The sequence below is a fragment of the Cicer arietinum genome, chromosome 5 (genome assembly GCF_000331145.2).
Source record: "Cicer arietinum cultivar CDC Frontier isolate Library 1 chromosome 5, Cicar.CDCFrontier_v2.0, whole genome shotgun sequence".
In the NCBI taxonomy this organism is placed as follows: domain Eukaryota; kingdom Viridiplantae; phylum Streptophyta; class Magnoliopsida; order Fabales; family Fabaceae; genus Cicer; species Cicer arietinum.
Window position 1 is genome coordinate 77,505,902 of NC_021164.2, and position 142,844 is coordinate 77,648,745.

A 142,844-nucleotide genomic window follows, 5' to 3' on the forward strand; every position below is an offset into this window, starting at 1 on the left:
CATGGGGACCCGACCCGAAACATTTACCCGTTGTTTTTATGCCGAGGGTATTATCGGGAAACTTCGACGTTCTTTCTGAGACGGTTTTCAATCTCTCTCCACCGCCGAGTAGTTTACCGTTGCCAAAGTTTTCTCTGCGATCAAAACTCAGTTGCAACGCAGAGGCTGCGGGTAGTGTTGTTGACGCCGGAGCAACTAATAATCTCCGGCGACTTTTACGTCTCCGGTGAAGTATTAGTTACTGGGGAACGTATTAATTACTTACTCAGTTAGTCTTTTATTTTATTGTTATTATTATTTAAATAAAATAATCGGCGACGGTAATCTTGCTGATTAGAGGTGACTGATGAAAATCTTGTGTTATTTTTTGTTGGTGAATTTTTGTGACCACCTATGTTGTTTTTGAATTAGGGGTGCACAGAAATGATGTGTGCAGTTCTTTTATATGTTGAATGCACCATCGATTAAATCCATAATAAGTAGTGGGGTGTGTTTTCTTTTCTCCTTGTTTGGTTTATTTGCCTTTTTATTTATGTCGTAAACTTTTTCGATATGTGTTTCGTAAATTCATACTAATGGAATTATTCTACGAAAAAAATAAGTGAAATAAATGAGATAAACATGTAGTTCATGTCAAGCCTTTAAATCTCGAATTTAAACTAAGTTACAATTATATGATTTGATTTTGTAAAAATTCAAAATGATATAGAAAATTAATTGGTTGAAAATGATAACGAGAGATAGTTGAAAATAATGATAATCATCAGAGTTATTTTGTGTTAATTGAAAAAATAAAAAAGTATGATCACATAGAAAAAACTATTTTTAATAGGTCAATTTCTTCTGTGAATTGGAGCATCAATTTGCCCATGTTAAAACCTAATTTTTTTTTTTTTTTGCGTTTTAGGTATCTATGGATTCGCGCATCAGATTTTTGTAATTTTATGTGGATCCAATTTGATGGATCACGGAATTTTCTCTCATTGAGTTGTTGAGTTCATCTATAAATAGAGGACTCTGTTCGGTTAGAAAAACACACCAAAAGTTCTTCGAAAATTCGATATTTTTTTCTACTTCCTCCTTTTTGTTTCATCTTCTTTTCTTTCTTTCAAGTGGTTAGTATGATATTAAGAGAAACAATTATTAACTGTCATATTGAGAGTGTAATTCTAGAACAATTTTATGCGGTGCAACAAAACTCCGATATAGTTTGTCTGAGTTGTCTTATATAGGGGACTTCGTGATTGACGAAATGTCTTAAAAAGAGCAACCTAGTCCGCAACTCAACTTAGTAATATCTTCGATGACATAAATGTATTTTAAAACGGTTTTTCGAACCCAAAAAGCAACACAATCTATCTAATATCTTTTTCTTCCAAAAACTAATGTCCAACACAACAAAATCTATATTATATTCTAATATCGTCTGAGACTCAATTGTCTCGCTGTGCTTATTTTTATACACCACATCAATCATGCGCGTTCACATTAAATACTTATTATAATATACTCCATTGAATAAAATATTTAAATGGACTCAACGTGGAAGTGATTCTTCTGCAACAGTTCCCTCTACGCAATCATCAAAAATAAGAAGATGAGAAAGAACAAATTCATGATGTACCAAGACTTCATCAAAATAAGATTTATGACAAAATTTCAGCAATTTGTATTGATGTCATATTCAACATTAAATTTATTAGTTTAATGGTTCATAAAAAATAAAAATAAAAAACAACAACAACAAAAGATAGAATAATATTATTTTGTAAAAAAAACAACTTCTATAATTTAAAAAAATAAATAAATTAAAACAACATGAAATCGCCATTAGAGATGTCATTTAGAAAATCTCTATTACAAACGATAACTTCCACTTTCTCCAAAAATGTTCAAAAATAATATATTAATATTTTTTTTGTAATTTTAGAAAAAAAAACAACAAAACCAACTTAATGCACTATATTTTTTTTGGCTAGTTTTGTCTACCTTAATCAAAGTTCGTGTTGACAAATTTTATAACTACATAGCATCACTCTTGTTTTGATGTTTTACTCTAGCGATTAAAAATGAAGAATGTTAAGGTATTTGGATTCAAATCCCGTTGAACGTGCTAGTAATAAAAAAAAATGTTTTTCTAAAGAAGTAAAAAACCTAAAGTGAAGCACTAAGATATTTTTAATAAAATAAAGTTTATTGATTATGCATTATCAATTTAAAATCTTTTACTATAATATTTAATCATACATATAGTTAGTTGATTGGTTATTTATTGATAACAACTATAAATTTTTAGTGAGATAATAAAATAAAAAATTTATCTATTTTCTTAGTGAGATAATAATACACTAGTAGTGCATCGTCTATTTTATCATAAGATAATAATACTTGCATTCAATTAACTCCTTAATTTTTTCTCCATCTCACTTATATCACCCTACTCTCTTAATTCTGTTCTCTCTCAAAATGTCTATAAGATGTATAGATTTCATTCTTTATAATTCAACTGTTATTGTAAAAGCAATATGAGTTTAATAAACATACAAGTGTAAATATTTTTACACTGAGAACCAACACAAATCGTTGGTTGATGAATTATTTTATAATATCAATTACAATCATATAGTAAAATAATAAAATCAATTGTTTTTAAATTGTGATCGGAAAATTGGTTTATACTAAACACTTCAAAATAAATTAATAAATAGTATATTAAAGAGGAAAAGGCATGATCAATTAGTTTTATATCTTTATATTTAAAAAATAATCATTTATTTTAATATAATTTATTAAATAAAATCAATAAATAAATAAATAAAAAAAGAAAGAGAGCAGTGTTTACACAAACACTCTCGTGACTACACAACATACTTTTTTGCTTTACAATGAGATACCTATTTAACTTAATTTAGTACTAAATACCGGAAGAATAATTCATTTTATAAACTACATATTTAGATGTTATTTAGAGAGTTGAGTTTTTATCAATAATGCAGATACATTAATCTAGAGTATGTAATGGTTTAACTAGTCTTTTGTAGTTTTTGGTCTTCTCAAAATCATAAATTATTTTCTTTGGTTATGCTAAAATAACAATTATGTCGTTGTTCATCGTAACCCCACAGATTTTTGATTCAGAACTCTAGTGAAAATAGCATTTTGTCAATGCTTATGCAGGAGTGGGATGGAGTTTATAAACTTCCTATCTAGGTTGTACCTTGATGGATGGGGCATGGCAAAGTTGTCACTTTTTCTTAACAAGATGACAATTTACATTAATTAAATTCAATTTTGTGTTTAATGCTGATAAGTTTTCAGCTAATGCATCACCAAAAGAGAAGTACTCAAGATCTATAAGGGTTTAACGAATTAATTTGAACTCGAGGTGTCTTTGTAGGTATGGACCCCTCTACATTGGAGTCGCAGACATAAAGTGGATAAATTTATAAATTAAGGAAGGATTCATTATCAACAAAATGACCCATCTTGCAATTCTCAAACAGTAAACAATATATAAAATTTTCGAAAAGATTATTCATTAACAAACTCAAGGTCATATGAATGTAAGTATATATCAGATCTTTTGAAAATTTTATTTATTTATTTATTTGATAAAATTGGGTGAAGAATTCTCTAAATGCAAATGTCCTGTGAAAAGTGAATATGGATGTAATGTTACGGGATTGTATGGTTGCACGGCTAAGGAACGAACCAAGAACCATTGGGTTCATCAAGGTAATTAATCGTATTGTGGATAACTTGGTTTCAAGGAGAAGATATTCAAACAAGACCGCATAGCGCAGTGGATTAGCGCGTCTGACTTCGGATCAGAAGGTCGTGGGTTCGACTCCCACTGTGGTCGAATTATTTTTTTCACTCAATTTTTCAAGTACGCCTTTAGCTCATCTAAACGGTTCACATACTCAATCCCCCACTGGCCATTTGAATCAGAAAATTGCTTTTCCGTATTGTCTACCATGTAATAGGCGGTGACATAAAGCTAGCTATCCGTCAAAAATCATGTAGCTCGAAGTTACCATGATATATATGGTCTTGGAGTATTGATTTTTCTGATATTTTAAAATCTCACATGTTGAAGGCCTGAAACTAGACTCTAATCTAATGTTATGCTGAATCTCAATTTGCTTAATTGTTAAAAGTATAGGTTCAGGACAAATATGCTTATTTTGGTCTTGCGGTGATATTGGGGTGGAACTGAATATATGCTGTGTATTTTGTACCTTTGTTATTTGCTTGTAATATTCTAAGCTTGCACACTTTGTGCTGCTTGTGGATTTTATTGAATGAAAACTTTTGCAAAATAAACGAGAGAACAAAAAAGCAACAAATGGTGGAGTTATTAATGCCAAGTAAAGGATTGAAATTTAAGTAGCAAAGCGAAGTACTAGTAGTGAAGTGAATAACAGGAGATTGTGCATTTAGTTGTGACCCAACCAAAATAATATTTAAGTGTGATGTGGTGGCATCTATGTTGTTGTAGATTGACACCTGTAGAAACTTTACTCAAAACTGTTCTCAAATGTATATTAACAGAAAAGATGCTCCTAAATGTGCCGAAAAATACTTAATCAGACTTTTTACTTAAATGTTCCCTAATTCAATTGAAAGGATATGTATTGCTCTTAAGCCAAAGAATAAATTACTTGGCCAACCTGCACATTACCTAAATCATTGCAAAAAAAATATTACGCAATTATTTAACATTAAAAGATGAATAAATGCGAATATTTAACATTAAAAGATGAATAAATATGAAGAAGCATGTATAGGAGACAGCTGACAACACAAATATTATGAAGATGCCAAGCTCTCTTTCAAACCAAAAATGGTACATATATCCCGTAATATGATAGAATGTTGGTTTTAAATAATGGTCAAAATACTAAGGTATGAAGTAGAAAATACTTGAGAAAATTGCATAGTCATCAGATTGATGCAACTGCTAAGGATATGAAGGAATTCGAAACCAATCTATATTACTGGCTGTTGCTCTAAAAAAATAAAGACAACTTAAGTTGTAAAATCTAAAAAGCAGTAGGAAAAAATTCACGGATGTGGGCTATGAATGAGAAATATCAAACTGCAGTTTTCTTGTTCCTGAAATTTTCCTTCATCATGGCAAATTTCTTCTTGCATTGATTCACAGTCTTTCCGGGTACAGCTGCAGATACTCGCTCCCATCTCTGATTAGCTTCCTTTGGAAAGGTTTTCAAAGCTTGAACTAGTGCTCTCTCCTGCACTGCAGACCATGCATCTTGTTCGGAAACTCCTTGAGACTCTTCTGAGCTGGTGCTGTTAATTGTTGTTGTTGTTACCGCTGGTGTTGGTATGGGCGTTGCTGTTGGTGGTGGAGGTGTTGTTGTTGTTGTTGAGGCGGCAGCAGTACTATTTTCTGGTGTTGTTGTTGAGGTGGCAGCAGTACTATTTTCAGGTGTTGTTGCTGATATTGAAACCCCTTCCAATTCTTCCCTGGTTGACAGTGGAGATGCAATTGATACAGCAGGTTTCCTTTTCTCAAGAAAAGTGTCAAAAGCTTTGGATGTATCGGGCTTCTGAAGGAGAACGGTTTTTGTTGCTTTCATAATTTCCTCAACAGATCTTTCAGTGCCTATGTATTCTGAAACAACCTCCCATCTCCTTGAAGTTCCCTTGGGAAACTTAACCATCCCTTTCCTCAATAGCTCAATCTCTTCTTTGGTCCAAGGCTTCTCCTTCTTCTCTTTGTAGGCTTCAAGAGAACTACTGTTTCCATTAGCCTTCACAGACCCATTTTGTTGAATACTTTGATTGCTTTTCTCATCAGCATCGTCTTTCTCGCAACTCAGTGCATCTCTTATAGCTTTTGCTTGCTCCAGCACCTCTTTGCCTTCCATTTTCTCACATAAACCCCTCAGCTGTAAAAGATCAAATGACATGCAAAGCTTTTCTACATCGTCTACGGAAATGTCAAGTACACGTTGTGATGAGATAGTTCCCGAGAGATTTCGAAGGCGAGTTCGCTCCTTCCGCAACAGCTTTTTCTCTTTTTCCTTCACCTTCTTCTGTTGCAAAGCAGCTTCAGCAGCTAGTTTATCTTCCTCTGCTTTTCGTCGCTTCTCCTCTTCTGCAATTCTGGCTTCTTCTTCCTCCTGCAACCTCTTTGCCATGTACTTGGCCTCCTTTTTCCTTTTCTTTTCAGCCTTTTCCTCTTCCTTTCTTCTCAATATTCTAGGATCCCTCTTGTAAGCATTATCAACAAGAGTGCGAACACGCGCATACTCTTCTTTCCTAGCTTTTTCCGACAGTTTTGCATTCTGCCTTTCCATCCACCTTCTATGATCCCGAGAATCAGCTTGCTCGAGATCAAACTCGTCGGCATGGGGAAACTCCCTCCAACTCTTAAAGGAGTACCAAAAATTGTAGAAACTGTCAACTTCTTTTATTGGAGTCTTATCATCACCAAGAAACGGAATTGGTTGAGTAACAGACCACCGCCCGTTCCTCAAAAAAGCAGGGCCAAACACCTTGAAGAAGTCTTGTGGAGCACAATCAGTGGGAATTTCATCATCAAACTCGTCAGTAGAATCATAAATCCTCCTCTTTAAAGGATCAACCAACACTTCATACGCCTCCTGGATTGCCTTAAAATGAGTTTCTATCTCCTCCTTTTTGGCCTGTTTTGCAGCTTCAGTTACTTCCAAAAGAACAAGAGAAGCCTGTTTGTCCGGATGAAACCTCAAAGCAGTTTCACGATAGCTTTTTCTTATTTGGTCCTCTGTAGCAAGATACCTAAGATGGCTCAAACCCAATAATGCATAGTGATCCTGCTGCTGCTTATCTCCATCACCGGATTTCTTTTTGCCCTTGCTACTATAAGAATCAGAAGGCAGATAAGTCTGTTCTTTCTCCTCGACCACTTTCTTAATATCAGCTTCTTTGTCCTTTTCCTCCTTAACACCAAGAAGTTTAAGGGCAGCTGAATGAAAAGAATGACCTGCAGGTTCATATTTCAACGCCTTGGTTGGAAGACAATTTGATGATACAAATATAGGTTGTCCATCGACAATCTCTTCAGAGTAAGTAATAAGACGATATTTCATATGTACAGCCATAATAGTGGCTGGACAATATTTTTTAACTTTAATCGAACAACTTTCTCAGATTTAACTTTGTATAGACTCCAACCTGCATCCATTGAAAAATTCAAATAAGAAACTTTCGTGCCAACAATTCATTCAATTAAACCCTTAATTTCTGTATACTCAAAGAAGAGTGTACAACAGAACAAGTACAGATTCTCCAACAAACAAAATTAAATTAAATCGATATATACAGTGAAGTGAAAAAACAGCTAAGAATGCAACAAGAATTGTTCCCAATACAAATGTATATGATAGATAATAATTTCATTATCAGATTAACAGACAACCTAAAACAAATAACTACGGCTACACCCAAATCATACACAAACCTTAGATGATAAAAAGAACTGCAAATTATCCTAATATTTTATATACTATTTGATTTAACAAAATAATTTAATTAACACGAGACATCAGAAAATATTCAAAGGTGGATCGACATACCTGAAATATGACTTCTAAAAGTGATTGTTTAATGCGAAGGCGGATAACTTGGGTTTGTAAAGTGGAGCTAGGTTAAGGTGATGAAGGAAGTGTTTAATTTTAGGGTTCGGAGCGAGTGTTGAGAATAGGTCGTATCTAAGCTGCTGAAGCATGTGATTTTATAGGGTTGGATAAAAGTTGGGAGAATTGGGCCATGGCCCAAATATTGGATTTGTTTTTTTTTTTTTTTATCTTTCTGGATTCTCAATTATATTATTTTTATTTATTTAGATAATACTTATTTATTAGTTTCTACAAAAATTGTAATTAGATTCTCTACGAATTTTGTATTCATTATTTATTTTATAAACACCTTTTTATAGTTTTGCGTTTATTAAGAAAATAGATAGTGTATTAAATATAATGTAGTTGAAATTAGACCTACTATTTAATCAATATTTTATCAGTTTAAAATTTAAAAATCTTACTATAGTTCGATTATTTTTAATTAAACTAAATACATATTTTTATTTTTAAATAATATAGACTTATATATTGAGAGAAAATCCATGGAACAAATCAAATATAAGATGGGATAGATAGATTGAATGAATGTAATGAAGATATAGAAAGTCATATTTTTAAAACGAATAATGTTTTGAAACTTTGATAAAATAATATTAAATAAAACTTTTATTTCAACCCTGTAATTCTAAAGAGAAAAAATAAATATCTTAAGAAATTGAGGATTTGGTTGAGAGGTGACTAAAATTTAATGATTAATTATTTTGATCGTTCGTTAAACTAAATTCTTTCAAATAAGTGGGATTGTACTGTGCAATAATTTTTTAGGTGGTATCTCATTTAAGTAAAGTGTTTCCTTGGTAAACACTTGAATAATATTAAAAACTTTTGTTAATATGAGAAAATCAAATAGAAAGATATATGACAAATTATGCACAAAATTCTATCATAACGGTGCACGGAAGTGTACTCGCACCAAATTAGTATTAACATAAAATACTTATTGAAAAATTGGTTATTAATATAATTAGTTATTAACTGATTTTGTAAAATCAAATCTAATTATATAAAAAAATAATAATAAAAACTGATACAATAAATGATTTTTATATACATGTAGATTAGTTATGGAGATATGTTCTTTATAACCAATTATAGAGAAGACATGATTACAAAAAATATTAGAGAAGGTATTGATAGTATATTTTTTTAGTTCAAATATATTTTCTCCACGATTTTAATAATATCTTATCTCATGAGTATATATGACAAGTGATACGATTTGATAATTTGATTTTAAATTTGTGGGATGATATAATTAATTACAAAATGCCATTGTATAAAATATATTATCCATTAAACGTGTATTGATTATAGAATTATTTAGAATGGATATTTTTTATCGAAAATATGTCTTAATATTTAAATCATATAGATGTTTAACATTAATACATTAATATAGTTAGTTTTATTAAATTATTACCGGTGTTAATATCACTCTTGTGTCTTGTAAAATAAATCATAATGATTTAATATATGATACAAGTGACAGCACTATTACATAATTACTTATTTGGTCTCAGCTGAATATTGGGTATTAAGGAGCTTTTACCAGCTTATTTAGATCCAAATCTCAAACCAACCAACCTTGTTACTGAATACGATCCTTTAACACCTAAAGTTGTGGTATGCATGAAAAAAAAAATAAATAATAATAATAATAATAAATAAACAAATAAATAAATAATCAAACTATAATTGTTATTCTTTGTTTTATAAATAACTTGTGATATGTAATTGTAAAACTATTTATAAATAAGTCAGTGATTTCAATGTCAGATCAAGTAGAGATGTTCAAAGAATACACAGAGAAGCTTAAAGGTATGGTTGGAGAACAGCAGACAAATTACATCTTAGCCAACAACACTCTTTACCTTGTGGTAACTGGAAGTGATGACCTGGCCAACACTTGTTTTACTATTCGCACCAGACAATTATACTATGATGTTCCTGCTTATACTGACCTTATGCTCAACAAAGTCTCTGATTTCATTAAGGTGTTTCATTTTTTCAATAAAAAAATTTAAATATTAATAAAAACTATTATTCTGAAATTAAATATAAACAAAAAATATAAATAAATAAATAAATTTAATATATCTGATATTATTTTTGTTTATATTTTATTTTAGAGAAAATACACGACTACACACGAATTATAGATTGATGTTTTTCTTTGGATGTTAAAAATTTTAATCGAAGTAAACTTTAATTGAAGGAATTATATATCAATTTGGAGCACGCAGAATTGGAGTATTCAGTGTAGCAACCTATTGGGTATTTACCATCATTGAGGACTCTAAGTGGGGGTGTATTTAGAAAGTCCAATAAGAAATACAATGAAGCAGCAAAGTTATTCAATTCCAAACTGTCCAAGGAATTGGACTTCCTCCAAACTTCCCCAACAATAGGATTGTTTATATTGACATTTACACCCCTGCTTGACATCATTGTCAACCCCAAAAAACATGGTACTGTTTTTTTATACAAAAAAAGAAAACATGGTAAACCAGTTATTAGTAAATGTCCATTTGTTACGTATTAAAAAATAATACTTTTCATATTTAATAATTTTAAAATTATTTTGTAAAGATTTTAAAATAAAATATAAGTAGTTTGTTTTGTGTTTATCTATCATATTTAAATTGTTTTGTGTTTATCTATCATAAAGATTTTAAAGTAAAATTTAAGTAGTTTGTTTTAAAATAATATAAATGAATAGTTAGGAGGAAATAAAAAATTGAATGATATCTAAAAAGTCCTGGGTTTAAAATGAATAATTTTTTAAAACTTTAATGAAATAATATTAAATAAATCTTTTATTTCAATCCTTCAATTCTAAATATAAATATATTACAAATTATATTTTGGTCGAGAGATAACTAAACTTTAATAAAAGGGTTATTTATTGATTGGTTTTACTACTAACTTTTTAGATGATATGTCCCGTAAACTTTTAAATAATATTCAAAATGTTTGTTATGTTAATATGAAAAATCAAATAGAAACATACATGACAAATTATCAATTTACATAACTTCATAATTTATATATCATTAAAATACATAAATATAATTATTTCACATTAGTTTTTAGTGAAATTATAACAAATTATATTATAACGGTGTAGTTAAGTGTAATCGCACCAAATCAATATTAAAATGAAATACTTACCAAAAAATCTCAAATTTTACCTCATCCATATTTTTATAAAATTAATGGTTAATTTTTTTGTAGTAGTTTGTGTAACTAAAATTTTATATTATTATTACACATTAGTTATAAATGTGATCATATTAAAAATAATGGATTAAGCTCGTTACAACACAGTAATTTAGGATCACAAAGTTATCACATTACACTTTTTTAAATAATATTAATATTACACCTTTTTAAATAATATTAATTTGAATATAAAATACAAAAAAGAGGATGAAAATACGAAGTTCTTGAATTTTGTCTACATTTTTTCAAATCTAAAAACTAAGTGTAAGATTTTCAATAAAAATTTTCTTTAAATAATAATAATATTTTATACATAAAAAAACCTTTTAAAAAAAATTGAAGTTCACCAATGTTTATTTTCTACCACTGTAAATAATTCATATTGTGAATATCGCATTCGGATCCAAATTATAACATTCAATTTAAGTAACAGCTGAATTATGATTTAAACAACCTTACTTATGTTTTAAAAGATAAAAAAACTTGAACCTAAAAGTTTAGGCAAAGCAAAAAATTTGTTGTTTGAGTAAAAAAAAGTTGTTGATAAAAAACTAATTAAGATTAAAAGATTTTATTTAACAAAATTATTAAGATTAAAAAAGATAAAAACCCTACCAAAACCCTGCTGGAAGCTTCTATCGTCTTGTTTCTCGTTGGTGTTGGTGAGTTTGGTCAGCTAGCAATAATGAGAGGTTTCATTGGAGCGTTATCCCTCGCCAGAGCCTTAAGAGGCAACTCCACCGCCGTTGCCACCTTCCTCCGACCTCCGCTAACAGCTCCCTATGGCGCCATTTGTTGGACTTCTTCTAATCTTGTTGATCGCTCTGGCCTATCAACCGTCCCTGTTTTTCGCAGCGACGATTTAGGGTTTAGGTATTATGGTTCTGCTTCCACTGCTGCGTCTCTATCGCAGAAAGACCTCAAAACGAGAGGATCAGAAGAAAATAGCTTCAAGCCTAAAGAAGTTGTTCTCTTTCAGTACGAGGCTTGTCCATTCTGCAACAAGGTTAAAGGTAGAAGTAATTTATTTAATTTTTTGGGAATTATTTTTCATTAACATGATTAAACGTTTGGATTTTCATTAAAAAGTGAATTAACGTGTTATTCATTTTGAAATTTGAACATTTGTGTTGCATATTTGTTAACTTGATTAGATGAATATTGATTTGAATTTCCTAATTTTTTAGATTGATTTTTTTTCTCTCTCCAGCTTTTCTAGATTATTATGATATTTCGTATAGAGTGGTGGAAGTAAATCCGATGAACAAAAAGGAGATTAAATGGTCTGATTACAAGAAGGTGCCTATTGTTACGGTTGATGGTGAACAATTGGTTGATTCTTCAGGTTTGTATTTTTCTTATTATTACTTCCATTTGTGGTGTATTTTTGTATTGAATGTTGTTTTGAAATGTGGACTCTGCGGTATTTGTTTGCAGACATAATTGATAAATTGGTCAAAAGGATACATCCAGATTATGACCTAAATGCAGATGAAGAGAAGAAGTGGCGTGAGTAGGTTTTACTAATCATTTCTTCTTGTTTATTTGAATTAAATTTGTTTCTTACAACTAGCCACCAGCTATCTTTTTTGGTTAAAATTTACAAATTTAGTTGCACTTGCATCACTGCCAAGGTTTTAAAATACGGACGTTTGCTTGTTTTCCCACAACCATTAGTTCTACTTTCTTTTTTGTAATAGTGGATGCAAGATTAAGTTTATATGGTTTTGGCCTTGATTTTAACATATGAATGCTTTGCTGTGACTTGATATATAGGTGGGTGGATAATCACTTGGTGCATGTTTTGTCGCCAAACATATATCGAACTGTTTCGGAAGCTCTTGAATCGTTTGATTATATAACCACTAAAGGTAAAGTTTTGACTACAAATCTATCTGTTGTGAACTGTAAAGTTTATGTGATATGAAAGCACAGATAATGCCGTATTGTAAATTGTATATTTGTATATCGGAGCTAATAAATGAACTATGGCAGATCTATTGTAGGACCAATCTCATACAATTTTGTATCTTTTTGGAGTATATTTCATATTTCTCAAAAACAGTATAGAATTACTGAAAATATATTTCACTATCTCTACTGATCATTTCCTCTGCCATTTTCCAAATGTGGAGAGTTTATTTTGAAGATCTAATAACTCGTTATGTTGAGTTACTTAATGCAAATTTGTTGATATTATGTATTAAGTGACCCTAAAATATGAAGAATGGGATTGATATTAACCTGCATGTGTCAATGTATGATGTTACTGACCCCCTGATTCATTGATCTGGGTCTGCCTCTCAGTTTAGGTTCTTGCTTTTCATGCCCAGTTTGAAAAGTAAAACTAGTTTGAAGTAATTACTTTTTATCATTCCCCATCACTGTCCGCTGCATTATTTTTCTTTTTCTCCTTTTCTTCTTTTTATCCTGAAGTCTAGCATGTTCTGGAGTGTAAGGAATTTTCAAATTCTTCCTCTCAATATGCAGGAAATTTCAGTTTATATGAGAGGTTAGTGGCAAAGTATGGTGGGGCTGCTGCCATGTATTTCGTGTCGAAGAAATTGAAGCAGAAACACAATATCACTGATGAGCGTGCAGCATTATACGGAGCTGCTGAACAATGGGTTGATGCTTTGAAGGGCCGAAAATTTCTTGGTATGTTCAAATTCAATGAACATAATAGAGATTGAGATATGATACAAAAAATATTAGGGATATATGTGATATATGTTACCCTGAAGAAGACTCATAACTCTGTAAGTGCTTATATTTGTGAATTTTGCCAGGTGATATGGAACCGAATTTAGCAGATCTTGCTGTCTTTGGCGTTCTAAGGCCCATCCGTCACCTAAAGTCAGGTCGAGATATGGTAGAGCACACAAGGATTGGGAAATGGTTTTCTGAGATGGAACACATTGTAGGACAGGCCTCCCGAATATGAGTGAGCGTAAGGAAAATATTTCTAAGTTAGTTCCAACTATGGATAACGAAATTCTATGAGGAAACCATCTATTAAATAAGTTTTGCTTCCACTATGTTTGGTAAGTCTTAATAAGCAAAACATGTTTTGTTCTATTATTTATCTTGTTGTAGTGGTGATCTGTGATCACACACTGTTCTGTAAAATACAGGTATATATAACACAAGTTTAGGTGTATATTCAATAAAAATTTCCCATTTGCAGGACCGAAATTTTTGGCACTTGTTGTCCTGTTGTGAATTGTGAATAGTGTATGTATTTGTAGCCTGGGAGCAGGGAATATGGTTCGCCTAACGAGAGACAACTGCAAAATGATTAACCTGCGACGATCAACTGAAATAACAAACCAACGTGGAGATATTTTTCAACTAGAGTAAGTTAGTGAGCAGCAATCAAGCACAGTGACGCAACGCTACAAAGTGAGTTAGCGTAAAGATACGATTTTAGGATTTTAAGAATTGTTGCGATTTTTTAATTTTAAAAAAGATATTTTGATCATTTTATTTTATTCTTTTTTTGGTCGCGACTCCGTGTCACAAGGAAGATACGCCTCTGCCAACCAATTTCCCACTATCTGATGTCTTAATCCAAGTAATACAAAGGAATACTCGAACACAAATTTAGTTCAGTTTGAATTTAAAATTATGAAAGAAAAAAAAAAATGCATTAAAAGGAGGAACGATGATTGTTTCAAAAATAACTTTCATGAATGGTACAAAGGTTGTTAAATAATAGCATAATAAGTTAAACTCGGATGGTAATGTGTCCTAAGGATCAAAAGAATAAATTTTATCTTTAAAATTAGGTATTTAACTTTTAAATTGTTTTTTTCTCAATAAACAATTTATTTTTGAGGTTAATTTATTAGAATATTTCACTTTCTTTTAGTAACCATAGTGTCCTAAATATATATATAAAAATGTTCTGCTTTTTAACTCCTTCAGGGCGTCGCATCCTCGTCGTACGATCAACTAAGAAAATTTTTTTTGGTTAGTAGGAGATCGAATTCTTATAATGCAGTCATCTACACGTTTTTTTTTTTTTAGTTTTCTATTTATGCAAGGTAGTAAGGTGTTGAATAAAAAAATATAACACGTTATTTTATTTGATATATCTACTTAACTTCGCATTTTTTCTTCTTCAATTTACTGTATTTAATTTAATTTTATTAGTATAATTTTTTTAAAAAATATTTTTATTATTTTTAATTTATTAAATTAACAGTTATCAGGTTAATTTATTTAAATATCATATTTTTTAAGTCACCAAAACACCACATATTGAAATATATATACCAAAATGATATGTTTTTGTCTTTTGAGGAAGTTGCATCCCCACTTTGTGATCACAAAAAATAATTTTGACTCAGTATAAGGTATCCCGATGATGTGACTATGTATAACATTTCAAAAAAAAATTTCTCTTGATTTTAACACTTGAATAATTGTTAATTTAATAAATTAAAAATAATAAAATATTAAAAAAAATCTATAATAAAATTAAATAAAATACATTACATTGAATAAAAAAATGTGGTTTAGTAAATGTGCCAAAATAATTAACATGTGCTGTTATTTTAACAATAACTCATATATAAATTTATATTATTTTAACAACTTTTTCTTACACATAAATTAACAACTTAATTATATTTCGTTGACAACTTAATTATATTTCGTTAACAACTTTCAAACTATTTTTTCTCTGAAACTAATAAATAAAAAATAATTATAATTAAAAAATAGTAAATTATATTAATAATATCAAATAAAATATATCAAATTGAAGAAAAAAATACATCGAATACATCGAAAATATATCAAATTGAATAATTATTTTATTTGATGTTATTAATATAATTTACTATTTTTTAATTATAATTATTTACTATTATTATTTTTATTACTTTTTATTAGATTCGGATAAAAATGAGAGAAAGTTGTTAATAAAATAGAATTAATGTGTTAATTTACATGGAAAACATGAGGGAATTATGAAAATAATATAAATTTATCTGCACAAAATAAGAAGTAGTTGTTAAAATAATAGAAAGAGAAAATAAAATAACATTTTGATATATATTTTTTAGCAGGAAGTATTTTGGTTACTTAAAAAAAATTATCTAATTATTTAATTGTTAATTTTTTTATTTAAATTTTATCATATATTTAAGATGCGACCTTTTAATAAATAAATAAATTTTTTTTAAATTGTCACATGTGATGTAAAAAAAAATTATATTTTAATTTATATTTTTAAAAGTTGGGTATTTTAGTGATTTAAAAAAAAAGTAAAGATATACATATAAAAAGACCGATGAATAAAGCAATCGATGAAACATTAAAGTTATCAAACTTTTTCATTGCATTGCATTTATGTTTTTTTAATGGTAATATAGCTTATAAACGAGTGGTTACGATAGTTTTCAACATGGAACCAATGTATCTTCGTTCAAAAACTTTTTTTTTTTCTTCCTGAAACATCTTAAAACTTATTTGATATATCGCTCGACTCACCAACTAAAATTAATATATGTTGTTTGAAATTTTTATAATACATAGAATATGAATAAATAGCTAAGCAACATTTATGTCCTGTTTTAAATTATTATAAAAAAAGTTATTCACTTAATTATAATTTTAATCTATCTATTTTTATCAATTTGATCATTTTACTATAAAATCTGGCAGTTTTATTATATTATTAATTTTTTTAATTCAATAATTTTGGTTTCTTAATTTTATCAATGTTTGTAATTAGACTCGTCATTTTTAATTGATGTTTATGTAACACAGTTTAATATGATGTAATATTTATTAATTTAATAAATTGTTATCATGTCAGATTATATTAAAATATATAAATTATGATTATATTAAAATATATAAATTATTTTTATAAAATATATTATATTTAAATATTAAAAATTTATATAAAAAAATTTAAAATAACAAAAAAATTACTTCAAAAAACTATATTTTTTTTTTTGCAAAATACTAGTAAAAAAAGCCCGTAAAAATAAATAAATAAATTGGTAAAAAAACTAGAAAAATAATAGACACGTGTAAAAAAATTGTAAAAGGTAGTCAAATTTACTTGCAATATATTAATAAAAAAAATACCAGAAAAATATATTAAAAAAATTCCAGGAAAATACCAAAAAGAATTGTAAAAATAAGAAAATTACTTGCAAAATACCATTAAAAAAACATGAAAAAATAAATAAAAAACTAGAAAATTCCAAAAAATTGTAAAAACTGGTAATTTGTTTTTTGTGAAAAAATACCTATTAGAAAAACAAGGAGAACTAGAAAGAAAGAGAAAAAAAAAGAAAAAAATCAATAAAATACCATATACATGTCAAAATATTATAGAAAAATACAATTAAAATACCATAAAATCTCAAACAATTATATGGATCATAATGTTTCCCAAGTCATAAGGTATACGCTAGTAATTCAAAATAATGTCATAATGTTACCTAAGATATAAAACAAATGTCACAATGTGAAAAACTTAAAAAAAAAAAAATATTACTGTCATTTATAAAACAAGACATATCCTCTAAGCTTAATTATCTAAGACCAAATATCTAACTATCTTGACTCGGTGGTTCTGATATTTGAGGTTGAAGTACTTGTGATCCTTGAGATAATACGATTGGTGTTTGTGATTGTTGAAGTTGAAGTTCTTTTGAACTCTCGTCAACTTGTGATGGCCTATACGAATCAATACTATAAAAAATAAACAAAAATATAGGAAAATTAGCAACATAAAAATACCGTAGCAAAATAAGCAAAACATAAATTACAATATAAAACTGTTACTAGCAAACCTTAAACTACAATTACAAAATAATTGACATACTCACTAAGAACAATATATAGTTACAAACACAAATTATGAAAATCCTAAACAACACTAGATATTCAAACTCATGATCTGCAAAACACGAACATGGTGAATCACTTGCACAACAAACGCAATAAAATCACGAGTTGCAACAGAGCAACAAAAAAATGTAGAAGAATCATGAGTTGAATCGCGAAATATTCAGACCAGAAACATATAAGAATCACAAGTTGACTCATGAAATGAACAAAAAACACAAAAGAATCATAGTCGAATCACGAGTGGAAGAATAGCTCACAAATGATTGCATGAACTCAAGTGAATGGTAGACACAATTAAAAATCGTTCAAAGGTGAATGATGAATGTGAAAGAAGAAATTTATTACAAATAAAAATGTTGATGATGACGAATTCACTAATGACTGAGGAATTAGGTTATTGCGATTTTCCTTTCGATTTTTATATTTTGACTTTGAGTAAATTTTTCTATTTGAAAGAAAACACAAATTTTTGAAAAATAATTATGTATTTAAATTAATTAATAATAAATTTTGTACAACAAATAAATTATATCTGATAGGATATTAATTTATAAATTAATAAACGTGTTAAATCAAAATGTGTCATATTATCACAATAAAAAAAAAGATGAGTTTAATATCAAAAATTGAAAAAGATTAAGAGACAATAATGACTGATTTAGCAATAAAAATACCAAAAATTTAAAAATTACAAAAACAAATATAAAAAGTGCAATTTAATCCTTTTTAGGAAGAATTGTTCCTGATATACAACAAACAAATTTTGTTTTTGTTTTTTGGTTTTATTAAAAAATTAATAATTTTCCCTTTTTTAAAAATTAGAATAAAGAAATCAGGGAGAGTGGAAGAAGTGGATTTGTTTTGGCTGAGTTTGTAAGCAACAAGTCGCAACCCATTGTGAACGACCTCTACGCGTCGCTGTTTCTAGATCATCGTCCCTGTGAAATACACACAGATCAATAATCATCCTCTTGCAGATAAACTCTTCAATTCATCGCGATCAGAGCCATGCATCAAGGAGATTACACCTCCGCTCCATATTATCAATTCCCCCACATGCAAAACCCAATCCCCAATCCTACCCCTCCTCCATCCGATCCACTTCCGAACCACTACGCTTCCGCACCTCCCTTCACTCCCAACAATAATTACGATTATCCTTCTAACTATTCTCCATACCCTCCTCATAATAATAATAATAATAATAATAATAATAATCCTGATCCTGTCCCCTCTTCCTACCCTCCATCCAACCCTAATTTCAATCCTCCCTTCGAATCTAATCCTCCTTATCAACCACCGTCACAACCCTATTATCCACCCTATGATCAACATCAAACGCCTCCAAATTTCGCCCCTCCTCACTCCTCAATTCCACCAAACCCTAACCCCAATCCCAATTCATCGTTATATAATTCGGCTCCGTATATTCATGCCGCCTCTTCTGTTCCTCCGATTCCAACCTACGAAAACCCATACGAGAATCCGGTGAAATCCGATTACGGTGGCGGTGCTTATTTCGATGATAGGTATGGAAGTTTTAATCGTAGCCGTTCTGATTTGGGATCTGAATTATACGGTAAGCGGCACGATGGTGGTTTGTCTAGGTATGAAGGAGGGGGTGGTGGTGGTGGTGGTGATGAAGGTTACGGAGATGGGGTGTATGCTTATGAAGGTGGAAAAGTGGAACCGTATGGGGCACGTGGTACGGCTCCGAAATCTTCTACTTGGTCTTCGTCGCTATCGTTCGATGATTTTGGGAGACCGATTACTTTTTCGTCTCAGAAAGAGTCGTCAGTGCCAAGTAAGATTGTGAAAGCTGTGCCAAAGGCTGATGCGCAAGATGATGTGAAAAGTGGGGTGCAAAAGTTTCGAGTCAAGCTGTTGGCAGAGAGTGGTGGTCAGAGCACAATGGATGTTCTTTCCCAGGTACGAGGAGGAGGATAACAATTAGAGTAATTTGTTATGATTGTGTATTTTATTCTGCTAGGTTAGTTTTCAATTGATCAATTCCAGTTATTTGTTAGATTAGATTAGATACAATAATGCAGTTATCAAACGTTTTTTCATTTAGGTCTATTTGGATAAATAACTTAATCAAGCGCTTACACTATAAACACTTATCAAATAAGTGTTTATTTATAATCTATTTCTATAATAAAAGACAAAATACGTGTTCATATAAACTATACGTTATTTTCATGTGCTTATCTTGGAGAGATTATGAAAATTAGCTGAAATAGCTTATGGACATGTCATAAGCTGTTTTTATAAGCTCTCTTGAAACGTCCCACAAGTACTTATGCAAATAGATAAGTTCAAATAAATCAATCAAACAGACCCTTAGTTTGTTATTGTAATATTGCAATTATTAAACTCATAGTCAGGCAGGCTGTTGCTGTGCTGCTTTTATATAAACAGTTTAAAGCCTTTGTTCGATTATATCACTAGACTGGTTCACTAACTGGTTTTTTCACACACATGATTGCAGACAATATCTGATTATTTTTTTGTTGAAAGTACGTTTACAAATTGTTTGGCATTGTTGCTGATTTGAATAAATATCTTTGTTACTGCCTGTTCTTTCAGGTTGGTTTGGATGGAATTCGCATGCTAGATCTAAATACCAGTCGAACATTGAGAATATATCCTCTTGAGAACATAACTAGATGTGATGTGAGCTTCTTAATTTCTGTCATGTTACTTCATTGTATTGTATCTGCGAGTTTCATTTTCCTATTCAATCTCAAGGTCTTTATATAATGTTTTGTTAATGTAATAACAGAGATTCGATTCATCTACCTTCGCATTTTGGTCGAAGAGCCCTGTTGACATTGAACCAAGACGTATCAGATTGCAGTCTAATAGTTACACTACAAACACACTTTTGGATACCGTGACTGCTGCAATCATACAGGTTTTCAAAGAATTTCATCCTTCTGTTATGACAATAGATAGATAGTTCATATTTTTGATAAATTGGTTAAAGCATGTTTCATTTTAGGAAATTTATTGGAAGACATTGTATTTTTGTATTTTTTGTACGCTGGCCTTGGAAAGGATGTAGGTTTATTTGCTTGTCATGTTTGAGTTGCAACGTGATTGATGAATGTACTAGAACTACATGAAAATACAAGAACAAGCTGAATAATATGAGAAAATGTTAGTCACAACAGGGCCATAATGAGTAAGATAGATTAACAGAAAAAATGGAAATGCAGATAGCTTTGAAAATGTTTGATTATCTCCCTTCATAAACCTTATTCATACCTTCCATACTCTTCACATTATTTTTTCTCTTCTGTAGCCTGATTTTCTCCCTTTCTAAACCTTTCTCGTGCTTTCCATGCCCCTCACATTTCCTCTCTCTTCTCTAACTTAATTCCTTTTCGCACTTGAACCTCTTCATAAAATATTTAAGGGAACCTTTTTGGCCGCGGTGCTCTATATGAAGACTGATTATCAATGGATAATTTGTTATACTTGATGTTACATATCTACCTCATAGTTACTATCTAATTGATCTCATGAAAATGTAATTCATGTTGGGCCTGTGAATCAAGGATGAACTGAGGAATTTTGAGTAGTTGGTGCAACTTATACAAAAATTTGTTGGCATTATATATGCAACATATTGTTTTTAAATCATAATTGTTCTGTAGTTTTTTTTTTCTTCGTATTTTGGAAACATCGAATGATTTTCGACAAACATTTTCTGAATCCATGTTGATGCCTAGGAGTTGGATGCAAGGGTCACTATACAAAATAGTTCATATTCCTTACCGCTTAAAAGTTGCCAAATAGTGTCGCCCACGTCTATGATAATGAATTCATGGTTTTGGCTGTTGATTAAAAAACTAATCATCACTTCAGTGATATAAAATCTATCACTTCTTTCGTCATTATTCTTTGCTAGATCCTAATCCAGTTAAATAGCTTGAAGTATTTTTTATTCTTGGGGCCTTTGCCTACTTATCAAGTTTTCTCGTATTGTTTTCAATGCTGCCAATTGTTTATTATATATGTCTTACTCATTTTTTACTGCAGTTCAAGGAAATGGGTGGAAGCAGGAGGCCTGTTGAATCATTAAAAACAAATGAACAGCCTACCGAAAGAAAGAAAGGCCTTGGTGATTGGATGAATATGATTAAACCTGCCAATGAAGAGAAAGATCATTGGGTAACAATAGATGCAACTTGAGTTTTCTCCCTCCTTTCCGCAACTAAAGGATCCTATGAATTTAGCATTAATGTTTTCTTTCAAACCATTTTCATGTTTACTAGAACACAATTTCTAATTTTCTCATCTTCACGAGGTTGACTGTGATTGTTTTAACATGTATAATGTTAATGTATAATTGGACGGTCCCTAATATGAAACCAGTCCAATGGTGGACTTCCCTATTTTACTCATTTTTAAACAGTAATTTGCCAACTATTGAACACCTCAAAACTATGTTTTTATTGGTTTTCCCTATTGAACCCCTTAAAATAACGTCCATATTAGTTGCAACCATATTATTCAATTTATTTACCGAATGTTAGCCTTCCTCTATTAATTCCTGGAAAATTTCTTAATGCCACTCAGTTTTAATGAAAATTGATTGATCAACTGTATTAACCTACTTTACTTTAACCAGGGTCCTTGTACATTAGTTCTTATCACTATTGGAATCTTTACCAAATTTTTGTGTGTGTGTAGGTCCCAGATGAAGCGGTCTCAAAATGTACAGCATGTGGCACTGATTTTGGGGCTTTTATACGCAAGGTTGATCTCCCTGTTTCCATTCTCATGCTATGTTTTCTCTTTACCGTACCATGTTTCTAATGACAGGATCCGCTGCTTTTACCAGCATCATTGTAGGAACTGTGGTGACATTTTCTGTGACAAATGTACACATGGTAGAATTGCTCTCACCACTGATGAGAATGCTCAGCCAGTACGAGTTTGTGACCGATGCATGGTATGTGTGATATTTATTTTGGGTTTTCCTCTCGGTCACTCTTGAGATAATGGAAAAGTGGATAACTTTTTTGGAATGGGTTTGCTTTTGTGTAATTGCTGAGGTAGTAATGATATAAATTGTGATATCAATTGGGGATATTTTTTCTTCCTGCGACGGGCCTCTCCCACATACCCCATTTCTGTTATTTATTCTTCAATTGATTTAGTGTGTCAATTGTTAAAAGTATTATAGAAGCCATGTTCTTAAGTTTCTTACCTAACCTGCTGTACAGGCAGAAGTGACTCAAAGGTTGTCTAGTGCTAAAGAGTCATCAAATAAACCTCTGTTGCAAAGTCACGAGGATCTTGCCCGGAAACTTCAGGTGAATATTTGTGGCGTGTTGTACTTGTGTCTTGGTTTTTCCTTGCTCATGGAAGGTTTTAAATTTGTTTATATAGTTTCTTGGTTTATCTTACTTTTGTTGTGTAAGCGTGCTTCAAATGCTGATGTGTTTTGTTGGTAACTGTCTTGGCAGGAGGAGCTGGAGCGAAATCGGAAGTCATCAGGTAATGTAATCTGGGTTCAATATTTGGAGTCTGTGTTGTAATATTGCTGAAGATTTTTTATTCATATAATTTCTAAAGATGTGAGTTTCAAGTAATGTGTTGTGTGGGTAATTTAATTCAAATAACTGGATTTTTTTAACATGATTTGAAATTAATTGTTGTGGCTCATTTAAGTGGTTTGATTTGCAGGTTCCAAGTCTGAAGGATCTGGAAGACGGATGAAGGAAGTTGCATGTCCTATTTGCACTGTCCATCTGCAGGTTTCAATATGTTGCTTAATTTCCATGCAGCTACTCTGTATACATCATTATGTCATCTTCACCTTCCTTTTTGTCTTTGTTTTTGAATAATTGCAGGTCCAGGTACCTAGCTCGGGTTCAGAGACCATTGAGTGTGGAGTTTGCCAGCACCCATTTCTTGTGAGTTCTTATTAGAGTTCAGATAACATGGATACAGATGAAGGTGTCTCTACGTTTCAAGTTCTAAATTCAATTATTTTACCAATCTATTAGCTCTTACACATTAATTAATGTATTGGGATTGCCTTATGTTTATTTTTTTTATCTTTGGGCTTGTTTCGTGACTATTCTCTACCTGCATCGTTTTATTTTTCTCCTTTTGTCCTTTGAGCTTGTTGTTTATATGTTTTTTTAACTTTTCATCTTCGTTTATGCTCTTGTATAAAATATACCCAAATGTATAGCTATGTGAAATTCGTTCTGGTTTGAGCCGATATGATATACTGCTAGCGCTAAATATACTGTTTAGGTTGATAATCCTAAAATTGTTGGGTAAGGAAGGCCATGTGGTCTGCAATTATTTCACCATCACTTAAAGCCATGTTTTATATATTGTTAAAACCTAATTTGGCTTTTCAACAGAAAATGTAAATTTGTTTTTAGAAGTATTACATAAGTGTAGATTTTGAAAATTAACCATTGTAGTATACAATCGTATACTACTTTGGAGAAGGAAATTTGATTATAAAGTAGTATGTTTAGTGTACCAATTGCATGTCCTATTTAGTGCCACGACCTTCCAATTGGTTTTTAATAATTGGGCTGATCAAGTTACTTACTCATGCTTCGGTACAGCGCCCCATTTTAATTTCTTCCCCTCACACCTAAATGTTTAAAATGACCCTACTGTTAAAATAATTGTAACTAATCCTCTTCACCATCTCTCTCATGTCAACCATTCTGCCATGACCACCCTACCTACCACTCCCACGTTAATTTGCTGACCAAAACGTAACCCTGCATGTTTGCCCTCATCTTTCTCCTTGGTGCATTTGGGATAATTTTTTCTATCCATTTTTATCTGAAATATGACAACAAACACATGGTGGAGTGAGTCTAGATTGGAATAAGACTCCCTCTTAGATTCTCAACCCATACCTGGAATTTAAAGGAATGAAATATAATCAAAATGGGTATTTGGAAAGTTGACGTGTTAGTGATAATATTGAATTCATATATGAGATAATTTTTCTTTGATAAAAAATTTAAAATATTGATATATATGAAGACAAGTTGTCAATGATAACATTGAACTATGTATACATCAATTTTAATATAACTATCAATACATGAGATTACTTTAACTAATGAAATTCAAAATAATTATTAAATGTGGAATCAGTTATCATTAATAATATTTTTAAAATAATTATCATATATAACACAACTTTCATTGATAAAATTATTAAAATAACTATCATATGAAAAAAAAAATTCACTGATTAACTTTTCTAATAAATATAATATTAAATACATTGTCAGTGATAAGAATGAATTATCACATGTAAGATAAATTTTGTTGACAAAAATTTTAAAATAATTATTATATATAGGATAATGGCACATATAAGATTTAACTATCAATGAAATTGAATTATAATATACGAGACAAATTTTTACTGATAAAATTTTAAAATAATTATCGTACATAGGATAAAATAATTATATTTATATTTAAATTTTATCTGTTTGACTTTAATTTAGATATATAATAAATAAAGAGAAAATTATGCACTCATGTTATAAGTTTTGTCTTTCACTGCTTCTAATTTTTCAAACATATATATAATTTATATAAATTGGTATATTGTTTTAAAATAATTTTAAAAAATAACGTCGGTCTTATATAAATAAATCACACCACCGCATTATGTCGTGGGAACTCAAATAGTTTAGCGGTAGATTTTTAAAATTATAAATAAGGCAACAAAATATGCATACCTTGAAGGGTGGCGCTATAAATAAGCATTACCTAATTGATATGATGCTTAAAAGCCAAAACAATCTCCACTTGATCCAACATTAATTTTCTCTTTTGGATTCTGCAGAATTCTAAAGACATACACGTGTTTTGATATCTTGATCCTATGGCCCACATCGCTTTTGTGGCCCCCAAAAAAATTGATCATCCATCCCTAACAACTGGTTGAACCTACGAGGATATAGTTGGCCGAAAGGATAGCAAACCAAAAGAGATAAATAGAAGAAAGAAAATTATGCACTTTTTATTTTGTAAAGTTATTTTGTATTTATATTTTTAAAATAAATATTTATTTTATTTGGATGAATGATTTTTAAAGTAAATAAATATTAAAGACAAAATATTAAATAACGAAGATATATTAAATAATAAAAAACAATTTTTAATATTTTTTATTTATAAAATTATAGACAGTTATTCACTTTAAAAATATTTTATCTTTTCAATATTATAAATAAAATTGATACAATTTTAAAAAAAATTAATAAAATAAATCGATCTAATAATCAGGAAAACATAATAGAAACTAAGAGAAATATAAATGTATTAAACTATTTTATTGTTCAAACTGCTAAATTTTTTAAAGTAATAGTTAAATGACTAATATATTTAATATTTTTATAATGTATTTTTAAGTTTAATTAAACAAAAAGTTCCTACATATAAAAATAATTTTAATTTTAATATACGTAAAAAGATTTGTTTTCAATTTGATATTATAATTTTAAATTATTTTTAATTTGATATTTCATTAATTTGTTTTTTGAAGTGTATATAGTTTGATAATTAGATGATATGACGTGTATGACAAGACTAATTTACTGGTGAGGAATTTTATTTATTCTGAATTTTGTTGTTGTTGTTGTTTATATATTGTATTTTATTGTGAACAACTATATTATTTTAATTTATTTTTGAATGTTTATAATATTTATGTTAAATTTATCTAAATTTCACTGTTGATATTTATATTATGTTTTAAACTATGACTTTTTAAAAATTGTATTGCTAAGATAAATTTGTAAAAAAAAAAATGTCTAACTAAAATTGATAGATATTTTTTGAGTTATCTATAATTACCGAGTTGATTTAAGTTTTAATTTATATATTTTTTAAATATAATTATTAGAAGATTAATTTTTCAGAACAAATTAATGATCAAAATTATTTCATATGGAAAGTTTATTTTAGACTTTGTTCCAGAGTTTGTAGGGACAGAAAAAAAGAACTTGAGAAAAAAATTAAAGATATTTTTTTATATTTTTTAAAATAGTGATTTTATAGATAAATTATCATAATAATATAAAAATGATTTGAAGAATTCGTCTATCTTTGGCCAATATAAATTTTGTATTTCTCCAAATTAGGAAGATTTTATTTTATAAACAAAAAACAAATCCTTTCAAACTCTCTCCTCTTAAAGCTCCTCAGTTTTTTCAATTCCTCGGTCAAAACTCGCAAATAAAATATTTTATTGAAAAAAAACATCTGAAAGTACAACTGAAAAGGTATTTCAATTATTAAAATAGACTCCCTTGACAACTGATTTCTGTCTTTAATTATAAACACAGTTTAGGAGAAAAAATTGTCTCTAAATATAAATTGAAATTGTTTCATGCATTTATTTTCATTTTTATAAATATAATGTTTATTAATATTATCAATTTCTTAATAAATGAAAGTTAATTACATGCATATATAAATGATACTTTTGGAAAACACAGTATATGTAAAATTGATCCATTAAATTTCCATCTAAATTTTCTGGATATATGTTAAAAACACAATAAATACTTAATTTAGACAAAGACACATAGTAATATATTTTTGGAATAAATAAAGTGGCCGATTTAATGAATGGAGAGGTAAGGCTATCTGATGAGGAATTAAATATGAGGATATCTAAATTTCATCATACATAAACTTTATTACAAAATCAGATGAGCCTTATATCTTTTAAAAACATAGATTGAGGTGGTTGGGAAGGGGACTTGAATTCAAAATTATTCTACTCAGAAAAATGCCAGCCTTGCTGGAGGGGAATATACCGTTGAAGGAAGTTGTGGTTCAAAAAATTTCGATAATTAGAACAATTATTAGAATGGGTGGCGAAATTCTTTAACTCTTAAATAGATAAATATCAATGTTATTAAATTGAATGTTTTGTTTTGGATTTCATAGATGTGTGAGTTAATTAAGATAAAATTTAATATATTTTTTAAAATTAAAAAAAATGATAAACTTTAAAAAAATTGATATTTTAATCATATTTATACTTTTATCCTAACATTTTATATAAATTATCTATTTGATTTTAAATATTTTTTTCTATTTTACTAAATTCAATTTGTGTTTTAATTTTTTTTTTTGAAATACACATTTTTTCAGCAAATTTTAACTTTGTATATCAAAAAACTTAAAATAGATTTTCGGTACATAATGTTTTTAAAAAATTTGAATTTTATGTATTGGAATTTTTTTTTGAATTTTTCTAAAACACATTCATATACTTAAAATTTTTTATAAAAAATATTTTTCAAAACATGCATAAATATGTTTCAAAAAACTTAAAAAAGTTTTTTTGAATACAAATATTTTCCGAGTTTCAAGTATTTTAGAAAAAAATATTTTAAAAAATTCAAAGTATGTTATGAAAAATATAAATAGACAATTGTTTATGTCTCTTATTTTTTTATGAACAATTAAAACTAATACAAAATTTTAAAAATAAAAATACGACTATTTTCATAAATAGTCAACCTCTAATTTTTTTGTTTGTTTTATTTACATGTTTATTGCCGCCTCCACATGTTCATTTTTTATATCTTTTATCTATTTATAAAAACCATTGTTAAGGCATTATAAGTCATTATTTTCTGGATCAATTTTTTCAGTCTGATTAGAATAAAAAATTTAGAATATGATTTTCATTTCAACTTTACTAATTTCTAATTGGAACCTGTTGTTAGAGGAATTTTATAGAAATCTGCCTTTGTTTCTTTACAAGTTTATTTTGTAGAAGAGTGCTAAACTTCCAAAGAGTTTGACATCCTAGTAAGGATGACAATTAGACTCATATTCAGGGATATTCGTAAAAAATTCTACAATAAATAGGGTAAAAACCCACATAATGGATATGAACATGAAGACGAGTAATTACCAGTAAAATTAAGTGGATATGGGTGCGGGTACGGGTACTATAGTACCCACCCTGCCCTGCACTTATATAAATATATTATTTATTTAGTTAGTTATTTATTTATTTATTATATTAATGTTTAGTTTAATTAATTGTTTTCTTTTATATTTTAACATCTATTAATATCATTGGACCATTACAATATTTATAATTGAAACATAAACGTTTGCAATTTTTTTAAGAATATGATTATGATAAATAGGTAAATAATTGTGATTTTATAACTAATAATTATATCTTATTAATCGTGACTTTATAATTATACTTGCAACTTTGTATTAATTATCTCAGATAATATTATCGTATGACTTGTAACTTCACAAAATATTATTATAGATATTTAAATATGTATTGTAACGAGTGTTCATTTGAAATTTTTGAGTTAGAAAATATTTGGTTTATAATATTTTATGATTGAATTTAAAATATTTGAATAATTTTTAAATTTCATCACAATAATATTATTTTTTTATCGATTTTTTTTAGTTAAAATATATGTAATGGGTATGTGTACGGACACTTAAGTACCCAGAGAGTAAGGATACGGGTATTAAAGTTGATACCCAAGAGAGTACATACACAAATATGAGTATTTTTTTAAATCGCGAGTATGGGGACGGGTACTATAATACCCTACCCATTGCCATCCCTACATCCTAATACTTTTAGCATCAGATCCAAGTTACATATGGAATTCCACTAAAAGTTGTATCCAAAACTAGGGAAAGGGATCAAAACATATACTCTATGTCTCAAAATATAAAAAAAATAAAAATTAATGTGTTTGACTTAAATTTTTTTAAATACATCAATTTTTTAATTATTTTTTATTATATTTTACAAAAGAATAATAATTACTGACCAATTTTAGCAACAAAAGCAAAAACACATTGATTCAGAAGTGAAAACAACAAACATTGTCAATTACACTTGTTAGTTGTACTATTTAATAATATAAGCCTTATTAATTGTAGTCGATGATGTAATAATCATTTTCTCGTTATCATTATAATTTTCATATGATATTATTTTTATTTTTCCTCTAATCAATGACTTCTATCAAGAATTACAATATAACTCATATAACCAATTTTTAATTTAATTGTGATTTTAGTTTATGTCATTTGATAGTTAAATAATTTACGATTGTTAAATTATCGACATTTTATATTAATTTAGTTGATAAATTTTCTATGTTTAACGTTCTTTACAACAAATGTTTTTCCGACATTTAAAAAAGAAAATTTAAGTTGAAAAAGTGGTAAACATATTTCAACTTGTCGGAAAATATTAGATAAAAAATGTTAATTACACTTATTATAGGTTAATTAATTAGTCACACTTATTATAATTGTTATATAAGTTTTATTGTGACTCATAGTGTAATCACTATTATCTTATTATCAATGAAATTTGCATATTGTACTTTTTTTAATATTTTCCGGTCGTCAATTGCCTCTATAAAAAATTGTAATGTATCTCCACTTATGTAACTTTTCCTCCTAAATAATTATCTACTAAGAGGTTTAATTATATGTAAGAGATAATTTTTCAAAAATCTCACTCCATTATTTTATTAGTTTTTTTGGATCTAGACTCAAGAATGAGAACCAACACATAATATGCTAACTGACGCGGTATAAGTAGGGACATATCCATAATTGTGTTAGTTGGGGGGACAAAATTTCTAATCATACATAATACTTCACACATATATATAATAATTATACTTGTATGTGTTAGAGACGCTTTTAGTTTTATATGAGTGTTTAGAAAAAATTTAAAATTATTTTAAAATAATTGTTATTTTCAATATTTAATATAATATTAGTTATTTTTCTAATTATACTATTTCATTAAGTATATTATTTTCAAAATATTATGCTTAACTTTGCGTTTAAAATAGAGAAACGCATCAATTACAAATAAGGATAATTTTCTGAAAAGGTGTCTTGGTCTTCGTTCATTAGTAAATAAGGTAGAAGCAAATTATTGCATAATAGTGGAATTGTCCATTACTTGTCTACAAAGTGTTTGATTTTGAGTTGTTGCAATATCTCTTTCGGTCAGAGTACTTCTTGTATTATATATAAAATAAGTATTTGTTTATAAAAAATGTAAAGATGATTTAGTGAAGTTACTATTAATTTTTAACAAATTCAAACGATACTATTATAAAAATGTGCATTATTATTATCAATATTTTAAATAATAGTTTTTTTAAAAAAATTTATTCACATTTATAGATATTATTATACTAGTTATTAAAGTTGATTAAATTGAAAGTTTTAATACATTTAATATCCAATTTTGACTCAAATAATTAAATAATTATTTCCATAGTTGAAATTAAAATCTTAAAAAAAACATCATCTTAACTTAGACTTAAAAAATAAAACTTAAAAATTTGGTGTTGTTAAATCTAAAATATAATCAAACTCATTTATAGATGATATATCATTCAACTATTAATAATTTAATTTAATATTACCAAAATATGTTAATTTACTTTACTTATAAATATTTTTTAATATGTGTAAAACGAACAAAAATAACATTCGTTATCTTATAATTTAATAACAATATTAATACATAATTTATAGTTTTGTGGATGTGTTTACATAGTAAACTAATATATGTAGAGTACAGTGGAAATGACTATACTTTCATAAATTATTGAATTAGAATTTAAATTTTATTGAGAAATTCAAATATTAATATTTAGTGTCTAACACTTATTAAATATGATTATCTTCTGACGAAAAACTTAACAAAGATATTATAAGTTATATATATTATTGTCCTTGGTTCTATAGAGTGAATTAACGTGGGAAGAAGCTAGCACTAAATATGGCTCTGTTTACGATAAAGCTTCCCAGTACTTCATCAACTAGCTTAGTACTCAGTATAATTTTATTTATAATTTTATGGTATGGAACGAATGCATTAGTGAAACTACCACCAAATGTAACAATTCCAGCACTCATAACTTTTGGAGATTCGATTATGGATACAGGAAACAACAATTACATCAACACAATTGTCAAGTGCAATTTTCCTCCTTATGGTCAAGATTTTGTGGGAGGAATTCCAACCGGTCGATTTTGCAACGGAAAAATTCCGTCGGACTTGATAGGTATATAAACTCTCTTATTTTGGTCTCTTTGAAAACAAAATTGCAAAACGATTTGTTTAAGGTCTAGTAATTTTATAATTATGTAATAAAAACATGTTAAAAAAATTCATATATAGATGACAACAAGATAGCGAACGCAAAAGCTATACTTAATTTTACCTTTCTTATTTCTACACCCGAAAAATTTAAATGAAGTTTAATTTGAGTGTTAAACTTTGATAAAATTTGCAATTTCTTTAATCATATTATTACCAGGTCTTAATTTGCAGTGCCTTCTTCGTTGGTCATTGTCATAGTATGGATGTTATTTCTGTCTAACAAGTGTCTCATTTTATTATTTTTCTTTATCTTAAATAATATAAATATAACATTAATTATTTTTTCCAATAATATATTCTTATATATTGTATCAAATTAACTTTTTGATTAATTACAATTGATAAAAATATTTAAGTAAATAAAAATTATTTTACCATTAAAATTAACAAAATAATAATCTTTTTAAAATTAAGTAAAACTGAAATAAGATATTTAATATCAGAACTTGGATAATATCTACTAATAAATGCATGGGGTGTTCAGATTGGTGTTTGGTCAGTGTAAGTAAGGTTGACATGTTGAATAATAGCACAAAAGTTAGGCTTCCAACTCCAAGCAAGATTGATCCATTCCAATACTAACAAGCAAAATATTAATGGATCTCGTTAGAAAATGATGCTCAAATTTCACAAAAAAAATAAAAATAAAATTTGAGCTTACATATTGCAATTAAGCATTGGTTGTACTAAAGTTTAATTATTTTGGAGATTTTTTAATTAGCTATTTGATTTTTTTTAAATTGATTCTTGAATTTAATTTTTTTTCAATTAAATATATGAATTTGTCAATAATTTGTAATAATGTTTATGAACTAAATGCATGCCAAAAAAAAGGTTAATGAAATAAAAGAATTTTAAATCACAATCTCAAACTAATTTTATTGGAGTAATTTGTTATTAGATCTATAAACTTTTAAATAATTTATAATTTGTCAATATATATCAATGAGCCCAAATATAAATTGTTTAAATAAAAATGATGTAATTAAAATTTCAGTGGCATAATAAAAAAGAACAAAGTAAGTGTACCAAAAAAACATTTTAATTCAGAAGTTTAATTACAAATTATGAATTAGTTCAGAGATCAAATTACAAATTTATTTTAATTTAGGAATTATTCAAAATTTTCATATTATTTCAAAATAGATAAATAAAAAATTCAAAAAATAAATAAGAAGTTGACTAGAATAATTAAATCATATTATTTTAAAAAATAATTAAATACAATCAATCATACGAGTCACATCTATGGTTAAATTAAAAACTTTTTAAAGATTTGATGATAAAAAAAAATCTTTAGTATACGAATTAAATATATTTTTTTATTTATGAATTTCCACAAATTTCATCTTTAATATGTTACAACATTTATTTTAATTTTTTTTAAATGGTAATTTTCAGAAGTTTTCAATTTTCATTCATTTGTTACATATTCAAAATATAATTGAGGATATAAAAAAAATCTTATTATCATAATATTTATATGATAAAACAATCTTATTATTTTAGGAAAACGTTTTTTTTGCTATATGGAACGAAGACATGAAAGGAATTTGGTGGTGATTACACTAACAAAAATTCTATTTTAATATCTAGTATAGGTGATAATATTTATCTCCTTATAATTTCTAGTTTGTTTACTACTAGTAGGCATATAAAGATAAAATACTAATGCTGAAATATACATTTTATGAAGTAGTATATATCTTTGATAATTATTTACCCATTTTTACGGTATAATTGTTGTAGACTAATGATACCACTCTTAATTAAAATTAAAATTGTTAAAATAAATTCATAACATTCAAATTATTAATATAAAACGACATGTTAAAATAAATTTATAATATTTAGATTATTAAACATCATATCTACATAAGTGACAAGCCTTTTATATATATATATATATATATATGATAAAATTAAAATATCTAGAATACTTGTGTCTTTGAAATTCCATTGATGATGCATTAAAGTGATTGGGAGCATGATTTGGTTTTAAACAAATAAAAAACACAACATCAAGACGACCAGAGCCTCTTCAAACGCAAGTCCACTAAAACAAGTGCTTTAATTAAACTAGTTAATTAAGACACTAGAAATGAGAGAAATATTAATTATAAATTGAATAATCATCAGATAAAAAGTGAATACATTATTCATATGAGAAATACTAATTATAAATAGAAAAATTATGAAACAAGTAATGAACATGTTGCTAACATGAGTTACTAGAGTGGTACAACATATATACATTATTTTCTTCTTCAACTAAAATATGGAAAATTTTACTTGAGTTTCCGATGTTATGTAGAACCGTTGAAATGTCTTATTTCATTCTTTGAAAAATACAAAAAAAAAATAGATTTAAAAATTAATTTTGTTAAAGAAAATTTATATAGCTATTAAATAAAATATTAATACTTTATTTATTAAATTTTAAAAATACCTTATCTAATAATTTTACTTTAGGCCTCGTAACGTGTTGGACCGGACAAAATTATAAATAAAACAATTTTTTTATAAGAATCATTTATTTAAATAAAGATAAAAAATAAGAAAAAAAATTTGATTTCAAATCAAATAACTTTAAATCATTCGTGTAAAGAAGAGAAAAAAAACTAAAAGAAAATACATGGAACGCGCTAGGTTGTTGTGGTACGATTCTTTCTAACTAGTTTCTCTCCATTATCTTAACAAGAGCTCTCAAAGCATATCAAAACACGTGATAATTTTATAATATTGATTTTTTTTAAATGTTTTACTTTTTTTTTTCTCCTACATGTGTGACTTAGAGAATATTTTTTAGGTTGCATGTTCGAACTTTATTAATTTTGTTTGATAAATGTAATTTTTGTATAAATATTCAGTGAATTCTAAAGTCCTTTTAATTAGAGCATCACCTCCACCTTGAATTTAGTATTGAAAAAATAGAATATTATTAAATGTTCTTGTTATTTTTACAAGAAGTTTTATAAAATTGAAAGTATTAAAAGAATTATTTAGTCTTAATATTTATTGAATATTTTTTTCAAATGACCTTGATTATTAATAAATAAATATTAAAATTTGTAAGTAAAAAATGCTAGGACTAATATATATGATTTTATATTCTTTTAGTTTGCACATTATACTTAAATTCTTAAAGAAAACTAGAGTTGTACAAAATAACTAGTTCTTCAACCAAATCACATTTATATCCATAACCAATTTTAAGAAATTATATATTTTAACTATCATTTATAACTGATTCATATGTTTTGGATATGTTTTTTTTAACAGGTTGTTAATTTAGATGTCCATATATATATATATATATATCACGAGAAAAAAAAATGTAATTTTTTAGAAAGAAAGTTATTAGCAGTTTTTTTAGGTCAAAATTTCCAAAGAAAAAACTATAATTTTTTCTCAAACGAATTTAGATAGAAAAGAATTTCGAATTTATTTTAGAAAAATATTCCAAAAAAGGAAATCTGATTTTTTTTTTCAAACAGATTTAAAAAAAAATTGAGATTTTTTGTATTTCTTTTACGAGAAAAAAATTTCAAATAGAATTATTTTTTTAAAAAAATTATTGTAAAATTGATTATAGGTATAACTGAATTTTAATTAATTTTATAAAATCAAATCCAATTATATGAAAAAGATAAATATCAATTATGATAAATGATTTTTATATAAATATAGGTTGATTATATAGATACGATGTCTATGAGCAACCATATAGAATACACAACTAAATTTTTTAATAGAGAAGATATTGATAGTATACTTTTTTTAGATAAAAATATTTTCTCCACGTATTTAATAATGTATCTCATTTAAGGAGTATATAGTATTTAATAATGTATCTCATTTAAGGAGTATATATCACAAGTGATAGAATTTGATTTTAAACTGAAGGGATCACGTAACAAATTACAAAATACTATTGAATTGAATGTATGTGTAAAATATTTGTCCATTAAATGTGGATATATTATAGGATTATTTAGTAATATTTTTGATCGAAAGCGTATTTTACTATTCGCAACATTTCAGTGTTTGACATTAATGCATATTATATTTTATTTTGTTAAATTATTATTGGTTTCAATACCACTATTGTGTCCTGTATTTTTATCTGTACTTCATAGGTATAAAAATAAATCATAACGATTTAATATATGATACAAGTGACATCACTATTATATAATTACTTATTTGTTCTCAGCTGAAGAATTGGGTATTAAGGAGCTTTTACCGGCTTATTTGGATCCAAATCTCAAACCAAGCGACCTTGTTACTGGAGTATGCTTTGCTTCTGCTGCTTCCGGATACGATCCTTTAACACCTAAAATAGTGGTATGCATGAATAATAATAATAATAATAACAGTTAATAAATAATCAAACTATATAATTGTTATTCTTTGTTTTATAACTAACTTGTGATATATAATTGTAATACTATTTATAAATAAGTCAGTGATTTCAATGTCGGATCAAGTAGAGATGTTCAAAGAATACATAGGGAAGCTTAAAGGTATAGTTGGAGAAGAGAAGACAAATTACATCTTAGCCAACACTCTTTACCTTGTGGTAGCTGGAAGTAATGACCTTGCCAACACTTATTTTACTATTCGAACTAGACAATTGCACTATGATGTTCCTGCTTATACTGACCTTATGCTCAATAAAGCCTCTGATTTCATTAAGGTATTTCATTTTTTTCAATAAAAAATTTAAACAATAATAAAATACTACGTGAATTATTGATTGATGTTTTTATTTGGATGTTAAAAATTTTAATTGAAGGAAATATATCAACTTGGAGCACGTAGAATTGGAGTATTCAGTGTAGCACCTATTGGGTATTTACCATCAGTGAGGACTCTAAGTGGGGGTGTATTTAGAAAGTCCAATGAGAAATACAATGAAGCAGCAAGGTTATTCAATTCCAAACTGTCCAAGGAATTGGACTTCCTCAACTCTAACTTGCCCAACAGTAGGATTGTCTATATTGATATTTACACCCCTCTACTTGACATCATTGTCAACCCCAAAAAATATGGTAATGTTTTTTCTTTACGACAAAAAAAATGGTAAACTAGTTGTTAGTAAATGTCCGTTTGCTACATATTAAAAAATAATAATTTTGGTTAAAAATTATTTTGTAGAGATGTTAAAAAAAATGTAAATTATTTATTTTGTGTTTATCTATTGTAATAATTTATTGAAAAGTTACTAAAAATAACTTTTCATTTAAATAGTTTTTAGATGTTTTTTTTATAGACTCTAGTCTTTTTAATAAATGGTAACAATTATAGATTAAAAAAATTTAAATTCTTTTCTTTAAAAAAAAGTGATTTTTATGATATAATATGCAACATATGAATTCTAAATTTAATCATTCATGATTTAGTTAAATAATTTAAAAAAAATTAATCATTCATGGTTTAGTTAAATAATTTTCAAAAATTTAATTTAATTTAATATATGAATTCTAAATCTAATCATTCCTGATTTAGTTAAATGATTTAAAAAAATTTAATTTAGTTCCTTAATCAAATACACGCTATAAAGTCGTGGACAGAGGTTGCTGTGGCACAGGCAAAATAGAGGTTTCGGTGTTATGTAATCCTTTTGATGTCATTTGTCCCGACAAATTTGAATATATTTTTTGGGATAGTTATCATCCTACGGAAGGAATATATAAAAAGCTTGTGGTCGAAATTCTTCCAAAATATTTGGATCGATTGTCATGAGTTGTGAACTTTGTCTATGGCATGTTAATTATATTAGATATATTTTTAATGTAAATTAATTTTACATTTACGTGTAATATAGTAATTATTTTTGAAAATGGTTATTAAATAGATCTATATGACAAGATCATAGATTCTCACGGCCGATTACAGCGAAAAACTATTATGTGAGTGGATAATTAATGATTAAGCTTTTATTTTTTTTTAAAAGTTAAACACACAACTAAATCATACTTCAACTAACAAAATAGTGATAAGAATTTTTGTTTAGTTATTTTTTAATTTTAATTTTTGTTGGTATGAGTTGAAGTCTTTCTAATTCATGCGAGTGCCTTTCCAACCGGCTGGTACAGGATCCATTCTTTTTTAATTTTTTGTCTTAACAATGTCAATTCCAACATAGTACACACATGCAGGATTAAGGATTTGTATTTATATATCCAAAGGTTCACCACAAAAATGTAAAAAGTATTGCTTAATCAACAACAATTAACTTATCCATGGGAAGTTTGTAATCAAGCTAATTGAAAGCGTTAGTAATTATTCTGAGGCCATCTAACAGACAAAACAAGCATTTAACCCAATGTAAAATGCAGAGTTAGCTGATCAGAAAGCTATCACATTAAATAATAGGGTTTAGATTTACTTCTATTTAAAATAAATTAAATATACATAAAAAATGAGTCACAACTTACACTCTTCAACAACTTTCTGACCGTAAAAACTTGGAGTGTAGACTATGTGATTCTTTTAATGCATATATGTCTCTCACAATTACCTGTCTAATTTCCTTTACATCAATGACTTTCTTCTTGTGCTTCTATTTCTATCTATGATCCAACCCAATTGAGAAATGTTGAGAATGGCACATTGGGCAGTGATATGGTCTGAATAGTGGCTATAAGTGGTCAATGTCTCTCACCTTACACGTCCAAGTTTTACATGTCCAACATAATTCAATTTTTACACAAATGTCACGTTACTAATAATCTATCATCCATCAAGAAACTCCATGGTCACCTACTCATAAAAGGCACTCTCTTCATTCTCCATGATATTCACACCCAACTCATTGCTACTTACACCTCATGCCTTCCCAACGACGACAACCTTCAGACACTAGTCAACACTTTCTTCAAATGCATGAATTCCACCAACCCATTACACTTCAATCTCATCATTTCTCATTTTTGTCACAAAGGTTTCCCCTCTCTTGCTCTCGCATCCTGTTCCTTTATGCACACCAACGCTATTCCTTTAGATACATACGCTTTGTGTAGCACTTTGACCGCTTCGTCGTAACTCAAAGACTTTCATTTTGGGAAGCAGATACATGCCCATGTTGTGAAATCAGGTTGGTCTTCTAGTGTTTTTGCGAGTAGTGCTTTGATTGATTTTTTACTCTAAATTGTTGAATGTGAAAGATGCAGCTCAAGTGTTTGATGAAATTCCTCACAAGAACACTGTTTGTGTTAATGCACTTTTGAGTGGTTATGGTGAGGCTGGGTTATGGGTTAAGGAGCTTGAACTAGTTAGGATGATGCCTGTGTTGAAATTGAAGTATGATCAGTTTACACTATCAGCAGCCTTACGGGCGTGCATTGGATTATCTTCTGTTGAAATTGGTGGACAACTGCATAGCTATTTGCTCCGTACTATACATGATATAGAGAGGGACTGTTTCTGCAGAGCGCGTTGATTGAGATGTATGGAAAGTGTGGAATGGTAGAGAAGGCTTGGCTTGTTTTCAAGTTGGCTGGAATGGAGATCAGAAAAGAAAGGAATAGAGATGTTGTGTTATGGACTTCGATGCTTGGTGTGTATGGTAAAAATGGACATTATAAGGAAGTAATTGATTTGTTCAGTGAAATGTTGGAGGAAGGAATAAGACCTGATGGAGTAGCATTTCTGACAGTAATCTCAGCTTGCGGTCATGCTGGTGTCGAGTATTTTGAATCTATGATGGTTTCAAGTTGGATCCTGGTCCAGAGCATTATAGTTGCCTGGTTGATTTGCTTTGTAGGGTTGGAGAATTAAACAAGGCATGGGAATTACTTAATGAGATGCTCTATAATAAGGGAATAGGGAATTGTAGTGTCTCTATGTGGGGAGCTCTACTCAATGCTTGTGTGGACAGTGGGAATATAGAGCTGGGAAAATTGGCAGCTCAGAGGGCTCTGGAGTTAGATCCTCAAAATGCTGGAATTTGTGTTATGCTATCGAACCTGTATGCCCGTTTTGGTATGTGGGATGAGATTGGACGTTTGAGAGTATTGATCAAAGAAAGAGGGTTAAGAAAAGATGTTGTTGGATGCAGTTGGGTTCAAGTGACAAGTTGAACGGATTAGGAAATGGTTTGAAGTGATGCTGTTGTCTTTAAAATCTTGCTGGTAGGTCTCTACTCAAAATCCTAAACGCGCTTACTATAACAAGTCAGAAAAATTGGGAATGCTCAACTAGCTCGGGGTTAAAAAATGAGACACTTGTTTAGATTAAAGAATGGATTTTGGACTGAAGAACAGTGTAGCATATATTTCCTTGGAGAAATGCTAAATAGTACAAATTTATAAGCAATATTTTTAGTATGAAAAGTATGTAAATAACTTTTTATCCACTTCTCTCATATCTTGTTACTGGGATATGTATTGGCACTCGTCATTTAATTGATTAAAAAGGTCAATTATTTCGTTGAAAATTGCAGTTATATTTTCTTAATTTTAATAGTTAAGTAGACCAAGATAATCTGGTTTGTTTTGGTCATTTGATAGAAAAATTGTAAACTTTATTATACAGCTATTTCATTTTTGGCTTGTTAAAAAACAAAGTAGACCAAGATAAAATTCAACAGCTATTTCAAATGCAAATTCTATGCTCATGTTATTTGCTTGTGCCTACCAAAGTCCCTTGAGTTCAATCTCCTTGTTTGAGAATGATTTGTTTCATAAGTGGTTTCTTATCAATGTTTCATATTTCAGACAACTAATGAAACTTCAATATAGCTATGCATTACAGGTATCTTTTCTCTAAGCATAGAATTCAATCATATTTTAATAGTTTGGTACATATCAGTTGATAAAGCTAAGCCTGATTTGCAGTTTTGTTTGCTATAAAACAATCTTGTCGTTTGCTTTTGCACCACTTTCACTATTTAAGATAAATGTCTTTCGTATAGATCTTTGGATGTTCTCAGTGTGTATTGAAGTTACTTAATGAATAATGAAATTCTAGCATAGCATCTATGAATATACTATGTATTCCCTAATTGACTTGTCTACACCTACTTTAGTGCATTTAATCTAGTTATGCATTTCTCTAGATAAAATGCTTACCATCCCAATCTTCACAATTCCGTTTGCATGCTTTCACCTAATAGTAAATAATCCATTGTTTATTGTAATGCCCATGACTGGTCTTGTTCTTCGAATAAGAGAAGTTGCTTAGAATGATATTGACGTCGCCTTTGTTATTTATGGAAAATCTCTCTATAAGTGAAGTAATGTATATTGTATTCATATAAAAGAAAACTCTCCATTCCATTGTATGACAGATATTATAATATGCTAAATAAGTGTGGACAACTTTTGATCGTTCATTCACAAATTGCGTATTATGATATGTATGTAGAAAACTGTATTGTATTTGATCTGCTGAATGCTGAAAAAGTACAATTTTTTTTTTTGTTCAACAAGTCAAGGTTGTTTATAATCAGGAGTTGATGAGAACGTCTGTCTCCATAGGATACAACAAATCAAGTCATAAATATCTCAGGTAATGTTGATTTTAGTCATTTATGCTATTGTTAATTACTTGTGATGTGAAAATTCCATGGCATTTACAATCAAGTGAATGAATTAACTTAACTGAGCATATGCAATTATGAATTTATGATGTTAAAATTTGCTATGAACTAAATGTAATAAATCTTCAAGATTTTTGACTCTGCATTATCATTATTTATGAATGTTGATCAATCACTTAAAAGCAAAAAGGAAAAGTGATTATATTATATGGAATCTTATCCCACTTGTCTAAAATTAATTTTGGCTTACATTGAAGCATGTTGTGCATTAGTTATGAAGATATGGTGAAAACAGAGATAAAATACTAGGTTTAGACCAATTTCCATACCAAACGCAATTTTAAAAGTCAGTTTATAAAAAATGGCAAAACATTTTTATCTAAACTTATGCACTAATATTTCAAGTAGATCCTATCAACATATTTGAGTTCTATATAAATTTCAATAAATATAAAAAAGTAGGGTGAAAAGTAATATTGAGTTATAGATATATATTATCCCTAAGATCAATAAATATTAAGGATGATAGGAGTATCTTGAACTGGTCTCCATATCCATTGAAAGTAGAATTGTGCAACATTCTTCATTGACTTTCAGCTCGGCCTTTTTGTGGACTCAACTCAACTCCATATTATTATATGTGGTGTCCATTTTTCAGATGGACCCCTATGAATGTGAACTTGCATAAGATACCAACAAAGAAAACAACAAAAAACACACCACAAAAATCCTTGCACAAAAGGAACACAAGAAAACATCATCATCCACCAGTCATATTAAAAAATTGGGATTCTTGATCCAATTCCAAAAACTTATGTTTCATAATTTTAAATCAAACAAAATACAACTACTACACCACTAGAATCACCTATCTATCACCAATACTCAAGACAATTAGAAGAAGATGATCACACCACAATCATTTGTTGGATGCGATATGATGCTTGTATTTTTTTTCTTTGGGGGGTTTTAGTTTTGAGATTCTTGGGGCTTAGCCCCTTTTGATCATAAAAGATATATATCAACAACAAAATTATTTGTTATACACTTTTGAGTAAAAAATATAACATCCCATCACATGTTACCATATATTATGAATATATCTTACAATAATTACGAGAAGAGTATTTTTTTGAAGAAGGAAAAACATCACCGACGTGTATAGGAGTCTTTTAGAAACTAAAGCAACTCTGTATATATAATAATAATAACATAAACTAAATTAAATAGCACGCGTTTCTCTTAACTTAATTTTAGTTAATATTTTATTTATTTATTTATTTGATGTTTTATTTTAATTTTAAATGACAATTTAATTTTTTATGTTTTAAAATATCAACAATGTTATATTTTTTTACAAAAATTTAAAGTTTTTATCAAAATTTTCAAACAAAACCTATAAAACTAATTATATTTTTTTAGTATAATACAAAATTTATCAAATTCGTAACTCAAATATTCAAATAAACTCATATTTTCATTCTTTATTTGATATTGTTAGAGATGAAAAATGAATTTATTTAAAGATTTAAATTATGATTTTAATAAAATTTGCATTATATTGTGAATGATAATTAATTTAATAGGTTTTGTTTAAAATTTTTAATGAATTTTTGCATAAAAAAAATAACATTACTGATATTTAAAAAAATAAAAGATTAAATTATCACTTAAAATAAAAAAAATATTAACTAAAATTAAATTAAAGAATCACATACTATTTAGCGTAATAAGATCCATAAGATTGGGTGAGTGACAAACTTTCCCTATCTTTTCAATTAGCCGGAATAGTTCACTGTCTTTGAAAAAATTGGCAGAATGTTATTTCTAATCAAAGATTGTAAGAACCTCTGCCGCACATAATTTATTTACTATATCATGAGTTCATGACATGTAATGTAAGTGGGCTTGTACGAAAATTGTTATGTAATTATTGGCTTCTTATTGGTTTGTGGAAGAAGGGTGGCCAAAATAGAAACTAATCATTTTGTATTGTATATTGCGGAGAAACATGATTATCTTACTAGACAAGCATTTTGGTAAACCGTGTCCACTAGTTGATTAAATTTGGTCTCAACAGGGACTTGTTAAAATTATTTATCAAGAGCCTTCCATTGATTAAATGGATTATTTGTTAAACTAATTGTTACTAGCAAAATATTTCAATTATAATTATGTCTTTTTTATATTTTATATCTTCGACGAAAACATAAAATTTCAATATAAAAATATTACTTTCATTTTAGAAGTTAATATTTCTTCACAAAATTTTTTATTTCATGAAATGTCATGTTTTTATTTGAGTGGTGTGGGAAAGAGAAAAAGAATAAGAGATATGATTTAAATTCCTAGAAAAAAAGTTCAAGACTGGTGAAGTTTTATTTCGTAAAATCATGTTTTAAGAAACATGATTTCAATTGACATATTATAAAATATTTTATTTTAAAAACAACATTCACAAATACTTGTTATGGTAAAATATAGTTAGATGTCTAGTAAACTTGTTTACACAATTAATTAGTATGGTTGTTAAATTAAAAAATAATATAAGTATCAAATATTTTATTCATCATTTATTATTTTTCTTTTAAAGGATTCATTATTTATCACTTGACTGATAGAAAAATTGATATACATCTTATTAAATAAAAACTACATAATTCTACAATTTTATAATATACATTCATGTATACATATTGTACAATCTAATTTTTTATTTATTTTATCTTTTTGTTATAACTTATTATCTCATTATATATCTTATCAAAAAATTATATTTTATAACTGCTTTTTAAAATAATTACGTCATTTATTTTTATTGAACGCCAATGGAAAAACTAGTTTATTAGCTTTTTTGGTCATGTATATATAACAAATAACTACAACTTCAACATTATTTATAATTATAAAATGTAAAAATAGAGTAAAAGGGCATGTGAAAAGCTTATGACGATGAATTTTATATATCCACGAAATATTGTCCATTTAGAACCACCTTGCAAGTGACAGAGGCTTCAATCACTTCTCTCTTTTAATTTGCTCCCCCACAAAAGATTGTAGGTTGATCACTTACACAATCAGATGCAGAGGTTGAACGGTAAGAATTATTGTCATAAGAGAAAGTGGATGAAAACATTTGATTAATTGAAGAAAATACTAGCCATATGCATTACTTAGAGCATTGCACCACAAAAGATTTAATGAGGATATTTTAGACAAACTCATGGCAAACCAAGTTATGAAATTAATTGCTCTTTGAACCAAAAACTTTTCTTACTTAATACTGAAATACTACCTACTTATCTTAAAATTAATTCCGCATCGTAAATTTTAATTATAAATTAAGTATGTGAAAAACTATAAAATGAATAATAAAATAAATTGAAGGACTCACGTGCATTATTTTTCTTTTTTTGGTTATTTAAATTTCTTCTATGCATTTGTATTTTATCTGTTAATTTATCGGCGTAAATAAATACATCATTCAGAGAGGTTCTTTTAATTCCGCGAATGCTTTTTAAACTTGTTTAGCTAATAAATGTAATTGAGTCAACACCATTAATCATTGATCAATAATGTATATTTTATACTTTTAGATTATTCAATTTAAATAAATATTAGAGACTTTTGAAAATATTATGATAAAAGAAGAAAACAGTATCATTTTGTGTGTGTTGAAATTAGTTCAAGACTTTATTTGATAATTACATCGTTGAATTTGATTCATGAATTAAATGAATCGAATTTTAATTGAGAGTTATATAAAAAAAAATTACTTTATGTGTAAATATTAAAATGGTTGAAGATAATATTGAACAAACTGTAAATGTCATTTTGAAATGAAATAAAACTCATTTGAACAATTAATATTAAGACGTTTTTATAATATTTGAAAATTAATAAAAAGACATAAAACTGTATTATTTATAAAAAAACGAAATTCAATATCTAACATAGTAAACAAATCATCAACGTGTTTAAAGTGAGATATTACATTTGTTGCTCAAATCAACTACTTCCGGTAATAATATTGAGTTATAAATAGTGTTTTGACATAAAATTTGTGTCATTTAAAAGTTTGAAACAATGTGTTTAATTCTTATTTATACCATGAAAGTAAATAAAGTTGATTTTAAGTGTTATATGTAAGAAATTGTATTTTTAAGGGTTGCTTCCATTGATTTATAAAATCTTAGTTGAATGGTATTAGGATGAGTCGTGAAATGTCTATCTTGTGATCAATAGGTATTGAATATCACATGGTGAGTGTGTTTGAATAAAGACTTATAATTAGATACAAATAAAGTATTTGTCTGCTTTAAATTAAAACAATTAATTTATGAAAAACAATCATGAAATCTATTGAAAAAGAATAAGAGGGATGTCAATTACTATATGCCCTTACTCTTAGGGCACATGTTAAAGATATTAAAAATAGAAATATTTTATTAAAAAAAAAATTAAACCTTCAAAGAGTTGAAAATATGAATTTTAAAATAAAACTTCTCTATTTAAATAATTAACACGTGTCCTAAAACAACACTTTTCAAAGCATAAACAGTACTTCAATAAATGACCTGAACTAAATATGCCGTGCTTGTATATGACCAATAAATGACCTGAACTAACTAGCCACACAATGAATTATAAGCCTCTATATGATGTTGGATCCACATTACTATATAAAGAAGAAAAAATGATAGAGTACATACATACATGCATAAGCGTGCTCAATTTGGTAATGATGTCCAAAATAATTGCGGTGTTTGTTTGTTGTGTTTTGTGTATCCTTGTTTGTTGTACGACAGAGGATATTAATATTAAGATGGGAGGCAATGAAACAGTAACATTCCCGGCACTGATTGTATTTGGTGATTCAATCGTTGACACAGGAAGTAACAATGACCTAATAACAGAAGCTAAATGCAATTTCCTTCCTTATGGGAGGGATTTCCTCGGCGGAAAACCAACAGGAAGATTTTCCAACGGCAGAGTTCCTCCCGATTTCATAGGTACATTTTATTTTATTTATTTATTATCTTAACCCTATAATATTCTTAGGTAGTGGTAATTAGTCTTACTAATTCGAATTTCAGAAAGAAAAAAAATCCGACAAAAAATTATTTCAGTAGATATTAAAAAATGGTAAATGACATTTAGAGATGTCATTAAGTGAGAATCATAATAATATCACAAGTTTATATTTGTTTTATGGTTAATTTTTTTTTTACCACCAATTTGATTTTTTGAAACAATACTATCAATTTGATAAAAAAAAGAAAGAGAAATGTCATTATTTTTATGTCCACGGGTCTATATGCTCGTGCCCCGCTGTCTTTACATCCTTAATGATATTATGACATGAGAGTTCAGGAGTAGCAATAAAGCTAAATATTTTGGGACCGATTATAAGAAATTTTGACATCATATCTCAATTCAAAATTCTAAGGCAATAGGTATCTGAGTCACCATTCTTATATATCCAACAATTAGCTCATTCTTAGCCGATATATGACTTAACCACTCATACTTGAATCTAACAATCTCTCTCACAAATTCACAAATGTGAGTTTCACACATTCTATATACTTGCACCACCGTTATTATCAACGAGACACACCTCATGACTACAAGATCAAGAAGAATTTCGATACAAGGATCCAACACGAGAATCTCCCCTACCAAATTGAACCATCAATTTGATAGCACTTGTTAGGGAGTTCGAGGATGTGTTGAACAACAATAAATCAAATGCTACAGGATCCACGAGAGACTTTGACATCACATCTTCACCCAAAATCTGAAGACAATAGGTATATAGGTCACCACTCTTATATATCCAACAATTAAGACATTCTTAGTCAATGTGAAATTTAATCATTCACACTTGAATCCAACAATCTCATTACATTTACTATGATAAAAAATTATTGTTTTTACATTATTTGATGGGCTATGTTATGTTATTTTTTTTTATTTTTTTATTTTCTACATTCAAAATATTACATAGAAGAACATTTTAAAAAATGGAGAGCATAATAAGATGTTATGTTTTTGTAAAAAAAACTATTTTAAACAAATTACATACTTAATTCGAACTATTTTTATCTAATTTATTAATATACTATTTTAAATTTGATCAAATGAGCTATATTAATTATTTATGTGCCTAATAGACCAGTGTAGGACTTGCAAAATAAGTTTAATAATAGAAAATGTTACTTTAATAACAAAAAGTAATTGAGAAAATATAAATTTATCTTTGATTTTATTATTTAATTTAATGACAAACAAATTAAAGATTTTTTTTTATCTTTAACTTTGTTGTTACTTACATTTTTCTAATATGTGATAAGTCGAAAAGGTTGCAGGGTTTCATTGAGAAAAGAATGATAAATATTATTTTAAAGAAAGTGATGACATTGCTTATGATTCCCTTTATTTTTTATTTTTTTAAAGAAGACTAATTCGAAAATCAACACATTTATCCTCATTTTGGTCATGCAGCGGAAGAATTGGGAATAAAAGATTTGATACCATCATATAGGAGTTCCGATTTACAATCAAACGATCTCCTTACAGGTGTTAGTTTTGCATCGGGTGCCTCTGGATATGATCCTTTGACTCCACAATTACAGGTAGCTCGTATATTAATTAATATGCCAGCAAACTATATGATCACTTAATAGTTTAGACCAATTAAATTCATCACACAAAAAAATAAATTATAATATTTTTCTATTAAAATTATATTTCCATATTTCTCACTTAATAGTTTGGGATACGATATATTTAAAACTTCTAAGTTGCTTAGTGCTTGCAGTCAGTGATACCATTATCTGATCAACTGAAGCAATTCAAGGAATACATAGAAAAGCTAAAAGGAAATTTTGGAGAAGAAAGAACAAAATTCATCTTGTCCAAAAGTTTAGTACTTGTAGTAGCAAGTAACAACGACATTGGCATTTCTTATTTTGCAACTAGAATTAGGCAAGTCCAATATGATATTGGCTCTTACACTGATATGTTGGTGCACTTTGCCTCCACTTTCATTAAGGTAATCTCAATCTCACTTCCCTTTATATCATTAATTAATGTAACCAATTAGCTATTCTTTGAATGAATTTTGATTGTCCTTTGTTGAACATACCAAGGACATATATGGATTGGGGGCAAGGAGAATAGGGGTGTTTGATGCTGCTCCACTTGGATGCGTACCATTTGAGCGAACGCTATTTGGAGATGAGGAGAGAAAGTGTTCACAAGAAATAAACTCAGCATCACAGTTGTTTAACATTAAACTATCTACACAAATTGACCACCTAAATCAAAATTTGCCTCAAGCCAATGTGGTTTATGTTGATATTTACAACCCTTTGCTTCATATCATTGAAAATCCTATCAAATATGGTAAGAATATATACTTCATTTGTATTTAACACATTTACCGTAAATGATTCTTACATTTAAATAAATCATTTTCATTTATTTATAGGTTTTGAAGTTGTTGACAAGGGATGTTGTGGCACAGGAACTATAGAACTAGGTACACTATGTAATCAGTTGCAACCAACTTGCATAGATGATTCTAAACATGTGTTTTGGGATGCATTTCATCCCACAGAGAAAACGTATCAGATTCTTGTTCGTGATCTCCTCAACAAAACTTTACACAAATTCTTTTGAAAGAACTCCAAATTCAAGTTCATTAATCCGTCTCCACAATTTAAAATATATAACTTTCTAATAGTGCACAATAAATAAATGAAGTGGTTGGATCATTTACTTTATGTAAATTTGAAGATATATGAATTTTTATATAGCACATGCCTTATATTTTTAGCATTTCTTTATCTTCACTCCCTTGAGTTAATGCTTGAAAAACTTTTACAATTTCTTTTCTAAAGAAAAAGGTAAGGGTTTGGTCGATATCACCATATATCTGATATTGTTTTTAGTTTTGATTCTTAGTCCATGTGCAGGAAATTGAAGTTTTTTGGGTTAATTTACAAAAGAGCTTATTCTTTTACTCTTGAAGTCACTTGAACAATTTATATTTGATGAAAAAATACAATTTTTTTCTCTAAGAGTAAACTGTATTTTTACATGGGAGAATTTCTTTTTCCACCTCCCTTTTTATACAAGAGCCTTTTTTTTTTTTAAAAATATGAATTGACTATAAAAAGATTTGGTGAGATAATCTAATCTAAAGAAGAAAAAAGTGGTTTGTCATGACCAATATCTCAATAGTTCCAAACTTAAAGGACTTATAAAAAAGAAATTTCTTTTTCCATCCTATTATGTTTTAAAAAATATCTAGTTTCTAATTCTTTTATTTTATCATATTTTAATCCTCTTAGGATTGACTAATCAAGAAGAGATTTGTTCGGAGTTAATTATGAAACATAAATACTAATTTTTTAATTTTCAGGATTTTTTACACTTTTAAATTAGTCAATTTAAAATCGTAAAACATAAATTTAAAAGTTTTTTATACCTTTAAATTAATTCAGAAGTGTAAAAAATTATGAAAAATTTCAAATTAATATTTACATATTTAAATTGAGAAATTAAAATAAATTATGATTGAATTAGTTAATTTATAAAAAATTAAAATTGACAAAACAGATAAATTTTGAGAATTTTTGAGAATACACTAGGGAAATATCCCCATAAAATGGTGATACTAAAATGGGCTTATCTAACCAATGGGTCAAAGCCCAAAAACTTACAAGAAAACAAACCCTTTGGATTGTTAAACCGTTAAACAAAACCGTCAAAAAGAACCGACCACCGAAAACAGAACAGAACAGAACCGAACCGCAACATACACCGTACAGTTGAACTGCGCTTGTCCTTTTTATTTGGCGAATGAAATTCTCTCTTCGTCTTTAACGAAGACAAAACAAAGAGGTTTTGCACCGTGCGCATGATAGCTTATACAGTGAGCTTTTGTTAGTTCAGTGGAGTAATAATGGACTCTGTTGGCGACCAATTTAAAGCTTTTGCTAAATCCGGCCAGCACTTTCTTGACGCCATTTTCCGTCGCCGCAATCCGGTACTCTCTCTTTCTTTTATGTTTCTTTTAGGTTTTAATATAATTTATTTTGGAAAAAAAATTATCATATATGAATTGGGGTTGAGAAAATTGTTGGAATGTAGAAGGAGACGAGGAAATAGAATTATGTAGAATGATGATATTTTTTATCATCGGTAATTTGGTAGACGGCGTATCAGTATTAAATTAGTATTTAGAATTAGACCATAGATTATTTGATGGTGGGTTAGAGTTTAAAAAAATTGTGTCTGAAAATGATAATTTAATGGTGTGTTTTGAGGAATAGGGTGTTCTGAAAATGATAATGTAAGTATGATTTTGAAATTTTCATTGGTTCTCTATTATCAGTTTTACTCACCAAAAGTTGAAATTAGCAACATCTGTTCTGTATGTGAGGAGTGTTGCTAGGGCGAATACTTCTTAAAGAAATGAAAAGTTGCAATTGATTAATGTACACCTATTAAAAAGCAAAAACATCTAGATTTTTCAAAGAGATGTGCTATTTAAAATGGAAGTAATTTAATATTTATTTAATAGCATGAATGAATGAGTGAGAAGAGAGAAAAAAACAGAAATATTGGAGAGAGAAAAGAGTGAAATAGAGCGAAAAAGTAAACATTCCTTTTCAATTTAATGTTTGTGCAAAAGTTACAAATTGTTTTTCATTCCAATGATTACATTATCCATTACCAAGTATGTACATGTATGTGCGCGTGCGTCAAAGGATACACAAAGGATACACGGTTCTTTGGTGCTTCTCTGTGATGTGGTTTTGACATCTGTTTTTGCAATCATAATTTCAGATTGAAATCCTTAAACGTTTACAAAGAGAAGCTTTCTCAGATCTAATGAAGCTCAGAGACCGACAAGAAAAGGTCGAGAGGATGCTTTCCTTCTATAAATCATCCAAAGGAGGTCCTTTTCAGGAAACCATCACCCACGTAAGGGGACAGATGGATTTCATGGGGGCTTTATTGATCATGGGTGACTTTAATCAGCCAAACTTAGATATCATAAACAGGTCTGGAATAAAAACAGGCATTGATTCAAGGATTGCTTTCGAAACCAGTATCGGTAAGGAGAGTGCTCTTGCTGCAGAGTTTGTGGCCACTCCAAAAGGAAAGGAACATCCTAGTTTTGATGTCCTTGAAATGCCACTTTCTTTAGCAAAACTCAGTTATACAGTAAATGTCAATGATTGGTTATCTCTGATGGCTGTTCCAGTTGGAGCCCAATGTAGAGATGTTGCAGTTGGTTCAAATTCTTTTGATCAGGTACTATTTAGTTGTGTTTGCTTCTCTGATGAATTTAACTATGTCCACCGTTACAATATGTTGCTAGTTGCAACTAGCATTTAGTTTGGTATTCGGTATTCTGATATAAAAGATTCTGGTAGGAGAACTTAGGAGACTCAAGAGTACAAAAACATAGGGCACCAAATTGACATCAGAATGAAAACTTTAGAAGAGTTGTGAGTACAAAATCATGTGTTCTGTAATCCGTTGTTATCTGTCATAATGGGGTAAAAGGTATTGGAAAGCATTGGAACAGCATGCTAGTTGTTAAAATCACATGAACATAGCCTTCATAAATTTGCTAAATATGTGTTCTTGGATAGGGACATTACTGTTGTCGAGGCACATGCAGATCAAGTATCAAGTAGCAATTGTTGAGCTTACCTCCATTTTCGTGCATTGTATCTGTATTCATGACTTTCTTAACTATAAATGGAGCATTAGGTTAAAAAACTTTGCGTAAAAAAAAAGGTTGAAACCTTAAAATATTATCCTATTAAAACTAAAATCAGCTTAGATATATTATTTATTTCTGTATATGTTGTCATGTTGACACATCCGTCGCGCTTAGGGTAGGAAACTAGTAGACAAATATGTCATTTATAATGCTACTGTGTTGTTTTCCTTTTGCTAATTAGGCCTTTGAAATATTGATATGGTGTTGTGTCCATTTAGCCAGGAAAAGGCCTCACAGATTTTTCCTCTTTTGGACCGCCCCTTCTGAATCTACTTAACGGTAGTGCTATCGGCGTAGCTGTGAGAAAGTCATGTTTTATTGCTTCATTGGCTCAATTTGTAGCTGGACTGGGAATGCCTTCTGGTTCAAATACAATGGAGAATAGATACAGCACATTCGGACAACTTGTGTGTCAATTTCGAAGAGGAACAAAGCTATCTGTTCTTGGTGTTCACCAACTGCCTTTGTTATCAAAGCAGCTTAGAAAATTCGGAGCTTTTACAATTCCAATAGTCTTGTCTGATCAACATGAAATGTCTGAGACAGAACCTGAAACATCACCATTCATAGGAGCAAGGACACAGGTCGCAGCTGGTTCTACTGCTATAGTGTTGGAGTCTGAACTCGATGGCTTTACAAAACTTGGAGGTTGGGTTGAGATGAACACAGTAAATCCAAAATCTGTACAATGGGCTGTAACCATGTCTGATGTTTCTGAAGATTCATTTGGTTGGGGAATGAGTCTTGGCGGGATAGTTGGAGATTCAGCGACTGCAGATCATTTTCAGGCTGAATCCTATGTAAAATTTAACATGGGTGATAAATTTTGCTTGAAGCCAGGTCTTGCATACGCAACGGATGGAAATTCCAAAATAGCCGCGTTAATGCTTCGGTCTAATTGGTCCTTGTGATGATTTTCTTCTGCTGATTTATATTATTAGCCTGTTTGATTTTCTTTTGGAAAGCCTCAAACCAAGATTTTGGGGTTCTGAAGAGGAATCCAAACATGCACTGTGTACTTCTTAGTTTGTTCAGATTCTAATTACTTGCCTCAAGGTATATATACAACTAATCATTTTTTTGTCATTAGAACTGCTTGATCCAATACATATTTGGTTTTCATTTTTTGTTTTTTTGTTTGGTTGATTTCATTTTTTTTGGCTGTTTGACTCAATGCATGTTTGGTTCTCTCATTATTAAGTTCATTCTGCATGGCTATGATGTATGATTGATTTCGATATTAACTTTGGGGGCCAACGTGATGTTTATCCAAAAGTTGTTCATACTGTATCCTAGCCTAGAATTATTGCAACAAAAATATTTATGCAAACAAGGTTTTGACATATTCACACCAAAAGTAAGTTGGCTAAAATTATATCTGACTTACAAAATATGAACATCACATCAACTTAACTCATACTGTAATGTAAGTTAGAACAAATTTAACGTGTAAGTAGAAAATAACATAAAATTTTAAAAAGGGTAAATAACATTAACTACACAGGAGTAGGTATCTACAAGAACTCAGCTTGTATTTATTCATAATTCTTTTAATTTAGCTACATAGTTTTTTCTCTTATGAACATTTAGTTACATAGCTAATACAAAAGGACTTCGAACACTATGTTTACCATTACTCCAGGTAATGGATCCAAACAGATCTTCCTTCTTCAAAGTTGAAGTCGAGGAGAAAATAACTTGGTAGCTTAGTTTTTTGCTGTTTTTCGAAAATTGGAGTTTCTCGGGAATCAACTTGACATTCACCTCACTCGGAGCGTTCACAACGGAGGAGTAGACCGTTTCATCCTCTTCACCAACGTTTGTAACAGTTCTAGTCACATTCACGGTTCCTTTCCCATTGAAGTTGGAGATTGCTATGGAAGGGTAGTTGATATTGGAAATATGATCAGGAGTTGAATCCTTGGGGCAACTGAAACTATCTGGGACAGTTTTGGAGATAATCTTAATTGTGGTTATATTGAATCCAAGGTAACACAAGTAGTTCAAGTAGTCAACGGTGGTGGTTTCATAAACTAGCCCTGGTTGAAATGGTTCAGATGTTGTTATTTCCCCTGCTCCATAGTCATAAGGCGTGGCTACTGACTCTGAATCAGTTGTAATAGGAGCATTCATATTGTTAATTTGATTTGCTGCATTTAAAAAAATAGGAGTTTATGAGTTGCTAGATAGATATCATTATCTAATTCAATATTACATTACGTGAATAGTCAAATTTAATATGTGAAATTGTAATAGTTAGACAATTTGATTTCTAAATGATCTATAAAATTTTAAAAATCTTTGATCGCATTAGTCTTTGTAAGTGTGTCAATATTTAGAGACTAAATCAATTGACTTAAAACGACCAATAATTTTTTATTTTAGAAATCATTTTAGTATTCAAAATTACTGATATTTGGAGACTAAATTGATGATTCATTTGTATAAAAATGAAAAGCCTGACCAGAGGTCATGATTGCTGATCTGATTGCAGAGGGACTCCAAGTAGGGTTCTGAGCTTTGATGCTGCCTGCAAGGCCTGAAACATGTGGGCATGACATAGAAGTCCCTGAGGCAATGTAATATGGTGAGGGCTTTTTCCCTTTTGGAACCCTTGATGAGTCATTGCCAATCCATGCTGCAAGAATGTCAACTCCTGGTGCTGCAATATCAGGCTACACACAAAGAAACTGATCCTGTTAAGTTCTGAGCAAACATTGATATGATATAGTCACATGATTTATAATCCTCTCTCTCTCTCTATATATATATACACACATATATATATATCCTTACTTTGAGAATATTCTTTGAAAGCGCTGAAGGCCCTCTGGATGAAAAGGCTACCACCACGGGCGCAGGCTTATAATTAATGCCTGTAACTGTTGGTAGAATTGTTGCCACTGGATTCCTGCAGATTATTATATGTAAAAGCAAATTCTAAGAAAAGCATTAGTTACTTAAAAAATAGTGAGCTTGTTTACCGAGTTATTTTTGTCGTTAGACATACATGATTTATAATAGGTTAAAATATATGTTTAGTCTACGTAAATATAACAACTTTGCAATTTTATTTTTTACTTTTTGTCCATGGAAAAATACGATATTGTAATGAGTCTCCAACATCAATATTCCATTAAAAGCAGAAGAGGAAAGTTATTGAGTGGTTTGGGAGGAGGGAAAGACCAAAACTCTTTTCATAGATAAGAATTTCCTTGCAACAAGCCTCTATAATTCTTGGTAGGTAACTCATATTGACTAGTCTGAATGTGTTAATTCTGCATTCTCTATAGTGTGTATAATTCTGTTTCAATTGTAATTGTAATCTTATTATAAAAGTTAGTTTCTACAATTAAACCTTTATAATAAGATATCATAACATGTTATGTTTATGCATTATAATAAATAAAAAATACTGCATTACTTACTTTGTTGAATTGACATATTGGAGGAGTGTGGCAGCATCTTTGGGATTTACGTCAGTTGCTGGGAAGTCAACAGAATTTGTGGCCATTGTGAGATCTTGGTTAGTAACATGAACAAGACCTATTCCACCCGCATCTTTCACCAGTTGAACTTTAAAACCAGTCAAATAAACATCATCTATGCCATCGCATAAGACAATCTTTCCTTTCACTTTTTTCTCATCTAATGAATTTGGGTGACACTTCCTGCATTTCACAAATTATATATTTTTTTTCATAACTTCAAAATCTTGGGGTGCTAGGCTTCTCTTTATGCCTAACAAGTTTGGAAAAAAATTTCTAACCTGAGTTTGGATGTAAACATTCGGAAAATAAAATTTATTTTATATTGTTTAAAAGTACATTTTTAAATAATTTAGAGATTGACTGTCATATATTTTTAATGTAAAAAAAATTACACTGTCAAAGTTAAATATCTCTAATGATCTAACAGTTAAAAATTTACACTGTAAAAGTTAAATATTTCTAATGATCTAACAGTTATAGTTCGCTTCGCTGACAGTGTAAATATTTTTTATATTAACCATATAAACAAATTAAATTTAATAATTTATACAGTTTAAAAGTACAGTTTCAAAAACAATTTTGTTAAAGGTGAAAATGAAAATAGCCACAATAAGTTTATTCATTACCAGATAGATTTTGTGTACGTACCTTGCATCATCTAAACTGGCGCTAATTGCTTTGGCAGACTCACCATGTACTAAAGAATAATCGGGGGATTTTGAAAGAGGGGATAAATTTATGGCTTCACCCTAAAGTATAACAATTATTAAGCATGAGCACAGATAGCAAACACAATTCATGTACAATTTTAAACAATAGTTTGATAACCATACACACATAGTCTACATATAAAAACCCAATAAATATTTATGTGTTGATTAAATTTTTAAAATGAAATAGTTTTTCTAAAAAATCTAATGAATACATAAGAAACGAGAATACTTTTTGAAAAAAGTAAAAAAAAGTTGGATTAAAACAGCTTATTATTCCAAAATTATTTTAAAAAATTATTTGTAGATAATAAAAAGTATAGTAAATGTTTAATATAAACCCTAGTACCTATACTATATCCAACTCGTCTAGAAAAAGCAAGGGAATATTATTGCCTTTTCTTTTTCTATACTAATGTATGGTGAAGTAAATAAGTGTTATAGAAGTTGACGTGGGTCAGTTGAGTTTGATCAAAATTGAAATTCAAACTATGGAGATAACATTGAATTGAGTTTGGTAATAAATTGAATTGGATTAAACGATGTTGGATTGAATACTGAAATATCTATGTTTTTTTTTTAAATTTACTTGTTAATAATAGATATAAATATACAATTAATAAATATATCAAAATCATAAAATTCATCCTAAAATACTTTTACTGCAAACATTAGTTTTTATGAAATGATTAATATTAACAGCTAGTTGTAAATTTTATTATAGGGTCTTCAATCTTCATGTTCTTCTCCCAAACTACTTTACCCTACAACCAATTAAAATTTGAGTATGAAGACCATACACCGAATGCTACACCGTTGATAACTTATAATTTTGTGTATGTTTATTTAATAATTAATTTGTAGAAATAACTATAATTTTCTTTATGAGACGTATTTATTTATGTCGAAAAAGAAAAGTCTGAAAATTGTTAGGAATTTTCAAAATAATAAAAAGTAAATGAGTATATCGTTAAAAAAAAAAGAAAAAAGAATAAAAAGTAAATGGAATATAGCAAAGTATAAAAGAAATAGTACCTTAATAAGTTTGTTATTACCCAATACGACATTGGATTGAAAAAAGCGATCGAGGGTAGTGGCTCCAACGGTAAAAATCCAAGGAGCATCATTAACAACAGTTTCGGGATCTGGTCCAGAATTCCCAGCGGAGCAAACCACGAGAATGCCACGCTCCACAGCATGAAACGCTCCGATTGCAACCGGGTCGGTTGCCAAATCGGGTCGAAAATCCGGTGACGCGCCAAGCGACAGCGAAAGCACATTAACTCCATCGGCAATCGCATCGTCGAACCCCGCAAGGATGGACGAACCAGAACACCCAATGTCTTTTAAGCACACTTTGTATACCGCCAATCTCGATTCAGGGGACCCACCTTGTGCTGTACCTTCCCCGATACCGTAGTAAGATGCTCCACTGACAACGCTACCTGCCGCCGTCGACGCCGTGTGGGTCCCATGTCCATATGTATCCCTTGGCGTGTTGTCCGGGTCATCTTTCTGGTCAGGGTTTGGGTAATACCTTGCTCCTATTAACTTCCTATTCAAAATTAAAATTACATTTATGCCAGCTGTTAATCTAATGGACCCCACAACACAAATAATAATAAACAACCCTGGTGCTTGTATTTTTTATTTACCTGTTACAGTTGGATGAGTTAAAATCAATTGATTTCATGCAACTGCCTTTCCAACTGGATGGAATTGAATCCATTCCCTTGTCTGAAAAACTTACTGCTTCTGGCCATATACCTGAATATATTCATTCTTTCATTTCATTAATTAAATGATTAAACCAATCAATCCACTACCAATCAAATTAATTCATGATAAGGATCACTTACTGAATCTATGTTATTTAACACGTACATACATATGTATCATTTTTTTTTATATCAACAAATAATTATGCCTCCGTCCTCTATAAATTATAACGTAAATTTTTTTAATCAATAAACAATAACCTGTGTCTAGTAAGCCAATTACGACGTTGGATGAAGAAGAAGAAGCAGAAGAAGAAGAATCTGAGTGAGTGTCGATTTTGACATGAGTTTGCAAGTCGAGGAAATCCCATGAACGTGTAGTGTGAAGGTTGAGAATGGGATCAGGGAAGACAGAAACAACACCAGGTTGTTGAGCAATTGAGTTTGCTTCTTCTTTTGATAGATGAGCTGCGAAGCCTGAGAATCCGTGTTTGTAGTTTCTTACTAGAGCTTTCTCATTCCTATTCATTTCACATTTCAATTATTATTACTATTATCATTCATTCATTCATTCCACATGCAATTAATGCTTTAATTCATTCATTACCTTCTTAACACTCTGTTTAATAGATGAGCATGATCATTGCGAAGGGAAGCATTTGATGAATCAGCTGCTCCCATATACACAATATATACTTTCTTCTCATTCTCTGTTTCACTTATATCACCTGATGATTTTCTTGATTCTCCAACACAAATTACACCAAACAAATTTAATACTACTATCAATAAAATTGGATTTCCTTTCATCTTCATCGTTATGTTCTCTTAATGAACTGTTTTGTGTTCAATTAGTTTCTGATGACCATGCTTGGTAACTCTAGAACACATATATATATATAAGAAGCAATGGGTCTATTTTAAGTTAATAATAATTAAGTTGGTGCTTTCTTGTGTCAGCAACCAATTATATGATTTACGGTAATTAAGATATAAATCAGAAATTTGCACACAAAATATATATATATATATATATATATATATATATATATATATATATATATATATATATTTTAACAATATAAATAATTATATATGTTAACAATGAAAAGAGGAAGAAGAGAGGCAATCACTCTAGGGTTTCATAACATAGAACGAACCAAACTTAAGTTAATAGGATTACAATGAGTATATATATAAAAGAATAGAAATGTCTAAAATACCCTTACTACTAATATATAATAACATTATCTAACATCTCCCATCAAACTCACAATGCATTAACATGGAACATCGAGAGTTTGTCAACTAAAAAACGAAAAAGTTTAATGGAATGCATCTTTGTGAACAAATCAGCAATCTGTAAAGAAGAATAGTACGAATACTGGTCATCTTGGCTACAAGAGCAAAAGTTTCTTCATGATCCATACCATAGTGTTGAGAGAAATCCTTAGCAACAAGACGTGCTTTGTAGCACTCAACTGACCCATTAGATTTACTTTTGATCTTGTATACCCAACGAGACTCAATAACACGTTTTTCAGGAGGAAGGGGTACTAATTTCCAAGTATTGATTTTGTGCAATGCAGATAGTTCTTCTGCCGTAGTCTGCTGCCAAAGAGGATCAAGATCAACCTCTTTATAGGAAGAGGGCTCAGACAAAGTTTACGAGAGGGGTAACGAAGAGGATCAACAATTGCAGGAGGTGGTTGGACAGCCGGGGGCACAAGAGGGATGTCACCAAAGAAGAAGCAACAATCAAAGAGAAGAACCAACAAAGAGAGAAGCAACGAAAGAAGAAGCAGAAGCCAAAGAGATGATCATTAGCTATACCAAACAATCACAATAAAGAGAGAAACCAAACCAACAAATCATATCAAATAATCACAATCAAGAGAAGAACCAAGCCAACAAAAAATCAAACTGAAAAAGGAGCGATAAAAAAAAAGGAGCAACAACCATATCAAAACAAACCTTAATATATAATATAAAAGCCCAATAACATTCTACTTAACATCTCCGCTAAAATTTCCTAATATTGAAACAACCCCTCAAACTAAAGCTCAAATCAACCAATATCAAAATCAACAGATAGGAACAACCAAAGAAGTAGCACCACGAAACCAAATCAAAACAAACCAAACCAAATAGAACCAAACAAAACTAAATCATATCAAACCAAACTAAACTACACCAAATCAAACTAAACAAAGAGAAAAACAACCAAATAGATGAACCACGTGAGAGAAGCGCAAACAAATAGAACAATCAATATGGAGAGAAGCAACAAAGCAAATCACTAGAGAGAGGAACAATCAAACAAAAGAAGCAAAAGAGAGAGCAACAACACAGAAGAAAACAACCAAAGAGATAGGAGAAACGAACAATTAAATTACCAACCAAATCAAAAAAGAACCACAACAATTGAAAACATGTGAACCAAACCAAAATTAATTCCTTAATACTGATCATAACAAACAAACATCAGAAAGAGACATGTTATGTGTGGAGACAGAACCAACGCCTGCTAGTGGCATATGAGTGCCATCAGCAGTCATAACTGACACATACGAGACATGTTTCACAGACACAAAAGATTTATCATCGTATGTCATATGATGAAATGCTCATGAATCAAGAATCCATATAGAAGGAGATATATCTAACATACTAGAGAAGTTCAAACCTTTAGAAGAGGTGGAAAACATAGCATGTGATTGAGTGACAAGAAGTTTTTGAAGTTGTTCTGCAATATCAGATATTTGGAAAACAATCTCAGATGAGTATACAGAACCAGAACTAGAGCCAAACCAATGGTAGAAGGAGCAGAAGCAACAACATTGGACGATGGCCCCCTAAAATTCTTCTCTCCACAATTTTGGACAATGTATTTTCCAATGTGCTTGAAGAGAATCATCCTTAGCACCAGCCATAACAAATAATGACAGGAAAATACGACAAACACAATCACTGAGACAAAATAAATTCGAGATAATCTGGTGATGTACGAGCCCGATTTCTCCTCCTACAGACGGTGTTTCGCTGATCCGACCATTGAAGACGAAGACCTGAATGTTGCGAACCTTCTGTCCAAAAAAGCAGTCCGATCCAACGGTTAACGAATGCGCAATCAATGTTTTTGTGAGACTGATTTAACAAAATCGAGAATAGGGTTACTATTCTCTTTTCTCTTTTGGTGGTTGTCTTTCCTATCAAAATAATCTCTCTCTTCTTTATAATAGATCCCAAAATCAACCAAAGCTCTTTGATATCATGTTAACAATGAAAAAAGGAAGAAGAGAGGCAACCACTCTAGGGTTTCATAACATAGAATGAACCAAATTTAAGTTAATAGGATTACAATTAGTATATATATAAAAGAATAGAAATGTCTAAAATACTTTTACTACTAATATATAATAACATTATCTAACAATATAGAATACAAAATTTTTTTGTAAATACAAGAATTACAAGGAGAGTAAATAGTGAAACATAAAAGGACTTAACTACTAACTTAAAAATAGAAAAGGCCTAATTACATAAGCCCAATAAATTATTGTAACATTTTTAATATTAACATTTAATAATTACTCAATTCTTTCAATTCAATATTTCTGAAAAAATTATTAAATAGATTTTACAAATAACTTTAAATGATTATATTTTCAACAAATCATCCCACAATATTGACATAATATATGACCGGTCTAAATAGGCATCATATTTCTTATAGCCCAATGTGTGGTGGCTATTAATTTGGTTTCGTTTCTTTTTAGTGGAAGCAACTTCCATCGGAGATGAATTAATTAATTTAATGTGTCAGAGTAATTTTTTGAGCATAAATTATTGTAAAATCAGAGTGTATATTGGTTCTTATGATCGTATTCATGATCAATTATTGTAGGTGCTTTCGTCATATATTGTTGATTTATCACATTCAAAGCTAGAGGGTTTTGAGGATTTTTCTTCTTTTATTTCAATGTTTTATTGACATATGATGATTCTTGTATTGCTTGGACTTATCCCCTTTTCATCATAAAAAGAAAATATACATAAAAAAAGTGGTATAAATCAATTTTACATTTGTATTATTTAATAAAAATGATTGATTTTATTATTTTACCATATAATTGTAATTTTCATCGATCAATAATATTACACGATCAATGACTCACATGACAATACATATCCTATAAACCCTTAAAATATTTTACATAACATTTCATCAAATTTTACCATATAGATTTTATGAAGACTTTTTAAAAAACAAATATAACTTAATGACATAACGATGAGATATAATTCAATGTATGTGTGATATTTTTTACACGATAATACATATCCATTAAAAGTTCTATAATTTATGCTATTGTGGAGTTGATGCATGCGTATTGCTTATGCGCATTGCAAATTGGCATGAAGCATTTCATCCACGCAAAGTGCCCCATTTGAAGATATAAAGCTGCGTAAATATATACTATTTTTTGTGCTATAACCACAAATATATACGATAAGTCGATATATAACTACCACTCAATAAGTGGAGGTAGCAACTAGTTAGTTTTACATGTGATAAAATGCAACGAATTCTGAATACACAATGTAAATTATAGTAATCAATGCTTGGGAATATACTATATATGAACATATAGTTTTAAATTGTGATTTATAAACACAATTACGATAAGAGTATTTTAGAAGAAGAAAACACAAAACCGTATAACAATCAATGAAAATCATATTAAAAGAAGAAAAAATATAAACTCTTGCTGCATGTATTGCCTTGTCATAAATTAAATTCTCTAATTATAGGAATCTTTTAGAAACTAAAGCAACATCATATATGATAACAATAACACCATGTGATTCAGCTGATCAGCGATTAAGTTTCCATATCTTTGCAATTAGTCTGAATAATTCAATGTCTTGGTAAAAATTGTGGGTATGTTAATTCTAATTAAAAATTATAACAAGCTCAGTCACACATAATTGACCTTCACTATATTATGACATGTAAGTGGGCTTGTGCGTGAATTATTGTGTCTAATTATTGTCTTATGAGAATGGAAGAGTGATCAAACTAGAAATTAATCATGCTGTATTCTAATTTGTGGAGATTTATCGTTATCTTACTAGACAAGCATTTTGGTAAAACATATCCACTAGTTTATTGAATTCGGTCTAAACGAGCACTTGTTAAAATTATTTATGAAGAGTAACTAGTAAAATATACATGCATTCGCATAAGTCACGCGACTTTAATTATTATACGAAGATAGACGATATATAAATAGTTTAGAAAATAAATTTAATTGTAAAATATGGAAGAAAAAAATATAAAATATGGTTGATATAAATGATAAATGCAATCTTCAAAATCATCTAATTAAGTAATGAAAAAATACATAAAAGAAAAATTGATAAACTGCAATTTTAGTAAAATATATAAGACTCTGATTTCATTCTTGATTCAATAAAAAAAAAACCAAATTAATATATGAATAATCAAAATAATATCTGAAAGATACAATTTTATTATTATAAAAGTTCTTTAAAGATATAATTTAATGTTAAAATAGATCAATGACCATTGTAACATCATAGACTAAACTGATAGACATTTTAATGATTCAATGATTAACTTAGACCAAAATATAACATATTATATTTTCCAAGACTTAAATGGTGGTTTATCTAAATAATAACTATTTTATCCATATAATTTTTGTGGACTTAATATTGTAATTATTATTTTGTTCTCGTTGAAATTATAAACAAAAAAAATTTGTTTTATATGTGGCCGTTATAATTTGTATAATAAAGTTTTGGCATAATTGTTCTTGTGGTCTTTAACTTAACTTCAGATAACACTTCAGTCATTTATTTTTTTCTCTCCCTAATTTAGTCATTTATTTAATTTTAAGTAAACAATTTGATCTTTTGTGTTTTAAAATATTAATAATGTTATCATTTTTTAAAAAAAATTCATCAAAATTTTCAAATAAAATTCATAAAATTAATTATCATCTTCCATATAATATAAATTTCATAAAATTTATAACTCAAATATTCAAATAAACTCATATTTTTATTGTATATATTTTTTGAATTTTTGTAATAAAATTAAATAAATGACCAAATCGAAAAAGAAAAAAAACAGTTAATAATTGAAGTGTTATCTAAAATTAAGTGAAGGGAAGTATGAGCTATTGTGCCTAAATTTTGAATCGGGTAAGAGCATGGTAATAAAGTTTATTTGGATTTTGAATGGTCTAATAGAATTTTATTTGTGTTTTATTTTAGATAGTATTGAGTGGTTGTAATTAGTGATTGAATTGGATTTTAACAGTATGTATTTTCCTAGTATGCACACCTTGTGTTTGTAGAGGTTAATTTGAATGAAAGTTTCTCTGTCTTTGCAAAAAAAACAAAACGGTTTTGAGAATGATAATCTTTTTTAATTATTTTTTTGTTTTTTAATCATTGATCTATTTGATGAGTTATAAGTATTTGTATATTTGAATAGTTATTTATAATTAGTGTATTATACTTTTCACATGTATTTATGCATTAAAAACAAACAATTTTAAATGTGTGCCATTGTTTTGAAAACTACAACTAATGTATTTTACAAAATATTTTCATATGTTTTGAAACTAATGTGTTCATATTTTGTTTTGAAAATATTTTAACTAATGTGTTTTGAAACCCACAAAATATATTTTATTCATATATATTTATACAATAAATTATAAAATATTTTGTTCATATTTTGCTCCATTGACTGCTAGTGATATTTCGTGTCATTAATATTATTAAATTTATTTTTCTTTATTTATTAATATTAACAAGTAAAATTTATTAATATTATTAAATTTATTTTTCTTTATTTATTTTTTATCAATTACTTAAATCAAATATTATAAGACTTTGTTCATGCAAAACAGCCAAGAAAATATAATTGAAAAAAAAACTACTATTAGTTTATTCTTTTTAGTTTGAAAGTGAATTTTATATTGAAAGTGACAAATAAATAGTGCAACGGACTTTTTTCTTATCGCAATTAAAGTAAATTGTTAAGAGCATATTTCGAAAAATAAAAAGTAATTTTTTTGTCTGATAAAGAATAATTTAAAATTTTAGAAGTTAAATATGATTTATCCATATGGCTTTATGGAAATCCAATAGAAATGGAAGAAAATAGAATAACGAGTAAAAGAAGAATGAGAACTCGCTATTAAACCTAATGCGGAATTTCAATCTTTTAAGGAAATTCAACAAACATGGAAGAAAATAGAAGAACGAGAACTAGTTACTAAATCGCATGTTAATGTGGAGGCAGTTCAACTCTATCCAGTAAAATTGATCATACGAGAAGAAGAAGTAATAATATAACGATCATAAATATTGTAATTGGAAATGATGTTGGCAGCATAACAATGAGTCTATGACATATATTATGGCTTTTAAGATTAATTTTGAGGCTAACTTTACATTTATCATAGGTTGTTCAAAGTATATCCTAACCAAGAGTTACAATTTAAAACACTAGTAATATCTATGCAAACAAACAATTTTACTTTTGGTTTACATTTTCCCATAAAAAATAAGTTGCCTAAAATTACTTCGACTTACTTAAAATCTATGAAAATCACATAAATTTAACTCGTAGTGTAGTGTCAGTTAGAACAAAAGGGTAAATAACATTAACAACACATGAGTAGGAATTTACAAGAAATGAGCTTGCATTTATTCATATTTCTTTAAATTTAGCTAAATAGCTAATACAAAAGGACTTCGAACACTATGTTTACCATTACTCCAGGTAATGGATCCAAACAGATCTTCCTCCAAGGTTGAAGTCGACGAGAAAACAACTTTGAAGCTCAATTTCTTTATACTTTTTTTAAATTGAAGTTTATCTGGAATCAACTTAACATCCACCCCAATCGGAGCATCGATGATAGGAGTGTAGACAGTTTCATCCTCTTCACCAATGTTGGTAACAGTTCTAGTCACATTCACGGTTCCTTTCCCATTGAAGTTGGAGATTGCTATGGAAGGGTAGTTGATGTTGGAAATATGATCATTAGTTGAATCCTTGGGGCAACTGAAACTATTTGGGATAGTTTTGGAGATAACCTTAATTGTGTTTATATTGAATCCAAGGTAACACAAGTAATTCAAGTAGTCAACGGTGGTGGTTTCATAAACTAGCCCGGGTTGAAATGGTTCAGATGTTGTTATTTCCCCTGCTCCAAAGTCATAGGGTGTTGCAACTGATCCTGAATCCGTTGTAATTGGAGCATTCATATTGTTAATTTGATTTGCTGCATTTAGAAAAATTGGAGCTTATGAGTTGCTAGATAGATATTATAATCATATCTAACCTAGGATTACATTACCTGGAGTGAATGTGCAGGGATCCTCTCATTTCTCAAAAAAAGAAATTGAAAGCTCCGTTGCTAATGTTGAGTGTATAAAAGTTTAATTATACAAGATAAATGACACAATATTCAAAACATGTGCATTTATACATCAAAAACTGCAGTAATTGATGAAATGGAAATAGTGACAAATGGAGAAGATCTTACCCCTAAGTGAATAATCAATCTAATATGTGAAATTGTAGTAGTTAAATTGGCGAAATTTAAAATGATCTATAAAATTTAAAAATCTTTGATCGCATCAGTCTCTGCATGTGGGACAATTTTTAAAGACCTAATCAATTGACTTAAAATGACTGGTGTGGTCGATAATTTTTTGTTTCAGAAATCATTTTAGAATTTTTAGGATTGAACTATACAATACTTGGAGACTAAATTGATGATTCATTTGTGTAAAAATGAAAAGCCTGACCTGATGTCATGATGGCTGATCTGATTGCAGAGATACTCCATGAAGGATTTCGAGCTTTGATGCTGGCTGCAAGGCCTGAAACATGCGGGCATGACATGGAAGTCCCTGAGACAATTTTAAATGGTGAGGGCTTTTGACCTTTTGGAACCTCGCTCGTGTCATTGCCAAACCATGCTGCAAGAATACCAACACCTGGTGCTGCAATATCAGGCTACACACAAAGAAACTGGTCTTGTTTAGTGTTGAGCAAGCATTGATATTATAAAGTTTATGGTATTATTATTAGGCTAACCTTGAGAATATTCTTTGAAAGGTATGAAGGCCCTCTAGATGAAAACATTGCCACCATAGGTGCAGGTTTATAATCCAAGACTGTAACTGTTGGTAGAATTGTTGCCACTGGATTGCTTCAGATTATTATATGTAAAAATACAATAACATTAACGTGAATATTCAATTTTTATTAATCATATTTAACCAAATTCACTCATTTAATTGGCACAAATTTAAAATTAAAAAAAAAAAGTTACAAAAAATTATTGTTAATGATTGACATATGTTAGCGCAATACAAATGCAGACAAATTAGCATAGACGCTAGTGTTTATAATTTCAACACATTTAGTGACAAGTGACGAGTTTCGCATTTTTAGGGACTAATATCTAGTTTAGTCAAATTCTAAAATAAACATTGTTTGGTTATAAATTAGTAAGATTGTTTACTAAGTTTATTTGTCATGAGAAAAACTTAAAAAATGGTTACCTGGTTGAATTGATATACTGGAGGATTGTGGCAGCATCTTTTGGAATTACTTCAGTTGATGGAAAGTCACCATAATATATTGCATCTCCTCCATCTTGGTCAGTAATATGAATAATACCTATTCCACCCACCTTTTGCACCGTGTTAGTTTTGTTGAAGGCTAAATTATAGTCATCTATGCCATCGCAAACGACAATCTTTCCTTTCACTTTTGTTTCATCTAAAGAATTTTCGTAACACTGCCTGCATTTCACACAAAAAAAAAAGATGTTACTGTCCAACTTCAAAATCTTAATTTTATTATTTGTCAATTTTGCATACATACCTAGCTTCATCTAAGTCACTAGAACTCGTCTTGGCAGAGTAGCCGTATACCAATGGATAATCAGCAGATTTTGAAAGTGGGGAGAAATTAATGGCTCGACCCTGAAGTATGACAATTAATTACCATGCATCAACACATGTGCCATAACTCATGTACCAATTTGAAAATTGCATAATGAGCGTTATAAAATGTACCTTGATAACTTTATTACTACCCAAAAGAACATTAGACTGCAAATCACGGTCAATAGTGGTAGCTCCAACAGTAAAAATCCAAGGAGCATCGTTAAGAACCGTTCTGTTGTGGGGTCCTGAATTCCCCGCGGAGCAAACAACGAGAATGCCACGTTCAACTGCGTGGAAAGCTCCTATTGCAACCGGATCGGTTGTCAAATCGTATGAATGTTCTCCAAGCGAAACCGAAAGTACATCCACACCATCATAAATTGCATCATCAAACGCCGCAAGGATGGCGGATCCAGAACACCCAAACTCTTTAAAGCACACTTTGTATATTGCTAGCCTTGATTCAGGGGACCCACCTTTTGCTGTCCCTGATGCCACACCGTAGTAAGACGCATCACTCACGGGGATCCCTGCCGCCGTCGATGCTGTGTGGGTCCCATGTCCAACTATATCCCTTGCCGTGCTATCGTCTCCTTCACTTTCATGGTAATAACACCTTGCTCCTATTATTTTCCTAATGCATATTCGAATAACATTTAATTCATCTATGTTTTTTACTATATGCTTTTGGGTGTGAAAAGTTATTTACCTGTTACAGTTGGATGAGTTGAAGTCTTTTGAATTCATGCAACTGCCTTTCCAACTGGCTGGTATAGGATCCATTCCCTTGTCTGAAAAACTTGCTGCTTCTGGCCATATCCCTGAATATATTCTTTTTTTATATCAATACTTAAATACTCCTAACTTTTAACCAACATATTAAAAACAATATTAATCACATACTAATTACTCTAATTAACTAACATTGTATCTTATACAACCTGTGTCTAGTATGCCAATTACGACGTTGGATGAAGAAGAAGAAGAAGAATCTGAGTGAGTGTTGATTTTGACATGAGTTTGTAAGTCGAGGAAATCCCATGAACGTGTAGTGTGAAGGTTGAGAATGGGATCAGGGAAGACAGAAACAACACCAGGTTGTTGAGCAATTGAGTTTGCTTCTTCTTTTGATAGATGAGCTGCGAAGCCTGAGAATCCGTGTTTGTAGTTTCTTACTAGAGCTTTCTCATTCCTATTCATTTCACATTTCAATTATTATTACTATTATCATTCATTCATTCATTCCACATGCAATTAATGCTTTAATTCATTCATTACCTTCTTAACACTCTGTTTAATAGATGAGCATGATCATTGCGAAGGGAAGCATTTGATGAATCAGCTGCTCCCATATACACAATATATACTTTCTTCTCATTCTCTGTTTCACTTATATCACCTGATGATTTTCTTGATTCTCCAACACAAATTACACCAAACAAATATAATACTACTATCAATAAAATTGGATTTCCTTTCATCTTCATCATTATGTTCTCTTAATGAACTCTTGGTGTTCAATTAGTTTCTGATGAGCATGCTTGGTAACTCTAGAACACATATATATATAAGAAGCAATGGGTCTATTTTAAGTTAATAATAATTAAGTTGGTGCTTTATTAGAGTAATTCGTATTCAAATCAATTTAGAAACTAAAAATTTCACAAAACCGAATATAGTTTAATATTTTTTTATATTATTTTGTGAAAATAACACAGGTAGAACCAAACTACGTTAATAAGTTTTGATGCTTATTTATTTTATATTAGTATGATATATTACATTTATATATTATTTGTTGAGTTTTTATTTATTTTCTTAATAATACTTATTAGTTTAATTTAATATTTTGTTTTTTACTATTTTATATATATCAAACATAATAAATCATTGTTATTCTCTAATGTTAAATTTTAATATATTATATGTTATGTTGTATAGTATCAAATCTACCATTTTATTGTATTTTTATGATATTAACAGTAATATAATTTCTATAATTGTAATTTGAATATTCCTTCAAATCAAATCACATGTGATTTTTTTGTTTGAATCATTATTTATTTTTTTACTATTCAAACTGCACACAAACACCAATAAAATAACCAATACTCACACAATTAGAAGAAGTTGATCACACCACAATTATTTGTTGGATGCGATTCATAAAGTTCATAAAGATGTTGGTCATGCTTGTTGAATGAGTGTATTTCTTGAAATGAATCATATTGCTGATTTATTTGATTCAAATCTAAAGGTTTTTGAGGTTTCTCCTTTTTTATTAATTTTAATACCATAATGACATATGATGCTTGTATTGTTTTTTTTTTGGGGTTTTAGTTTTGAGATTCTTGGGGCTTAGCCCCTTTTGATCATAAAAAATATATATCAACAACAAAATTATTTGTTATACACGTTTGAATAAAATTGTTTTATATAACATCCCATGACATCTTACCATATATATATTATGAATATATCTTACAATAATTACGAGAAGAGTGTTTTTTTGAAGAAGGAAACACATCACCGACGACTATCAATAAAAACCATCTTAAAAAGAAGAAGAAAATAAAAACTCTAGCTATATCTTTGCCTGGCCATAAATCAAACTCACTAATTATAGGAGTCTTTTAAAAACTAAAGCAACTCCGTATATAATAACAATAATATACCATAAGATTCTCCCGAGCTAGAGAGAATAATTCATTCTTCGAAAATAATTGTGGGAATGTTAATTCTAATTAAAGAATATAACAAGCTCTGTCACACATAATTTCCTTACTATATCATGACATGTAAGTGGGCTTGTGCGGAAATTATTATTGTAATTATTGGCCAAAATAGAAACTAATCATATTGCTGAGAAATATGATTATCTTACTAGACAAGCATTTTGGTAAACCATGTTCACTAGTTAAAATTATATATTAAGAGCAAGGTTTCCATTGATTAAATGAGTTATTTATTAAACTAATTGTTACTAGCCAAATATTTCGATTATAATCATGTTTTTCTCTATTTTATATCTTCGACGAAAACATAAAATTTCAATAAAAAATATTACTTTCATTTTAGAAATTAACATTTCTTCACAAAGTCTTTTATTTCATGAAATGTCATGTTTTTATTTGAGTGATGTGGCAAAGAGAAAAAAGAATAGACATATATTTATTTAAATTCCAAAAAAAAAAAGTTCAAGACCATAGTGAAGTTTTATTTCGTAAATCATTTTTTAAGAAACATGATTTCAACATCTTGACATATTATAAAATATTTTATTTTAAAAATAACATTAACAAATACTTGTCATGGTAAAATATGGTCGGATGTCTAGTAAACTTTTTTACACAATTCATATGGTTGTTAAATTAAAAAATAATTTAAGTATCAAATATTTTACTGGTCATTTATTACTTTTTTTTTTTAAGGATTTATTATTTATCACTTGACCGGTAGAAAAGTTGTTAATCTTAGTAAAAAAAAACTACAAAATTCCACATTTGATGATATAAATCCATGTATTCATGTTGTAGGATCCATATTTAATCTTTTTATATTTCATCGTAACATATTATCTCACTTTATATGTTTCACACACATATATAGAAAGAGCAAGTTCAATGGATTGTTATATACTTACAGTGTAAAACAGTTTGATTCTGTCATCCAATCTCAACTCGTTATTAATTTTCATTAGACCAATCTCAACTTGTTGTTAATTCTAGTGAGTGTAAAAAATAATTTACTAGATTTCCTTTCTTTTTTTTTAATGTGTATATAACAAATAACTACAACGTCATTCATTCATTCTCATTACTGTCGTGTATGTATTTTAAAAGTGCTCCAGCCCATATAAGATGCAGAGGTTGAACGGTAAGAACTATTGTCATGAGAGAAAGTGGATGAAAATATTTGATTAATTGAAGAAAATACTAACCATATGCATCACTTAGAGCATTGCACCACAAAAGATATAATGAGGATATTTCAGACAAACTCATGGCAAACCTAGTGAAATTGCTCTTTGAACCAAAAAAATTTCTTACATAAGACTGAAATACTGCCTACTTATCTTAAAACAAGTCTAATAACATAAATGACTTTCTATTTATTAATGATAATAAGATGAATAATAATAATAATAATAATAATAATAATAATAATAATAACAAAACCAATAAAATAAGTTCAAAAAGTAAGTCTCACACATAATAAATATATATGGCCAAAATGTCTGGTCAGATACAGGTTTCCCATCATGAACAAAAACAACCAATGCAAATGAAATTCAATAACGTTATGCATAAAAAATAGGTCAAGAAACAAATTGTACAAATATACTTGAAACAAGTTCAACTCATCAAATCATTTCAATTGATGAAGTACTTCACTCACAGACCACCAGAAAATGAATAAATTAGTTGCAACAAATATAAAGCTGTACAAAACCAAAAATTTGTCAAAGTTGTCTCCTTCTAAGTTTCTTCTACCTCACGTCAACTTCTTTTTGTCCTTTAAGCCAATACTAATTCTTATTAGCTCATCTCATCGACTAAACTACTATCAAAATCAATATGGCCATGAATCAAGAGTACAAATCTATCCCTAACACCCCTTCCAAAAAATAGTTTTAAAAATAAAAAATGAAATACTACAATGGATTAATGAAGTAGATATGTTTTGATTTAATTGTCCTTCCGAGCATAAATTGGGATTTGAGACTAATTGAAAGTCTTCTCTCACAATTTGTGGAAGTCTCTTTCATGTAGACTCGCCATTTGTGGTAGTTGCTTCGTCAATGGTGATCTTATCAAAATCAGCAGCTATGTTATTATTGCAACTTGATCCAATGGGTGATATTGAACCAGAACCACGTCGATGAGCAGAGGGTAGCCACCTCATCCACTCATTGCGCCTCCTCAGTTTGTCGCCCTATGTCAAAGATGAGAATAAGAAATAACTAGTAAAAACTTTGAAACCATTGAAATGTATCTCAAACATATACTTTCATCATAAACATAAAATACTATATAACAACTCTTACCTGTACTTCCACGACTAACGAAGTTCTCAGTGACTCCAATATTAATTCAATGTTGTTAGTCAAATTCTTAACCTGCAAAAGGATATTTATTTTAGAGCAAAAACAACCCTACAACATTAAATAATTATTAAAATTTAATCAAGATAAAACCTGAATTTTGACAGTGCACGGAAACCGATTAACGGTACAATGGTTGATGATCGATTCACAAGATATAGATTAATTTTAATAGTCACAATCTCAATTAGTTAGTGTGTTGGTATTCCAAAAAAATTTCCATCAGAAAGCTAAGCAGTTTTACATAAGCAAGGCAATTAGAATAAGCACCAATAAAATCCATTCTTTTTCAAAAAAAATTCTTAGCTCCTTTGTTATGTAATATTTTAGTGCCACTATAACTGCATCTCAATTTAGAAGAGAGAAAAAGCAAAATATATCAAATAGTCTACCACAAATGGCTAGTAAAGACTTAAAAGTAATCAACCAAAAGGTATATCTAATATCACGAATATAAATAAATTATAGCAAAAAAACAATGTCAATTCCAACATAGTGCACATGTAGGATTTGCATTTACATATTCAAAGGTTCACCACAGAAAATGTCAAAAGTATAGCTTAATCAACAACAATTAACTTACCCGTGGGAAGTTTGCAATCAAGCTAATTGAAACCCAGCCGCATTCGTCCATGTTGGATCTCAGAAAGTCGTCTTTTACTAGATTAGCATCGCTGTAAAAAATAAATAAACAATCAATAAAAATTCAACAACCAAGAATTTGTGCAATAACATAGAATAAAATAAATAAATAAATAAATAAACAATGAATAAAAATTCAACTTTGTGGAATAACATAGAATAAAATAAATCACCTAAAATAATAATCAACTTGATTAAGTATTGAATTGATCAGTTGAGTTTCTGCAACCGGGAAGAACATCGCGGGAGGAGGTGGATGGGTCAAGAATGGCATTCCTCCAAAGGGTTCAAACGGCAATGTTGGATAATAACAGAATTCTGAAAACAAGAAGACAAATCATTAATTGTGTTTTGTGATGGAAAACAATTGAATAAAAGAATAAATAAACTGACCATGAAACCCAGCCTGATTTACAAATGGCCTCAAAGACTGATGTCCTAAATATGAGGCAGAATTCGGCAATGTCGGTGTCAGAAATCCGCTTGAATGCATTCTCTGGTGTAGATGAGGAGGATCTCTAGTGTTTACTAAATTTCCCGGACCCTGATTGCGTCTGACGCCGTAATTGTTATGGGGACGGTTCCCATGATTACCCCTGTGAGAGGGACTCCTGTGTTCATTGACCGGCGGCACATAAACCCCAACAGGTGACCTTGGACTCCAGCCATTATTGTTCCTGTACAGATGAATCCCGTCAGGAGAGGTGGTAGTAGGGATCTGAAGCACTGGAAAAGGTGGAGCAGCCGATTGTTGAAGATTAGAGTGAACGGGGTTGGAAGGACCCGTATTGCTATCGCCGTTTCCTCCTCCCCGCCTCGTCGATCTTTGTCTATTATTACCCACACCGCAGTTTATTGGAGGAGTAGGTTTCACATTAGCATCAACAGTAACATTTGCATTAGCATGTTTCTGAGGGGAATGTGAAGTAATAGACCCCTACAAAAATAACAGCAATAAAATAAAGTGCGGGAATAGATAAAGGTCAAAACTTAGATGCATTTCTTTAATGTATTTCTTACTTTTCCTATGGTTATTAACTTAACCAAATATGATTTTATCAAATCCATAATTTTCTCAAAGTTTGTTATAACCACAAAAAATATGTTTGATGTCAAGAACCTTAAGAAAAGCACTTAAGAAAATGCACCGTTTTTTCCATAAATAAAGAGACTATATATAATGTAACCGTGAAATTAAATCAATTACCAATGTTCTAATATTTCATAAATTTGTTCTAATGTCATATTTTACCAATGTTTCAAAACAACAAATCAAATACTATTCATTTATTGAACTTAATGAACAAAAACGTAAAAGATTCAAGATTGTTATGAAAACTAACCTGAGGAATGGAGATTGATCCGTCAATGGCGGAAGAGGAATCAGATGACAATTTAACAGTAGGCTTAGCAGATAAAGCGGGCCAAGAAACAGCACCCATTACAGGACTCACATCAGAAATACCATTAGATGGATTCTTCCAAGCGTTTTTAGGGTTACACGCATTGTTATTCTTGTCAGCATTTGAGTTATCTACGGCAGACGCAGCGGCGGCGGCATCGGAATTGCCAGAATCAATGGATGACGAAGAAGAAGACGATGGCGGCGATGGGTGGTTGAGTGGTTCGGAATCAGCACCGCGAACAACCTTGATCCACGGAGAAGGTAAGTTTTTTCGCGGGTAATTAGGGTTATTGATGGCGGCAGCATTAGTAGTGGTTGGCGAGTGGTGATTAGAGGAAGAGTCAGCTGTGTGAGTAACCATTGCCGATTAGGGTTTGTGATAATGTGAAAAAAACAGATTTGAAGAGGATCGATCAGTGTATAGAGAAAAGAATAGAAAAAATAATGGCCATAGGGGGGAATAAAATCGATAAAGATTGAAGAAAGAAAGAAAGAAATGAAAGAATAGGGGGAATTGATTAGGGTTTGAGATGGAAAGAAAACTGAAAAAGAAAAAAGAAAAAAGAAAAAAGAGAGGGATGTTGTTCTGAGTATGGATCAAGAAATCGATCGCTTATTCCCTCTCTTCTCTTCTTTATGTTTTACTGCCCTCAAAATCAGGAGTGACTTATTCTTGGTTTAGGTGTGATGTCTTATAAATCTAATATACGTTTTGTTTACGCGCTTTTCTCTTTTTTTTTTTTTTTATTAAATTTTCTCTATATTTTTTACATTGGTTAGTTCACTTTGAGATGCAATTACGTTTTTTTTATGGCAGAAAATAGTTTTTTTAGTAAACTTTGTTTCTGCTTAATATAAAAAGAAATTTAAGTTTGTAAGGGTTAAAATTATTAGTTAGTTTTAATCAAATAAAGTTTAGTATTTAGTCATTTATGTAGAGCAAAATTGATTTAAATTATTATATTTTAGTGAAAAAAATTAAAGTTACAAATATCTATAACATTAATATATTTTTAGTTTTGTCCTTATTAAATTTTATTGAAAATTTAATTCCTCTATGTTTTCTTTGTTTGCATCAGCAAATAGAACTATTCATTTTTTAATAAAAGAGGTCATGCATTAATTAGAAAATAAAGTAGGGATTGATTACCCTAAAATCATACATGAAATATGTTTGATAACATCAATATTAAATATGTGTTTGGTTCAACGAAAATGAGAAAAAAATGAGATATTTTAATGGACGGGATGAAAAAAGAGATTATGAAGAAGAAATAGATACATGTTTGGTTTAAATGAGAAGAATAATGGTAGATTTTAATGGTTTTATGTTTGGTTCAAGGGAGGAAAATAATTTTAAATAGTTTTTTAGTTACAATGAACATTTATCATTTTCTCCCCTTCAAATCTCCAGAAAATGAAGGGTGAACAAAAATCATTTAATTAGAGATTTTGTTCTCTTCCTCCCTTCCTGCCACTTGAACCAAATACAAAAACTTAAAAATCTTATCTCCCTTTTCCTCCAACCAAACACACTTAAGAATTTGACAAGTTATACTGGCTAAGCAAATGAGCACATTTATCAATCTTTCTAGGTGAAAAATAAATAGAGGCATTTCTTTGAGAGAGAGAAAGTCAAGTAGATATTGCTCCATAAAGTCCACATCACAACAAAAATAGAATTACTAGAATTTATTTTACAAAAGAAACCTTTATGAAACCACATTCAACCACAAATCGAAGCACCATCTTTAACCTTATGCACACCATCATTGTTCATTTTAAGCATACCCACCTTTAACCATATGGAGCTAGTATATAAGCACTCAATTGTGCATTTTGGAGAACACTTTATTTTTTTATCAATGAAATCAAAAAAAATTTAATACCATATATAATCTCCTATTCTCTTCGAACAACTAAGTGTTTGAGTTTTATAGTGTTAGCAACCACTCTACTTTAAAAAAAAAAGAACTTATTCACAAATTCAATCCAACTGTCATCTTTAAGTTTGATGTATATGATAAATTTGACTTACAAGTGACCGACTTTTTGAATCAAAAATCTTCTTGACAATGTGTTGGTTAGAGGACATGTCTAGTGGATGTAAAAAAAAATCTTACATTAAGTGAAAATATAATTCTTGAGCAACATATTAATTGATAGAACACTTACTTTACTGCTTTATAATTAATTTAGATTGAAGAATCAAGAGTAGAGAAACAAAGGAATGAAAATAATCAAAATTTTCTTATTACTTGTATTACAAGTAATTGCACTAGTTTGTATTATATATCAAAACACTTATGAAGGAAGTTGTTATAACTAACTACTAACAGCCTCTAATAACATTTTAACTAACTTCTAGCATTTCTAACTACTATTTTGAATTACAAGTTTAACATTAATGAATTGTCCTATATACTTAATACATTAAAAATTTAGATAAAAATATGATGCTAATAAACTAAAATTTTAAATGAAAATATGATATTGAAACCATAAGTAATTTCTCTGGACTTATTGTTATGATCTCTATATATTTAAACTCCCATAAAGTAGTAATCTAACACTGTTGAAATGAAAAATTGATCAAATCATCCATATTTCCTAATTAGGCAATTACTAACAAACTATATTTGTGTGATGTGACCACAACCTATAATGACATGATAATTCATTTTGTGGCGTGTCATGATATATTAAGTTATCATAAAGTTATCACAACGGTGTCAAAAAATATCATTTGCATGAGCTCTTTGTGTAAGTAAATAGACAAAATATTAATGGTCTGGTCATATCTTATTATTCAAAAATTACTTTTGACTTGATTTAAAAAATTAAATTGCATATAGGGGCAAATAAGAGCACCCACATTACATGTACTAAACTTTTTTTTAATGAAAATTTATGTTACGAAAATTGTAAACTTAATCAAATAAATACGAGGTTTTCAATTAAATTCTTAAAATTATGAATATTTTAAAAAAGTCTTTGAATTTATTAAATTTTATTTATATTAGTTCTTGTAAAAATATGTTAATGTTATGAATTAAATTGATAATAAGTAGTTAAAAAAAGACATAATAAATTATAAAAAAAATATATAAAACCTAATCGACACTTTAATAGATTTAATTATATTTTTGAATATTAATATTATAATCTAAATATTTGAGAGCACTCTACAAAGCAAGCTAGGGATTAATTCATGAATTACTCATCAATGTCCGATGTTTATAATGATACTAAATGTGTGTGGGAAACATTTCGGTTAATATTGATGGCGATGTTTATAATTATACGTTTTTTTTTTTTGTCATTTAATTATTTTTAAAATATTTTAGTGATAAAACTCATGTATAGAAAAGTGGAATATTGTGGAACTAGGGTCACAGCCTCTCAAATGAAATGTATCTGCAGTTTTTGAACATATGAAGTACATTGAAGAGACGTTATTTTAATTTTGGTAAAATAAAAATAAGTAGTTTCCGTGAATGGAAATATATAAATTGAGGTTGCGGAGGAAAATATATATATCCAAGCGTCCACGTTGGAGAACACAGCGTGTGAGGTAAGTTAACTTGTAAACAAAGCCATAATAACAGAACAATGCATATAAGTTTCTCTTCTCTTATTTTCGTATATTCAAATTCTCTTCTCTTGCAAATTGCAACATTTCTGATTCATTATTTCATATATTTAGGGGATGACAAAGTGTTTATCTCTCTTCCGAAGAAAAACAGGTAAGTTAATTCTATTTTTGCAACACTCTTTTTTTCTTTTGATCCGTTTATTTTTTTTATTTTTTATTTTTTGTTCTGTTTTTTTTTTAATGTTGAATTCAACTCCTATATCATAGGAGGTTTTGTTTGGTGTCTAGTTACTAATTACTTATCAATTAATTAATAATTAGCTTAATATTTAATGATGAAGTTAATTGATTTTATACAAATTATATAAACCTGCAGGTGGTGGATCGGAGGAACGCAACGAAGATAGCTTAAGCGACAAGCCAAACGTGAATGGAGAATACTTCAAAGCATTCAGAACAAAGTCATACATTGATATATGTAACAAAGTTCATAAACATGAAATTGATAACACAAGCTCCATATCATCGATCTCTTCCTCGTGTTCCACATCTTCTTCAACTTCTCTACCTAATTATTTCTTGAATCTGACTGAACATTTACTAGAACCTCGAAAAGAAATTGTTACAAAAATAATCAAGTGTTTGAAGGTGCACCGTCTTCTGGTGGACTACTTTGAATCGAGTTTAGAAGCATGTCTTTGTTGTGACACGATCCTTCAAAGTATTCGTCAAACTAGATTTGTTTATGGAAGAGTCACTAATGCAGTTAATAAGCTAAGCGAAAGAGTAGTACTTGAATATGACACTGACACCAACATGGACACAAACAACAACATCAATGCTATCTATAAAGAGCTTGCTTCCTTTGTATTGCAAAATAACAACAATCCTTTTTGTTTATCTAATAATGTTATTAAGTTTCACAACATTCAAGAGAAACACATGGTGCTTCTTAATAGACTAAACTCAAAGAGATTGAAACTTAGAAGAAGAATAAGAATAAAGAGGTTATGCAAGAAAGTTGGAGGAATTGGTCTAATCGTTTCGCAAACCACACTTTTGGTGGCTTTGTTGTTCTTTGCTTTCCATAGCATAATTGGATTGGCTGCTGCACCTTATGTAGTGGGTGGATTCTTAGGATTGATGAAGAAAAAGAAGAGATTCGTCAAGTATAGTACTTGTTCTGAAAAACTGTATGAGCAAATTGATGTAGCTGCAAAAGGGGTTTATATAGTGATAAATGATATGGATACTATGAGCCGTATGGTTAAGAGGTTAGAGGATGAAGTAGAACATTGGAGAGAGGTTGCTGATATTTGTGTGAAGAATTATGGCAATGGGAATGGAAAGGGTAGGTGTGAAATATTGAGGATGGTTGTGAGGGAATTTCATGATTGTCAAACTCAATTTCTGGACCAGTTAGAAGAGCTTGAGGAGCATATTTATTTGTGTTTTCTTACTATTAACAGATCTAGAAGACTGCTTATGCAAGAGATTACTCACAAGTAATGTTGAAATGATCAATGAAGATTGAAGACAATCTTTTAGCAGTGTATGGGCCAAGTTCAGTAAACTTCCCTTTGTTGCTGCTGCTGTAGAGTTAGGCTTTGACAAGTGCTCATTATTTCCATTTTCTTATACTCTCTATAATTCTTTGATTTTTTTAAGACATGTTGTTTATTTTTTATTTTTTTAATATTATAAATAAAAATCAAGTTTCATCTCATCATATGTGGTGTTAAATTTGGTGGATATTCATCCAAACCCATGTTTTGCTCATTTTTACCGGATTCTAACTTCTGGTAGTGTATTAGTGAACAGATGCACAAACACCTCCATGTTTTGCTCATTTTTACCGGATCCTAACTTCCGGTAGTGTATTAGTGAACAGATGGACAAACACGGTAGCAATCAGCATTCACCATTAACTTTTCTTGTAATGTTTATCTCTCTTGGCTGCTTTTTTGTGTTTGGCTATCATGTAGGTTTTTGGGTTTTGAAACCTGGCATTGGTTGTGTCTTCTCATTCAGACCAATAGATAAACTTTTTAACAATATTAGAAAGAAGAATAATTTACATGATATATGCTCCATTAGTTCCAAATGTAGTAGTAAGTTTTAACTCTTGACGAATTGGTATCAATTAAAAGAGGCTGAGAAAATTACCAAAAGGCCATCATCTATTACTAGAATTGTTCAAAAGATTCAAGTTTTGAACAATGATAATAAAATACAACAACAAATCAATTGAAAATAAAATCCTAAAAAATGGTTTCCCAGAAACATGAGTTTGAGATTTTCATTAATTTAACATGATTCGGCTACTTGACATGCACTGTTTCGACGGGGCTCACAACTGCTGCACCAAAAACACTCTCAATTTCATTCAGTTTGTAGCATTTGTATTTTGTAACCCCACTAGACACTAGTAAACGAAGCATCGTAAGGAAATCATGCAATCACTTCAATATGGCACTGCACCATGCTTCTTACGCTGTCTCGTTAAAGGTATCACAAGGCACCACATGCTTTCGATCAACTAACTTCCCTCATTTTCTTGTACTCTTGAAGGCTAACAAGGGAAGCCTTGACCTTGAGCCAGTCACCTGGTTTTGGCATGATAATAGCAATGTATCCTTCCCTGTCAGCCTAGATGTTGATAACAAAAAATTGTTCAGAAAACAAAAAATTGGATAAATTTCAAGAGAATATTCATAGGATAAACATATGGTATTAGGATGAAGACAAGTTGCAACAAAATAGCATGTTCGAACTATCTCAAGGAAACATTCAAGTAATTAGCAGCAGCAGCAGTAATCACTTTTACAAGTAAATTTACTTATAGACCAACCATGTACTATGGAAATCATTGCAAAGGTCACGAACACAACTTAAGCTGTGGTTTGCAGTAATCAAATATTTCTAATGCCTGCGATACTTCATACATTAATATTTCACTCCTACCACATTTGATACCACTGTTTCCCATTCACTTAATCATATGGTTTACCTAACGGTACAATGTCTGGTGTCTTGAAACATAAGCAATGCCAAGCATTTAATATTGTGTGGTCCCGAACAATAAAGAAAACCATAATACACATAATCATAAAATGATTTGATCACAACATAATATAGTGTAATGTATAGCCAACAATTTAGGATGTGTGGGAGAGAACGTTTTCCATGTTTTATGAAGAAGCATCCACTTAGACCTATGTTCGGGAGTGTGGGTGAGTAGTCCCCCCACTTTCCATGAATTTTTTTCTTTCTTTATTTGACTAAACCACTCCAATATGGGGTTAACTAATACTTTTATGATTCATGCCCAAATATGAAAAATGCATTGAAAGAGGGCTTTGGAGGATTTTGAACAAATTTTCAAATTCACTGTTTATCTATATAGCACTGTCAAAATAAAAATAATATTATTTGTAAGTATTTTCATCTCATTCCCTTCAAAAACACTCAAAAAGTGAAGGATTTCTCTATTTTTTCCATGGTTCTCTCCTTTACTCACATTTCTCTATTATTTCCTCCTTTTCCCTCCTAACTCCCAAACAAAGCCTTGGGTGCGGGATAAATTGAAGATATCGTCAACCTTCTTAGGTGCACATCCATGGAGGGCAGAAAGAATACTATCATTATAAATGAATCTTGTGCCTTTAGTGCATTTTTCCACCATCTTAATAACCATAAAAATGTTTCTTTAACCTAACACCCCTCTCTTCTATGAACTGTATGTCTGTATCTGCACTCCTGATTTTGCTAATACAAAATTGATCACAATGGGCAAACCTTTTTTTTTTTTTTTGACAGCCACAATGGACAAACCTCGACACATATATCAATTATAAACAAAAAAAGTTCCTTGTTTAGGTAATTGCTACACGTCCATTGGACAGTTAGAAAGGATAACAATAATACAGGGAGAGATTTCATTATCAATCAAGTTAGCATCTCAAACACATTGGTGTCAATGTAAAATTGAGGATAGAAAAGAAAGACATGTGTCTGATTCTTCATTTGTAATATGAAAAATTATCAGTTCTATTAGATGGAGCTATCATGCTATCCAAGCACACATAAAATAACAGACTGAATAAGAAAATCATTCTTACCGAAACATTAAGCAATTCTGGGTGCTCGATTAATTGTTGATTCACTTCCAAAAGGGAACCTTTGACACAACACCTATGAGTTGTCATCACAAGTTAAGCTATCAAATAGTTCATAGGTCACCCAGAAAGAAGCAAGTTGGTGAAGCATACAAATACACAGACACGCATATAAATAAACCGTACCTCACAATATAAGAATCATTTTTGGTAGAAACTTTACATAATGCCGTATTGGCCTCAAAGTGCTGTGCATTCTGCATAAATATACATCCTATTTTAATAAATACATGGAAAGAGAAAAAGTCATTTCAAATCATAAAATGTTTCGAAACACGCAACAATTCATCAAACGATACAATTTTGATGCATGCCTCAATCATTTATCAGCAGATCATAACCAAAAAGATATTGAGTCATAAATAAGGACAATCTGTGCATTTTCATGAAAACAACCTATAGTCCTACACAGTAAGGTAGAACTTTGCAACTCAATCTGCTTGCATAATACATAACATCATTCGCCAATAGTATTAGTAGGTTCATCGCCAACATAAAATTTAAAAACATATTTGCATTTTAAAATATCAAATTCCACAAATGGTATAAAGTGAAAATTGAAAAGAAAAAAAAAAGTACCTTCTTTCGCTTTCCAGAGACCTTGAAGCCGCTGCGATCAGACTTTCCAACATTGTAATCTACTTCTGTGATTCCACCTTCATCCTTAAAAGCAACATGGGAAGGAGCCAAGCCAATAACGCACAACCTTCAAGATCACACAAAAAAAGACTTTAGAAATAGTTACAATTCATGTCAACATTTTTAATGATATAATGATTATAGTGTAGTCTTTAGGGTGACGGTGTATATGAATATAAATTAAATTCAAAGATTAAATTAAACTGTACCCGTTGGCGTGCCGGTAAATGTACTGATCGTGAGCTGGTTTAGTAAAATCTGGATATATAAAAATAAACGAGATTAAAATGGAGGTTTAGGGTTTAAGGAGAAAAATGTGATAATAGTTTGAATTATATGTTAATGGAGTTACCTAGAGCGAAGTAAGTAACAAAATTGGATTCAACAGCAGAGGGAGGAGTGAGGGGAAGATTCTGAACATCAGGGAATAGAAGCTTCCCTAACTCTTCTTCTTCTTCTTCATTGTTTTTCTCTTCTCGTTGTTCTGTTTCTGAACATTTCGATTCGTTGATGATCTGGTCATTGTCTATGATCGACATTCTATTTTTTTTTTCTCAATTGAGAAAGAAACTGCAATGTTCACTAAGTATTTTCAAGTAAGTAGAAAGTAACAGCAACGTTGTGTTCGGTTTCTGTGTTTTTGTTCAGATATTCTAACTCGGTGCACTCACTCGAACTAGTTGTGTCTCCCTAACTAACCGTAACGGATTCGGCTAGGAATCAGGATGGGTCACTACGAGAATTAATGCGGGCTTCTCCATAAACAGCCCAATAAAACCGCTGCTACTTTTTCCACCGCCCTAACTACTAAGTCTACCAAATACTTTAAAATTTAATTTTTCAAAAAGAAACAACTTCATGTTGGTGGAAGTACATTTCTATTTCTTCACCAATCTCTGCATGCACCTAGACCACTCAGTCAGATGATTTTTAGCTTGTTATCTCATAGCTTCTGAGTAGATATCTTCTTTATTTATTTTATGAATATCTCTATTACAACTACATAGTTTTTGGGTAGATGTTGCATAGGGTCATGGAGAATAAGTGGTGCTCAGACAACTACGAAGTTGCACAAAAAGAATGTAAAAAGCACGAAAAATCTCATGGCATAATTAGAGATGTTTACGGTGTAATTAATAGTTTGGTTCAATTATTGAAAACTATTTTAAATCAAGTTTAGTGTAGTTTTGAATCGATTTAAAATTGGTTTATAAGTATAAATTAATTTAATATTTTAAATAAATTTTTAGTTAAACTCTATTTTAAAATAATTATTTGAAAAAATAATTTTAAAATTCTTTTGATGAAAAAATATTAATTTTGAATAAATGTAATAATTTTTTCAAAAAAATAATTTTGAAATTCTTTCGACTTTTTTCAATTTATTTTTTTTTATATTTCTATACCTTTTTTTGAGAAAAATAAATTTCAAAAGTTTTATAAAAAAAAAAAAATCTTAATCGAGGTTTAAAAAAATTTATAATTATTAAACTATTTTTTGAATTAAATTTGATTAACTGAATTATTTTAAATATGTGGTTCAATTTATAAATCATTTAAACGATTTGATTTTTTTTTAATGCAGGGTAATCTAATTTACCACTAGTCTAATTAACCATAATTTTACACTATATAGGCATAACCGCCATAAAAAGTATGTCATATTTAAAGGAATTTTGAGTTGCTAAAGGAGGTCCTAGTCACCTTGAACATGGAAAGAACTTGGCTCAATGAAATTGGTCATACAGTGCCTATAAGCGAACTTAACAAAAGTGCATCATTGTCTAGTGAAAGTACCATATTTGCTGGTCAATGCTGCAGCAACAAGTGCAGTTGAATTTCCATATTAACATCAATCAATATCGCACCGAGAGAACAACTCCTGTAAAGCCACCAAATTCCAAGCTTTCATGTTTGGCAGGATGAGATCTTCGATAATAAAGTAGGCAAACCTTTCAATGACGGGGTTTGGGGCTTGAGAACCAACGTTTGGCCAAATTTTTATTTTCCAACTGTATCCACTTTTTGAGTAAACCCTGTGAATACCAAATACTACGTCACCTAAAACATGGATTATGGTCCAAATTTTCATCAAGTATTATTGATCATAAAATTATAGCTATATATAATAGTAGTTAAGATTCGAATTTGTAATAACCACACGTGATTTTATAAATTAATATTTATTCATAGTAGTTATTGCTTTACCAGGTTTGAAAAAATATACATTTCGAACTCATCCCTTCTCATTCTCAACACATTTCAAAACCGCTTAAATCTCAATAAATCCACACGGTAATCAAACCGAATCAAGCTAAGGGACAATCATAAACCAAGTCTATGTTGCAAATGGATCGTCACAATAAAAATTATCACGTTTCAACAAGAGTTCACGTTTCAACAAGAGTTTACGTTTCAACAAGATTTTGGTATAAATGTTACACACCTCCCATGTTTCAATCCGAAGTCCAAACTCAATCACATGTATTCTGTCGAAGTATACAATTGGTACAAGGCTAGTAATTTTGTTCTAAAGTTTTTATTATTCAATACAATTGGCCATAACCATGTTGTAACTTTCCATATCCTAGTATCCTTCCTACAAACGAGCAATGCGGATTCAACAAGACATTCACAGTAAGACCTTTGAATAATAAGAACTTTGGAACAAAATTACTAGCATTGTCCCAAATAATTTACTTTTTCCCAATATCCTAAAACACAGTTTTCACAACAAAAACAAACATAGCAGTCATCATGAATATAGCAGTCATCGTGAATATGAAAACAAACTGCAGAGATTTCCATAAAGTAAATGACTGTTGGAGGTCTTCTATGTAGAAAATGAATATTTCATCTATTGAAAGAGAAATGCTAATGGAAGTTCTTCAAAATGGAAATATAAGCAAATGTTGGAAATTAACAGATCCTGAGTGCAACTATTAGGGTGAAAAACGACAATCTTATCAGAAATCATCATCATCCTCCTCTGCAATATGCTTGGCCAGTTCTTGCTCTTGCTGTTGTCTCTCTCTTCTCTTTTCAGCACTTTCTTTTTCTTTGTGCGTGTTTGGTGGAAAACGGAGTGCTCTAACAGCTTCATTGTGCATGTTAAGACAGAAGGCAATTCGAGAATTAAAAGCCAGCTGAGGCTCATTTGTGGAGTAAATATCTCCTGTTTCCTTGGACACCATCCACCCATTTGCATGATCCAATGTAGCATCAATTGCGCCATCACGAATAGCCTTTGATACAATGCTCTCAGCATCAGCAATAGGATTTGGTGAGTCCAACCTCAACTTTTTGGCAACATCAGCCAGTGAAATGCGAGAATAAGAGATGCTGATGTTGCGTAAACCAGTCCTAATGACATTATGCCTCAGTCGAACAATCAAATTATGAGTTCCATCTGCACTGAAGGTGGTTGCAAACTTATCTGCAATATTCCTAAACAGCTCCAAGTCTCCAATCCGGACAGCCTGAAATTCGCAACATAAGCTAAACTAACACAGTATTATAGCGAACAACACACTTATGCATATCAAAATTGAGTATTAACAAATAAATAAAATGACTGTGCTCATAGAAAGTAAATAGCTTTGTGAAAGCACCAAAGATTGAAAAAAGACCCAACAACTGCATAAAATAATCTTTTGACATAGATGATCATTAACTCAGTACCTAATAATAGAAACTGAACTAGATGAAGAGTTCATGTTGAAGATAACAGAAAATGAGATAATCTGAAAACTGTTCCTTATTGAATAATTGTGAAAATGAAAGTTAGTTACGAGAGCTTTCGGGAAGCTATTTAAACAGGGGATAACTGAAGCTAGTTCAGTAATATCTGTTGCTGACTCAGCAACAGTTTTAAGTCCTTGTTTGGCAACAGTACTAAACTACCCACTTTCTATTTTACTCTATGATTTCCCCTTCAAATCCAAGGGTGTTGTTATGATAGAGAGCACTTGTCTACGACTCTAAGCTTGACTCTTAAGGTGAGGAAGCGAAGAGGTGATAGAGGTTTTGTGAGATCCGCATACTGATTAGTGGCAGGAATGTGCTGCACTGCGAAAAAATTGTCGATTACTTGCTCCCACAGAAAGAAAATGTCCAACTCCGTGTGCTTTGTCTTGGCATGATGCACTGGGTTGTCTGAGAAAGCCACTGTGCTAAGGTTGACACTTGACACAGTAGGATAGGAGTACTGAAAGGGACTTTGTGTGCGGTGAGCCGTGATTGAAGACACGGGACTTCAACAGCTGTATTTGCTAGACTTCTATATTCAGCCTCAGTGCTAGACCTGGTCACCAAGGCCTGTTTCTTTGACCACCATGAAACCAGATTGGGACCAAGATAAATGCAGGAGTCAGAGATTGATTTTCCGTCATATGGGTTAGCTCCCCAGTCAGCATCAGAGAATGCTGTAAGTGACAGGGGTTTGGTCGATGAAGCAGGGCTAAGATGAAGTAGTAGGACAGGTAGATGTGGATAGTGGCTCAGTGAAAGAGCAGTTTGATAGTTGTGCGAGAGGTTGACCAATAGGCCATGGCATTGAGAAAACATTATAAAAAAAAGGATAATGATAGATTCAAGTTCAACTGGTACTAAATGAAGGAAAAGTAGACTATCCTTCTCAATTCCTTCTCACATAGACTATCCCTCTTAATGAGGGGCCTGCTATCAGAAAATTACAGAGTAATATTTAGAAAAATGATTTTTTTTAATAGCAGTGGCAATGACTAGTAAATATTGCGTAACAAGTCAAAAAAAAGCTAGTAAATATTGAGATATACAAAGAATTGAGTAAATTTACTGATGAAATCCCCAAAAAAGGAGGACATCGAACCAAAAAGATCAGAAGTTTACTTGTAGTGGTTAAGGGAGATAAAAAAGACAGAATCAATCATAATTATACTAGAACTAGTTCTGAAAGATATTATTGTGACAAATAAGTTTGGAACATAATGTGGACTTACATTTGTAAGCTCAAAGTAAGGCCTCAGCGCTTTCTCCATTCCTTTCTGCATAAAGACAGTTCGCTCAGGTATTTCTCCCAACAGCAATCGCACTATGATAGCCCACTTGTTACATTGAATTCGAAAACCCCGAGCTGCAACTGGAGCCTTACGAGCAGCCTGCAGTAGAGACTCTTTTGCATCTGTATACTCCAATTGGATTGTCCTGATTTTCCCGAGGTAGAAGAGATAACGACAGAACTGAAAGAAATATACAACAAAACAAATATGCACATATGAAGGAAATAAGAATTAACAAAAAGAATTCTAACAATAAATCAGAATAGATACAGAAAAAGTACAACAAAATATTTAAGCTTCATCACAAGAGCATTATCATCACAGATGTGAGCACTGGAATAAAATGTAGGGATTTTAACTGAATTTCTTGCGGTGCTTGGGATAATAGAACTAACATACCTGCTGGTTTGAATGTGCTTCAAATCGTGGAGCCTTTGACCTCAACTTCTCTGCCTGATCATATAGGTTGTAGTGAAGATAGTTTCGAAGTAACAAATTAAGAAGGGTTTCCTGCAAAGCATCCACAAGTAAGTACAAGAACATAAGCCATAATGTAAAAAATCTTCTACATAAGTATAAAACAAACCTGACCCAACTCATCATGGCGCAGTGTGGCAATCCGGTGCAATGCAAGGAGGTTGCTGATAAGAAAAATACCACACTACGATTAAAACAAGTTACATGGAAATAATTCAGTTTTACACCTCGTTGAGTTATTCATTATAGATAAGCACATAACTCACCCGCGAATTTCAGCTAGATCCCCGGTAAGTTCATGGCTATATGAATAGTAAAAAAACAGCCTAGATGCAATCACATCAACAGTTCTTCTGTTGATGTTCTTCAGCCAAGCAACACTAGCTGAGGAAACAGCTTTGGCCTAAAAGGAAAAACCAAATAACCATAAGCATTTGATTATTTGTCAGTTCGAATATTTGAAAAAATATAACCAACAGGGGAGAACTGACCTCATTGTATTTTTTCTGATCAATCAGAAAAAGTAGCACAAGCAGGTAAGAGTAGATTTCTAGCTCAGGCAACAAATGTTTAGCCACAGGGGTTTGAATGGCAGACGTTGCGGCATCTACCTCCATCTCATGATCCTCCTCCTATACAATCATAACAAAATTAACACTCAAAAAACCATTGCTATTTCTCGAGAAAAAAACATAGGAAGAGAACAGCCTAATATTTTCCAAGGAAGAAAGACAGAAAGAGAAATTAATCAGAATAAAAAACATCTATCTCATGAGGTAACTTCTAATAAATAAGTTCGTGAGATTGACATTCAATAAGGGAATTAAGCTACAATGTCACAAGTAGTCAACAGATACTTCTTTTAGAAGAATAATTCATCCACCTCATAATTTATATTAAGAATTAAGGGCCTATTTGAATTGGTTTATTTGAGTCAATCTACTAACATAAGCTCTTGAGATTGTTTGAGTTTATAGAAATAGCTGAGGATGAGGACACGTCTATAAGTTGTTTTCAGCTTATGAGCATAGCTAATAGCTTATATAAAATCAGTTTGACTTTATTTTCCCTTTTGTTATAGAAATAGCTTATATATAAACATTATATAATTAGAAAACTTAATTAAGTTGTTTATCTAAATATAGCCTAAATGGGCAAAAAAATAACTAACATCTTCATCCACTAGATGATTTAAAACAAGATAAGCATATGAAAAATATAAAACGTTTATAAATAGGAACATTCCCTAAATCTAACACAAAAGTTAGAATAAGTTTTACCTTGGGAAGATACGCAGACAATTTGGTATGGGGTTCAGAACCAGGAGTGAGAACATGATCGAGAAAAGATGAGATAACAGAAGCTGTCAATTTCTTTCTCAATGCAATTGTAAGACGAACAGCACGAGCAATTCTACGAACTTCCTTCGAGTACGAACCGGTCTCGATAAGAGATGCTATCTCCTTCAAATCTGTGAATCCGAATTCCAAATTAGAGAATTGTTGGAGTGATTTAACATAGATGTGGAATCGCTACAGTAGTAGCAGTTAGAGGGAGATTCTTACGCTGTAAAGTAGATGGAACAGGCGGAGAAACAGAGTTGGAAGGAGTTGAACGATCTTTCATTTCAAGATCTTGAGTCATCTTCAACAAAATCTAACCAAATTGAGCGAATTTATGGAGAATCTGATGCAAACCCTAACAACTGAAGAAGACCAAACAGGAAGCAACGTGGTCACAGACTCACACACCTCTCTCCGAACCTTAAACGCATCGTCACATGGTTTTTCTTTTTTCTTTCCTTTTAATTTTTGTTAGACTATTTTTACTTTTTTATTTTTGGGATGTAATTATGCACTCTTGTTTATCCTATTTTTCATTTCTTTTATAGTAACAAAAAATATATCCTATTTTTCATGAAAAAAGACTTAGACAGGAGAGAATGGTATTTTATTCAAAGATAAAAATGATTTTAAATTTCTTAAACACTTAAAAAAAATCTACATTTAGATTTTTGTAATAACACTGACGAAAAAAATATAGTGTATAATAGGTGTGTTCGTTTAAATTTAAATAAAAATGATTTTTGTTTTAAATAATTTATATATTATTTTTTAGATATTTAAAAAGAAATATATAACTGTTGGTTACTATTATAAAAATGATTTTTAATATGTTTGTACATAATTTTATAAAATTAATTTTTTTAAATTATAAAATTACCATAAAAGACATAAAAATTAATTTTTAAAAAGATATGTTTGTTTGAAAAAATATTTTTTTAAATACATGATTTATCTAAATAGACATATATCTATTGACTCTCTTATGCAACTCTATCTCTCTCACTCCTTTCAATCTCTATTTATTATCTCTCTCACTCTCTAGTATCTCGTGTCTCTCTACCTCTCATTTTCATCCAAAGCAAATCAATGAATTTAGTATTCTATTTCATAATTTTTGAATTCTCCTATTAGATGGAGCTATCTATATTATCCAAGTACACATAAAATAACATATTGAATAAGAAACGTTAAACAGGTATGAGTCGATTAATTGTTGATTTACTTCAAAAGAGAACCTTTGACGCAACATCTATAATTTATGGTAGCAAGTTAAGCTATCAAATATTCTAATAGTTCATATATATATATATATATATAAAATGTTTTAAGTAAGTTTATAGGTTAAGGTATTATGAATTCTTAAGATTGTAAGTTAGGTTTCTTGAATTTATGTTCATATTTGATCTATTTATTCTTTTCAGTTTTACTTTTTACTTTCAAGTTTGATTTGTTTATTTTTTTGTAGTTTTACATTCATGTTTGATTTGTTTATTCTTTTTAGTTTAACATTCATGTTTGACCAGTTTATTCTTTTTAGTTTTAGATTCATGTTTTATTTTTTATTCTTTTTAGTATTACATTCATATTTATATATATATATATATATATATATATATATATATATATATATATATATATATTTTCTGTAAGTCTGAATAATTACATATTATAAATTAAATTTATATTATCTTTATATATTTAAAGTTTGATTTAATTTGTTGCATGCAATTTATTAGTTATTGGAATTCTCTACTTTTGTTTCTAGTCGTATTTTTTAAAAAATTTGACTTTATAGGTGATGTGAGTTGAATCAGGTAATGTTATGATCTGAATGTGTATAAGTAGTACTCTACATGTTAGTAATTTAATAGAATTTTACAATTGCGAGATAAAATGAAAGAATCAAAGTCAAATGACCATCTATAAACTCCCCTCATTGTTTAGTCTATTAGTATATTGGTGTAAATTGTTGGAACATGGAACTCTCTCGCATTTTAAAAGCACAGACTACTAGACCATTATTGTAATAGGAATAGGTTGGGCTAACAAATACGAGTATATGGTTTATTTTAGTTGGATCACACTCTTTTTAAAATGGAAAATGCTAAGATGTTTTTTAAAGTTTATTTACTTAAAAAAAAGTTAAATTGGTAACAATAAATTTATTTATTAGTATTTATAAATTTATTAATATTTTTTATAGTTTAAATATATCGACGAATATTAATTTTTGATATATTTAAATGAATTATTATCTCATAATTGTAATTCAATTGGTAACAATAAAAATATTGATATATAGGAGTCTCACTACTAAATTGGTTAACTAAAAAAAATAAAGGTATTGGTATAAACAAAAATTAAATCAAATTTAATATAAAATTAAATTCTCTAAAAAGTATATTAGATATCAAAATAGAAACATATCAAAATATAACTTAATTAATCTCATTGATCAATTAACTTGTTATTTTATTTAAAAGTCTATATTGCTTCTTAAAAAATATTTCCTCTGTCCCTAATCATAAGTCCTTTGAGCATTTTATTTTTGTCACAAAATTTTAGTTCTTTTAGAAAATCATGATATAATTAATGATATTTTTCTTGTGTACCTTAAAAACTCAAAAATATGTATTAAATGAATTTTATTTTTACTTAATAAATGAATAGTAAAAAAATTATTATTATTTTTTAATTTGTGTGTTAAAAACTAAAGATCACGGAGAGAGAAAAAATAATAAAATAGATTTTTGAATAGACTCGTCAAATTTTAATAAAAGACAATTTAAACTTTAAAATGAGTCAATAATAAATAATAAGTATTAAGGTCTCTCATTCTAACCGTAATATCAATTCATATGCTTAGCATATTTTCACCTTAATTATTGAGTTGTCACACTCTCTTAATTAGGAATAACTAAGAAATTAAAAAAAAAAAAACTAAAAAATTGAATTGGGACTCTGTTTAAAAAAGAAAAATAGAGGTTACCCCAATTTGAATTTTATTGTTTCGAATTTTAGACTGTACTCGTGAAATTTTCAACAATAACCATTCGAGTATATAAAAATATAACAGAGCAGTTTGCAGTTTGGTGTAGTGAGTGTGCACCATTTAAATAAGGCATACATGGAGGTAGTTGTAAGTTGTAGCTAGTGTAGCAGTTGTTATTAGAGAAAAATTTAAGGAAGACACCATAGCAACCTCAATAATACTTTTAAATAAAATGTCAAAAAATATTTTTAAATATATAAGAAAACAAATTTTTAATCATATCATATGCAAATACTTCACTAGATTGTTGACAAAACTCAGACAAGGAAAACAGTGCTATTCATGAGTGGAACGACCGTCGAACAAAAAAGAAAGAAGTGGAAAGACCCAACCGATGTTGTTTATACACACAACTACAGTCATTCACTCGAGTATTTGACCAAACTTTTTGTAAAACTATACATAAAAAAAGAAATTGTCCATAAATAATTGGTACTTTAATTTTCAATGTATTTTTTATTACATTTTTAATTAATATTATTTTTAAAGTAATATTTTTTATATTATATACTTATGATATTGAAAATAAATTAATAGTTAATAAATTTAATTTGGTAAAAAATTATAGATATATTTTTATATGTTTTTTTTAATATGTATAGAAAGGTCAAATAACTCGATTATTTTAAAATGAACAAAATATTAAATATTTTCTAAAATCTCAAATAGAAAAATTAATTGAAAAGAAAAAAACTAAAAACACAAATACCACATCGTCCTTTTGACATTTTAAAAAATGGGTAGTAAAAAATTCAAACAAAATATGTAATTAGTGTGGGCAATAAAAAAATTACATTAGAAAAAGTGCTGAGTATTTCCATTTTGGTGGGTGCTTCTTTTTATGATATGAGACATTTCCAATAAAAGCAAAAACGCAAATAAAAGAATATATTAAAAAAAAAACTATGATTTGAACAGTGATACATCAACGTACAAAAATATAATCGAAAAAAATAAATAAAGTAATATCTTTTTACAATTTATGAACGTATAGTATAATATTATTGCATTGTTAAAATATTAATTAAAATAAATTAACTTGACACAAATGACATAAAAGATAAAACCCATGAAAATATAAGTTTTGAATAAAAAAAATAGATATATAACTTTCAATTCCATTTATAAGTTAAAGAGAAATATTAGGAAATATTCTTGAAATACTTGTTAAGAGTTTATATGTAGAAGAACACAAAAAATTGAAACTTGTATAATTCAAAACTTTAAAATTGTAAAAGTTGATTTTTTTTTTTTTTCAACGGGATCTATAATTTAATTATTAAATCAAATCATGCAACATATTTAACTTCCCGCGGGTGCGGACGCATACATACACCCAATTGTTCAATTAAATCTAATAGTTACATGGTAATAAATTACTTGTTATCAAGCAACCAAAATGTGAACATAAAACCAATACATAATTATATTATGCAATGATATTTAACACTTAATTAATTGACCATACATAATTCATTATATTCGTTAGAAAGGTGTTAGAAAATCATAGTGATAGAGATATTTTTTTTTATATTTAATAAAGTGTAATTGTATGTGATATATTTTGTATAGATTATTCTTTTTTTGTGTGAAACCTTATGTCATAAAGTTTTATCTTTTATTGTAATTTGAAATTATATCAAATCCTTCAAAATAAAAAATAAATCCTAAACATATTTTAAATAGAAATATAAATTAGAAATTTTAATAATAAATCTAAATCTTAAATATATGTAATTTAAATCTAAATCTAAATAGAATTTTTAAAAAATAGGTAAATATATTATTCTCTGTAAGAGATAATTAGCATAAAAAATAATAAATAAAAAGAGGAATAAAATGTAAAAGCTGAGCTTGGAGATCAAATTGGAATCTTTACTTTACACCAATTTTTACAACCCAAATCAATAAATTACAAGAAGACTTTCCTTTGGAGGAAATTTACGAGAAGACTTGTGAAAATATTAAAAATAACACTGTACAAGTCCTGCAGCTGATTTTTATCCCTACCGTTAAAAGCAAAATTATTTTCCACTACAATTACTTGTTACATCTAAAATATATCAACATAATATCATATTAGAATATTTTTATGTTGAAAATACCATGAGAAAATAACACAAGAGTATAGACCCTTGAAAATAATACAGGTTTGAAGATCAAGTGTATATAGAGACTAAAAAAATTATTCGCATATTGAATAACGAATAACTACGAACAATTTATTTTGATATAATTAATTCAAATATATTTTTATAGAGGTCGAATTATACAATAAATTTATCTTATTTAATTTAGTTCAATCACACAGAATAACAAATAATTTAATATATTCGTCTGGTTGATTTAAAATCCTACTCACAAACAATTCATACTAAGATGCACTAATTTGTCTAAGCCTCTTTTCTTATATGTTGACAGAGAAATTTAACCATAAGAAAGTATCACATTTAAATATTTAAAAAAATTAAATACACAACTCTCAAAATAAATTCTGTTTTTGTTTATTTAACAAGTGTTCTCTTTGACCATTTGAATTATACTATTAATAACTAAGGAAGATGAGTAAATTTAATTTAACAAAACAGTAGTATATAGTATAACGTAGCAGTATATAAATATCTAGAGGTTTCCATAATTTACTGAAATACAGCTGTGAATTGTTTCCTTTTAGTTGAAACACAGCTGTGAAATATTGTTGGTTTCAAATTTGTTGGGCAATAAATGAGTCCAACTCAAACTGATTATATCAAAATTTTGAAATTAAATTCCCAAGATATTTCCCATAAGCAAAAGAAAACAAATTAAAGAGTTACAATTCTCAAGTCACACAAGTCTCAACCCTTTATAAACCATACCTGTTACCCACTTCAACACACAAAAACTAACATTATGTTCCGTATCTACCTCCTTCTTCGCCACTCACCTCCTATGGCGCTCCTTCACCAACCATCACCACCACATTAAAGCAAATTCATCACTCTCACTAAATTCATCAACACTCTTCAAGCAATGATTGATTCCGTTCTTTTGGCGCTTTTTCTTCCTTGTATAGGCATGAGTGCTATCTTCGCTCTCTATATGTGCCTTCTCTGCTACGCCACTTCACATCACCGTTCTGATTTAAATCCACCGTTGAAACCGGTCACTGAAAAAGGTCTTTCTCCTTTGGAACTTGAACACCTTCCCAAAATTACCGGTAAAGAATTGGTTGCGTCCACCGAATGCGCCGTTTGCCTCGATGAAATCGTTAATGAACAACCGGCTCGTCTGGTTCCCGGTTGTAACCATGCCTTTCATCTTCAATGTGCTGACACGTGGCTTTCCAAACACCCGTTCTGTCCTCTTTGTAGAACCAAGCTCGACCATCAGATTCTCAACTCTGATAGTCCATGCTGAATCGAATCTCTTTAAATGTAACGGTGTACAGTCGAGTGCACTATAAAACTGGTTGTAGAGGATTCATTAAAATGAAATTGAAGCGGCGTGGGATGGAGGGAAATGGGTTATATACAAGTATTTTATAATTTGAGTTTGTTGTTATTGTTTCATTGTTAATTATTTTATTATTAATAAATGGTAGTTACTAATGTTTATATGTTTTGAACCTTTGAGGAATGGAAATTATTGTAATTTGTTTTGAACTGGAAATATGAAGTAAGTGTTTTTAGAATTGCACGCAACGTTAATGGAGCCGATTTACGCTAACGTGTAAATTGAAGACACGTATGTTAGGTTTGTTGAAGAAAGTGGGATGAATGTTTATGGGGTCATGAAACTGAACGGGTTATGTACTCTTTTTCCCAAAAGTCACAGACAAAAGGGGTACATAGTGTGATTTTTTTTCATTTCACCCTATCATCCAAAACGACAACGTCTACTATGCCAGCTCAGCTTGGGTGATTTCAATTTTAAAATATTTTTTTTTATATCAGATTTAGTCGATGTTAGACCATTTATAGGAATAATATAACATTTTTTAAATTTGAAGTTTCAAATTAACGCGTACTTATAATCTCAAATTTTAAAATAATAGTTTATTTAATTAATTATCAATCGTCATGGGTCTACAGAGGAGGAAAGAGCTTTGGAAAAAATTTAAAAAAGAAGTAAAAAATAATGAAAAATTTTGGAAAAAATTAAAAAAGAAGTAAAATATAATGGCAAATTTTGGAAAGTGAGAACTATAGAGTTTATTTTCTTCCCACAGGTTAGGAGAATTTTGATAAATTATTTAAATTTAATCTATTATTATAATAATCTATTTATTCGTATTATAAAAATTTCTCTATTTATTGGTATAATTCTTTTCCACCAAATCTCTCATTTCTCTTTTGATTCAAACTCTTGAATATAAACGTGTTAAGAATCAAGCTTGTATACATCATTTATTTAAAAAAATTTATTCATAATATTTAACAAGCATGCAATTTCTTTAATTAAGCACCTCTTAGAAAATTATCAAGTGAATCATTCTAATAACCCAATATCATATATCTATAACTTTATATCATTATATTTTAATATTAAAAAAATATTATTTAAGACTATTTACTTAATAGTAGGTATTTATTGTTATCAACCGACTAAATTTATATAAATTGAAAAATATTAGTTAGAAATTATGAGACAAAAGTGAACACATTGTTCATATGAGAAATATTAATTATAAATTGAAATATCATGAAACAAAGTAGTGAATATATTGCTAACCTGAATTATTAGAGTGGTAGTATACACACTATTTCTTCTTCAACTAACAGATGAAAGTTTTTACATGAGTTTTTGATGTTGCTACATAACAGTTAAAATGTCTTATTTTATTTTTTGAAAAATATAGAGAAAATAGATTGAAAATACTATTAATTCTACTAAAGAAATTTTCTATAGTTATTAAATAAAATATTAATAATTTTTTATTAATTTTTGAAAATGTCATGTCTAATAGTTTCGCTTTAGGCCTCTTGGACCGGCCCTCTTTACCTCCATCTCACATTCTACCCAAACTATTTGTTTTATTCTTTTTAAATAAATACAAAAATCATTTTTATTTTATTTATTTGTACCGATTACAATTATAGATTTTTATTATATATAAAGAATAAATTAACTATATGTTAATTTTATTTTATGTATTATTCATTTGAAAATTGTTTACAAAATTAGTTTTTCATGCTTGGTCCCTCTGAAATTAATTATATTTTTACGATTTATTGACTTGATAGGATATAAGTTTTTTTTTTTTTTTTAACAAAAGGATATAAGTTGAAAATGACACTTTTCAATCTGATTCTTTTTTATAGAAAGGTTAACCCATATTAATTATGTCCTAAACTAAAAATTAACCACTTAATTACACATCAATCTGAATTAGCTGTAAAAAGAGAGGAGTGTAGATAGGAAAGAAAAATTAGAGCATGCCAAATGATCATGCTCTGCTCTTATGTTCATGCATGGTGACCAAAAGGAAGAATGTAGTCACTATCTTCATCTTTCATTATTGTATTTCAAATAAAAGAAATGTAAATGGTTATAAGTTTGGTTAATTAATTAAATCATCGTATATAAAAAAAATTGTTTTACATTATTTTTTTGCTGAAGTGGTTCAATCAATATTTCAAAAGGGAAAGATAGTGAGAAGAAGAACAAAGTATCAAAAACTAAGAGCACTCCCCACAGTTATAAACCATTTTGAAGCAAAAGCATTACACAAAGAAACATAACAATATATATTGAGATTCTTATATATTAATAACTAAACAGCCATGGCAATCTGTACAATATTATTCACACAAATAAAAAGAAAAGACGGAATATGTAAACTTAATTATACTATTTTTGTTTGTTTGTTATAAAGTGTAATAAAAGTTAACTATATATATATATATATATCCAGCATCATCACCATGGCTGTCTTCCCATCATGATCGATGATGATCAGCCACGAAAGCGGTTTCGCTCCATGAGTTCTTGAAGCTCGTTCTGACGAATTTGTCTTTTCAACTTGAGTAGTTCAATCTTTGAATCAAGTTCATCTTTACTGTCTTGAGTAAACCACCACACCAATTTCTTCAACTTCAGGTATTGAATTTTCCGGTTAAACTTCTTAATAGCCTTCTTTGACCTTCTTATTGCATAATCATCATCAGTAGCCATTGCACTCTGCCTCTCTTTCTTCACTCACTCTTTTTACTCTTCACTTTCTTCGTTCTTTACCTTCAACTGTTCAGGTATATTTATAGTGTGTGTGTTATACTCATCATTTGCATGTCACCAACAATGTCACTCTCACTTTTTGATTTGACATGATTTCAACACACAGTCACCATCAATGTGATTCTGTTTGTTAGAAATTATCATCGCTCAAGTTTTTACTTTTTGTATCAGCCACATTTTTCTGCAATAGAGTGTTCACTCCAAAGTCCAAACAAACAAATGTAGGATTTGTGATTATAAGACTCATATACTTTGCTAATGTCTCAAACAAACAAAGTAGCATAAAAGTTGGAATCATAAACATGAAACGTATGTCACCTGTCACGTCTACTAATCATGAGGACGGTTTGTGTTGATAAGGATGTCATTGGCATATGTTTGACCAGCTGCCAGGACCACATCTCATTCAATCAAAGGTATCATCATTTTGGACTATTTCCCCAACTTTTTTAATTTGGCTATGTTAGTTAACTCGCTTTGTTGTCTTTAATTTAAGTGGTGGCCTCTGTTTTTTTAGTCTTCCATTTTTATTATCATGTGTGGTTAAGTATCTCTTACCAATAAAACTTTTATATGAACCCTCAATCACATATTATCTAAGAAACTTAATGAAGCTTGATTTTCATTTGTATGTATAATGTGAACCACCTTCTTACCTATGTTTTGATGATTAAGTATTAATATTTTTATTTTTCTATTTTCAGTTCATTTACTTTAATAATAAAAGTTAATATCACTTTTAGTACCTTCCTAATCCTGTAATCCATAAGATAACCATATAGTTACTTATTTATATCCTATAAGATAATAATAGGTCAAATGTTTCAAGATCGTATATAAAGTTGTATTTGGGTAGTGTTATTTCTATTGCTTGCCATTTTGTTATTTACCTTTACCTCATCTGTATATGATTACTAAAGTATTAGGTCCGTTTGTTTAATATTTAAAAGAAAATGATTTTTATAGTATTTTTTTATAACATTTAAAAATAAAATAAAAAAAGCTTTAAATGAAAAATTAGTTTGAATAATTTATCTTTAAATTTTTTGGAGAGATACATATTAAACAAACTCCCAAGAATCGATCATACCTTTAATTTCACCATTATGGGGTTGATATTATGATTGCATACTTAGTCTCTTTTTATAAATATTCTTTATCTGCATTCTCTATAACTTTTCTTTTATTTATGTATTTTGCGGTCTCTGTAAATTTGTTGATTTCAAAATGCACGAGAATTTGATCTAAAACAATGTACATGTTTAGTATATAACTAACTTGCAAAGACAGTAGTAAGCTATCTGATTGCAAAAAGAAAGATTTTTTGGGAACCATCAAGAGCCATTGTGACAATTAACTAAGATATTTTTTTTAAGTTGAAGTTCTTCTTGATCGGATTCAACTATGATCCACTTCGAATTATAAAGAAAAAAAAATCTCAGAATTGAAAATTTTATAAGATAAAAAATATATTAAAACCTAAAAAATAAAAGGACTTGCACAAATAAAAAAATATTATAAAGAGTAATTTTATTTCAACTAAATAAGATAAAAGACATACTTTTACTTTTTTGTAACCATTTGTACCAAAGAACCAAAATGAAAAATAAACTGAGTTCAGTCAATTGATAATAGTTTCACATAATTGTGGTTTGATCTGAAATACATCGAACCGCAGTTAGCTCAACTCTAACAAAAATATACTTGATACTCCACAATTATAATCATATCTCCACATTTTACTCAAACTATGTATTTATTCATTATCTTAAAAAAAAAATTGATAGACACCGGTAGATATGTATACACATTGAGTTGAGTTGGTTGATATGCACGTTGCACTTGCTCTTGGTAAAATTATTACTATTTAAAGTTTATATACATGTACATATTAAACCTATTTAGATTTAAATATGTATTTGGTTCCTGTAAATATATTATTTTTTTATTTTAGTCCCGTAAATTTTTTGTTGGTATTTAGTTCTTTTAAAATCAGAGACAATCGACTTAGATGCATAAAGTTAAATAACATTAAAAGAATTGAGAGTTTTTTGTCGAAAACTTATATTTAAATTTTTTATGAATTTTAAATTAAGTTTTTTGTTACTAATTTTTATTACAAAAGTATCATTTAATAACAATGTGCTTTAAGTTATTTGATTGTCCAAAAGTTTTTTTATTAAAAAAATGGAATAAAATGTTGTTTTAAATAACGGCTAGTGGTATACCAAATAAATTTTTTAACTAAGTAAATTATTTTTACTTTGAAAATAAATAAAAAATTAGCCCAGGCCAACGATAAAAATAACCGATAGCAGTTGTAATCATAACAAAATACAAATGCACAATCATTACTCTACGATTTTTTGTGTAAGCATCCATGTTTTCCTGATTTATAGTGTGCTAATAACACTATTAAAGAATTTGCTCTGCTTATGCAGCAACACTGGCCCAAGGGAAAGGCAGCCTTGTTTTAGGGCTAGCTAAAAAAATATTTTTTTTTACTTTACTTTTATAAGATATAAATGTCAAATAATATATTATAAAAACTCTTTTAATATATTAAGGCTACGAAAAAGTTTTAATTTTTAATTTTTAGTTATTTATTTGAATTGATATTTTTCAGTAATATAAAATATCACAGAAAATTTTCATCTTAACTTTTGCTGTCAACAGACAAAATTTATATAAATTGAAAAATATCAATTACAAATTATAAGACAAAAATGAGCTCATTGATCGTATGAGAAATATTAATTATAAATTAAAAAATCATGAGACAAAGTAGTGAACATATTGCTAACATGAGTTATTGGAGTGGTAGTATACACACTATTTTCTTCAACTAAAAGATAAAAAAATTTACGTGAGTTCTTGATGATGATATAGAACAGTTAAAATGTATTTTTTTTTAATATAGAGAAAATAGATTTGAAAATACTATTAATTCTACTAAAGAAATTTTCTATAGTTATTAAATAAAATATTAATAATTTATTTATTAATTTTTAAAAATGTCATGTCTAATAATTTCGCTTTATGCCTCAAAATATATTGGGCCGGCGGCCTAATGGAGGACAGAACAAACAAAAATTATATATAAGTAAAGTTTGGAATGTGTGAGTAATAATAAAAAGTTATAATTATAATACTCTTAAAAACTAATTATAAATATAAAAGATAAATTTGTCTTTATATTTATTAATTTATTTCTATTCAATTTTTTATTCATTTGAATAATATAAAGTTTTTACTCAAACTCTCTTTTATTTCTTCTCTCTCTTATTTTTCTAAATTACATGATCCATTTTCTTGTAAAAATAGGTATTGTATAATACGTATTATTAAAAAAAATTTGTATTTTATGATATTTAAAATTGTATTTTCTATCATCAAATTAGACTTTTAGAGAATAAAAATTCCCAATTTTTTTTATCACATCCTTCATTTGGGTATAAATATATATATATATATATATATATATATATATATATTAAAATAACTAATATATTATTAATTAAATTAATAAGTTTTATTATTTTATAAAATATACAAAATGATAACAATGTCATGTTAACATATCACATTATTTAACTTAGATAAAGAAATAATATCACAGATTAAAACAAATAAAATTTTAAACTACATTGAATAAAATATATAATAAAAGTTACAAAAAATTTAAATCAGAATTCAATAAAGTATGAGGAAGTAAAAGTACACTTAATAATAACAATAATATTAGTCAAAATAATAAAAAAAAAAAAATGTGAAGTCGACATCTTTTAACAAACTGGTAGTCACTAGTCACGATATACATGATAGATGATACAACATGTACAATACATCAGACAATCAAAGCTATATCAGAAAAAGAAGCAACTATATTTAAAAAAGAAAAAATGAAAAGCAGAAAAAGAGCAAGATTTGGAAAGGGAAAACATAAAAAGAAAATAAAAGAGTAAACAGGTGTCGAATGATGTAGCTTTGCCGTATGAGGCACAAATGAGTCGATCAATAATCACAACCACACACGTGGCGCATAGAAAGACGTGATCGTGGCAATAAGGAGTACCATGTGGATGCGGTGTAGGTTAGTATTATATCGGGAGTGGTGAAGGTGTTGATGTGTGATTTGTGGAGTACGCTTAGTAATAATGATGTGGAAAGAATATGATTCTAATCATACTATGTGTCGTTCTGTGAGTGAGTAGTAATATAGTACTATCAGACTCTTCTTCCATTTGCTTTGCGCTGCTTTCATTATTCATTTCTAAACTACTTGTATAAAACAGAAATATTAATTATCATATAAATGTCATGAGGAGGATGGAGATGAAGGATGGAACTCGAGCTCCGGTGAGTAATAATGGTTATTTTGGTGGGGAACAAATATCAACCTCTAAATTCTCACAACTTCTTGCTTCCAGTCATCGTGATTTTCTTCTATCTCCAACTGGAGCTCAGGTTCTTCGTCCCTCTTTCTCACTATTTTTTGTTTCTGACAACAAATGTTATGATGCACTTCTATTTATTTCTTTTAATTTTTTAAGATATTTTATCCTTTAATTTTCTTGTTCTTATTTTGAATTCTTCTTTTAACACAATTTTTGTAAAACTAGTAAGCTAGAGGCTCTTACTAGAAGCTTTTGTTCAAGAATATTTTCTTGAATTATTATGAATATTTATCACTTATTTACAATACATTGCATTGTTATTGTTATATTAAATGCAATTTTAATCACTCTATTTTAATTAATATGTAATTTTGATCGTTTTATTTTAAATTTTGTAATTTTAATTTTATATTTTAACTAATTTGTAATTTTAATTTTTTATGCAATTTGTATCTCTATTTTAATAGATAAGATAAAATTTTTAAAAATATAAAAATTGAAATTGTAATATTAAAAATAAAAAATTGAAATTATAAAATAAAAAGTAAAAAATTAAAATTACGAATTATTTAAAATAAAAACTAAAACTGCTTGAGTGTAAGACTATTTGTATATGTAGTGTTTGTATTATTTTAAAAATAAATTTGTTCTTTTTTGTTGTTGTTGATTCAAACATTGAAATTTGAAATAAATTTTCAACACTTCGAAGACTTAGATCTTATATTTTTCACAATATTCTTGTTTCTCGTTTATATTGATAAAATAAAATAAAAAATATAAAGGAATACATAATATCGATACACGGCTGATAAAAATTAAAAAACTAAACACCTAAAAGTTAATTTTAAATGATTCTTATATATGTAATAACATAAAAATAATCCCTGTTAATTGTACTTTTGTTCTCAGATTTCCTCACCTTCACACATAGATTTTATATGTGAATCAAATGTGAATGCATTTAGATTTTTTAATTGTTTTTCATGTAATTATTTTGGTGTCAATTTTTTTAATGCTTTGAATAAATTTTATATTTTTTAACATTTAAGGGATTTTTTAATTTAAAAAAAACCAACATTCTCAACGTTTTAATGCTTAGATTAAATATTTAAATTAAATATCAACTTAGAAACTTAAAAATAAAATATAAAATAGGAATCTTAAACTAAAAATCTCAGCATTAATTTTGTCTTGATATAAACTAGTATGCATATGAGCTCATATTTTTATTTTCATCAATAAAAATAATTGAAGTTACAATTTTTTTACCATTATTTAAATTAAATTAATTATTTTATTGATAAGAAATGATAAAATTATAAATAAAATAAGTAAAATTATTTTATATATTTTTGAAGATGTCAATTGTTTAATTTAACAAATAAAAATAAAATTTAAATAAATTAAATAGTTTAAATGAATGGTGAAATTGGAAAGAAAATTTCCTTTATAATGGTATCTACAGAGGTGTAGCTTAGAGTATTTATAAACTATGTGAGAAGGGAGTTTGGTTGTGCAATGCTGTCTCACGGTACTTGTTTTCTATTTTGCTTTTGACAGTCATTTATTTCATACTACATAAATAGGAAACTATCCAAAACAAACTAATTTATCTCTTCTTATTCCTCATTTAAGGAAGTAATTAGAGCTGTTTATACATTCCTCATGAAGGATAGTAATATATTGTTGTTAGCTATGGAGTTTGATTAATTAGTTAGATGATATAGATGGCAAGCATTGACGAGCAACACATTGAAGTCCCTTTCAGTGTTTAGTTGTCGTGGAGAATCAAACTTCCCAAACGTAGGACAAGTGTCACCCACCTAATTGAAACCATTTTTCTCTCTAGATAGTACTTATCAATTATGCTTTGAGCTATACACGTGGCCCATTAACCCCTATACAAATGGGCCATTTCGGTGCCAAGTCCCTCTCATGAATTTTGGATAGGCTGGATTCTATTCTGTTATTGTACATACCCCTATTTTTACCATCATTGTGTACTTCTTTGTCGGTGTAGTTCTACCTCTTCAACTGTCTCCCTTTTATTCATGGAGTATTAGCAAATAGCCAAATATTATATGCATTATTCTTATTATTATTGTGCAATTCAATTAATTGATATGGCTTGTTCTAAAGTATAATTTCAATTTGTTAGAGTACAATTCGCTAGCAATGTCATTCATCATATAAACTTATCTAGGACACCCGTATTTAATTGAATAAATAATTAATTCAATTTTAAAGTAGTTAATTTAATTAATAATAACTCAAATTTTAAATATGATTTAAATTAATCAATTATTCTATTGAATTAATCACAATTTTATATGCTATTAGACATAAATAAAAAAAATGAACGTAAATGAAACATTTTTGTAGAGACACTCTAATTTACACTAACATATAATAACAACCATTTCATAATATGATTAAGTGTATAGTCGTCGGGAATTAACATGACATGTCAAAATACCGAGCTCCCTTCGATTGAATATTTTAGGAGTAGTGACATTAGAACACTTTTAATTTATGAACATTCATTAAATATATAACTCATTTAATGTTTATTTATCTCTCTCTTCTTATAAAATATCATATCATTCTATTTCTCTTTCGAATGTGTTTAGTAAATATTTAGATGTTTTCTAATTTCATGCCAGCCTTTTGGGGCAGACCACCATGCTTTTGTCTAGAGCCTACAAAAATATCTAATACTAGTATATACGATTAATTTTTTATTTATGATATTCTTAGTATTCTTTTTTAAATTAATTATCTGATATACTAGTTTTTAAACTCGAGTTCAACTAACAAATATCTATATTATTAAGTTGAATATTATGGTGCAATTTATTTTCTCTCCCAAAAATACAAAAACTAGTTTTATATATAGAAAGCTAACTCTTCTATCTTATACAACTAGGAAATGATACACAAATTAATTAACATTCTTTTTAATTAAGATATACTCTATATAATATGAAACATTAGTAAAAAATTGTATTTTAAAATTTAATGTATTTAATTTAAATTTTAAATTAAATATATCCATTTTTTAAATGTTTTTATTTTTATTTTTATATTTCATTCGTAGAAGAGTACCAATTAAGATATTATGTAAAAAAGACTTATTAAGATGGTGTTGGTTGGTGCAGGTGAAAGTTTCAGAACTGGAGGGAAAAGTAGTGGGTCTATTATTCGCAGCCAATTGGTACCCACCATGTCGTGTATTCACCCAATTACTAATTGGAATCTACGAGGAGCTGAAAACTAACAACCCTCATTTTGAAATAGTGTACGTGTCCTCTGATGAAGACTTAGATGCTTTTAATGAGTTCTACAAAAACATGCCGTGGCTTGCAATTCCATTCTATGATTTGGAAACAAAAAAATCATTGAATAGAAAATATGAAGTGGAAGGTATTCCATGTTTAATTATGTTGCAACCTAGTAAAGTGGATGATGCAACAACACTTCGTCATGGTGTTGAACTTATTTATCGATATGGTGTTCAAGCTTATCCATTTAGTAATGAGAGATTGATGGAATTGCACGAGGCAGAGAGAGAGAAGCGTGAAAATCAAACACTTATTAATTTACTTGCTAACAATTTTAGAGACTATGTTTTGAGTCAAACTCACACGGGACTATTCACACAGGTAATTAATATTTTGCATGCTACTGTTTTCTTCCACTATTATTATTATTTGAAAATAGATATTATTAATTTTTGGTTTGATTGGTCGTGTACAGGTACCTATTGCTTCTTTAGTGGGTAAGACAATTGGACTATACTTCTCAGCCGGGTGGTGCGTACCATGCACAAAATTCACCCCAAAATTGATTTCCGTTTATGAAAAGATCAAACAAGAGCTAACTGAAAAAGGAGATAATGAAGACTTTGAAATTGTGCTAGTTTCCAACGACCGTGACCAAGAATCTTTTGACTCTTACTACAATACTATGCCTTGGTTAGCATTGCCTTTTGGAGACCCAGAAATAAAGAACCTTGCAAGACACTTTGATATACAAGGGATTCCTTGTTTGGTAATTATAGGTCCTGATGGTAAAACAATAACAATACATGGAAGAAATTTAATAAACTTGTATCAAGAAAATGCTTACCCTTTCACTAAGGCCAAAGTTGAGCAACTAGAGAAACAACTTGAAGAAGAGGCTAGAGACCTTCCAATTTTGGTGCATCATGTAGGACACCATCATGGATTGAATTTAGTGTCGGATGGAAATGGGGGAGGACCCTTTATTTGTTGTGTGTGTGATGAGCAAGGCTCTAATTGGGCCTACCAATGTCTTCAATGTGGCTATGAAGTGCATCCAAAATGCATCAAAACCGTGCATGTGCATGTGCATGGACCGTGACAACCCACGACCCCTTATTGGGTTGAGATCCTCTTTACTCATCCAAAAATTTCAATAAAATAAAATATTATTTTGTTTCATCAATCTTTCTATCTCCTATTGAAATTTTTTTTAGAGAAGATCTCAACTCCTCTAAAGGCTACTAATACGAAGTTGATTGTAAGAATCAATTTTCTAGGATCACCAATTAATTGTGTGTGTTGATGTGTCTTGCATGTGCAACAATGTTTGATTAGGTGGTTGGTTACATATAATCCTAATCTAGACAACGCGTTGGAATTCCCTTCATATGCAATTTGGATATCTTTATTTATTTTATATTAGATTGTTTTCTATTAATCAGAAACGTGTGACAAATTTAAGAGAATTTGGAGACTAAGAAATTACATGCGAGCTCTCCAACTTTTCGATTCTAATAAATGGAAATTTAGTGAACATAGGAAAGGAAATAACGTTAATTTTTTCAAAAATATTATTTTGATATCAATTTTATTTAAAGAATCTAATGCCAAAATTCATATACATTAAATATCGAAAAATAGAGTATTTACATATTATATATATGTGCAGCTACATATAAAACGGTACCTACGAGAAAATTTTAGCATCAAATATTTTTAATTACAGTTAATTTGCCAAATTTTATATGCTAAATAGACGCAATAGAGTTTTTATGTATTTGATTTGATAGAAAAAGAAGAAACATTTGAATTGAAATGATATCACTTAATAACTCATGTGGATGTTGTGGTGTTTCCACAGCAACAAGAGCATTCCAATCTCAGTTTCGAACTTCACCTTCTTCACTGTTTTTCTTCTCTCCCACTAAGTTTCCACGTGGCGTTGCGAGAGCCGTTTCTGGTTTGGCCGATGATTCGAACTCGAACGGAGAGCCAAAATCGAATTACGCAGGCGTGCGGTTGGAAGAGATCGTGGACGGTGAAATCAAATCTGGGAAACTGAGACTAGACACTTGGATCTCTTCTCGCATCAATGGCATCAGTAGGGCTCGTGTTCAATCAAGTATTAAAGCCGGACTCGTTCATGTCAATGGCCGTCTCGTTGATAAGGTACTCAATTGCGATTCCAAACTCAACTTTTTTTTTTTGTTTTCATGTTATATATGTTGATTCATGCGAGTAATTTCTTTGCGATTGCTATTTATGCTGCTCAAATATTGTCCCTCAACTGTTTGATAAAAGTTCGCTTTCAATTTTCTAGTTATTATTGTTCTGATTTAAGTTTAACATATCCTTTTTCTCTGTCCCACTGTTAAATACTAAAAGTAATAATAATTTGTTGATGCTTTATGGGTATATTTGATTGGAATCTAAAGTGTGTGTGCGTGCTTGTTGATGCTATTTTTTGTGGTGGACGCAGCTGTACTTATTACAACTTAGCTTGATTTCCTACCGAGACTATCTGAACTCATTCTAGGAAATAGTATGATAGGATCTCTCCTATAAGAAATGAAGATGAAATAATTTTAATATATGCTCTAGGCTAGAAGAAAGAAGGTTTGCATGATTTTCGTTTAACCATTAGAGCCTAGCTATAAATCCAGACTATTCAATCCGAGAATGTCTCTTGTTTATTTGTGGTCAGTTGGTGAAAATGAAATGTACTTTGTGTTAAGAATTTAGAACACATTTCCAATATTTAGATGAGAAAGGGAAACATGGTGCTGTAAAGCTCTCGTCGTGGCTGGGTCTAGGGCAAACCGTTGTGGGTCTATTGTACAGTCTTATCTTGCATTTGCAAGAGTTTGGTTCCACATCACGCATCTATGAACTCTAAGTTTCACGATGACAACTCCAACCGTTATGGCAACTGCCAAGGCTCCCATTCTCCAATATCTTGACGATGCTCACAAATTGGAAGTCTTTCGTTGTAGAAATAATCTCTTAGTTGAGACTACATCTTTAACGCTGGCCATCTTTGTTGCAATTAGTGACTACGGGAGCTACCCCTTAGGACAGTTACGGCTTTAAGACATTGATGGTCGTCAAACATTCCAAGTATAATGGTGGCTCTCAGTGTTTGCAGGCTAGAGGTTGTGTTGAACTTGAATGATTTGTGTATTCCTAATTCCACATGACTCGGTGAACTGTGAAACTTTTGTTTGAAAGTCATTAAATTTTATCATTTGAAATGAACTAGGTCCTTTAAGGTTTCAATAGTTTCTGGTGTTCCTTTCTTAATTTGTAGTTGAGCAGCATGGTGATATATACTTGGGCAGGTTTCTTTCAATGTCAGAGCTGGGGATGAAATCAAGTGCACAATTGCAGAGTTGCAAAAGTTGAGAGCTGTGCCGGAAAACATACCTTTGGATATAGTTTATGAAGATGAGCATTTGCTAGTCATAAATAAACCTGCACACATGGTAATTCCAAACCTCTTGCTGTTAGATGTTATTGTTAAATCTTTTGCATGATCCATGTGCATAATTGTAGGGTAGATAGCGCGATGCTCTTGTTTTTGGTATATAATTTATTTCTCTTGATTTTTAAACTATCAGAAGTTCAATACTTGATTATTAAATTCAGGCTGTTTAAACCAACCAACCATTTCATTCTATACTGCTAGGCTAGAAGTTATTTTTTAAAATTGATTTCTAATCATGTCAGAAATTTTCAGAAGGCAAATGGAAACTAACTCAAAATCAATGTTGCCAAATAGCGGCTCTATAGCTTAACGAAATTTGAACAAACATCAATTGTTTCAGAATACACAATTTAGCACAAAATGTTGTCAAATAGAGGCCATAGCGGCGCTATAGCAATGTGGCATAAAGGAATTTGAACAAACCGCTATTTTCCGCTATCCGTGATTGGTAAGACTACTCAAAATATTGATATTGACTAATGTCATTACTTGGTCTTCAACCTAGGTTGTGCATCCAGCACCTGGCAATACATCTGGGACACTCGTCAATGGCATTCTTCACCATTGCAACCTGCCAAATGTTGAATTTTCTAAAGACGAAGCTCTTTCAGATACAGAAGATTCGGATGATGAACTTAATGGCTTCACGTCCCAGGCACCTTCTTGTGAAGGGTTAGATTCTAGATTGTCTATAGCATCAATTCGCCCAGGAATTGTACACAGATTAGACAAAGGCACGAGTGGGTTACTAGTTGTTGCAAAGGTACTTTTTACATTTTCTCAGATCTTGTTACCAAACTTCAATCAAGAATGAAATTATTCTCACACTTCATAAGATTAGCATTCATCTTACACCCAGTATTCTATATGTATGCTTTGCTATCAGGATGAACATTCTCATATGAAATTGTCTGAACAATTCAAGCTGCGCACTATCAAGAGGGTCTATATTAGTCTCACTGCCGGGGTACCTACTCCAGTTGCTGGGCGTGTTGAGGTTCCGGTTGGTCGTGATCCTAATAACCGGCTTCGTATGACTGCTGTAGCTGGACCACTTACCTCTATGAAGGCCCGTCATGCTGCTAGTAGGTGATTTATGGTACTTTTACCCTAAATGTGTATTTTTCAACATTTGTCTATTTGTGTACATAAAAGTGTATTTTTCAACATTTGTCTATTTGTGTACATGTATTAGATGAACTTCCAGTGTATTATTATTCAATCCGGGTGACATTTCCAAAAATATTTCCAGTGGAATTAGTATGACCCTCTAACTAGCAATTATCATGATTCTTGACAAATGCCCACAGGATGTAACCGCGTGACATTTGGGTTTTTTCATCATATAACCAAATTAATAAGAAACTAAATAAAACAGTTGAAAATCTCTTGTGCGATCCATTTAACTTTTAACTCGTAGGTCATTAGCTGATAAAAACTTCTTAGTTAAAAAAAGTCTATAGTTCTTACTTACTTAAAAGTCCTTATCAGCTTGGAGATGATCATATAAAGTTAAATCAGATGTTTTAAAAACTTATAGTTATTGCAATATTTTTTTAATATTACATTATATTAACATTTTCGAAGAATGTTTTTTGAGAAGTTTATATCCACTGCTTAATGGCTTTCTATTCATCTAATAGTTAATTGCTATCTGCAGGTATAAAGTAATTGAGATACTTGCTGGGGGTAGCTGTGCATTGGTTGAGTGGAAGTTGGAAACCGGACGCACTCATCAGGTATATATCTCTAGAAACTCTAGAGAAATCGTATTTGGCCCCCATCTTGTTGTAAGTGATAGAACAGAGGGTGTTGTTTACCGTTGGAGTAAAACATGGTCAAAGTTCTATGGTCGGACATGGCATAGATGTATTAACAAAGCACAGAGAGCTAGCACTTCGATGCATGCATTTTGCAGATAATAGTATATTCTTAGTTAGAGAGTTGAGAGAGGAAATGAATGTAAGTTTAGAGATTTGGAGACAAGTTTTATAAGAAGTAATTTTGTTTGAATGGAAGTAAAACGAAATATATGAAAAATTTAGCAAAAGAAGAAGAACCTCTAGCTTAGGTAAAAAATGGAGACTATACCATAAGTTGCACGGTTTAAATATCTTGCAGTAATTGTTCAAAATGATGGAGAAACATAGGGAGAATCAGAATACATCAAGTGTAAACAGCTGATTCAAGTGATTGAAATGGAGGAAGGCCTCAATTGTTTCATGTAATGAAAGGTACATCTCAAGCTAGGGAAATTGTATCGTATAACTATACCAATATTGTATGGGAATGAGTCGCTGAATGAGTGAAAACACTAGAGGAGATATGATTAGGACTGTTACTATTAAAAAATTGTTGGGGTCTACTGTATAAAAATTGGCTGAATCTCGACTCAAGTGCTTCGGTCCTGTGTGGAGGAGACTTGTAAATTCCTTAGTAAGAAAAGTATATTTGATGATGGACAATTCAATTGCTAAAGGTAGAGGGAGTCCAAGAAAAATGAAAGTTGAACTTGAAACTATTAAAAAAGATTTAAGAGGCTAATTATTTGGTTATAGACATGATTTATAATAGAATATTATAAAGTCGTTTGATCATGTTGTCAATCCCACTTAGAGAGATAAGATTTGGTTGCAGTTATTTTTAGAATTTAGTTATAAATATTTAGAAAAAAAAAATGAAATGTAATTGTTTTAAAGAATATTCCACAATAATATGCTAAACTTATAATTACCTTCTAAAATATACACTTGTTTTGTAGATCCGTGCACATGCCAGGTATTTGGGTGTACCTCTGCTTGGTGATGAGGTATATGGAGGGACGAAAAACATGGTCTTGTCACTGCTAAGGCCGCGAACAACTCCGAGTTTGCATGGGGAAATGACTAAAATGGTTTCTGAGCTAGATAGGCCTTGCCTTCATGCTATGACTCTCGGGTAACATGATAAAATATTTTTAACTTCCTAGCTAAACTTTGGTTCTCATTTTATTTGCATAATTCATTAAACTTGAGAGCACCATTGGTTTTGCTCATTGTATGTAGGTTTCAGCATCCTCATACAGGGGAGCAGGTGCACTTTTCATGCGAACCCCCTGTAGATTTTAATGAGATTTTGAGCCAGCTTCGTAGAATTGGCAGGCAGTGAGTGGATTTCTCTCTAAATGGTCACATTTTTAAAAGGGTATTGTAAGCCGGGTTGGCCTTCTTATCATTATTATGTACTTAATTGCTTAATCTTTCTTTCATTCCCATTATTATTGATTGAAATTTTGAAAATACAATGTCAAACATAAAATATGATAGTGTAGACAGAATAATGGTTTATTTTTATTAAAATTGACACCATGCAGTAAATTTCAGAAATAAAATTTACTGGCTCCTTGTTCTTTGATTGTAAAGGAGTAGTGACAATATGATTCGAGGATAAAACAAGAGTTTTACTTTGATAATGTTTTTTTAATAAGCAATTGTGATAAATTAATAGTTATTTTACTTAATACTTTTATAGATTTAAACCCGAGACGTCTCTAAATTTAAACCGTCCAATCAAGATCAAATAGTTTAAATTTTAATTATTTTTAAAATTAAATTTCAACCTTAAAATCTGAACAATTGATCTTTGATTGAAGAGTCCTGATGCGTCAGCCTGAGTGCAGTGTAGTTAGAGTGCAGTGTAGTTAGAGACGTTAACAATAGCCTTTCGGGATTGCATTATCTCCTTAGTTAGTTGTTTGAAAAAGCTAAACAAAATATGTAAAATCCACATGCTTGCAATTGTAACGTCTTCTCTATTTCTAATTGTTTTTTCCGCTCTAGAATGTACCCCTTTCAATGAAAAGGAAAGAGAACAAATTTAAAAAACATGCCAGTATTATTGCATTTTATCTAAATGATATTCTGAAGTGCCAAACCAGTCATCGGCATCGGCATCGGCGCAAGTTAGTGCAGGTTTCTTGAAATGGTAAAATAATCAAAAAGTTAAAACTTTTAAAGTATATTTAATATCTAAATTACTTATTTACCTTCATTTAAAAAGTTTGTCTATTTAAAATTAAGGAAATATTAACATATGTCATAAGGGCACCTGATTGAAAAATAGAAAATTTAATTTGAAACATGTGTTTTCAACATTTTAAAAGTTTAAACATTGTTTTTTAAGGATACACGTTAACATGTCTCTTAAAGTTATTAGTGATTATTTAATATATCACATTTTTTATAAAGATATAAATAAAAAAATAATCAAAAGGTTAAAACAATATATGAGTAAATTGATATCATTTGAATATTTCCTTAAAAAAAGTATAAAATATTAAATAGAAGATCGATTGAATTCATTAAATTTGGTTGATTCATTGACTTTGGCTCATCAATATCAGTACTCATTTGCGTTCATAGTTAAAAATTATAAAATTAAAAAGTTTTTTTTTCATTAATGAAATTTGAAAATTAAAAGAAAGTTGATTTATGTTTTCACGAGTTGTTTCGGTGGAGCCATAAGGCAATTACAATCTTAATCGCCACTAAATAATTAATCACCACTAAATAATTATTATTAATAAGGAGTAAAGAAGATTACAAAATAGAAAGATAAAAAAAACAGAAAAATAGAAAGGTGTCTCACAAAATTTACTGTCAAGAGAACAAAAACAAAACACAACTAGGATAGTAAAGTAACAAGACATAAGCATCAAAACTTTCTTCTTTAGGATCATATCTTTACATTTGTTTTTTTTTCCTTTATCTATTTTGAGCTCTACAGATTTGTACCTGCAACTTTGGTCTATGCTCCTGTAGAACACAAGTATTGCTATTATGGTATCTTTCTCATTCATGAAAGAACAAATACTACTAATTTTTTTAGTATCAATATGGACTAAACAATTGGTGGGAGAAAAAGTTATAAAAAAATAATTAAGACTCTAATAGTAATAAACAAAAAAATAAAAAATTTAAGCCATATTATTGGTCTTATTGCACATACTTAAATTCAACCCTACATGTATCTAAGAAAGAAAAAGGAGAAAATAAATAATTTTATTCAAATCATAGTCACAATATTTCAGAGTAGTAGAAATTACTCTCAATTAAACTACTAATATATTATATATCCAAAACTACTAATTAATTCTAATATTGAAAAACGTAGTTCAATTTTTGTATGTATTTCGTCTTATATGAAAATTTGAAATGAGCAGCTAGTTTGTTTGTCCTTTATGGTTAACACAACTTGAAAAAAATCAGCACTATATTGACATAAATATGGTTGTATTCGTATCTTCTATGTCATTTAAAAAATCGATCAAAATTAAATAACTTGTAATATGATTGAAACAAAGACTTTTTAAAGTGCCATTCAAATGAATCACATCTGATTTTATCTTTGAATCAAAATATTATTTTGCGTCAAAATTGATATAAACTGCACCACAAACACATGTAATATTTATACCCTTTCTTTTATTAGAATTAGGTTGATATAGTACCTTATATAGTTTGTAGTGCTTAGTTCTTAAATATTTCTTTATTTGCCATTTCTAAAAAATAGCATGAACATGCTGATCTAGAAAATATCACGAACACGTTGATTATCATTTTCTAGTAATTTAATCACAATTGAGTTTAATATATAACATGATATAATTAATAATTGAAGTTAAAGCAATGGAAATCTTATTTTTCACACGCGCATATATATATATATATATATATATATATATATATATAATATAAATAAAGTACGGTGAAAGTATAGTAATTAAGAAAGATGTTCATCCTTTTATTCATATATAGGGAATGGAGTAACATAAATTCCATGCTTTTATGGTAATGACATAATGTAAGGAACACATTAATACACCTATACATACATTAACAAAGAGTTATTGCAACAAAAAAAAAAAACACAAAAAAAAAAGACTTCGTTTTCATCCTTGTTGAACAAAGAGTTTAATTGTAGTGAAATATAAATATAATATGAAGCTATTTATAGTGATCATATATGAGACAAAATAAATATAAGAAAAAAAAGCTTGATTAGGTAATATATATATTGTATAGTAAAAAAACAATAATACATATAACTTGGCTTATTGTGAGAATAATGGGTCACAGACATCTGTTAAGCCATTGAAGGGTTAAATTGGGAGGTGTTTGTCAAAACAAATTTGATAAAAAAAAAAAGAAGAAAAAACTGAAGATGATGATGATTGCCATGACGATGGAAAAAAAGAAGATGAAATTAAAAAAGATATATCAACATAGATGTATTAATGTATTCCGTACATTATGTTACATGAAAGCGTGGAATCTGTGCCGCCTATTCTCTAATAAAATGATAAATATCTTTCTCTTAATTATCATACCACTTTATATATATTAGCATAATTAAATGAAAAAAATAAGTACCACATATTGGCGGCTTTAAATTATTAATTATTTCATGATATATACTTAAACTCAATTGTAAATAAATTATTAGAAAATGATAATGAGCATGTTGATGCTATTTTCTAAAAATGAAAAATAAAGAAATATTTAAGATATGAGTATCACATTTGGTATTAAATAAACCCAATTTTAATAAATAAAAAACCATAAATATTAAGTGTTTGTAGTGTAATTTGTATCGATTTTGAAGCAGAATAATATTTGACTCGAGAATAAAATCACACATATTTCGTTTGAATAACACAATTAAATTCAATCAAATTACAAATTATTTAATTTGGTTCAGATTTTGAATATTCAAATTACTATTTTAAAATAGTAGGTTTGATTCCAAACATTACCACTTTAATGGCTTATATAATGTTTAATTTTTTTATGATGAATGAAGTTTTTTTAAGTCTTTTTTGTGTGAGATGGAGTATATTTAAATATAACGAATTTGAAAAACAAAAACTTAATAGCGCATTTGATGGTTATTTTTTGTACCACTAGAAAATATAATAATTGCGTGTGTAAATCAAAATTTGAAATTTGCAACAAAAAAAAAAAAAGAAATAAAAGAGATGCTTTAGTTGCAATCGAATGAGACTTTTGCAAGAAAAACAGATACGCTATATATTCTTTGGTTGCCTAATATGGACATGTGTATGGTTGACCATATTTTAAAAAGTATTTGAGACTCCAAGATTTTTTTATTTTTTTTTAAGGTAGATGTTAATGATTATATTTAATTGTAAATTCAAGTGTAGTTTGAATTAGAGGTGTAATAAATTAGTTTGGTTCGATTTACAAAAGAAATTTAATCAATTAAAATAATTAGTTTGATTTAGTTTAATTTTGATAGTTTTTAGTTATGAAATTTAAACTAAATTAAACTGACTAAAAATAAGCTGATTTAGTTTCGTTTGATCGGATTGATATTTTTTAAATTTATTTTAAGTAATTTAAAGTAAATTAATTTGTATTCAAATATTATAAACCTTTTACAAAATTAAAATAAATATATAAGTTACAATAAATAAAAAAGATAATGTATAATTATAAAACTATATTAATGCAATATGTATATCTATTAAGATAAATATACTACTATAATGTGAAGTAAAAATTATAATAATAAAATTTAATAGTTTGATTTGGGTTTCGGGTGGTTGGTTTAAATAATGTAAAATGGATATCCAAACCAATATATATTATAATTGATTGGTTTGATTTGGTTTAGACTCAAACAAAAAGTAAAAACAGAGCTAACATAATTAATTTGGTTTGGATTTTTGGGTTCATCGAGGCATTGGTTTGATTCTTATACCCCTAATTTTGGTCACCTACATTTTACGAGTACACATATTTTAAAATTTGACAGTTTTGATATTTTTATCATATTTTTGAACTAAAAAAATAATAACCTTATATATTTTAATAGACGTATCATACAATTTTATAATATAAAATCATTTAGATATATTTTTACATCTCATTTTCATAATTGAAATAATAACTTAAATAATATCAGATTTACTGTTTATTTATAAATATAAAATAATCATGAATTATTATTTTTTAAAATTTCATTGACCGTTATTAAAATTTTTAATTATTTTTAAATATTAACATACGATAAGTTCCTTATAAAGAGAATGTATTGTAGAACTCATCTAAAATTTAATAGACTAAAATTTCATAATAACTCCTTCAAAATATGCCACACCAAAAATAAAAAATAAAAAATAAAAAAAATCAGCCACAACAACCAAGTCAAAGCTTAAACTTTAAATTATATAAAAAGAAAAAAAAAAAGCATAACAACTTAAATCGTTATAAGTTAAATCCAAATTATCAACCGTTGTAATTTAATAATGTAATTTGTTAAAAAGAAAGTGCCGGCTGAAAAAAAAAAATTTAAATCCAAAACAAAAAGCAAAAAAAAAAAAAAGTGTCAGACTGAAAAAAAACAAGGAGACAGGAAACAAGAAAAAGAAAATGAGAAAATAAATAAATATTATTTGTGGTGTAATTTATATCGATTTTGAAGTAAAATAATATTAAAGTAATTTTTAAATAGAAAATATCGTATAACATAGTAGATAATGTATACAATTTATTTAGAAAATAAAATTTCTACAAAGACATATACATAGTTTTTTAACTGAGGTGAAAAATGTTTGTATATGTAGAAAAAATAGTATAAAGTGACAGTTTTAAATATATATATAATAAATTTAAATATAAAATGACACACATTTTGTTTAGGTGATACATTTAATTTTTTTTTAATTCAATTAAATTACAAATTGTTTAATTTATTACAAATTTTGAATATACAAATTATTATGGTAAACTAATATTAATGATTATATTATATAAATATTATAAAATAGTTTTATTCCAAATATAACCACTTAAATGGCTTATATAGTGTTTAATTTTTTACGATCAATGAAATTTTTTTAGATCTTTTTGTGTGAGAGTGAAATATAATTTAAATATAATGAATTTGAAAAAAGAAACTTGAATAGCTCCTATTTAAAAAAGTGCGATAAAAAGTGTAGTTCTAAAACTTTTCTTGTTGTCATCATTATCATCATCAGTTTTTTTTTTTTTTAATGTGTTTTTTACCTTTATTTTTACTTCCTTTATTTACAATCCACTTCGAATCTCTGACAAGTTTACCGCCGTATTTCAAATCTCAAGCCTCCATAAATTATTTTGGATTCTTTTGTAGCACCAACTGCACATCAACAAAAACATTTTATGATTATATATAATAAAAGAATAATGTAATTTGTGCGTGTAATTTATTCTTTTACGTTGTTTTTCATTTTTGGTTGGCTCAATTTTTACATTAACAGAGACAATAACTATTGCACAAAGAAAGAACACAATAATAAAAGACTTTATGTTCATCCTTGCTGAACAAATAGTATAATTGTAGTAAATAAATATAAGAAGAAAGAAAGCTTGATGGCTAATTGTGAGAATAATGGGTCACCAACACCTATTAAGCATGTTTTTTTTTAGATTCCCACAACAAGCAAGTGACTAACATGTTTGGTAATTTTTTAAAAGTAATTTATGCTTTTGGTATTTGAAATATCATCACTTTTTATTCTTAAGTTTTAACTCAAATGACAAATACTGAATTATTAAATTCAACATATTAAAATTTATTATATTTTCTAAAAAAAAAATATCACTTTCTTATTTGAACTCTTTGTTGAGCAAGGATGAAAATTAATTTTTATTTTTGTACTATTTCTTTGTGCAATGATTCTTATCTCTATTAATGCAGAAATTGAATCAACCAAAAATGGAAAACAATGTAAAAAGCAAACTACAGGCACAATTATGTTCTTTTATTATATATAATAATAAAAAGTGTTTGTTGATTTGCAGTTAATACTACGAAAGAATCCAAAATAACCGATGAAGGCTTGAGACATGGTGGGGAACTTATAGGAGGTTGGGATTTGTTTGGACATAAAGGTGATAAAAATAAAAAACTCAAAACAAATGTGTACAGGCAAAAAATGAAATTTATGATGTCGACAAAAAATAATATAAAGTTAAAAAAAATATACTTTCAAAAAGTTGGGGATGAAAATGGAAAATAAGGCACGTCAAATTTTTAGATAAAATAATTTAGTTTAATTGCAGTTTTGATCTTTTTATTATTTTTAATTTATGGAATTGGTTCTCCTATTTAAAAGTTGACACTTTTGATTTTTTTTCTCCATATTTTTAAACTAAAAAATAACGATTTGACATATTTTTAGTGACATAATATCCAATACTATGATATATAACCATTTATAATATATAAATTATCAAACAGTCATTATAAATTTATTAGTCTCTTAATCTTCTTTTTTTTCAATTGGTCCTATTTTTGTTCAAATTGATCCCTAAAAAATTATAAAATAGTCAACACCTTTTTACAAAATTTCAGTTTAGAAATGAAAGGAGTTTAGAAATGAACTATTTTAAAAGAATAACTTTTTTATGGAAACAATAAAATTTAGAAATTAAAAAAATTTAATTAAAATATTTAAATTATTTTAAATTTTAATTTTGTTAGAATTTTCAATTACTCCGTTTAAACAAACCCGATAATTATTTACAAATTAAAGGTTTAAACTGAGAAAAAAAAATTAAATATAAATAAATTGTACAAAAGTGTGGTTTCTAAAGTTTAGTAAATGGTTAATATCGTTGAGTATAAAAAGGTCAATATTGAAGAATCTCCAAATAAACTAATAAACTACATTTGATGGTCATATTTTGAACCACTAGAAAATATAATAATTGTTTGTGTAAATCAAAATTTGAACTTTGAAAAAGAAAAAAAAACAGAGATGCCTTAGTTGCCATCAAATGAGATATTTGCAATAAAAACCGAGATGCTTTATATTCTTTGGTTGCCTAATATGGACATTTGGTTTTTTTAAAAGTAAATATTAATAGTTATATTTATTTTTAAATTTAGTTGTAATTTTGATTAGAGATATAATATGTTGATTTGATCCATTTTTGAAAAAAAATAAATTCGAACCAATTAAAATAATTGGTTTAGTTTTATTTTACGAAATTCAAACAAATTAATCTGATAGAAAATAGATTGATTTAGTATGGTTTGCTTATATTGATATTTTAAAATTTAATTAACTTTTATTCAACTACTGTAGATTTTTTATACAATTAAAATATGTAAATAAATTACAATGAAAAAAGATGATATATAATTATAAAAACTAAATAAATGCAATATATATTTTTTTAAGAAAAATATACTAATATAGTTTGAAATAAAAGATATAATAATAAAATATAATGATTTGATTCCGATTTCGGATGATAAGTTTTGAATAATGTAAAATTGATATCTAAATCAATAGATATTGGACTTGATTCATTTGGTTTTGTTTAGACTCGAAGAAGAAAAAAAAGCCCGAGCCAATTTAATTGGTTTGGTTTAGATCTTTGGATTCATTTAGTCATTGATTTTATTCTTACACCCCTAGCTTTAGTTCTCTATATTTTATGAAATTAATTCACCTATTTTAAAATTTAATAGTGTTGATTTATTTTTTAGATTTTTAAACTAAAAAATAATGATCTTATATATTTTAAACGTATCATACAATTTTATGATATAAAATTATTTAAATATATTAATTATTATAACTAAAATAATAACTTAAATGCTATCAATTTAATATAAAAAAAACAATATATATATTATATCATATTAAATAAATATGAGAAGATCATGAACCATTATTTTTAAAAAATCTTGTTCACCATTGTTAATTTTTTTTTTATGATTTTTAAATATCAATTTATTATGAATCACTTATAAAAATAATTTAATATATAACTCATCCAATATCCAATAGACTATATATTATACTAAAAAATAAAAAAAAATCCGCCACACCAACCAAGTCCAAGTTTAAACTTTAACTTATATAAATAAAAAATGCAGTATACAGCTCTCATACCAAATGAAACCATACAATTAAAACAAAACAATTATTAATAAAAAATTAAACCGTCATAAACTAAACTGTTTTCCAAAAGAAAGAGCACGGAATGATGATGAAACATAATTTAATAAATAAATAAATAAACATCAAAAGAGATTTAAACAAACACGATCAAATAGTTAAAATATACTTGTCATATTTCATGACAGACGCCTTTGTAATAATTAGTGTTTTTTTTCGTACACGCATATTATCTTCACCAAATTTCTTTGTTTTTTCATAGTACCCAATAAATGAATAAAATAAAATTATATTTTAAATATAGTTTTAGTTCTTCTATTTTAATTAATTCATAATTTTAGTTTTTTATTTTTATTTTTATAATTTTAATTCTTTTATTTTAGTGGATTCGTAATTTTGATCATCTATTTTTAATTTTACAATTTTAAATCCTCTATTTAAATTGATTCGCACTTTTGGTTATCTATTTTTAATTTTATAATTTTAGTCTCTCTATTTTAATTTATTCATAATTTTTGTCATTTATTTCTAATTTCACAATTTTGGTCCATCTATTTCTTAAAATTAATACATTTTGGTATCTATATTTCGAATTTCATAATTTTAATCTCTCTATTTCTTAAAATTGAGACATTTTATCCTACTTATATATTTTACTATTAATATTAATTCGGTCAATAATAAAGTTGCTTTATTTATTTATTTATTTAATAATTACTTAGACTTATTTAAAAAAATATTGTAGCTCATATTTTTAAAAAATAAAATTCTCTACTCATATTTTTAAAATAAAATTGCTACTTCTGATTATTAATTAAAATAAATATGAAATAATTTTCTCAAAGATGTACATAGAGTTACAATAATTTTTTAAAAAGTAAAATATATTTTTAACCATTTTATTTAATTTTATATTTTTTATAATTAATAATAAGAGCTAATAATTGTTTTAAAAGTTATTAAAAATAATGAGGAGATAATTTTTTTTTTTTTTAAAACATGAGCTACAATTTATTTTAAAATAACTCCAAGTAATCGTTAACAAAAAAATAAAGCAACATCGTAGTTGACCGAATCAATATTAGTAGTAAAATATATAAGTATGACAAAATATCTCAATTTAAAAAAAAGAAATGTAAAAAGTTTGCAGTTGAAATATATTATTCATACGTGTAATTTTATATATAAGTGTAATTAAAGTCCAATATTTTAAATGATTTAGTAATTATAATTTATCGTTGAAATGAGTTTTTTTACTACGGTGTATATTTTGAATTAAATTCATTTGTTATTTTTTTTCCATTATTTTAAAACAAATTGATCAAGTAACCACGTTAAAGCACGATTAGTATTTTGAAGTTGACTGATCACATTCAAACTTTTTGTGTGCATAAAAAAATTTATTTTAAGTTTTTCAGATTTCAAAAAATTTAAAAGTTTGAGTTTTTTTTAAAAATTAAAAGTTTAAAATTCTTAAAACACATTTGTAAAAACTTGAATCTAAAAATTTTCATGATACAATTGAAGATAATAGAGGTAAGATAACTTTTTTATTTTTGTATTAAATAAATAACTTGTTTAAAATATAAAACTACAAGTATAATTGGGGTATTAATTAAGGAAAACTTTGTTATATAGAAAAGGCCACATACCCACCAACCAAATATATGTTAATATATTAATGCATTATTTTATTTCTAATCCCTTCTTTTTCCCTTCCTTTTCCCTGCTCCTCCACGACTTCCTCGAGATCTCCATTTTTGTGCTCGACTATCCCAACATTCTGAAGTTCTACTTCCTGGTTTTTTGGTCTTTTTGCTATCATCACCATCACCATCATCATCATCATCATCATCATCATTATTTTGACCTTTATGTTTACCTCCTTTGTTTTGACCTTTATATTGACCTATATATTTACCTCCTTTATATATTTCTACAAGTTCGCTACCATATCTTAAGCCTCCATCAATTATTTTGGATTCTTTTCTAGCACTAGCTGCAAATCAACAAAAACTTTTTATTATTATTATTATTATATAATAAAAGAGGAAAGCAATTGGTGTGTGCAATTTATTCTTTTACATTGTTTTTGAGTTTGGGTTGGCTCAATTTCTGCATCAATGGAGATAAGAGTTACTGCCCAAAAAAAGAACACAAAAATAAAAGACTTCATTTTAATTCTTACTCAATAAAGAGTATAATTGTAATGAAATATAAATCTAATATGCAGCTATTTATAGTGATTATGTATGGGACAAATTAAATATAAGAAGAAGAAAAAGCTTGATTAGATAATATATATTGTATAATATATATATATATATATATATATAAATATAACTTTGTTAATTATGATAATAATGGGCAACCAACACCTATTAAGCCATTGAAGGGTTAAATTGGGAGGTGTTGTCAACTTAGGTAAGCATATTTTTATAGATTCCTACAACAACAAGCAAGTGACTAATATGTTTGGTAAAATATTCACTTTCTTATTTTAACTCTTTGTTGAGTAGATGAAAATTAAGTCTTTTAATTTTGTATAACGATTCTAATCTCTATTAATACGAAAATTGAGTCAACCAAAAATGGAAAACAATGTAAGAAAATAAATTAGAGCCACAATTGTTTTCTTCTTTTATTATATAAAATAGTATAAAGTGTTTGTTGATTTGTAGTTAATACTTCAAAAGAATCCAAAATAATCATGAAGGCTTGAGATATGGTGGTGAATTTATAGGAGGTTGGGATTTGTGTGGACACAGAGAAAGTGAAAATAAGAAACTCATAATAAATGTTGATAGAAAAAAGAAGAAATTGAAAAAAAGAACGAAATTGAAAAAATATGTCTTATTAAATTAGAGATAAAAATGGGGAAGTAAAGTATGACAAACTCCTAAATAAAATAATATTAGAGATTTATGAAAATAAGACACACACGCATACATAACATAGGTGTATTAATGCATTTCATATCTGCCACAGATGTTCTTATATTGTACTATAATTTACATATATTAGCATAATTAATGAAAATAATAAGTATTACATAATTGACTGCTTTAACTTCAATTATTAATTATTTCATGTTATATACTTAAACTCAATTGTGATTAATTTAGTCGAAAATGAGAATGAATATGTTCAAGCTATTTTCTAGAAATGATAAATAAATAAATATTTAAGATTTGAATACTACATATGGTATTATATAAATTCAATTTTACTAAAAAAAAAAGTATAAATATTACAAGTGTTTGTGGTGTAATTTGTATCGATTTTAAAGTAAATTAATATTTGATTTAAAGATAAAATCACACACGTTTCGTTAGAATGACACATTTAAAAAATTTATTTAATACAATCAAATTATAAACGGTTTAATTTAGTTCGGATTTTGAATATTTAAATTACTATTCTAAAAAAATATTAATAATAATATTAAAAAAACATTATAAAATAGTAGATTTGATTCCAAATATAACCACTTAAATGGCTTATATAGTGTTTAATTTTTTATGATGAATGAAATTTTTTAGGTCTTTTTGTGTGAGGGTGGAGTTTAATTTAAATATAATGAATCTGAAAGAAAAAACTTTAATAGCGCATATTTAAAAAACTGCGATTAAAAGTGTACAAATCCCCAAAACCTTTTATTGTACAAAAGTGTGGCTCTATAGCTTCGTAAATGGTTAATATCGTTGAGTATAAAAAGGTGAATGTTGAAGAATCTCCAAATAAACTAATAAACAACATTTGATGGTCATAATTTGTCCCACTTGAAAATATAATAGTTGCTTGTGTAAATCAAAATTGAGATGCCTTTCAAATGAGACCTTTGCAAGATAAACAGAGACGCTTTATATTCTACGGTTGCCTAATTAGGACATGGTGCATCCTTGACCATGTTTTAAAAAGTTTTTTAATACACATAGAATTGTGCTATCATAATACTTATTTGGTAAGTGATGTTAAAATAACCTTGTATTATAAAATTGGCCTATTGTTTGTTTATAAAATTATTATCAACGAAAAAAGAAATAGTTGTTGTTCGTGGAGTGTAGGATGTCTAAATAAATAGAACTTTTATATAAGGAACCACGAGGTAAAAATTGCTTATCAATAAAAATAAATTTTATGAAATATTTTGTCAAAGTTAAATTTAGAAAATTTTAAATATTATTTTTAATTTTTAATTTTTAATTTTTTTTTTACTTTATAGTATATAAATTATAAAATGATCTCTGAAATTTTTTGTAAGTTTACAATTTTAATTATACATGTTTCAAAATTTGTATATTGGTTCGTATAATTTTTTTAAAAAAATTCAAATTAGTCATTAAAATATTACAAAATAATCTCCCAAATTTTACAAAATTTCAATTTGGTCAAAATTTATTTTTTATTTTGTCCTAAAACTTTTGAAAATTATAAAATAGCCTAAATTTTAAGAGTAATTCTTTTATTCAAACAACAAATAAATTTAAAAATGAAATAAATTCAATTGAAACATTTGAATTGCTTAGCATTTTAATTTCTCTAAAATTTTCAATTACACCATCCAAACACACTTTAAGAGAGAATTTTTTTAAAGGAATTCCAATCTTTCAAATAAACTACCTTGTTTAGACAATAAGTTTGGAAAATTTTCAAATTGAATGAATTTTACGAGGTATTTTGTCAAATCTAAATCTTGATAATTTCAAATACCACATAAAATTTAATAATTTCAAATTTTCTCTTTACTTTATAATATATAAATCATGAAATAATAACTATAATTTTTATAAATATCTCATGCGAAATTTAAATTATGTCATTTGATGTCGCAAGGTCAAGTTCTACTATACTGACATCTCTTGGGCTCTTAAATAGTAATTCATTTAAGTGTTAGTACAAAGAGTAACACATCCAAATCAACATATGGTAGAAATTTACATAATTGAAAATTTAGGTGATTATTACTTTTTTCACATATACTTTTAATTTTGTAAATCCATTTTGAGAAAATAGAAGATATACATTATAGTATAAATTAGATTTACATTCACGTTCAATAAAAATCAAATATTTGATGGTTATATTTATTTTGAGTTACAAATTGATAATTGATATAGCGTGACACAATGATTACTAGATATCAGTACAAAATAGTTTTTAAGTTGACTATATATCACTATTAATCTCATCAATTTTTATTATATTACCTAGCACACTATTTTTTTTCTTTATTTTTGTGTGCGGAAATTGTATATCTTTATTGTTATCATGCTTTCTAAACTGTTATCATATTTCATAAGTCTTTTTATTTTTTTTTTTATGGATATATCTGATAAGTCACATGTGTCTAAAAGATTATCAATTTTTAGTAAACTTATTTATCGATATATTATATAGGGTAATAGGGAAGATAAGAATTTATATACTATATTTGACATTGACCGATATATTTAGTCTTTAAATTATTAGTTAAATAAATTAAAAAAAAAAAAACTATTTCTCATCATTTAAATATTATTATAACTAAATAATATTTATCAAAAGTCTCAATCAAATAAAATTTAAAATTTTATTATTAGTTTTTCTATAATTTTTTTATTATTGTTTATAATAATATTAAATATTATTACGATAAAATGTAAAATATTAATATAATAATTATAAAAAAAAATGATATTTTTTCTTATAAAATAATTTTTCTTAAAATACAAAAATCCATAAATAACTCTTTAATTCAAAAAATAATAATCGATAATTTTTAGTTTAGAAAGCATAGTAACATCAGGCTACTTTGCTGGTGCTTCAAAGAATATTGCATGCATTTGACAAATAATGATTTGCAGAGTTTTTGGATCGATGATCAACCATTCAATTAATATTTTATTTTCTTTCACTTGGTATCCTCTTAATAATAAGGATATGATATATTTAATCTTTCTTTTTTCCTAATTGTAACCTTTTAATTTGTCTCGGTTAAAATTGATTTTAAAATTAAGTTAAGGAAAGTTGCAATACATAATATACTCAAATTAATAAATGAACGAGCAACGTGCAATTCACCACATAAATTAGGGGGCCAAAATGCTTTGGACGTTTTATTTTTTATTTTTTTTAGTATGATTACATTTATATATTATTTTTTAATTGTTATTGATTTTTTAAATAATACTTATTAATTTAATTTAATCTACCTTTTTGCTATTTCATATATGTTAAACATAATTGATCATTATTATTCTGTAATGTTAAATTTTACTAATATATTATATATTATAATTTGTATGAAATATACTATTTTATCATATTTTTATAATATTAATATTAATATTTTTTTACAATAGTAATTTTAATATTAAAAAATCAATCCAAATTAAATCACTTGTAATTTGATTGAATCACATAAGAATTTTTAAATGTATCATCTAAATGAACTACATGTGATTTTATCTTCGAATCAAATATTATTTTACCTCAAAACCAACACAAAACACGCCACAAACACATGTAATATTATTTTGCCTCAAAACCAACGCAAAGTAATCAGAATCTTATTTTTCATTTATTTATCCTAATATATAATATATGTATATATAATTAAGTATGGTGAAAGTATAGTAGTTAAGGAAACATGTTCATCCTTTTATTCATAAACCAAACATGGAGTAACATGTTTTTATATCTACATGCGTCAAATTTTCATTTAAGGAGTTCGACGTCCCTTATTTCCCCATTTCCGTCCCCGACTTTTTAAAGTTATTTCTTTTGAACCTTCTTCTTTTTTCTTGTTGTCCTCGTCCTTGTCATCATCATCATCATCAATTTCTTCTTTTGATTGCTTACCTTTGTTTTGACATTTATTTTTACTTCCTTCTACGAGTTCACCACCGTATCTCAAGCCTTCATCAATTATTTTGGATTCTATTGTAGTACCAGCTGCAAATCAACAAAAAAATTAAGATTATATATAATAAAAGAAGTAAGCAATTTGTGTGTAATTTGTTCTATTACATTGTTTTTCATTTTTGATTGACTCAATTTCTGCATTAATAGAGATAAGAATTATTACAAAAAAAAAGAACACAAAAATAAAAGACTTCATTTTCATCCTTGTTGAACCAAGAGTTTAATTGTAGTGAAACATAAATATAATATATAGCTATTTATAGTGATCATGTATGGGACAAAACAAATATAAGAAGAAAAAAAAGCTTGATTAGGTAATATATATATATAACTTGGCTAATTGTGAGAATAAGGGGTCACCAACACCTATTAAGGCATTGAAGGGTTGAATTGGGGAGGTGTTTGTCAACTTAGGTAAGCATATTGTTTTAAATTCTGAAGCAAGTGACTAATATGTTTGGTAATTTTTTTAAGGGTAATTTATGTTTTTGGTTTTTATAATATAATCACTTTTTATCCTTAAATTTTAGTTCAACTGACAAATGTTGATATTGTTAAGTTGAACATTATAGTATTTATAATCTCTTTTAAGATTAAAAAAAAATGTTCACTTTCTTATTTTAACTTTTTGTTGACCACTAAGCATGAAAATTAAGTCTTTTATTTTGTGTAACGATTTTTATCTCTATTATTGCAAAAATGGAATCAACCAAAAATAGAAAACAATGTATGAAAATAAATTAAAGGCACAATTGTTTTCTTTTATTATATATATATAATAGTATAAAGTATTTGTAGTTAATACTTCAAAAGAATCCAAAATAGTTATGAAGGCTTGAGATATGGTGGTCAACTTATAGGAGGTTCGGATTTGTTTAGACACAAATAAGGTGAAAATAAAAAACTCAAAATAAATGTTGATAGAAAAAAGAAGAAACTGAAAAAAAAATGAAATTAAAGAAAATGTATCTTAAAAAATCAGAGATAAAAATGGGGAAGTATGACAAACTCCTACATAAAATAGTTTTAGACATTTGTGAAAATCAGACACACACATACATAATATAGGTGTATTAATGTATTCCATACCTCTCACATATGTTCTTATATTGTACTATCATTTACATATATTATCATAATTAATGGAAAAATAAGAAGTACCACATATTAACTTAAATCATTAATTATTTCATATTATATACTTAAACTCAATTGTGATTAAATTAGTAAAAAATTATAATGAACATGTTCATGCTATTTTCTAGAAATGACAAATAAATAAATATTTAAGATATGTAGTTGGTATTATATAAATCCAATTTTAATTAAAAAAAAAGGCATAAATATTACAAGTGTTTGTGGTGTAGTTTGTATCGATTTTAAAGTAAAATAATATTTAATTTGAAAAAAAATCACACACATTTTGTTAGAATGACACATTTAAAAAATTTATTTAATTCAATCAAATTATAAATGGTTTAACTTAGTTTAGATTTTGAATATTCAAATTACTATTCTAAAAAAATATTAATAATAATATTATAAAAACATTGTAAAATAGTAGTTTTGATTCCAAATGAATTTTTTTTAGGTCTTTTTGTGTGGAAGTGGAGTATAATTTAAATATAATGAATTTGAAAGAAAAAACATTAATAGCGCATATTTAAAAAACTGCGATTAAAAGGGTACAAATCCCTAAAACCTTTTATTGTACAAAAGTGTGGCTCTATAACTTCGTAAATGGTTAATATCGTTGAGTATAAAAAGGTGAATGTTGAAGAATCTCCAAATAAACTAATAAACAACATTTGATGGTCATAATTTGTCCCACTTGAAAATATAATAATTGCTTGTGTATATCAAAATTGAGATGCCTTTCAAATGAGACCTTTGCAAGAAAAACAGAGACGTTTTATATTATTCGGTTGCCTAATATGGACATGGTGTATCGTTGACCATGTTTTAAAAAGTATTTCAATACACTCTGAATTGTGCTATCATAATACTTATTTGGGAAGCGATTTTAAAATAATCTTGTATTATAAATTTGGTATTATCAACCGAGAAAATAAATAATTGTTGTTCGTGCAGTGTAGGTTGTCTAAATAAACAAGACTTTTTATACGAGGAACCACGAGACAAAATTTGTTTATAAATAAAATAAAGTGAGTTATTTCGTCAAAATTAAATTTAAAAAATTTAAAATTTAAGAATTTTAATTTTTTTTTTACTTTATAATATATAAATTATGAAATAGTTACTGAAATTTTTGCAAATTTACAATTTTATCTATATATATGTTTCAAAATTTGTGTATTGGTTCCTATATTTTTTTACAAATTTTCAAATTAGTCACTAAAATATTACAAAATAATCTCTCAACTTTTACAAAATATAAATTTGATTAAAATATAATTTTCCTCTGATGGCTGAAAAATATTTTTTAAACCAATTTTTCGAAACTCAAAAACATAAAACATGGAAGTGCTCTTTGTTGCAGTAGCATTAAACTACTGCTCGGACCATATTATTCACCTCACATCATATGACTTTTCCTGTAATGTTGCTGTCATTTTCAAATATGAAAACTGAGTGGACATAGTCGTTTTGATGATTAAGTTCTTTGACTATATATTTTATTTATTTATGAAATAACCAATTATCTAGTCATTCATTATTCAATAAGTATTACATTGAAATTGACCTATTGAATGATTTTCAAACAAAGAAAAAAGATTAAGATGGTTGAATGAAATACATCTCTTCGTTTAGTAGAATGGAAGCTGGACATGCTTATGAAGTGCAGAAGAAAGTGAGAATGAATAAAATGTATGCTTATAGGAGCTTTTTAGGATACATCTAACTTCCTAGATGATAGCTAAATCTTAAAACACTTGGATGATGATCCCTGAGGCAGAAAGTTAGTGCATCTTGTTGAATTTTGATTCTAATTTTAGGTTGTTGTTATAGCAGTTTTGAGCTCATAACCATTTGAACATGAGCTATGTAATATGAATATTAATGTATAAATAAGATGTGATTAAAGGTTACTCAACTTGAGTACCTATTACCAAAAATCTCTTTTCTTGTCTTCTAAGTTTCCTCTGTTTTGTTCATGTTTGTATTAATTTGTGAGATCAATTACATTGAGTGAGATCATATTCACCATATTTGTTTTTTCCTTTTCTTTTTAGAGCAAAGTTTATACTAATTTAGGAAATAGCATTTTCTTATTGAGTTAAACCAGTAGCATTCATGATGTGATGTGATGTGATTCATATTACTTGTTCATTTTATTAAAGTGTTTACAATTTATTGCTGGGGATTGATTCATTTGGGCTTATTTATTAATATAAACATTTACAAGACTATTTGGGAGAATTTTTTAAAACAACTTACAATATATCTATAAATTGTTTTTCTATAAGTTACTAAGATAGCTTATAAAAATAATTTCTAACTTTTATGAAAATATTTTTATTTTATTTTATTTTTTATAAGAAAATATTTGTACTTATTGTTTACTTATTATATTAATGATGAAGAGTTTTAGTGTTTCACAGCACAAGATAAAGAGATAAATTTTGGTCATTAAGTATTTTTATAAATGTTGATGGTTATTTGAAGATGTTATTTTGATTGTGATTAATGGTGATTGACATTATGATTTAGGGTATACATTTAAAGATCTAAGTATTTTATTTTATTATGAAATTTTATTTTGAATAATGTTATTTTGATATGAATGATATATAATTGACATTATTTATTAAACCGAAGTATTTGATTTTATTACGTAGTTTTTTAATTTGGGTTTAGATTACAATTTTATATTATCAATTGAATAATATCCTTACACTAATTATGTTTTACTAAAATTATTTCCCTCTAATTCAAATAATAATGAAACAACACATTTTTTAGTAAAAAAATACATTTGATGTTATACGGCAGTTAAAAAGTGTTGGCGTAGCTAACAACGAGCCATTAAAAATTAGACCTCCGAAAATGATTTGTAGAATCGGTACAGTGTAAAACTGTTGGTATTTCACCAAAAATCTGATATGTAAAAGCAATCAATGGGAACGGTGTTTTGATGGCAACGGCTAAACATTGTAGTTGTTAAAGAACTCAAAATTGTTCAGTAAAGGACACTTACAACTACAATTTTATTAAAGTGTTGCCGTTTGTGATGAAAATTGTAGGCAACACCTTACTTTACCAGGGACATACAACTATTCTTAGAGCTTTCGACAATTTTTTGTGTGCATTTCAAACCTTTTTTGTCTCATCCATGTGGGATTTGGATTGTCTAACTTTGGCTTATCTACCTTTCCCTTATTTTTTAGCAAATAGAATCTTATAAACTTAATAATTTAACAAAATAAAAATGCAAGTTGTACTTAAAAAAAAAAATTTGAAACCTATTATGTATAACATGTTTTCCTACTCTGCAAAAATTGAAAAAGAAGATTGAAGCTACTCTACGCAAATTGAGAAAAAAAGAGAAGCTAGAATATATATATATACTATGTGATAGGTGTGCCAGAGCTATTAAAATTGCTTTATAGGACCTGCTGCCTTAGAAGCCAAACTGTAACATATTAAAAAATGTCATAAGTGGTCAAAGTCGGATTTGGATTCTCTAACTTTAGATTCTCTACCTTTTCCTACCTTTCTCTCTATATCTCTCTACATTTTGTTTTCTCTCTCATGATTCTCTCTCCATCATAAGTATCATACCCTCCTATTTTATCACAAAATTTGCCTAAAGTTACTCTACCTTTAACAGGCCAAAGGTAGACAATCCAAATCCATCCATGTGGTAGCCACCATTGGATGTTGACGTGGCATAATCAAATTTGTAACTCATACAATACACTAGTATGAATTTAATTGGTCAAATTTTACTTACTTATTTCTTGTCCGTGACATTAATTATGACAAGGGTTGGCTAGAGTACACAGGCACTATTTTTGAGTATATTATAGAGAACATTATAGTTTTTTTTTTAAGGTAAACTCATTCAATCAACATACAGAAAAACAAACAAAAGATCAGCTTGCAGCTGGTGTGGGAGAGATCCCATCCAAGTTTTGGAGCCAATACTCCTAGATAAACCTACTAACTTGTGAGCTACAACATTTAAGCGCCTTCTTACATGATAAACAGACACAAATTCAAAGTGTTTCGTCAACATTTTACAATCTAGCATGATAGGATCAATGGCGGCTAAGCAACACTTAATATTGAGGTTGTTAACAACGAAAGCTGCATCAGTAGCTAAAGAAATTCTCTTCATGTTATGTTCCAGCGCAAATTGTAAGGACCAACAAACACCCAATGCTTCAGCCATAACAGGTTCAACTTCGATGTTGTCAAAGAGACAGGTTCAAACTCGGCCAGCATTGGATCTATCAAAAAAAACCATTCCCTATCTTGTGGATCCTCCTACATAACATCCAGCATCAACAAAAAAATCTATCTTCAACAGAATTAGAGTCTAAGCTACTGTCAAGGGGGTTAGAACAGGCTGGGATGTTATTCTTTTTATGGTAAATTCTAAGTTAATTAAAAATCCATGGCTTCTTGTGCACACTGAGGATACTTCTCCAAGCATAGCTTCCATGAATGAGCTTCTTGGGTAGTACCTAGCTTTGAAGATCCGCTCCATTAAGGAGTTCTCCTCAGTCAGTAGGCGCCAGCCGTGCTAACTAAGGAGCGCTATGTTGAAATCCTTTGAATCACATTCCCCCACTTTACTTCGATTTTGCCAATCTGTTCCAACACATCCAATGTATCTTCCGAGCTCCATCCTTTGGTCCCCACCAAAGTTCAGCTACCATTGACTCTATCTCTTTGTAGCACTCATCAAAACTTTATGGCAGCTCATTATGTAGTGGGGGATAGTTTGCACTGTAGCTTTGATCAAAATCTCTTTTCCCGCTTGTGAGAGGCATTTTTCCTTCCAACCTTCCAGCTTCTTCCAGACCCGGTTTTGGACAAGAGAGAATACTCCCTTCTTAGATCTTCAAAAGACAACATGAAGGAGGTAGTTACGCAAGGCGTGAGGTGTTACAAAATTGTAGATTTTCAATATCCGTTAAAACTGATTATAGAAGGCTTAGAAGAGGGAGCTTTTAGCAGCTGGAGTTGAGTTCTCTTCTCAGACTCTTACTCCCATGATGAGAGGATGTACTGTGGAAGGCTCCGCAAAACAGCCTGCGAAATTGTGGCGAAGAAGCCGATGCCACCAATCAAAGGAAGGCTTTTGGGGAGACGCTATTCTAGTCTTTAGATCTTCTTTTGTTGGCTGGATTTTGGTTAGATTGACCAACTTGGGAACCTTAAGTTCTATGTATCTGAAACGGCAGTTAAACTCTGACATAATTGACTTATTATTTTGCAGTGACATATAATTTTAATTAAATTTGACGATTGTGTTTTAGTAAATTGTTATTTGTGTTCTTTAGGTTTCCGTGCTCTATGTTTCACAATACTCAAAAAATACTTTGGTTGAAAAATATCACAAGAATTTGGGTAGCAGTATTTTAATAATAAATCGTTTAACAAAAGAAATGGACTGTGTTTCTTGCCGCTGCTAATTTGAGATAATGTTCGAAAAAACGGAATGATACACACGGATTAAACCTCAAAATACGCCTAGTAACTTTTTCCCCAGTATGTCCACTTCTTTGCAGGCTTACCTGATGCAAAGCACTTCGTGCCTGTAAAACCAACACCGCACAGTCTTATTAAGAAAAAACATCACTGGGAAGATTAAATATTAAGCAACATCAAGATCAATTGTGATATACAGCGAATTGTTCATACAGTAACAGAAGCAAACATTGACAAAAACATATGAAACAAGGATTTTACCTTCTAGGATCTCTGGCTGATCAAGGGGACTACATAGAGCCTTCGCTGCTCCCATCTCACTCTTTGTCCTTTCTTTGACATCTAATTCCACCTCCTGAAGCATTATATAGATCAAAAACAGTTACCAAGAAAGTTCCTTTTACCAAAACACAACCATAGGATTGTTCAAATTTATAATGATATCTCTTAGTATTTTGTGGTGAGATTCATTATAAAAAATGCAATACTTAACAAGTTGTATTTGATATGATGATGAAAATATAAAGCTTTTTATTCTCAAAATTAGACCTTTTATAAATATTGCTGTTGGCATCCTATAATTTGGACTACAAGTGTATGTATCGGGTGCATGCAAGTGTCGTGTCTAGAGTGCGTGTTTGCGTTTTTCATAATTTTAGAATTCAAAATAAAACACCTAAAATCTCAAAACTTGGCAAGAATATTATTGTTACACCTGGATTATTGTAATTGTATAAAAAAATACACAATTTCTACCTTCTCATCACACCAAGGAGCTAAGATCATCTTTCTTTGATTCAAAGCTTCAACAAACTCATCCCATGTATGAATGACTTGAATACATTCATCTCGTTTTTGTTTTGCAACATCGAACATACTCTGCTGAATATTATTGAGCAACTTCTTTATTTTCTCAACCAAATCAGCATAAGCAATGTCAACCTTTGCTCCATTATCACGTCGAAAAGCACGAACCTGGGCAAAATTGAAGACATTTATTGGGTGTTTCATTGAACATACAGGGTAGAAATAAAATGACATATAAGAATCAAATTAACAACCAAACAACATTGGTAACCTGCTCATTTGCTAAATCCTTTTGTCCAATTTCAATCCTTAGAGGAACCCCTTTCATTTCCCACTCCATACACTTCCTTCCATGAGAATAGTAATTATTAGAATCTAACTCAGCACGGATTTTTGCTTCACTTAACAATTTCACAGTTGCAGAACAATTGTCAAAGATTCCTTGAGCATCAGCATCTTTGTGAGGCATTGGAATCACAATGACTTGAATGGATGCTACTTTAGGAGGCAACACCAATCCTTTGTCATCACCATGAACCATGACCATTGCCCCAATCTGTTATAAAAGCAGAAAAAAAATAAAAATGCAAACATATATAAATGAATCCTCAAATGTATATATATTCTTTCTACATTAAAAGCTTACAGTTCGAGTAGAATATCCCCATGAGTTCTGCCAAACCATGCCTTTCTGTCCATTCTGATTTTCAAAGTTGACCTCAAACTTGTTAGCAAACTTTTGTCCTAAACAATTGGAAGATGCACCTTGTATCCCACAACCAGAGTTTGGAATAAATGCCTAGGAAAATTGAACATCAACATTTTAAAAACCTTCTAAATTTTTACCATTCAAACAACATATCAATGTCCACAGAAGAATGTTAGACATGAACCTCAACAGTGGTAGTGTAAATTGCACCGCCAAATGTTTCAACTTCACTTTTCGTACCCTTAATGACAGGAACTGCCAAATACTCTTCGTATATACACCTATATAATTCCAATATCTCAAGAACCTGAAACAATAACAATTTACAGAATTTTGAAAACTAAAATTTTAAAAGATGAGCAGTCTGCGTGCTTGGGTTGAAATTATGAACATGTTAGTATCAGAAAATTGTATGCACCAGAAGCAACAAGGAAGCACGAGATAGGAGAAGGTGCTTAAAGACTCATTACGGATACCAAAATGCGTAAATTAAGGAAGATTACTAATGAAAATAGATCAAACGAGAAATCCCTAAAATAACTATTTGATTGAATACCTCTGCATCTGCTTCATCTTTTGATGCAAAAGCACTGTGTCCTTCTTGCCAAAGAAACTCACGACTCCTGTGATAAAAAATTGTATAAGCACCCTGAAATTGACTATAAACAAGTTCCATACAAAGTAGATGTGTGTGATAAAAACAATATCTAAGATATCAATAAGAAATTAGTATTTAACAAGTATTATTTCTTGCAAAGTTCAGATTAAAAACAATCTAGAAAAAAAGTGTTTTGCTAGCCTGCTTCACTATGAATAATTCACCTGAATCACTACCAGATGAACATTCATTCAAAAAGAAAACGTGCTGGATTTTATGACACTATGTAAGACATATAACCACAATACAGAATATCAATTTTTGGAATTTTTAAAGCATTTTATTTAAAGCTTTAAACTTTTCATTATGTTACAGCAGCCAACACATTGTTATAACATGAAGAATAGAAAACATAGTGAAAAAAAGTAAAAAAAAAGTGCCTGATAAATGGTGTGGGATTTCCGATCTCCCATCTAACAACATTGCACCATTGATTAAGTTTCAACGGTAAGTCACGATGTCCCCTTATCCACTTAGAGTAGTAGGGATACATGATACTTTCACTAGATGGACGAAGAGCAAGTTGAGTTTCCAATGTAGTTTCTCCAGACTTTGTCACCCAAGCAACCTGGCAAACGAGCAAGAAATAATATAAAAAAATACTAATAATGTCCTCAAAGGAAGAAATGAAGTTGTATAGACTTAGAGTCGTCCTAAATGATACGAAGACTTTCCTCACAAACGTTGACGACAGTTACACAAAACTAACCATGCATAGGTGTACGGTAATATAAATGATTGTGATGGATAAAAAGAAATTGTAAGTTCATAGCAGTCATTTCGTACACCTCATCTAAATTCAGTTCATAACAATCAGCATAAGTGATAGAGTTATTATAAAGAAAAATGTTAAATACAATATTTTAACACAAAAACATCATCAGTAAAATGAGAAACATTGATAAAACAATTAGGAAACAACAAATGATTTAAGCATGCAATGATCTAAAGATTTTTAAGAGCAATCAATCCGTGTGGTATGAACGGAAACTGTTAAATGTCCTAACCACCAAATTCAGAAACTCTCACCTGTTCATCAAAAGAATCATGATGGTCCTTCACCTTTTCCAAATGAGGCTTCAACACAAACAAAGGGAAGTAGCAGTTCTCGACCTTCATTTTCTTTATTTCTGGATCAAAAAAATCCTGCACATTTGTTTTTGATATGAAAGCAAGTCTGAGTTAAGTATCGCTTAACAGAAAATAAAATAACTGTGTAATTCTATATGCAAGTTTGAAGGATCAAAGGGTTCGTTTACTTTGTAAAATAATTTTTATTTTCATTTTCTAAAACTCGTGTTACATTTACTTGCTAACAAGGAGATGAGAGACTCTCTTGAAGTGAACAACTATCTACTTTCCTTGAAACAATCAAGATGCCAAAAGAGTTATTTAGTCATTTTCTGAAAATGCATCATTATTAACAAGCATTTAATTCTCTCCACCAAAATAGTTCACTTCAATAGCTAGTGAAAATGAACACATATTTAGAAAATGAAAACAAATTACATTTTCACAAAGTAAAATAAGGAATCATAAATGAACTACCAATTCTAAAAGAAATGAATGAGTTAGGCTGCAAGGACTTGCAACAAACCATCTTTACACTAGGAATGAAATAAACTTTACCCTGTTAAATATCAGCATTCTCTATCTTAGTCATTAATTTGTGTGAGGTTTTATCTTTTAATTGGAAGGACAAAAGAAGGGGATGTGTGATTTGTTTCCCTATTGAGATTTTTGAAAAGAACTATATGATTTTATTTACAAAAGTACATATTACATGTATATACAAGGCAACAAACGATAGCAAACTTTACTACATGTAACAAGGTCTATAACAGGGTTCCATGGATCATAACTAAAACTAACTGACCAATTTACCAACTAATAGAAGTTATGAATTATCCAAAGTTCCCATTCACTAAATCCTTATCATCATGTTGTGCACGATATTTGTCAAAGATCCAACAACCTCTCCCGGTAGTCGAGAAATTTATCTTTTCCTACATTTTATCTATGTCTGTTAGAAAATAATAATTAATAACCGTTAAAATTCAAATCCCCAAGCCATATTATAAATTTTCACATGCCCTTAATTTCTCCAAAACAAAAACGCCACCAATTGGAAGGAGTCATAAATTTTAAATATGTATCGACTCAGTAGCTTGCTAATGAAGAGTATAAAACAATAAACGGCATTAGATAGTTAAGAAACATACATGCAAAATCTCCCACATTGCAATTGCCCAAGGTCTGAGAATATATAAACCAGAAATATCATCGTAGTACTCAATCAATTCCGACTTAACGACAACCTGTAGGAGTAATTGAAAGCCACAATCAAACAGGTCAGAAAGTTGTTTTTATATCAATAGAGAGAGAGCTAGGGTTTAAGACGGAAATGGAACAAGTAGTGTACCTCTGAATACCACTCTTCGAAGTTTTCACCCTTCCGATAGGTGAGTCGTAAATCGGTCTCTTCCTTCACCTCATCTGTAACTGTAAAACTTTCCGTTAGAAAAATGGAAGGAAATGTAAAACGCAGCGATTAATGTGAATGATTTTACCATGTGGCTTTTCCGAATCTGTCTCAGACATTGTGAACGACGAAGATTTTGACAGCAGCGCGACTGGGATTTTAATCGTGAATCAGAACTCAGAACCCTTTCAAGTAAGTTGACGGATGTCGGAGACTGAAGCGCACGAGAAGCTTTCCTTGCGGCACAAGTCCTTATTATTATGATTAACCTTCACGGTTATAAAAGTATTGCTTATTAAAATATTAAATACTTTTTAATGCTCATTAATAGCATTGATAGCAATAGAGGATAAATTAAAGCAGATTATACTCCTATCGTATCAATTTATTTAATATTGCATTTTGATCAAAAAAATACTTATATAAGAAACAATACAATACAAACTCATTAAAAATGAAAAAATTAATCTGCAAACAAGTACAACCAACCTTCAGGACGTTAATAGCCTTCATAGTTGTACTCCAAACACAGGAGTAATAGTGGCACGCAACAAATGTTTATCACCAAGATATTTAGAAATTTAAGCATTTGGGACGTGGAGATTGTTGATAGCGCCCCAAACATTTTGTACCAAACATTGCAATATTAGACTTACTTGAAGTTCCAATGCCAAGGCCGCCTCAACATTTAAGTTTAGTCAAAGTTTCTAAACCCATCCAATGAAGGAATTATAATCTAACACAAGGTTTCAGATTAAATACTCAATTTCATTTATGACTTTGTTAATTTGTATCAATTTAATCTTTCATTTGATCATAGTAAATTGTTATATTAAGTGTCATGTAAGTCAATCTCGAGAACTTAATTGATATTGTTTAAATTTGAAAAGTTGTCATATACACCTACTAATAGACAATAAAATTTAGCAATGAATTGTATTTTTATACAACACATTGTTGAGAAGTCTTCCTTTCTAATTTTATTTCCTTCCTCCATTAATGTATTGTTCCACCTATGTTTATTTTCTATAAATTTTATTATATTTGGAAAAACGATATGATAAGATGGGTGGTAGCTCTCGATTTACTCCATCTATGAAAAGAAAAAGCATTATTGGTAATTTAGGGTTTGATAAATCGTGTATTGAGAAAAATCATCCAGTTCTTTTTGTTTTTGTATGAGCAAAACTATGATAACGATTTCAAGGACATACGCAAACTCGGATCGACCATTCTTTAGTTGTCCTATTTGAAAGATAATGTTTAAATATGCACTTTTTTTAATTACTTTGATTGTTTGTATCTTATGATCTCTTTAGGGGGTTTTACTCTAAATAACTTAAATTATTTTTGTGTTGATTCTTTCATTATTATGGTTTTTATCATTTATTATAGTTTTTTCTTCCATTGATGATTTGGATTATTGCATTTCAAGAAGAGGATAAATATTGAAAAATGAGGGTGAACTTATGACCAGGCTAATCGAATGATAATAGCACAGAGACAACAATCAAATGTTATGAAAGAACACAATGAGATTATGCTAAAGCTTGTGAACAAGGTTTAAGTGCTAGAGAGTGTGA

The 142,844-nt window shown here is 28.8% G+C and overlaps 17 protein-coding genes, 2 long non-coding RNA genes, 1 other non-coding gene and 2 pseudogenes across 25 annotated transcripts in view; 13 read left to right on the top strand and 9 right to left on the bottom strand.

Annotated features, from left to right (window-relative positions):
* LOC101503743 (uncharacterized) overlaps positions 1-502 on the top strand; it is a 1,242-nt gene extending 740 nt beyond the window's left edge. The window contains exon 1 of the mRNA XM_004500873.4: positions 1-502. This exon is cut by the window's left edge and continues 740 nt beyond it. Within this exon, the coding sequence (XP_004500930.1) occupies positions 1-230 (230 nt within the window). The 3' untranslated portion in view covers positions 231-502.
* Positions 503-3,788: 3,286 nt separating this feature from the next.
* On the top strand, positions 3,789-3,862 carry TRNAR-UCG (transfer RNA arginine (anticodon UCG)). The gene has a single exon. It is a non-coding gene; the product is annotated as a tRNA-Arg (tRNA).
* Positions 3,863-4,732: 870 nt separating this feature from the next.
* LOC101503407 (uncharacterized) lies at positions 4,733-7,735 on the bottom strand. The gene is made up of 2 exons (XM_004500872.4): positions 7,587-7,735; positions 4,733-7,185 (listed from the first exon to the last, which is right to left on the bottom strand). Exon 2 carries the CDS (start codon positions 7,110-7,112, stop codon positions 5,097-5,099), a length of 2,016 nt encoding a protein of 671 aa, XP_004500929.1. The 5' UTR covers positions 7,113-7,185; positions 7,587-7,735; the 3' UTR covers positions 4,733-5,096.
* A 1,441-nt stretch (positions 7,736-9,176) lies between these two features.
* LOC101509085 (GDSL esterase/lipase EXL3-like) lies at positions 9,177-10,194 on the top strand (annotated as a pseudogene).
* Positions 10,195-11,496: 1,302 nt separating this feature from the next.
* On the top strand, positions 11,497-14,069 carry LOC101502564 (uncharacterized). Its single transcript, XM_004500869.4, has 6 exons — positions 11,497-11,887; positions 12,085-12,219; positions 12,312-12,387; positions 12,651-12,745; positions 13,365-13,532; positions 13,664-14,069. The coding sequence occupies exons 1-6, from the start codon at positions 11,560-11,562 to the stop codon at positions 13,816-13,818; spliced, it is 957 nt and encodes a 318-aa protein (XP_004500926.1). The 5' UTR covers positions 11,497-11,559; the 3' UTR covers positions 13,819-14,069.
* Positions 14,070-18,591: 4,522 nt separating this feature from the next.
* LOC101502880 (protein FREE1) lies at positions 18,592-23,994 on the top strand. The gene is made up of 10 exons (XM_004500871.4): positions 18,592-19,679; positions 20,340-20,426; positions 20,536-20,667; positions 21,798-21,929; positions 22,452-22,517; positions 22,603-22,713; positions 22,988-23,077; positions 23,231-23,261; positions 23,451-23,521; positions 23,618-23,994. The coding sequence occupies exons 1-10, from the start codon at positions 18,759-18,761 to the stop codon at positions 23,693-23,695; spliced, it is 1,719 nt and encodes a 572-aa protein (XP_004500928.1). The 5' UTR covers positions 18,592-18,758; the 3' UTR covers positions 23,696-23,994.
* A 7,501-nt stretch (positions 23,995-31,495) lies between these two features.
* LOC105851132 (GDSL esterase/lipase EXL3-like) lies at positions 31,496-40,402 on the top strand. The gene is made up of 5 exons (XM_012715986.3): positions 31,496-31,876; positions 36,191-36,321; positions 36,440-36,673; positions 36,773-37,028; positions 37,532-40,402. The coding sequence occupies exons 1-5, from the start codon at positions 31,591-31,593 to the stop codon at positions 37,720-37,722; spliced, it is 1,098 nt and encodes a 365-aa protein (XP_012571440.2). The 5' UTR covers positions 31,496-31,590; the 3' UTR covers positions 37,723-40,402.
* LOC101501917 (putative pentatricopeptide repeat-containing protein At1g03510) lies at positions 38,665-40,402 on the top strand (annotated as a pseudogene).
* A 5,814-nt stretch (positions 40,403-46,216) lies between these two features.
* LOC101502248 (GDSL esterase/lipase At3g14820-like) lies at positions 46,217-49,366 on the top strand. Of its 2 annotated transcripts, none has more exons than XM_012715961.3 (5): positions 46,217-46,533; positions 48,029-48,159; positions 48,336-48,578; positions 48,676-48,931; positions 49,017-49,366. In XM_012715961.3, exons 1-5 carry the CDS (start codon positions 46,218-46,220, stop codon positions 49,205-49,207), a joined length of 1,137 nt encoding a protein of 378 aa, XP_012571415.2. In that variant the 5' UTR covers position 46,217; the 3' UTR covers positions 49,208-49,366. The 2 variants fall into 2 exon arrangements, with proteins under 2 accessions (XP_012571415.2, XP_012571416.2); XM_012715962.3 differs by having other exon boundaries at positions 48,345-48,578.
* Positions 49,367-50,017: 651 nt separating this feature from the next.
* On the top strand, positions 50,018-53,458 carry LOC101501605 (uncharacterized). The gene is made up of 3 exons (XM_004500868.4): positions 50,018-50,579; positions 51,383-51,853; positions 52,550-53,458. Exons 1-3 carry the CDS (start codon positions 50,496-50,498, stop codon positions 53,240-53,242), a joined length of 1,248 nt encoding a protein of 415 aa, XP_004500925.1. The 5' UTR covers positions 50,018-50,495; the 3' UTR covers positions 53,243-53,458.
* A 323-nt stretch (positions 53,459-53,781) lies between these two features.
* On the bottom strand, positions 53,782-59,126 carry LOC101501289 (CO(2)-response secreted protease-like). Its single transcript, XM_004500867.4, has 9 exons — positions 58,858-59,126; positions 58,512-58,771; positions 58,188-58,299; positions 57,568-58,087; positions 56,471-56,571; positions 55,760-56,002; positions 55,128-55,242; positions 54,796-55,006; positions 53,782-54,481 (listed from the first exon to the last, which is right to left on the bottom strand). Exons 1-9 carry the CDS (start codon positions 59,064-59,066, stop codon positions 53,922-53,924), a joined length of 2,331 nt encoding a protein of 776 aa, XP_004500924.1. The 5' UTR covers positions 59,067-59,126; the 3' UTR covers positions 53,782-53,921.
* A 6,810-nt stretch (positions 59,127-65,936) lies between these two features.
* On the bottom strand, positions 65,937-69,815 carry LOC101500970 (CO(2)-response secreted protease-like). The gene is made up of 9 exons (XM_004500866.4): positions 69,543-69,815; positions 69,206-69,456; positions 68,974-69,085; positions 68,394-68,898; positions 68,200-68,300; positions 67,875-68,117; positions 67,405-67,519; positions 67,113-67,323; positions 65,937-66,583 (listed from the first exon to the last, which is right to left on the bottom strand). The coding sequence occupies exons 1-9, from the start codon at positions 69,752-69,754 to the stop codon at positions 66,027-66,029; spliced, it is 2,307 nt and encodes a 768-aa protein (XP_004500923.1). The 5' UTR covers positions 69,755-69,815; the 3' UTR covers positions 65,937-66,026.
* A 2,793-nt stretch (positions 69,816-72,608) lies between these two features.
* On the bottom strand, positions 72,609-75,984 carry LOC101500656 (la-related protein 1C-like). Its single transcript, XM_012716064.3, has 6 exons — positions 75,354-75,984; positions 74,404-74,947; positions 74,184-74,328; positions 73,952-74,042; positions 73,312-73,383; positions 72,609-73,199 (listed from the first exon to the last, which is right to left on the bottom strand). Exons 1-6 carry the CDS (start codon positions 75,774-75,776, stop codon positions 73,029-73,031), a joined length of 1,446 nt encoding a protein of 481 aa, XP_012571518.1. The 5' UTR covers positions 75,777-75,984; the 3' UTR covers positions 72,609-73,028.
* Positions 75,985-79,004: 3,020 nt separating this feature from the next.
* Positions 79,005-81,039, top strand: LOC101500344 (UPF0496 protein At1g20180). Its single transcript, XM_004500865.4, has 2 exons — positions 79,005-79,161; positions 79,387-81,039. The coding sequence occupies exons 1-2, from the start codon at positions 79,125-79,127 to the stop codon at positions 80,517-80,519; spliced, it is 1,170 nt and encodes a 389-aa protein (XP_004500922.1). The 5' UTR covers positions 79,005-79,124; the 3' UTR covers positions 80,520-81,039.
* Positions 81,040-81,172: 133 nt separating this feature from the next.
* Positions 81,173-84,800, bottom strand: LOC101500002 (uncharacterized). Its single transcript, XM_004500864.4, has 6 exons — positions 84,180-84,800; positions 84,037-84,085; positions 83,768-83,894; positions 83,315-83,385; positions 83,132-83,204; positions 81,173-81,659 (listed from the first exon to the last, which is right to left on the bottom strand). The coding sequence occupies exons 1-6, from the start codon at positions 84,364-84,366 to the stop codon at positions 81,546-81,548; spliced, it is 621 nt and encodes a 206-aa protein (XP_004500921.1). The 5' UTR covers positions 84,367-84,800; the 3' UTR covers positions 81,173-81,545.
* Positions 84,801-86,609: 1,809 nt separating this feature from the next.
* Positions 86,610-91,127, bottom strand: LOC101499693 (probable 26S proteasome non-ATPase regulatory subunit 3). Its single transcript, XM_004500863.4, has 8 exons — positions 90,909-91,127; positions 90,624-90,814; positions 89,835-89,975; positions 89,610-89,746; positions 89,453-89,507; positions 89,266-89,376; positions 88,807-89,046; positions 86,610-87,306 (listed from the first exon to the last, which is right to left on the bottom strand). Exons 1-8 carry the CDS (start codon positions 90,985-90,987, stop codon positions 86,794-86,796), a joined length of 1,467 nt encoding a protein of 488 aa, XP_004500920.1. The 5' UTR covers positions 90,988-91,127; the 3' UTR covers positions 86,610-86,793.
* Positions 91,128-96,753: 5,626 nt separating this feature from the next.
* On the top strand, positions 96,754-97,140 carry LOC101499386 (E3 ubiquitin-protein ligase ATL23). The gene has a single exon (XM_004500862.4). The coding sequence runs from the start codon at positions 96,754-96,756 to the stop codon at positions 97,138-97,140; it is 387 nt and encodes a 128-aa protein (XP_004500919.1).
* A 6,875-nt stretch (positions 97,141-104,015) lies between these two features.
* On the top strand, positions 104,016-109,025 carry LOC101498505 (probable nucleoredoxin 2). Of its 2 annotated transcripts, none has more exons than XM_073368885.1 (4): positions 104,016-104,163; positions 104,253-104,424; positions 107,513-108,016; positions 108,111-109,025. In XM_073368885.1, the coding sequence occupies exons 2-4, from the start codon at positions 104,278-104,280 to the stop codon at positions 108,735-108,737; spliced, it is 1,278 nt and encodes a 425-aa protein (XP_073224986.1). In that variant the 5' UTR covers positions 104,016-104,163; positions 104,253-104,277; the 3' UTR covers positions 108,738-109,025. The 2 variants fall into 2 exon arrangements, with proteins under 2 accessions (XP_073224986.1, XP_012571481.1); XM_012716027.3 differs by having other exon boundaries at positions 104,116-104,159.
* A 145-nt stretch (positions 109,026-109,170) lies between these two features.
* On the top strand, positions 109,171-114,535 carry LOC101499072 (RNA pseudouridine synthase 2, chloroplastic). Of its 2 annotated transcripts, XM_004500861.4 has the most exons (7): positions 109,171-109,807; positions 110,977-111,120; positions 111,628-111,885; positions 112,009-112,211; positions 112,783-112,861; positions 113,884-114,059; positions 114,167-114,535. In XM_004500861.4, exons 1-7 carry the CDS (start codon positions 109,454-109,456, stop codon positions 114,267-114,269), a joined length of 1,317 nt encoding a protein of 438 aa, XP_004500918.1. In that variant the 5' UTR covers positions 109,171-109,453; the 3' UTR covers positions 114,270-114,535. The 2 variants fall into 2 exon arrangements, 1 of the variants encoding a protein (XP_004500918.1); XR_012163174.1 differs by lacking the exon at positions 114,167-114,535 and having other exon boundaries at positions 112,009-112,221; positions 113,884-113,925.
* A 10,071-nt stretch (positions 114,536-124,606) lies between these two features.
* LOC105852190 (uncharacterized) lies at positions 124,607-125,409 on the bottom strand. The gene is made up of 2 exons (XR_012163308.1): positions 125,164-125,409; positions 124,607-125,077 (listed from the first exon to the last, which is right to left on the bottom strand). It is a non-coding gene; the product is annotated as an uncharacterized lncRNA (long non-coding RNA).
* A 4,209-nt stretch (positions 125,410-129,618) lies between these two features.
* On the bottom strand, positions 129,619-131,140 carry LOC105852188 (uncharacterized). 2 transcript variants are annotated; one of them, XR_001143948.3, is made up of 2 exons: positions 130,090-131,140; positions 129,619-130,014 (listed from the first exon to the last, which is right to left on the bottom strand). It is a non-coding gene; the product is annotated as an uncharacterized lncRNA (long non-coding RNA). The 2 variants fall into 2 exon arrangements; XR_012163291.1 differs by having other exon boundaries at positions 129,700-130,014; positions 130,148-131,140.
* A 5,368-nt stretch (positions 131,141-136,508) lies between these two features.
* LOC101497954 (proline--tRNA ligase, cytoplasmic-like) lies at positions 136,509-141,515 on the bottom strand. 2 transcript variants are annotated; one of them, XM_004500858.4, is made up of 12 exons: positions 141,350-141,515; positions 141,202-141,275; positions 141,002-141,097; positions 139,809-139,925; positions 139,160-139,347; positions 138,678-138,744; positions 138,306-138,428; positions 138,059-138,211; positions 137,684-137,968; positions 137,362-137,580; positions 136,867-136,960; positions 136,509-136,712 (listed from the first exon to the last, which is right to left on the bottom strand). In XM_004500858.4, the coding sequence occupies exons 1-12, from the start codon at positions 141,378-141,380 to the stop codon at positions 136,648-136,650; spliced, it is 1,512 nt and encodes a 503-aa protein (XP_004500915.1). In that variant the 5' UTR covers positions 141,381-141,515; the 3' UTR covers positions 136,509-136,647. The 2 variants fall into 2 exon arrangements, with proteins under 2 accessions (XP_004500915.1, XP_004500914.1); XM_004500857.4 differs by having other exon boundaries at positions 141,202-141,281.
* Between the last annotated feature and the right edge of the window lie 1,329 nt (positions 141,516-142,844).

What these genes read in the sequence shown, in the direction of transcription:
- LOC101498505 (XM_012716027.3), top strand. Translation starts at nt 104,131, where the DNA reads ATGATTCTAATCATACTATGTGTCGTTCT. An exon ending in TATCTCCAACTGGAGCTCAG is followed by an intron (nt 104,425 to 107,512) that starts GTTCTTCGTCCC and finishes TGGTTGGTGCAG; the next exon opens with GTGAAAGTTTCAGAACTGGA. An exon ending in ACACGGGACTATTCACACAG is followed by an intron (nt 108,017 to 108,110) that starts GTAATTAATATT and finishes GGTCGTGTACAG; the next exon opens with GTACCTATTGCTTCTTTAGT.
- LOC101502880 (XM_004500871.4), top strand. Translation starts at nt 18,759, where the DNA reads ATGCATCAAGGAGATTACACCTCCGCTCCATATTATCAATTCCCCCAC. An exon ending in ATGAAGAGAAAGATCATTGG is followed by an intron (nt 21,930 to 22,451) that starts GTAACAATAGAT and finishes GTGTGTGTGTAG; the next exon opens with GTCCCAGATGAAGCGGTCTC. An exon ending in GAGTTTGTGACCGATGCATG is followed by an intron (nt 22,714 to 22,987) that starts GTATGTGTGATA and finishes CCTGCTGTACAG; the next exon opens with GCAGAAGTGACTCAAAGGTT.
- LOC101503407 (XM_004500872.4), bottom strand. Translation starts at nt 7,112, where the DNA reads ATGGCTGTACATATGAAATATCGTCTTATTACTTACTCTGAAGAGATT.
- LOC101500344 (XM_004500865.4), top strand. Translation starts at nt 79,125, where the DNA reads ATGACAAAGTGTTTATCTCTCTTCCGAAGAAAAACAG. An exon ending in TCTCTTCCGAAGAAAAACAG is followed by an intron (nt 79,162 to 79,386) that starts GTAAGTTAATTC and finishes ATAAACCTGCAG; the next exon opens with GTGGTGGATCGGAGGAACGC.
- LOC101502564 (XM_004500869.4), top strand. Translation starts at nt 11,560, where the DNA reads ATGAGAGGTTTCATTGGAGCGTTATCCCTCGCCAGAGCCTTAAGAGGC. An exon ending in ATTCTGCAACAAGGTTAAAG is followed by an intron (nt 11,888 to 12,084) that starts GTAGAAGTAATT and finishes TTCTCTCTCCAG; the next exon opens with CTTTTCTAGATTATTATGAT. An exon ending in GAAGGGCCGAAAATTTCTTG is followed by an intron (nt 13,533 to 13,663) that starts GTATGTTCAAAT and finishes GAATTTTGCCAG; the next exon opens with GTGATATGGAACCGAATTTA.
- LOC101497954 (XM_004500857.4), bottom strand. Translation starts at nt 141,380, where the DNA reads ATGTCTGAGACAGATTCGGAAAAGCCACATG. An exon ending in TTTACACTACCACTGTTGAG is followed by an intron (nt 138,212 to 138,305) that starts GTTCATGTCTAA and finishes CAATTTTCCTAG; the next exon opens with GCATTTATTCCAAACTCTGG. An exon ending in CTCCTTGGTGTGATGAGAAG is followed by an intron (nt 136,961 to 137,361) that starts GTAGAAATTGTG and finishes ATAATGCTTCAG; the next exon opens with GAGGTGGAATTAGATGTCAA.
- LOC101501289 (XM_004500867.4), bottom strand. Translation starts at nt 59,066, where the DNA reads ATGAAGATGAAAGGAAATCCAATTTTATTGATAGTAGTATTAAATTTG. An exon ending in AACTCATCCAACTGTAACAG is followed by an intron (nt 58,088 to 58,187) that starts GTAAATAAAAAA and finishes AATTTTGAATAG; the next exon opens with GAAGTTAATAGGAGCAAGGT. An exon ending in ATCAGCAATCATGACCTCTG is followed by an intron (nt 54,482 to 54,795) that starts GTCAGGCTTTTC and finishes TTTTAAATGCAG; the next exon opens with CAAATCAAATTAACAATATG.
- LOC101500656 (XM_012716064.3), bottom strand. Translation starts at nt 75,776, where the DNA reads ATGGTTACTCACACAGCTGACTCTTCCTCTAATCACCACTCGCCAACC. An exon ending in AAATCAGGCTGGGTTTCATG is followed by an intron (nt 74,329 to 74,403) that starts GTCAGTTTATTT and finishes TCTTGTTTTCAG; the next exon opens with AATTCTGTTATTATCCAACA. An exon ending in TGATTGCAAACTTCCCACGG is followed by an intron (nt 73,384 to 73,951) that starts GTAAGTTAATTG and finishes ATCCTTTTGCAG; the next exon opens with GTTAAGAATTTGACTAACAA.
- LOC101499693 (XM_004500863.4), bottom strand. Translation starts at nt 90,987, where the DNA reads ATGACTCAAGATCTTGAAATGAAAGATCGTTCAACTCCTTCCAACTCT. An exon ending in GATCTAGCTGAAATTCGCGG is followed by an intron (nt 89,508 to 89,609) that starts GTGAGTTATGTG and finishes TTTTCTTATCAG; the next exon opens with CAACCTCCTTGCATTGCACC. An exon ending in CTTACTTTGAGCTTACAAAT is followed by an intron (nt 87,307 to 88,806) that starts GTAAGTCCACAT and finishes TGCGAATTTCAG; the next exon opens with GCTGTCCGGATTGGAGACTT.
- LOC105851132 (XM_012715986.3), top strand. Translation starts at nt 31,591, where the DNA reads ATGGCTCTGTTTACGATAAAGCTTCCCAGTACTTCATCAACTAGCTTA. An exon ending in AATTCCGTCGGACTTGATAG is followed by an intron (nt 31,877 to 36,190) that starts GTATATAAACTC and finishes ATTTGTTCTCAG; the next exon opens with CTGAAGAATTGGGTATTAAG. An exon ending in CTTTAACACCTAAAATAGTG is followed by an intron (nt 36,322 to 36,439) that starts GTATGCATGAAT and finishes TTTATAAATAAG; the next exon opens with TCAGTGATTTCAATGTCGGA.
- LOC101499072 (XM_004500861.4), top strand. Translation starts at nt 109,454, where the DNA reads ATGATATCACTTAATAACTCATGTGGATGTTGTGGTGTTTCCACAGCA. An exon ending in GGTTACTAGTTGTTGCAAAG is followed by an intron (nt 111,886 to 112,008) that starts GTACTTTTTACA and finishes CTTTGCTATCAG; the next exon opens with GATGAACATTCTCATATGAA. An exon ending in AAACCGGACGCACTCATCAG is followed by an intron (nt 112,862 to 113,883) that starts GTATATATCTCT and finishes CTTGTTTTGTAG; the next exon opens with ATCCGTGCACATGCCAGGTA.
- LOC101500002 (XM_004500864.4), bottom strand. Translation starts at nt 84,366, where the DNA reads ATGTCGATCATAGACAATGACCAGATCATCAACGAATCGAAATGTTCA. An exon ending in ATTTACCGGCACGCCAACGG is followed by an intron (nt 83,895 to 84,036) that starts GTACAGTTTAAT and finishes GTGATCTTGAAG; the next exon opens with GTTGTGCGTTATTGGCTTGG. An exon ending in TCTCTGGAAAGCGAAAGAAG is followed by an intron (nt 83,386 to 83,767) that starts GTACTTTTTTTT and finishes ATATTTATGCAG; the next exon opens with AATGCACAGCACTTTGAGGC.
- LOC101499386 (XM_004500862.4), top strand. Translation starts at nt 96,754, where the DNA reads ATGATTGATTCCGTTCTTTTGGCGCTTTTTCTTCCTTGTATAGGCATG.
- LOC101501605 (XM_004500868.4), top strand. Translation starts at nt 50,496, where the DNA reads ATGGACTCTGTTGGCGACCAATTTAAAGCTTTTGCTAAATCCGGCCAG. An exon ending in TTTTCCGTCGCCGCAATCCG is followed by an intron (nt 50,580 to 51,382) that starts GTACTCTCTCTT and finishes TCATAATTTCAG; the next exon opens with ATTGAAATCCTTAAACGTTT. An exon ending in GTTCAAATTCTTTTGATCAG is followed by an intron (nt 51,854 to 52,549) that starts GTACTATTTAGT and finishes GTGTCCATTTAG; the next exon opens with CCAGGAAAAGGCCTCACAGA.
- LOC101502248 (XM_012715961.3), top strand. Translation starts at nt 46,218, where the DNA reads ATGATAGAGTACATACATACATGCATAAGCGTGCTCAATTTGGTAATG. An exon ending in CTTTGACTCCACAATTACAG is followed by an intron (nt 48,160 to 48,335) that starts GTAGCTCGTATA and finishes TAAGTTGCTTAG; the next exon opens with TGCTTGCAGTCAGTGATACC. An exon ending in TGAAAATCCTATCAAATATG is followed by an intron (nt 48,932 to 49,016) that starts GTAAGAATATAT and finishes ATTTATTTATAG; the next exon opens with GTTTTGAAGTTGTTGACAAG.
- LOC101500970 (XM_004500866.4), bottom strand. Translation starts at nt 69,754, where the DNA reads ATGATGAAGATGAAAGGAAATCCAATTTTATTGATAGTAGTATTATAT. An exon ending in AACTCATCCAACTGTAACAG is followed by an intron (nt 68,899 to 68,973) that starts GTAAATAACTTT and finishes AATATGCATTAG; the next exon opens with GAAAATAATAGGAGCAAGGT. An exon ending in TTTCAAAGAATATTCTCAAG is followed by an intron (nt 67,324 to 67,404) that starts GTTAGCCTAATA and finishes CTTTGTGTGTAG; the next exon opens with CCTGATATTGCAGCACCAGG.